The 144179-nt window shown below is 36.7% G+C and overlaps 1 long non-coding RNA gene and 1 pseudogene across 1 annotated transcript; both read right to left on the reverse strand.

Moving 5' to 3' along the window:
- Nucleotides 1-56744: 56744 nt before the first annotated feature.
- LOC140527652 (uncharacterized) lies at nucleotides 56745-112995 on the reverse strand. The gene is made up of 4 exons (XR_011974888.1): nucleotides 112786-112995; nucleotides 106179-106365; nucleotides 59743-59962; nucleotides 56745-56832 (listed from the first exon to the last, which is right to left on the reverse strand). It is a non-coding gene; the product is annotated as an uncharacterized lncRNA (long non-coding RNA).
- On the reverse strand, nucleotides 94632-95727 carry LOC140529756 (GDP-mannose 4,6 dehydratase pseudogene; annotated as a pseudogene).
- Nucleotides 112996-144179: the final 31184 nt, after the last annotated feature.

Below are 144179 nucleotides of genomic sequence, written 5' to 3' on the forward strand. Positions count from 1 at the left end.
TAAAGACATATTCTAGTATGTTAAAAATAAAAAGGGATCACTTCTTTCCTCCAGCCCATCTTTCTCTTCACTCCCTTTATATTGGTTGTAGACAAGTCTCTAATAGGCATGTGTTTATGTCGGAAAATTCTGGGTGATCATATTAAAAATACACACACATACACACAAACAATTTAAAATGTTAACCAGAAGTATTGACATTCCTGTACTGCATGGCACGCTTACTTTCCTAAGGGTGGGGAAAAGGCAAATTTGAATAGATACAGTCTCTTTAGTCCTCATGTCCCCTCCTTTTGAATGCACGATAGTTGCCTGTTATGCAATCGCATACTCATGGAGTTAGAGATGGTATTGAGTACCAATAGCCCATATCACATCTCTAATCAATGTAAGCTCTTTGAGAGAAAGGATAATATCTCATTTATCTTTGTATCTGAGTAGTACCTAGTGCCAGATGACTACCCTTGTTTGCACATAATAGATACATATTATCTTTCATGTATCTGTCACAATTCACCTTCTGTAAAATGGTGATGTTAAAAAGGATCACATGTTGTTAATCTGGGGTAAATGGACTTGATTTTAAAATATTTTAGTAACTGAATTTCAACGTACTTAGTTTCCATTTTATTCATATATATATTTTGTTTTATACATTTAGAAACATTATTCTGAGGAAGGGTCTTTAGATTTCACCAGACTTTCAGAGCCATCGATGATGCAAAAAAAATGTTAAGGACCCCTGGATTAGCAGATTGCTGTGGTCCTTGCCTGGTCTAGCAACATATTACTAGAAGCATTATGGAGGCAGATAGGCAATGCAGGAGGCAGAACACTGGGTCTAGCATCTGGAAGACCTGTGTTCAAATCTTGCCTTGGAAACTTATTAGCCATGTGCCCAGAACTTAGCACAGTGCCTGGAACATAGTAGGAGCTTGGTATGTATTGACTGATTGAAAGATTGACCTTGGGTAAGTCGCTTAACTCCTGTTGACCTTGGTTTCCTCAACTATAAAAAGGGATAATAATAGCATCTCCCTCCTAGAGTTGTTGTGATTAGCAAATCACAAATTAGCCTGGAATATATAAGGTTATATAAATGATAGCTATTATTAACATTTCTTCTCAATTTTCTAATACCATGTAACTGTTTATTATCACCCTGAATATTTTCTCTTTCTTGGGAAAAATACATACACATACAAACACATATCTATGAATGTGTGTGTTTATTTTAATTAAAAATACAAGCATGTGTGTATGTGTGTATGTGTGTGTGTGTGTGTGTGTGTGTGTGTGTGTGTGTGAAGGTCTGATTCTTGGGAGATGGAAACAAGTGAACAGAATCAGAAATTCTTCCCTTCTCAGTTCCTTACAAGCAGTATTTGTAGCTTTTATGGAGATTCTAATCTTTTTCAAGAAAGGAGATGGACTTACTAAACATAATATATTTAAGATGAATGTTTCATGTGGGAGGAAACAAATATTCAATATATATAAAATTGATTTGCTCAAATGTAGAAGTTAAACAGCTTTTCAAGAGTAGGTGCCAGGCTTTATTCTCTTGTTCAGGTGGTAAGGGATAAATGCAGAGGAAAACTGATGCAGGTGTGACTGCTCTAAGAAAGACATGGACTGTTGAACAGGATGAAAGACTAATTGCCTGGAGGAGGATACTGATCTTTCTTTAATTCTGTAGCTGCCTACAGGTGGAGGATAAGAGCAGAATCCCTGGGTTTGTGTTTGTCATGTTAGGCTCATCCTTTCTACCACTCCACTGAACCATGATCCAGAATTTGAGCCAAGGTTCTTTAACTCTAAGCCCTTTCCTCTTCATGGTGCCTCACGTTTTAAGTCTTTGCATCCTGGTCAACATCAAGCTTCTAATGTTTTCCTGCAACATCTGAAGGATGGGAGTAGTCCTAAGTAATTCCAGTAGATAGTCTACTTTCACAAAACCTGAGGTATAGAATCACCATTAACGATTACTGAACGGACCCTACGGTGTTGTCAGCTCATAAAAAAATACATCTTCAAGGAAACTCTCCCTGTCTCTCTGTGTCTCCCTCCCTCCCTCCCTCTCCTCCTCCTCCTCCTCCTCCTCCTCCTCCTCCTCCTCCTCCTTCTTCTTCTTCTTCTTCTTCTTCTTCTTCTTCTTCTTCTTCTTCTTCTTCTTCTTCTTCTTCTTCTTCTTCTTCTTCTCTCTCTCTCTCTCTCTCTCTCTCTCTCTCTCTCTCTCTCTCTCTCTCTCTCTCTCTCTCTCTCGGTAGTTTTCCTCAAAAGTGGATTTATCAACATGACACAAAGGATAGATAGCTGAAAATTTCAAAATACCATCACTATGCTGTTACTTCCTTGACTCCTCTTTCCTTTTAGATCACAGAGATAGCTCTCAATCTATAGAATGAAGAGATCTATTTTCTCTTTTTTTCTCATTTAAAAATATTTATTTTATTTTTTAATTTATGGGATAAAACAAATATTTCAACAACCCAATATAATAAAAAATAATCCCAAATGAAACTGCAAATCTGTTATATAGTTAAAAATTCCATTTAAATATAAAATAATCTTCTATTTTTTTATTTTTAAACTTTGTTCTTCTCTTCCCCTATCTTAAAGAAGGCTACCATTAGACACAATATGTATATATGTGTGTATACATGCATACACACATATATGTGTATATTTATATATATATGTATATATATGTAAAAATCATTTTATATATACTTCTATTTTCAGGGAACAACAACATTTGCATATACTTAAATATCCTGGTTGAATGTAGCTCCATACTGTTGTATATTGCTCTGGTTCAAAAGTTCTCAAAATTTTTAGTCTCAGACCCTCTTTACATTCTTAAAAATTATGAGGGCCTCCCTCAAAAGAGCTTATTTATGTGTACTGTATCTATCAATATTTACCATATTAGAAATTAAAATATTAATATTTTTATGGAAATAATTTTGACCTCATTCCATATTTTTTACTCGCTTCACCAGACTCCAGAAAAGAGCTGCAGAAAAAGCCACTGTTCTTGAAACTGAATTCCTTCCTTGTGCTTCCTTCCATTATAGTATTATTAGTAATAATTGCTGTCTTTTTTATGGGATTTTAAAATTTACAAAACACTTTACATACATTATTTCATTTGATCCTCACAATAATCCTAAAAAGCAGCCAAGTACAAATATTATTATTCTCATTTTTCAGAAGAGGATAGAGCTTTAGAGGGATTAAGGGCCTTTCTCACAGGCATACAGCTTGTGGCAGAGGCAAGATTTGAACTTAAAAGTCAGAAGTCTCTCCATTATCCTCTAAGTAATCATGGTGTCCATTGATATAATATTAGACTCCGCAACCATAATTTCAACCACTGTCAGCTATAGTGACAGGCTGAAGTTGCCCTCAATATATTCACTTTTGAATATAAAGTACAAGTATATTTGCTAAGGAAGGTATTCTGCTTCTCTCTCCAAATTTATTTCCCTCTCTCATTCTCTCTCTTTCTTTCCATAATGATCTGGAGGAACTGTGATTTTATTTGTGTGAGCATTCACACAAATTCACATGTCATTGGAGATTTCTCTCTACCCCGGTGACTTCACCTTGTCCGTGTTTTCCCATAAGTGATACAAGGAAGATATGATTAACATATGTCAGCCTGTCCCCCTGCCCCTCCCCTTTTTGGTTGTTCTTTTAAAGTAGACTTGAAGACATAGAACCTGGTGATCATTTAATCCAACTCTCTCATTCCACAGAGGAAGAAACTGACGCCTACCAATATTTATTGACTTGTGTGAGTTGCAGAACTAGTATTCAACCTTGGGTCTGGTATCTTCCAGTTCAGTGCTCATTCCGTGGCACCATGACCTCTACCTTGTTTATGAGTTAACAGTGTAACATATACCATTTGGATTACTTACTGATTGTCTTCTAACCTGCTTCCTGACCAACCCATCTCCTCTTCTGGTCATATCTACTATTGATGGTGTCTTTTTACATTACTTCACACAATTTTCTGATTTTATTTATAGGATATTTATAAGGATATGGTTGAAATTCTCTAGTATTGTGTCAAATCATTAGTTATTGGGTACAAATCAATAGAAGAAGTAGCAAAACTATAATAGATACATAATGATTAAATGTGGTACAAGATTATGTGACTATTAGTACTCTTCCCTAAAAAAGTATTCTTAGGTGCATATAAGTGTGATAGCAATCAAATTAGGATCTTTCACTTTTTTTTTGTTTTACTAAAAGTGCATCTTATTGAATAATTTGATTAAAGAAGATCTTTCCCACCCTTTGATGGGTCTGCCCATTGTGGGAAGCTTGATTAGAGGAGTTGTTTTGTAGGAGGGTCCCAAGTAACTTTTGTTTTTTCTATGGAGGCACTAGGTCAAAGGTCAAAAGTATATAAATACTCTGAGGGTGAGGTTTTACTTTGGGGCTTAGTTTTTGTAAGAAGGTTGGAGAGCCAGATGAAGACTCTGGGAAGCTATTTTAAGGAGGCCCCTGGCTTTGAAAATCCAGATGTCAGTGCTTCCCTCTGTGGTAACTATGGTCACACAGTTAGGCTCTCTGTTGAATTATGATCAGGCAGAGTAAGCCATGTCTGTTGATTTTGGGGCTTATTGACTGGAAGTGTTTGTCTGACCAGATAAGGACTCTGGGAAGCCACTAAAGGAGCCCCCTGGCTTGGAAAACCCATATGTCAGTGCTTCCCTTTGTGGTAACTATGGTCAGATAGTTGGAACTATCTGTTGAATTCAGACAGAGGAAACCATGTTTAGTTTTAATTTCTCTATATTTTCTTTGAAGTTCAGTGTGTTGACTCCCCTGAACTAGGTGAATGATATATGTGCTTGGTTAAAAGAATGATACATGTGCTTCATTTAATGACTGTTAACCCCTCAGAAGTTGCCTTTCCTTTTAGGAATGCAGATCTAAGAACCTGTGATAGCAGGCCCCCCTGTGTATTTTGGGGTGCTTACTGATACAATAAATAATCTTGACTTCTGGCACACTATACTGGATAGTAGTTCTTCAACAGTTCTAAATGGTTTTGAGTATATTGCTAGTGATATAGTGTGTGTGTGTGTGTGTGTGTGTGAGATAAATCGAACAGACTAACCAAGTCACAGAGAAATTCTCCACAAAAATGTCTACTCTGAAGGACTTCAAAAGATTTTAGCCATTTCAATTAATGAAAGGGACAATATGCTGTATGAAAGCAAATACATTTATGAAACATCTCTATTTTCAATAACTCTGTGATATCTGATGCAAGAATTACCACAAATGAAGAAACTGAGGCTCAGAGCAGTTAAATGAGTTGCCCACCATCACATATTGTCAGAACCAGGACATAAATCCATGTATTTAGAAAGTGTTATTTCTATTACAGAGTAAACATAAGTCAATAACGTACATTTTCATGAAGTATATTTCAATGTTACATATGAAAATTAATCTTAAGATACCTTAAGTAAGTCAATCAACCATCTTGTGCCTCAGGTTTTTGTCCATAAAATTATGAGATTGGACTAAATTATTTCCTAGGCCTCTGACAGCTCTATTCAAGAAAAAGTGATTTTTAGATGACATTATTACTCAGTTGTGAATTTGGAAAGTTTCCTTTCCAAGTCTGAGTTCCTATGATTTGATAACATTTTCTATCTTGCTTAATCTTAGCAATGCACCAGTTTAAGAAGCATTGAGGAACTCATGAGTGGAAAAAAAAATAAGAAGCCCTGCCAATAGGACTTGAAAAAAGGTCTCTAAATCACCTGGCTACATTTTCCTTCCCAGGAAAAGCTGGCTACAAATACTGAGTATTTGAAAGGAGGGTTTGAGGTCAACATCAATGAGGTGATGTTTATCAGTCATGCCAGTTGAGCATTTCTGCCTTGTGAAAAGACAAAAGAAGAAGAAGAAATTTATTAGAAAGTGAGTCACAGGTTAATGTCCCCTTTATTTTTATTAGTAATGAGCTTTGACAGAGGAGAACAGAGCTATGCCCTATATTTCATGGCCAGAGTCTATAAAATCTATTCACATCTCTAGCATTAAGTTTTGTTGAGGGAAGACATGAATATATCCTTTGTTGTGAAGAAGTATATTAATAATTTAATCTATGACTGTACTAAAAAAATGGAGTGTGCTACCCAAAAGTTGTCATTCATTTTCTTTCCTCTGAGAGCAGAGGTTTTATTTCAAAATAAAGTAGGGTAATTCAAAACCACAGTTTTGTTGCTCATTGCCTATGGGAGGAAAAGCATTTGATTTGTTAAAAAATAGATTGGGTCTCTTCCAAAAAGATATATTTCATACCTATGTCAAAATCTTACAAGATCCCCTGATATGTGTTCCAAAAGAGATAATTTGATTTGACAAACTCTGATTATAATGAATGAAAAAAAAAAACATTTATTGAGAGTTTTCTATGTGCCAGGAAATGAGGCATAAGGCAAGGAGATAAATGCTCAAAAAAGGTGTTTTCTACTATCATTCAGAATTTTATCGTACGAGTCTAAATGGAAAAAGAATTCAATATAGTCTTCTTAGTAATATTCTTTATTGATTATATTGTCTCAGTTCCATTAAGATATGGAATATTGCAAATACATCTAAATGATACCTGTAGTCACCCAACTATACACATGAGAAACCAAAGAGATAGAGTATTTTATTATGTAAATTGAATTTTAAAATGTTAAAACCATTACATCACGAGCTATACAAAAAAAAGGAGGAGTGAGCCAGATTTGGTCCACAGGTTGCAGTGTGGTGACACTTTTTCTAATCTATGCTAGTGAATAGACAAGCCACAGAACAGATCATTAATGGCCACATAGATAGTCATGAGAAATCAACAATGGATTTCGCCTTAAGTTACCTAAGAGGATGAAAAAGGCAAAGCTTGCACTTGTGAAAGTGTTTTTGTGGTTTTTGACCTCTAGTTTCTCCTTGAAATTAATACTCACATTTTTAACATTTATGTTCTTTTGGTGGAGTTCTGTGGCTAAGACACGTGGACTATCAGTCTCAAAAGAATGATGGAGGTCATTTGAAAGGCAATGGAGATACATATGGCTGCCATGATTGTGTATATTACCATCAAAAAATTTCACAGGAGAAATTATGTACAAGATACAGTTATAAAATATCTGCTATCCCTAATCCTCAGCTATTATTGCTCTTTTTAATCTTCAATATTCCTAGAAATCTTTGTCCAGCTTCTCCTTTTCCCTGCTATTCCCTACCTTATATTACACTTATTTTCTTTCACTTTGAACAAATGAATGTATTTATAATTTGGATGAAAATGGCTCTACCAGTTTCCAAAACTCAAAATTCTAGGTCATTTTGACCTACTGTTTTTTGTTCATCCTATTCTCATTAGATTCATCTAATCATGATAATTAACTTCTAATATCTCTTCAACATCTTTGAATTATAAAATCTCCTTTTCCTTCCTCTTGCCTCTGGCTTTCTTCAGACCCTCCTTATCTTTCACCTGAAGGTTACAATAATCTCCAAACTGTTATCTCTACACCCAATTGTCCTATTTTTTGAAATGTTTTTCGGTGAATAAAAATTCATCTTCTTTGCCTCTCATTTCAGTACACTGAAAAAAAGAAACGAAAAACAAAACTTTGTAACAAATATGCAGTCAAGCAAAAACAAAACAAAACATAAAGATCTGTACTGGTTATGCCTCTCCAAAAATACATCTTACTCTGTCCCCTAAGTGCATGACTTATCTTTCAGGAGGTGGGTAGCCATGTTTCAACATGAGTTCTTGGCAACTGCTTTTCTTCATCGTGGTGATCAAAGTTCTTAAATTTGTTTTTGCTTTTAAAATCTGACTTTGTTCATTATCATTAATAAAATTATCTATTGTTGTTGTGATCAAGAATGCTTGGAAGTCCTCGATTTCATTAAAAGTACCCATGTCTTCCATATATGATTATACTTAATTTTTCTGGGTAAGTTGTTCTTGTTAGTAGACTCCAAACCTGGTGCTCTGGTGCTCTATTCACTACACTATGTAGCTGCCCTTAGGGGATACAAATACAAATTAAAAACAGACACAGTTCCTGTCTTCAAGGAGTTTATAATCTAATGGTGGAAGACAGCAAGTCAAATGAAGCTGAAAGGAGGAGGAGGGGACCAGGAAGAGAAAATATCAAGTTCTGAGGCTTGTTGGAGAATTCCAGAGAAGACCAAAAGCAGTGTAATTGATGGGAAAAGGGAGCAAGCCTTGTGCTAAGCTAGCAATACAAAAAGAGTCAAAAGATACATAGTTCCTGCCATCTAGGAGTTCACAATCTAATGGAAGAGATGCAAACAAATATGTGTAGACAAACTATGTAGAGAAAAAACGGGAAATAATGAAAAGAACGAAAACACTTAGATTAAAAGGTGTTGGTAAAGGTGTCTTGTTGAAGACTTTCTTTTCATCCATATTACAATAGCTATATTTCTTGTAGTTATTTGTGTGCATGTCTTTCCTTCTCTTATTATATGTAAACTCCTTGAGAGTAGGGGCAGGTTATTATTTTTTCATCTTCAGAGCCTTGTACAGTGCCCCGACCCAGAACTGACCTCTAACATGTGGGTGGCTAGAGCCACACAAAGCAAGCTAGAGACAGGAAAGTCAGGGATCAAACAGAAGTTTAATTTCAAAGTGAGGGAAATGCTTGTAAGTTAGGACACAGATGCCAGAGTACTGCGCCTGTCAGGATAGGGGAGGGAGATGAGGCAGTGTGGGGAGATCTTAATACTTAAACCAGTGGTTGGGCAGTGATCTGTAGCCCTGGCAATGAGGGATAACAGCAACAATGTGACATGTCTGATTCATAGCAAGACTTCATGACTAGAACATAGGCACTTCAGGTGCTTCTCCAAGCCCAGAAATCAGCTGATGCTGGTGGGAAGCAATTCAGGGATTTTTCTGTGAGCGCAAGGTCATCCAGAGGGTGAGAGCAAAGGATTCTTGTAATGCCATGCTCAAGGTACAGATTACTTTCTGGATCTTAGCTCTGGAAAACAAGGTACCTACTAATATCTCAACAATATGTGTATATGCTTAACAATTCCACCTAATTGTCAATTAAACTTAGAAAGTGAGTCTGTGAAGCAACTGTTATAAAACAAAAATCAGAGAGAGAAGAGAGTGAAAGAAGGCAGTGGGATCAGAAAGGCCATTATCTACTGTTGGAACAATGCAACTCGTAACAGTGGAATTAATTTTAACACATAAAAGGATAATAGTGAAACTTTGCATAATCATTAATAGCCTGCGCAATTTTAGAAGATAAATCTACAGTAATAGAATGAAATGATTTAAATGATTTGTTTGATGTAACAATCTTTATTTTTAAAGTACTTAAAATCTAACTACTTAATAACTATAATTTATTTCTGTTAGTAGAAATTTGAATTATAATTTACTCATTTTTGCTAAAAAAAAAATTACTGTTCTTTATAGGTTTGCTGTCATCTTTCAGACCTGTCATGATGGTTCTTTCTGATAAATGAGTCATTCTTCAACATCACGTGATCAGACAGCCACAACATTTTTCTATATGCTTACCTAATGAAATTATGCTTGATGACAAATCTCTTAGTTAAGAAAGAACACACATTCTTGTGAAAAAAATGTTTTGTTAATTGTGTTTTCTAACTTCACAAAATTCAGAAAATCACTGAATCTTACACCTTAGAGGCCATGTAGTCTGACTCATACTTGAATAAGAATCCTTTCTTTAATATCTTTGAGAAGCTGTTATCTCATTTTTGTTTGAAGACCTCCAGCAAAGGGGATCTCAGTAAAATTGTTAAAAAGTCACTATGGAATCCAAAGTTATAATGAACCTCAGAAAGAATCCAGTTCAATATGTACCTGATCAGAAACTCTAACAATGGGAAATTTACTTCCTCTTGAAGCAGTACATTTTCTTTTTGGATAGCTTAAATTGTAAAGATTTTCTTTCCCCTTACATCAAATCTAAATCTCATTCTTTGTAACTTCTCACCTGTTGTTCCTACTTCTGTGACAAAGTAGAAAATAAAGGAAAAAACATCTAATTCATCTTTGGGAAAATAAGCGTCATATAAAGTATTCTCTTTTCTTATTTCCTATCATACAGGTGGGTAGTTAGATGGTGCAGTGGAGAGAGCGTCAGGCCAAGAAAACCCCAAATAAGGTTACAAAGAGTCAGATTTAACTGAATAAGAACAACTCATACACTTGACCAAGTTATTTCATATTAGCAACTTAGCAGCGGACTGTTCCACACAGGATAACCATCTCTTCATCCTGTAGAGGAAATCAAAAACAAGTAAACAAAAACCATTTTCATTGTTATGAGAAAGTCCAAGATGAAGTGTCAAAAAAAATGCTGTATTTAGAAATAAGAGTCCTGGATTTTAGTACTGGTTTCGTTAATGGACAACCTTGGAGAAGTAATTTCAGTTCCCCAGATCTACGGTTACCCCTTTGGTAAAATAAGAATGTTGAATTAGATGAACTATGAAGACTTTTTTATCCTAAAAATACTATTGTGATTTTACATTACCTTTTGTATTTGAACAACAACAACAAAAAGATATGGTCTACTTTATTTTAAGATTTTTATCTTAATTTACTGAATTAATTTACAAATACTCCTTCTACTCTCCATTGAGGGTAGTACTATAGAGTGAGTCATGGCCTGTACCAATTTTTTCTTAAAAATAGAAAAAAAATGAAAAGTAGCTCATCATACTCACAATTACGGCTACTGCATCTGACAGAATAGGTGATATTTCTTACCTATAATTCATTTCTTTTAGTCAAGGGAGTGAAGTATATTTTTTAGTTCTCTCTCTTTTCCTCTTCCTCTTCCTCCTCATTCTCCTCCTCCTCTTCTTTCCCTCTCTTTCTCTCTCAATTTTCTTATCTCTAAAATGGGAGTGGGATTAGTCTTATTCTATGATCTCTAAGGTTCTTTCTTATCTCCAAATCAATTAATCTATGATACTAGGTGGAAGATTGTTGGCAGAGAAATATTTGTTCTGTAATAGGCTACTTTTGATAACTTATTTATTCAATATTCAGCATAATTTCTGTGTAAGTCACTGTGCTACACTTTATTGGTGGGGACAGGACACGTAGATTATTGTCTTGTAGTATTTGCTTTTTCATGTATTCAAATATTATCTTATTTCTTCATATGGGACCATTCACAGTCCTCTATTTGTTTTCTCTACTAGTTTTACTGTGCACATTACACAAATGTTAAACATCTCTACAGTTTTCTATGTACTGTACACTACTCCTTGTTCATGAGTGAGGATTCTGCATTAGGGAAAAATTATACTTGATTTATCACTAGCATTAAGAATCATTATAGTCTTAGCTGACAAGTTTGTGAACTTTATTCCGTTACCTCCTACATTGACACACAAATTCACTCACTAAGGCTGTAGCAAACCAAGAAAAATTGTATAATCAGTAGTGCTCGTTTGAGCATCTGTGTTCATTACTATTTCATTCTTCTATTCTCTTTGTTATATGATCATTTCTCGGTGAGGTGATTTATTTTTTCCCAAGAAAATTGGGAACAAATTATATCCTAGTGTATTTCAGAGAAGGCTATGTGAACCTAAGGACCTAGATCTATTACATGATGGAGTTGTGACACTGTGATAATTTGCCTTTATTCATTTTCCTCTCAAGATTGAATATTCTTGGAATCTCCAATATTTTTCACTTCTGGAAATTAGATTGTAATCTCTGTGAGAGCAGGGACTTATATGTATTCCTGGGGTTTAGCACAATGCCTGCCATGTGGTAGGCACTTAATAAATATAGATTGATTGAAATTATGTTACTTTGTACAAAATGGTAATGTAAGTATCATTCATTAGCCGCAAGTGCTGAGCTGAACTTTAAGTTGTGGTAAATTACTAAAATCAAAGCTAAATGCATATCAAAATTAAATTATGACCTTACTAAGAGTTAAGAAGAGAGTTATCAATTATAGAAATACTTTCTAGATGAACTCATCATATTATGTACATCTTTAAGTTTTTTTTAATTTTTACAGCTAACATGAAAATAAGATGTAGTAAACTTAATCTTTCTTGATGGAAAAGTTTGAAAATGGAATTGTAGTTATTATATGTAGATATATATGTACACTTTATATATATGTACATACATACACATATTTATATACACACACACACACACACACACACACACACATATATATTCAAAGCAGCAGTCCTCGGGTGTACTGCTGTGATTGGCTTTACAGATTCTATTTTCAAGGAGCAGAGAGACATTAGAATTATCTTTGCTGGTCCCAGCAAGTGTATTTCCAGTGTCAGAATTTCCCTCATAGACCTGTATATTTATGACTTGATAGATTAAATAATTCAATTCAACAAATATTTCTTAATTAGTAACTATGTTCCAGACACCATGAGGTGGTAGGAATGCAAAGACACACAGTAGAGTCCTTGTCCTCAAGGAACTTACATTCTGTTGGAGGAAAGGTATCAGCACCATCATCTTCATTATCATCATTATCATAGCTAATATTTGTACAGAGCTTATCTCACTTGATCAACACAGAAATTCCATGAAATAGCCAAATAGGTAGATGATTGATAACAGATAACTAAATAGAGGGAAAAAAAAGATATTGATAGAGAGATAAAGAGAAAAATGGTGGATGGATAGATAGGTAACAGAAAAAGATGATAGAAATAGATAATAGAAAGAGGTGATGATAGAGACAGATAGATAAGTAGATAGATAAATAGATCAATAGATAGATAACACTGGAAATGATAGAAAGTAGGTCAATTTTGCTAAAGTATAGAACTTGTAAAACAAAATAATGTCCAATAAGTCTGGGAGGTTAGTCAAATTAAGAAGAGTTTAAAATAAGCACTGGGGAGTTAATTGCACTAGGAATATTGAAGCTAAGGAACTCAGTCTCACATAACTAGTAAATGGCATAGATTAGAGTGCAGTTCTGGCCATTTTGACTCTATGCTCAGCACAATGACACTCTGCCATTCTGCTTCATATATTAGGAGAAAACTATGCAAATAACTAAAAATACAAGGCTTTATTTGATGAGTACAAAAGGAATTTGAAAGGAGGAAAAGTCACTCTGCCTGACAAAAATTAAGAAAGGCTTTTTAGAAGGAATAGCCCTTGAACTTGGCCTTGAATGATCATTAGTATTTATAGACAGCTGCTAACTAGCTAACTATGTGCCAAAAAAATGTCTCTATGCTTCTAATGGTGTAGTATATATTTCCTTTCTCCTCATTCTTTCCATAAAAATCCCTTTTACATTTTTTCTTCTCCTATTAGAATGTAAGCTCCTTGATAATAATAATATTATTTTCTTGTTTTCATATCCTTAATGCTTAAAATGTCCTATTTATATATGCATCTCTTAATCTATCATATATATCTATTTGTCATCTATCATCTATCTCAATCTATCACACACACATACACAAATATATACATATATATCATCTATATTCTATCTGTCATAAAACTAGAAGCAGATATTCCATATTTTTCTTCCTCCTCTCCCCCCAAACTTTATATATATTGAGTACCTCATTTGCCTTCCTCTTGGTACTGCTCTTAAAAATAGTATTTGTTAAGGGAGAGATAAAGAGCTCAGTTTGTTTGAAGCTATCCAAAAGCAACAGATAAGTTTTGAAAGGTAACATGTAGCCAGAGAGTCTTGAATACTAGACTAGGAATCCAGATTTTATTTGGTGGACAAAAAGGAGACACAGTGAGCAGTAGAGGGACATCACAAAATTTCTACATTAGAAACATTGATCTGTCAGGAGAGACTGGAGATAGGGAGGTCAGTTAGGCCCTTCTGGTAGGAAACCAAGAAATCAATGAACAAGCATTTATTGAGTATCAGGCACTGTATAAACTCCTTTGGAATCAAAGTCAAAGAGAAAATAGCCCCTATATCAAGAAGGTCACATTGCATTGGGTAAAATCATGTACTTATTAAGATGTATAGGTGCGATGGCAATCAAATTAGGATCTTTTGCTGTTTTTGTTTTACTTCAAGTGCCCGTGATTGAATAATGTGATTAAAGAAGATCTTTCCCACTCATTGATGGGCCTACCCATTGTGGGAAGATTGATTAGGGGAGTTGTTTTTTAGGAGGGTTCTAAGTACCTTTTGCTTTTCCTGTTGAGTCACGGGGTCAGAGGGTTAAGCCTTCTGGCTCTAAAAAGTATATAAATACTCTGAGGTTATACTTTGGGGCTTAGTTTAAGCAAGAAGTTTTGAGTGCCAGATGAGGACTCTGGGAAGCTGCTTTATGGAGCCCTCTGGCTTTGAAAACCCAGATGTTAGTGCTTCCCTCTCTGGGGACTATCATCAGACAGTTGGTATCCAACTGTCTGTTGAATTTAGGCAGAGGAAGCCATGTCTGTTGGTCTTTGATTACTTTGGGGCTTACTGACTACATTGACTGGAAGTTTTTGACTAGATGAGGACTCTGGGAAGTGCTAAAGCGCCCCCCCCCCCCCCCCAGCTTTGAAAACCCAGATGTCAGTGCTTCCCTTTCTGGTGACTATGGTCAGACAGTTGGGTCCAACTGTCTGTTGAATTCAGGCAGAGGAAGCCATGGCTGTTGACTTTTTGATTTCTCTGTATTTTCTTTGAAGTTCAGGGTGCTGACTCCTCTGAATTAGATGAACGATATATGTGTTTGGTTAAAGGAATGATACATGTGCTTGATTAAAGTGATTGTTAACCCCTTGAAAGTTGATTTCTTTTTATGAATGCAGATCTAAAAACCTGTGATAGCAGATTCCCCTGAGTATGTTGGAGTGCTTACCGATACAGTGGGATGAATATATTTTGAGGATGGAATTTAGAAGTGGCAATAGCATCTGGAATACTCAGGAGAAAAAAATCTCATGTGGGAATTAGAAGATAATTTTAGCTTTGAAGTGAGCTAAGAATTCTAATGGGCAGCTAGGAAGCTTAGAAGATAGAATACTGACCACTGAGTCAGGAAGACTCATCTTCCTGACTTAAAATCTTGCCTTACACATTTACTAGGTATGTGACTGTGGGCAAGTCACTTAACCCTGTTTGCCTTAGTATCCTCATCTATAAAATGAGTTGGAGAAGGAAATGGCCACTCACTTTAGTATCTTTTGTAAGAAAACCCCAAATAAAGCCATGAATAATCAGACATAACTGAAAGAACTGAGCTACAGCAAAAGAATTCTAAGAGGCAGAGAAGAAGGAACAAGTAAATTCCAAGCATGGGGACCAGCCTGAGTAAAGTATGGAGATAGAGATGGAATGTTGTGTACAAGGAACAACATGTAGGCCAGTTTAGCTGGATTGTAGAGTGGGTAAATGAAATATTTTGCCCTGAAGGCTAGACTGGAATCAGATTATGAAGGGCTATCAATGCCAAATAGAGGCATTTGTATTGAATGCTAGAGAAAATTGGGAGTCACTGATTTTTTTAAAATTAGACTTGTGATTTCATTAGTGTGGGGACAAATTACCTGAATGCGAATTGGCAACTGCTCTCCAATTTAAATTTAGTAAATCTTTACTGTTTTTCTTCATCCTTATATTACTTTTTCAGGTTCTGTTTCAACTTGTCACTCTACCAACTACCATTAGGTCACCATTTCCAGTCTACTTAAAACCACCGTACTGCCATTTTCCGGGAATCTTCATTCTCTGCCGTTATTGAATTGCCCTCCTCACTTGCACCTCTATATCTGGAAACAATAATCAAGTCAAAAATTTTTAAAAAGAAAGTATCATTTACACTTTCCCTCCCTGTGAATTCCTTGATGAAACACTTCTTGCTGGCTATTCCTATATATCTTATTTAAGTATATTTAGAAAGTAATCTTCTTGAGGATAGAGGCTATCTTTTTTTTTTCCTTTATGTATCCCCAGCACTTAGCATAGTGCCTAGAATATAGAAAATGACAAATAGATTATTTTTATTCACTCATTATTAAAGTGTTGCCTAGAGCACTGCAAGGTCACAAGACCCAGGATCACATAGCTCATAAGTATTAGAGGTGCAACTTGAATTTAGGATATTGTAATAGACTTGGAAACAGTCAGTCAGTCAGTTAATAAGCATTAAGCTTGCATTATATGCCAAGATCTATGCTATGTACTTGCCTTTCTAGGCAAAAGTAAATCTCTTCCCTTGAGAAGATCACATTCTAATGGGAGAGAGAGCAAGAAAACAAATATGTAAAAATCTTATTTATAGGATAAGTAAGAAATAATTAACAGGGAAGGCATGAAAATTAAGAAGGATTAGGAAGGGCTTAGTGTAGAAGGAAGGATTTCAGCTGGGACATGATAGAAGCCAAGGAAGCCCAAAGGTAGAACAGAGGAGGCAGATCATTTCAGGCATGGAAGACAGCCAGAGAAAATATCCTGAACTGAGAGAACTGTTTGAGAAGCAGTAAGGAATCCAGTGTCACTCAATTGAAGAGTGAATAATGGCAGTGGGTGGAGGTATTGGAAGGTTGGGGGAGAGAAGTTGTAAAAGGTGTTGAATGCTAAATGGAGGATCTTGTATTTGCTCCTGGAGATGATAGGATGCTACTAGAGTTTATCAAGTACGGGCTAGGGATAACATGATCAGAACTGAACTTTAAGAAAATCACTTTGGGGGCTGAATGGAGAAAGGTCTATAGTGGGAAAAAACACTTGTGTCAGGGAGACCAAGTATTACTCTATTGAAATATTTGAGACATGGAGTGATGAGTGCCTGAACCAGAATGGTGGCAGTGTCCAAGGAGGCTGGAGATGTTTGTAACAGATATTGCAAAGGTAGAATCAATAGGTCTTTGCAACAGATGGGATATGGGATGTGACAAGGACAGAGTAAAGGATGACACCTAGGGAGGACTGGGAGGATAGTGGTACCATTCACAGTAACAGGGGAAGTGGGAAGCTGTTAGAGTGACTGATAATGAGTTCAGTTTTGCACATCCTGACTTTAAAATGTCTATAGGATATCCAGTTTAGATATATGAAAGACGGTTGGACATGTAAGAGTAGAAATCAGCTGAAAAATCAAGGCTGGACAAGTGGATTGAGAATCATCAGCCTATATTGATAATAATTAAATCCCTGGGAACTGATGAGATTACCAAGTGAAATAATAGGGAGGGAGAAGAGCACCCAGCATAGAACTCTGTGGGATATATAGTTGGTTGGTTGGTTGGTAATTGTCCTTTGTTCTCAAAGAGGACCAAAATGAAATCACTATATTGGAGTCAAGGTACAACGTGTCTAACTATGGCTGATCAGTTCAATACTAGCTCAGAAGGCTCTACCATAGGTTTGGCATAAATAGTCTGCATGAACATTTGGAGTGGAGAGATATCTCTAAATTTGTGCATTCATGTTCTTTTGAAGTGCAATTTTGCTTCACTCATAGGGCACAGACCTTTTTTTGATGAGGGTATACCATGCTGTATGGTCCTTTGCCAGTGTCTCCCATGTCACACAATCAATTCCAAAGTTCTTTAGAGAAACCTGGATGGTGTCCTTGTATCATGTCTTCTGATCTCCATGTGAGCACTTGCCTTGTGTGAGTTCTCTGTAAAATAGTCTTTTCAGCAAATGTTTGGCATTCAAACAGTATTCTCTATTTGTTGTAACTGATGTTTTCATGTATGGATGGTGTGGTAGTGAATGGTGGAGCACTTGTGTGTTCTTGATGTCAATGTTTAAGCCAAAAGTAGCACAAGCAGCAGAGAATCAATTCACACTTTGTTGTATCTCAGCTTCAGAGGTCACACAGAGTACGCAATCATCTCCAAACAAAACATCCTTCACCAACTGTTCCTCCACTTATGACCTCCATTGGTGATAAGAAAACTAAGGCATTATGTTTCCATAGAGAAAAAGATAATTTCAGGGTAACTGAAATTCTTACCAAACATTCTTGCCCAGAAGATGAGTCATATCAGCGCACATAGGGCATTCTGACCCTAGTTTACTTGTTCCTCTCTGATTATGTTGATGGGGACAGCTGGTATTTATTCGTATACTAGGAATTAGAACATAGGACACTGTTTTCAAATAATTTAGGATCTGTTTCATAATCACATCAAGGTTATCAAAACCATAGCTAAATCCATTGGGTTGATGCATATATCACCCATTTCTTAGACTATATACAATCCCAGGTTTGCTGTTTTAGGTGCAATTAGTCTATTGATCAACTGCAGAAAATCTCTTCCAATTTTGATATGCTTTCATGGCTGCCTGCATCACACTATTAAATGAGAGGAGTGAGGGTTGCTATGTACCTCAGTGGGGACTCAGAGAAAGGGAAGGTATCCTCTTTCCTACATGTCATATTAGTCCAAAGAGGCTTCAGAATTGCTCCCCAGGTTCATAAATGGGAAATTCAAGAGTATCATCAAAAATTTCACATGTAATAGCAAGGAATATCTAGCTACATTTATTTCCTTGGCCTTAGCCTAAAACAAAACAAAATAAAACAAAAATCCTTCTTCCTAATTCAAATAAGATAGCATCACATAAATGACATCATAGAACAACAAAGCTAAATCATCATCTAGTCCACCCCAATTCCACTTTTTTATATGAGAAAAAAATGATCCAAGACAGAAGTGATTTTCTCAAATCCACAATGAAATGATGATAGAGATACCCATATTAAACCATTAAATCGCCTCACAAGCATGAGCACCTCTTATGGGATAATAAGTGAGAGGAAAGGAAAAAAAAATACCAAGAGGAAAAAGAGAATATATTTATACATACCATCCCTTTATTTTGTATAAATAAATGAAAAATGTCCATTTTCCATGAAATAAATGCCCTAAGCTTTGAATATGATCATTCTGATACATAAAAATGCTCATCTGATCCATAATTATTTTCCAGGAACAAAGTAATGATCCTGATGCTTTAGAGACTCAAACTCACAAATCCTTGTGATTCTTTCCTTTTATTCTCCTCATTGCACAGTAGCAGAAAGGAGGGGGAAAAAAGAGGATTAAATTAAGATCCAGAAAACAAACTTAGAAATGTTAAGAGAATGAAACAATACTCAACTCTATTCGTGCATATGAATAACAAGGTGACAGGATAGAAGTTCAGGTCCCAATATCATTAATTCTTAAGCAACAAAGTACTTTAGGGGAGAAACAAATCTATTCATTGATGAAGGGAAAGTATTTAGGTCACCTGCGTAAAGGTAGAAATCCAGTGGGACACTGCTGAGCTTTTCCACTCTATCTTATCTCTTCTTTGAAAACTGCATTATGAAGTCCACTGAAGTGAATTATAGGATATACCTTGAATATAAGATTTCTAATGTCCTATAAAAATTCTTCATCCAGAAAGCTGAGCTGTTTCTTCAGAGGGCCAACATTATGATACAACCATGTATGATGGGGTGGAGACCAGAGTGGGAATACAAATCCCCTGATTTTTTTTTTTTCCTTTACTCACTGATCTATGATATATAATGAGTGACTTTGATTTGCAAAGCTGACTCTGAGTTTTATGTGGCAGCCACTGTTCTTCTCACTTTACAAAGGGAGTTACTGACATAAAAAGGTGGAGAGAGACCCTCAGCATATAAAGAGGGTAGACTTGGATATGGAAAACATTTTTTCCTGACGTATTTTGAATCATGCTTGCTATGGTTGCACATAGTAGCTGCGTAATGTACAATATTTTCCATGCAGTCTCATTAAATCTACCTTTCCAACTTCAATGACAACACAACAGTGGACTAACTCAATGGCTTACAAATGATTATGCGTATTATGGTAGACAGTCAGTGGGCAACTATATATATATGTATATATATATATATACATATATATATACATATATATATATTTTGTATATGGTAACTTTTTTTTGTATTGGCACTTTAAAATCTATGAATAGTAACATATATGATCAGAGGCTCAGTAGCTCTAGAGAACAGACAATGTTCTATAAATATGAAATTACTTGAGCTAAATCCTTTAGCTAAGTAAATAAATATGATCAAAAGGTTTGTTGCAAGGTTAGGTCTCCTGTCTACCCCCCTTTCACCCTTAGCACATACCCTGATTTGCCACCAGAAGTGAAACCTTGTTTGTAAACTCAATAATAATAATAACAAAAATAATAATTTATTAAGCAATAATTTAATGATAGTTAAATTTATAAAGTGCCTACTATGTGTCAGGCATTTGCTAATTTGCAACTATTATCTGGTTTGATCCTTAAAACAACCCTGTGGGGCAGGTGATATTATTACCACAATTTAAAAAAGAAGGAAACTGAAGCAAATGGAGGATAAGTAATTGCCCAAGGTCACACAGCTAGTAAGTGTCAGAAGTCAGACTGAAATCCTGACTCTAAACCTGGCATTCTAGCCACTGTGTCACCAATAGGTTTCAAAATTTTATTTAAAAAAAGTTTCATTTATCAAGTCATGAATTCCCATTGATCTATTTTTATTTAATTTTTTTTTTAATTTTCAATTCACCAATGTATAATAGCTCTTAGTGTGTTAACGTTAATCAGCTCTTCAGCAGCTTATAGTCTGTCAGTTGCCTATAACAATTAAGTACCTTTCCCAGTCAGTATCTGTTGGAGGTGAAACTTCATCCCAATGGAAACCAGAGCACTGGAATTGGAGATAGAAGACCTAGATATGAATCTTATAACTATTGATCCTCATCAGTGTTACCTTGTGTAAATCACTTCCCTGTGAGCCTCAGTATCTTCACCTGAAAGCTTTGGATTAGATAATATCTAAGATCTCTTCCATCTCTGAGTTCTATGACCCCATGATTTCTATCCACTATGATAAATTGTGGCATTTTCACAATTATTTGAGGGTGTAGGGTGTGTTCAGGGAGGACCAGTACCTTTGATGTGATGGCTGCTGAGCTCTTTTTGAGGCTCTTTCCAACTTTGGTGTCCATCTGTTCCACCTAACTCTCACCTATGGCTCCAAGAAGCTGCAGCATGCTCAGTGGCCACACCCGGGTAAACCATTTGGGCAGATGGGCCAAACCAGGTTGAGGGTAACCAGGGGTTCTCAAACCCACTGGTGAGTTAGCGGTGTGTCTACCCCAGGCATGTGAAGACTTCCTCTGATGGAATGGGCGGATGAGAACAATTTGTTCCAACGACCATAAAGGCAGATGAAGCAGGCGATGTGGAATACTTAGAGCTTGGTTAGAAACCAAAGATGCCAGGGTCATTCACTGCATCCTGAGCCATCGCCAGCCATCTTGACTCTATCCTGCCCCTGGACTATGATGACTCTGGAGGAGAGAGTGAGGCTGATGACTTTGTGCAACTCTACCTCACTTAAATCCAATTTATGCACCAATCAAAAGACATCACCCATACCATTTCACTATTATGCCTCAAAGTCCTGTGGTGGCAGGCAAGTGATGAAGCAGCAGGTGCGGATACACTGGGAGTTGTAGTCACAACTCTGCATGCAGGTGTCTCAGGCCATAGACTCGTGACATTTTAATAGCAAATTCTATTTTATCATAAGGGTTTAGCTATCATATTGATAACCCCTTCCATTGAACAAAATGTCATCATTAATTATCTTGCTAAGAAATGTAATTACTGACTTCACATCTATTGAACAATTCCCAATATTAAAATCAATAATATGCTGATCATATTTAAAATTGTAAATGGGAGAGTCTGAAATACTTTTCTATGTTATTCACAATTTCTGTTCAGATCTTCAAATTGTGAATTGTGCTGCAAAAAAATGTATTGTCTATACAACATTATGAGAAATAAGGTGGGGGTTTAAATATGTAGTGATGTTGATTATTCTTTGAATTTAAAAAGCACATCAAACTGCTAATTTTCTGTCCTCTGTTATATAAGCCCCTTCAAAAGTTTTAGTTGTTTTTTTTAATTGGAAATGAAAGTTGTTCTGTGTGCCATTTAATAAAAATGGATTTAGATTTAATGGAAAGGATTAGAGAACAGAGAATAAATTATTTTCCTTTTTTTAATATTACAATGCTGCATAATGCATACCCACTAATTGCTTTGAAAATTAGTTCTGAAATAATATCACTTGGATATGAGATTAAAGTGTGGACACGACAGTATAAGTATTAAAAGCCATGTGTAAATTTTCAAGTTATTGGTAGAATTGTTGGAATTCGCTTATTGGCCTAATTAAAAGGTATGGATTGTTAATGTCATATACATCAAAACAGAGAGAGAAAAATAAAGTAATTGAAGTTCCACATAATTTTGGACAGTGGAAACCTCAACTGTGCTAGCTTGTGAATTAAGGTTTTATTATTTTTCCTTAGCAAACCTTTTAATTTAAAATTTTAGTAGATGCCTACTATGTTCTAAGCCCTGAGAATATTTTATAAAAATGAAATAATACCAACATTCAAAAAGTTCACATTCTGCTAGGGTTGGGAAAATGCAATGTGTACAAAATATAAAGTAATACTAAGTAGCCATACTTTGCATTGCCACACATCCATTTTTATTCTAGACTAATTGTCCTCTCTTCCTAACTCCTGAACTTAGAAATCCATCTCTTGCTTTTTTCAGTTTGGTAGACTATCTTCTAAGCTTGGAAAACACTTTCTCCTTACTTCCAGTATTTAGAATTCAAAGCCTCCTTCCAGCCTCCAGGCATGTCACTTTATGTAGGAAGTTTATCCTGATTTTCCCAATTTTGAGTTCTTTTTTTCAAGAGTTAACTGGGGCCAGCTTTTAATCAGCTCCCAAAAGTCAATGATTAAAATTTTAGCATTTACACATTAGAAATCAGAAACTTATAAATTAGAATTTCATATTGTTTTGATAATGGCATAAGCTTAAGAAATTGAGTAGTAAATGTTAGTAATACCCATTAAACTTTTTATTTTATTTTATTTTTGAATTGCCAGTTGTTAAACATTTACCAGTATACCGATTATTTTCTCCCCCTTCAAACTGTCATATCACTGGATCTTGTAAATTTTAAAGCAAACTCAAATGACTGGAGGGTGTGGCTGACATCTTTGGGAAGGACAAAATCATGCATCACTCTAGACTTCAGTAGTATATTCAGGGGAGATAAGACAGCTTTATTCCTTGAGACAAAAAGTTTGACAAGAATTGCTATCACAACATGTTCATAGAGAAACGTTCTGCATAGCATATCTAAGAAAGATAAACAAATACGCACAGGACACATTTATATTTGATATGAGATCATTTGAGAGTCACAATAACTTTGTGAGACAGACCAAGCTCTTCCTTGCTTATATATTCACTCATTCATTTCTTCAAACAGGGGTTTAACTTTTCAAAACCATTTTTACGTACCAGTGCTAAGAACTAGGATTGAAAAGAGAGGCAAGAAGCATGTCTCCTACTCTCAAGGACTTTGCTTTCTAATGGTGAAGATAGCATAAACATATACAAGACATACACAGAGTAAATGGAAGACAATTTGAGAAGGAAAGGAATTAGTAGCTAAAGTTTAAGAGGAGTCAAGGAACCAGAAAAAGTGTGTGTGATTCGAACTGAATTTTGAAGGAAATTCGGAAATTTAGAAGTGTTGATGAAGTGAGAGCACAATTGAAACACGTACAAAGGTATGGAGGCAAGAGATGATGTATAATGTTCAAGAAAGTTCAAGTAAATTACAGGTAAAGTGGGACAATGAAATTTAGATGATAAATGACTTGTCCATGGATGAAGTTAATAAATGTCTGACCTAGTTGTTCCTGACTCCAGTTGCACACAGATCTTTTATAAATTGGTACTGAATATTGAGTGATCTTCTGCTTTCCAAAGAGACTTTTTGAAATCACACATCCTGGGTACAGATAATAACCAACAGTAGATTTAATGCATACATAGTTAGTTGCCCTTTTACTTTTCTCCTTCCTCATGACATATCTCGATTCTTTAATCTCCTATTGATTGTCCAGTTTCTCTTCCCACTTCTGTCTTTAGTTTTCACCCATTGAATATTTTGTTTACTTTTTTCTAAGAATCATTTCATTGGCTCTGATAACCTGAAGAGTGGTGAGGAATTCTTTGAATCATTTGGCTTCTCTTCTAAAACAAGAAACAATTTGCATTTTGAACATTGTGGTCACTTTGAAGTGGCAGATACAAATGTCACGTAATCAACACGATTTTAAGACCTGTTTTTCCAAATTATTTTGAGTTTTTACATCTTGCCTATAAATACCTCATTATAAGTAGTACGGAATGACATGCCCTCTTAACCACTTTGCAGCCATGCTCATCTTTCTTTCCTTAGTCTCAGCAACTTCATTACCTCACCTTAGCTTGCCTCCTTCTTCAAACCAAACTCTTACCTAATTTACAAAATGATTCTACTAATTAATCTACTTTATGAGTTTGCTTTACATACCAATGATTTTATTTACCTTTTCTATTTACCTTGAGTCCTTAATCCTCCTTAGTCTTACTCCTCCTTCTACCTGTTCTCACAGAAGTAACAGAATGTGAACATAAAAAGTATTCTTCACCTTTTCCTCAATTTGATAATTTTTTCTTCCAAAATTTAATCTCTGCCCTCTGTCCAAATCTCTCCCAGTTACCTTCTCAATGCCCTTCTCTTCTATATTTAACCTTTCCCCCCTCTTATTTATGTACAGTAGTGTTGTGATTGCTCTAAAACCATATCTATATCTAATCAAGAGAGATTGATTTATTGACCCATAGCTTTCTGGTAGTCCAATGATTCTTAAATTCTCTCTCTTTGATCTGTTTTATAAGTTGATTATTTTTTCCTGTGAGATATTTCACATTTCCTCTATTTTTTCAGTCTTTTCAAATTTCATCTTATTGTTTTTTTCATGTCTCATAAAGTCATTATGTTCCACGTGGTCAATTGTAATTATTAAAAAAAAAAGTTATTTTCTTCAGTGCAGTTTTGTACCTCTTCTACTCCTTGGCTAACTTTGCTTTTTAGGGTGTTATTTTCTGCGGTATTTTTGTGCCTCTTACCAATTTGTTAATTCTCCTTTCATAATTGCCTGGCATAGTTCTCACTTATTTCCCCAATTTCACCTCTACTACTCACATTTGATTTTTAAAACTTTTTTTGCTCTTTTAATTATTTTTTTTATTTAACTCTCCTAGGGATTATTATTGTACTGGTTTTCATGCTGCATTTTCAGTGAGGCGTTACTGTTAGCTGCCTCCATAGTAGCTTTATAAAGTCAGACTCTTCTTTGTTTTTTTGCTTATTTTTCTACTCTATCTCTTGATTTAGTTCCCATCATAATGTTGGGTTGGGCTCTGGTTACCTCTGTGGCTGTCTTTCCTTCTATCTTTTATATCCTTCTGATGCTTTCATAGCTCAATCTGGGGGGACATGTAAGTTTTTGGTGCTTCTGAAGTGCTATGATCTGAGAAGAGGTCTATTCACTGACCTCCTTATCTATATTCTATAAATTCCTGTCTGATAGCTTGTGTATGGTTGAGTTTCTTTCTGTAAACTGCTGCTGAAACCAGTCATGGTTAACAGACTGGGAGTTTCTGCAGGTTCAGAGATATGGAGCTGTTGGCAAACCCTCAGTTTTGGGCTCCTCTGGTTTATTCCACTGAAGGTTTCTTTGTGGAGAAAAAATCTAGAAAGTAATCTCCAGCCCCTCAGTTCTCCTTTGCTTTTGGACTCAGAGACACAGAATTGTTTTTCATACTTGTCCATTGTTCCTTACACAGGTAGCACCTGTGCTCCCTCATGGCCATGCCCACCTTTCTCCAGGTTGGTTTTGTAATCCAGAACTGGATGATGGGGCTACAAAGCTCCCAGATGGCACCCATTCCTGTTTCAGGGTTAATTCAGAGGTCCCTAAAAGTCTCTTTCTCTCAGTGTTTAATCCTCTTATTGACCTGAATGCTGAACTGTTCTTTGCCCTTGTCGCCACCACCATAGTACACTACCACCAGATTCATCTGAATGTGTTCCTCTTCAGCCCCAACCCCAGTATCTCCAGGACTCTCTTTTTATCCTTCTATGTTTCCCTGAGCTGGAAAAAATGACTCACTCTAATTCTTTCTTGGTTTTCCTTATCAGAATTTGCTTTTCTGTACTATCTATGTCATTTTGGATAATATCTGGCTAGACCAGATAACCCTAGTTAACCAGTAGTATCAAAAAAAAAAAAAAAAAAAAAAGAATTCCAAGGAAGATCTCAAGTACAATGGGTAGATTCTCTATGGAGTAGTATTTAAGGAAAAGCAGTGACAGGAGACAAGAATTATATAATCTGAGAAGATATAATTGCTTTTCAATCTTTACAGGTATCAGGCATATACAAGTCAAATCATGAGTCCATCAATGTATAAGTAGCTTACATTCGCACGCATGGAGCCTTTTAAGGTTCACATAGAACTTTCCTAATACCAACACTATGAGGTGCCTAGTTCACATAGTAGAATGCCCATTTTATGGATGATGAATTTGAAGCTTGGGAAGATGAAGTGATTTGCCCAAGCTCACAAAAGTCTACTAAGTGTCAGAGTTAAGTTTTCAAACTAGAGTCATTTGAGTACAAATTAAATGTGTTGTCTGTCTTGCCCACACCGAAGTTTTCTCTTGTTATAGATAAATCTCCACTAATTTATTTTCTTTAATTTCAACAGGTTTACACTACCCTTTAGTCATATTTTTCTTTAATTATAAAGTACTTCCAAATTGGCAGAGTACACTCTGTTATTAAGTTTGAATGAATTTAACCTTTAATATCCCCTCTATTAAAAAGTAATCAGTTAATCCCAAAAGGATAGAATACAGATAGAAAATCTTCTACAACGAAAATAATAAACAATATTTGAGCCAACTCATATCTTTTTCATAGATATATTTTTTAGAAAAAATGTAAAATGAAGGGCAAGGCAAGAAATTATTTCCTGACATATCTAATTTTCTGCCATTAGCTTTACTTTTGTTTCTTAAATAAGGAAATCTGCATAGTGATTGAATTTTTTTATTAACATTTGACAAGCAGCCATTGCTGCATTTTTCTATTTACCTGCAGCTTACTTACAGTGAGTTGAACAGTTAGTGAGAGTGAAACGGATTGGAGAAAGCAGGCAATTGGTGAGTACCTAGATATGTGGAAGAATTAAGTGGATTTTATTTTTATCTAGACCAAGTGATTATATATTAAACAAGAATTTACCAGTATTATAAATGAGCATAGCTAAAGAATATTGTGCAAGCCTGATTCTATTGGTTGTTTCCACTAAGAAATTCTCTCAGTGGTCACTTTGGTTCCTTTTCAGTTCAGTAAGTGTCAGCAGCAATTTTTGCAGTGCTTATCAATGAGTTTACATATCACATTATTAGCAACACTTCTCTGAGTAGGGACTTGGGATATTTCCTCTGGGGAATAACCGAGGAATTTTCATAAGTGGTTGAAAAGATACTTTCCTGGGACCTACAGAACAGAGAGGTAATATTGAGGGAGACAGAGAGGGATGGACACACACACACACACACACCATACCACACACACCACACACCACACCACATGCACCACACATAAACACATAAACACACACACACATACACACACACGAAACACTTTCAAGCACATGGATACAAGATATTTTCTAGATCACTACAAACAAGGGAATCGATCAGAAAGTGCTGGTACATATTCAGGCTATAAATCTTAAATACTTATTACTTATTTTGCCCTCTGGTTCTAGAATCTCAGGGCAGTTTTCCTTGATAATTTCATGAAAGATGATGTCTAGGCTCTTTTTTTGATCCTGGCTTTCAGGTAGGCCCATAATTTTTAAATTGTCTCTCCTGGATTTATTATCCAGGTCAGTTGTTTTTCCAATGAGATATTTCACATTATCTTCCATTTTTTCATTCTTTTGGTTTTGTTTTGTGATTTCTTGGTTTCTCATAAAGTCATTAGCCTCCATCTGTTCCATTCTAATTTTGAAAGAACTATTTTCTTCAGTGAGTTTTTGAATCTCCTTTTCCATTTGGCTAATTCTGCTTTTGAAAGCATTCTTCTCCTCATTGGCTTTTTGGACCTCTTTTGCCAATTGAGTTAGCCTATTTTTCAGGGTGTTATTTTCTTCCGCATTTTTTTGGGTCTCCTTTAGCAGGGTGCTGATTTGTTGTTCATACTTTGCTTTCACGTCTTTTATTACTCTTCCCAGTTTTTCCTCCACCTCTCTATCATGATTTTGAAAATTGTTTGGGCTCTTTAAGACCTTTTCCCAGAACAGATCCCATTGAGTGGGCTGGGATTTAGAAGCACTGACTTCCGTGTCTTCCCCTGATGGTGAGCACCACTCTTCCTCATCAGAAGGGAGGGGAGGAGAAACCTGCTCACCAAGAAAGTAACCCTCAATAGTCTTGGTTTTTTTCCCTTTTCTGGGCATTTTCCCAGCCAGTGACTTGAGCTCTGAATATTCTCCTCACACCCACCTCGCCTCCGGATCCTCCCAGCCAGCATTTGGGGTCTGAGATTCAAATGCTGCTTCCCAGCCTCAGTGCTTTGGGCAGGGGCAGGGCTGCTATTCAGTGTGAGATTAAGTTCAGGTGCTCAGGTTGGGGCAGGGCCACCTCACAGGCTCAATTCCCTCAGAGGGTTTATGCAGAGACCTTCAACAATGGATCTGGGCTCCTGCCTGCTTGGGGAGCCCAGGTCTGCTCCCACCTCCGCTGTTGCCTCCCGAGGGGGCCTGAGTTATGGGGGCACCCCACTCCCCTCTCGACCCGCCAAAGAGAGCCTCTCACCGACCCCTGTCACCTGTAGGTGGAGGGACCTGCGTGGCCCCTGGAGATCCCATCCCTGAAGCCTGCTTGGATCTTTTCCTCTCGGTGCCGCGGCAGGGCTGTACTCAGCTCCCAGTCCTGGCGCCCAGTCCATGGCACAAAGGACCTTTTGCGAGAGGTTTGCAGGTCTCTCTGGAACAGAAATCTCCCTCGCTCCAACGTTCTGTGGCCTCTGGGTGCAGAATTCGCCGTGAGTTACTTCTCTGTAGATGTTCTATGGGTTGTGGGTTCGGAGCTATGTGTATGTGCGTCTTTCTACTCCGCCATCTTGGCTCCGCCTCTCAAGCTATAAATCTTAACTGTAATCCTGATGACACAGAAATTCAAGCATCCTACAACCTGCAATTAGTTGAATGCTCTTGGGCCCCAGATCACATGAGGTGATGAAAATGTAAAAAAAAACCCCAAACAGTTTCTACTTCTAACCAAGCAGGGAAAGGGGAAAGCCTAATTTTATTGATCTCTTGCTAACTAAAAGAAAGAGCTCAAAACTTGAAGGGCAGAAAAGCATCCAAATCATTCCTTCCAACATCCTTCGTGTCCAGTCAAGTCAGCCTTCTACTGTATAGAATCTTCTTAGCCTGCTTCTTGGCTACCTCTGAAGAAAGGCTGAAGGCAATACCACAGTTTCTGCTGTTCAGACTTTATGCCAAATATGAAAGACAGTAAAGGGACATTCTGAATTGAATTCAGATTGAATTGAGAAATACCAATCCTACGGGGGGAAAAAAGCAACTTACTCTTCCATCTATTCATATGACATTGTTATTTCATTTTTAAAGACCACCTCTTCTGGTTAAGGAGGGGAAACATTATTTCCTTCTCATTTTTATGAGAAATACTCATAAGATAAGGAGATATATGGCCAATAATTTAAATAAATAATAATGATAACTAACATTTACATAGAGCATTAAGGCCTACAAAGGATTTAACAAGTATCATCTTATGTTATCCCCACAATAACACTGGGAGGTGGGTATTATTATGATTATCCCTTATTTCTAGATGATGAAAATGAGGCAGATAGAGGTTAAGTGATTTGTCCAAGGTCATACACCTGGTAAATGTCTGAGGCAGGATTCAGATATGGGCCTTCCCGATTCCTGGTCCAGTGCTTTGTCCGCTGAACTACCTAGCTGCCTATTCATATCTCTAACATAAATTGTCTTTATTGAACTTCTATATTGCATCTATCTTTTCTTGTTCCTTTTATATTTATGAACATAGTTAAGAGTCATATTTAGGAATAGTAAATTCAATTTACTTCCATTCAACAGGCATTCACTTTATGCCTTGTGAGGCCCTAGTAATGGAAAGGAAGAAAAGGAAATAGTTCTAGCCCTTAAGGAGTTTTCATTCTACTGGAAGGAAATGATACACACTCATCGAACTTTGAGATGGAAGGGACCTTAGAAGATGCCCAATCCAATTCCCCTCATTTTCAGATGAAGAAACTGAGATTCAGTGAGATGGCCAAACATCTTGCCAATCATCATATGGAAATTAAATAGTAGATCTGCGACATGAGAATTCATTTCCTCAATTTCCAGGTCCAAAGTGCTTCTCATATACCTAATGTATAGAGAGAAAGAAAATTTTATTTTATTTTTTAAATTTATTTATTTATTTTTAGTTTTCAACATTCATATCCATAAGATTCTGATTTCCAAATTTTCTCCCCATCTCTCCCCTCTAACCACTTTAAGACAGCATGCATTCTGATGATCCCTTCCCCTAATCTACACTTCTTTCTATTATATCCCTCCCTTCTCTTATCCCCATCCCTTCTATTTTCTTGTAGGGAAAAATAGATTTCTATACCTCATTGCCTATATATCTTATTTTCCAGTCACATGTAAAAACAATTCTTAATATTCATTTTTAAAACTTTGAGTTCCAACATCTCTCCCTTCCTCCCTCCCTACCATTCCCCACTGAGAAGGCCAGCAATTTGATATATGTTATACATGTGTAGTTATGCAAAAGTCTTCCATAAAAATCAGGTTGTGAAAGACTAACTATATTTCCCTCCATGCTATCCTGTCCCCCATTTATTCTCCTCTCTCTTTTGACCTTATCCCTCCTCAAAAATATTTAATTCTAATTACCCCCTCCTCCCATTTGGCATCCCTTCTATCATCTCCCCACACCCCACTTATCCCTTTCTCCCCTACTTTCCTGTAGTGTAAGATAGATTTTCATACAAAATTGAGTGTGCATGTTATTCCCTCCTTAAGCCAAATGTGATGAGAGTAAGGTTCACCTTTTCCCTCTCATCTCCCCCCTCTTCCCTTCCATTGAAAAAGCTTTTATTTGCCTCTTTTATGTGAGAGATAATTTGCCCCATTCTATTTCTCCCTTTAACTTCCCAATATATTCCTTCCTCACCCCTAAATTTTATTTTTTAGATATCATTGCTTCCTATTCAACTCACCCTGTGCCTTCTGTCTATATGAATATAATTCCTCCAACTACTGTAATACTGAGAAAAGTCTCAAGAGTTATAAATATTATCTTTCCACGTAGAAATGTAAACAGTTCAACTTTAGTAAGTCCCTTATGATTTCCCTTTCCTGTATACCTTTTCATGTTTATCTTGATTCATGTGTTTGAAAGTCAAATTTTCTATTCAGGTCTAGTGTGTTCATCAAGAATGTTTGAAAGTCTTCTATTTCACTGAATGACCATTTCCCCCACTGAAGTATTATACTCAGTTTTGGGTAGGTGATTCCTTGTTTTAATCCTAGTTCCTTTGACTTCTAGAATATCATATTCAAAGTCCTTCTATCCCTTAATGTAGAAGCTGCTGGATCTTGTGTTATCCTGATTGTATTTCCACAATACTCAAATTGTTTATTTCTGGCTGCTTGCAATATTTTTTCCTTGACCTGGGAACTCTGGAATTTGGCTACAATATTCCTAGGAGTTTTCTGTTTGGGATCTCTTTCAGGAGGCAATTGGTGGATTCTTTCAATATTTATTTTACCTTCTTGTTCTAGAATATCAGGGCAGTTTTGCTTGATAATTTCATGAAAGAGGATGTCTAGGCTCTTTTTTTGATCATAGCTTTCAGGTAGTCCCCATGTCTCTCCTGAATCTATTTTCTAGGTCAGTTGTTTTTCCAATGAGATATTTCACTTTGTCTGCCATTTTTTCATTCTTTTGGTTTTATTTTATAATTTCTTGATTTTTCATAGTTATTAGCTTCTGTTTGCTCCATTCTAATCTTTAAAGAGTCATTTTCTTCAGTGAGCTTTTGATCTTCCTTTTTATTCTGCTTTTTAGGTCATTATTCTCTTCATTGGCTTTTTGGATCTCTTTTGTTATTTGGGTTAGTCTACTTTTACAGTGCTATTTTCTTCAGCATTTTTCTGGTCTCCTTTAGCAAACAGTTAACTCATTTTTCTAATTTTCTTGCATCTCTCTCATTTCTCTTTCCAATTTTGCTCTACTTCTATTACTAGATTTTTGAAACCTTTTTGAGCTCTTTCATGGCCTGAGACCAATTCATATTTTTCTTGGGGACTTTGGATGGAGAAGCTTTGACTTTGTTGTCTTCTGTTTGCATGCTTTGATTTTCCTTGTCACTAAAGTATGATTCTATTTTCTGATTCCTTTTTTAGTTTTTGGTCATTTCCCCAGTCATTTACTTGATCTTTGAGCTCTTTGTCAAGGTAGATCTCTGCTTCCATTGGGGTAGGGGTGTACTGTCAGATATTTGGCTGGGCTTGGGAGCAGCACTCTGAAAAGTCCAAGCTGTCACTCTGTCATCTTGGCTCCACTCCTGAAAAATTTAAAAGCTGTACAAAGTAAATACAAAGCAATCTGATGGAATGCTGACAACTGAGGTAGCAGCAGCAAATAAAGACCTCTTAGGAATGTATCTTTGGAGTTGTATTTTGAAGAAAGCTAGCTTAGGAGGGATAACTTGGATTGAGGCAGAGAGAAGGAAAAATAATGTCATATATGGGCAGAACAATTAGTTTCATTGAAGTATAGAGTGTACTGAAAGGGAGAAATATGAGATGTCTATAAAGATGGGCTAGAGGCAGACTGATTAGGACCTTGAATGTCAGAAGAGTCCATAATTTTTCTGAAAGCAGTAGCCTCTACAGTTTCTTGAGCAGGGGAGTGACCTAATGTTTCTCGTGCTTTAGAAACATCAATTTGATAGCTATGTGGCAGCTGTTGGATAGGTGAAATACTGGAAAGTAGAGAGACAAATTATTCTATAGCAATCATCAAGGAAAGAGGTAAAGGTGGCCTGAAGGATGATGGGAAGAAGTACTGAATGGAAAGAAAAGGTGCAAAGGCTATTTTGGTAATCAATGGCATTTGACAAGTGACTGAAAGTCAGACATGGCAAGTCAAAGCTAACTATTGGAAGAAATAGAAAAGTGAGGAAACAAGGAAGTCTGTGAGAGTGGTAGAAAATGAGTTTTGTTAGTTGTATGTTGAATTTGATATACTTATGAAACATTTATAGAGAGATGTCCAAAAGGCAAGAGGTGATTCAGTATTTGGTGATCAGTAAAGAGGTGAGCACTGGAGTCACATACTTAGAGGAAACTGATAAGAACATGAAGAAGGCATTTAAGGACAGGATATAGAATGACCCAAAATAGAACCCTGGAGTATATCAGTCCAGGGCCATAGGATATGGGTGATGAGCAAGAATATATGGCCACATATACAGAAGATAAACTAGGAGTATTGCCTTGAGGGGAATGGAGAGAGTATATTGGAGGAAGTATTAGATAACAGTTTCAAAAACTGTGGAGTTGTCAACAATGATGATGACTATGAAGGAAAAATATGGTATTGAATTTCTTAGAGATTATTGGTAAGCTTGGAGAATGCAGTTCATTTGAGCGGTGGAGTTGGAAGAGAAATTGCAAGTTTTAAGAAGTGATTGAAAGGCAAAGACATAAAGACATCAAGAATGGGTAGTGGTTTGTTTTGTTTTGTTTTCTGGGAAGTTGTGGGTGAAAGGCAGGAGAGACATAGTAAAACAAATGGTAAATATCAAGAGGAGGTTATTTGAAGGTGAGGAGGAGATCTGGAAATATTTATATCATTTATATCAAGTATGTAAGGAGATGGAGAGAGAGAGAGACAGACAGACAGAGACAGAGAGACAGGGATGGACAGAGACAGATTCAGAGAATGACAAGGGGCAGGCTTTCAAAGAAAACGAGAAAGGCTAGGAACTAAAGTACAGATAAAGTGGTTGAACTCATAAAGGATAATGACTAACTATTTCTCAGAGACTGCAGCAAAGGACAAAAGAATGGGGGTGATGGAGACATGAGTTATGGGAATGGGGCGAAGAAACTTGGCAGATGACTTATACTCTCTCATTAAAACGTGATGTGATATCTACTGCCAAGGGTATATGAAGGTAGGAGAGTGGGCAGAATTTTGTAAGTGGCTTGAGAAAAATAAGTCTTGGAACAGGTGTTCTATGCCATGCGATGAACAAAGAGAGAAGGCTAAAAGTCATTTAACACAGATATGAAAGTCATTTGAGATTAGGGAAAAGATTGTATCAGTGATTTCATTGATGAGGGGAAATTTCTCAGTGCAGTTTGGCACCATCCCTGCCATCCATAGTCTTAGAGCAATGAGACTTACATGACTTACCCAGGGTCACACAAACAGTACATGTAAAAGGTGTGATTTGATCCCAGATTTCTTTGGTTCTCTACATTATCATGATGTATCTCTATAGGTTGATATACCAGTGCTTAATTTGCATTTGTTTTAGATACTATCTGTTAAAGTTATTTATTATTTACATTAATTTATATTTGATTCTGGAGTTGTCTAAATACATAACCATATAATCTGTAAAATAATAAAAGCCACTTATTTTGCTTCTTCTTTGCCTATAAATAAGTTGAGATTAGAGCAAATAAATTTATAGTGAATTAAGTCAGAATGTCTGTGTGATTTCTTCTATCTGCACTCTGCTGCATGCCACTCCATTTACCCCAGGGAGAGAATATCAATAGTGACAGTAATTCAAAGCTAGGTGATTGGACATGAAATTAGAGGATTGTAAGGTAGAAAACAGCAAAAACTAATACGGTTAATATTTTTAAGGGTGGAAACCAAGACTGGAGAAGTACTGAAACCAGAAAGAGGCAGGTCAAAATAAAGTTGTAGGTAGGATGGAAAATAGTTCTAGGAGGGCTGATGCACAAGGAGAGATAGAAACATAAGACGTTATAGTTAGAGAGAAAAATCTCATAGTTCAGGAACAGGAAATTTCATAAGATAGAGTACATTTGTCCCTGTGAGACTGAGGTAGAGTGAAAGTGCAAGCCATTAGAGTTGAGGTTGATGAACTGGAAAGCCAATCTTCGTCTTAGAGATAAAAGAACTTCAATAAGAAAATTGAAGTTCTGATGTATAAAGCAAGGGTTTGGACTGAAGTGGAAGACTGAACCAGGTAACAAACTTCCTTAGAAAGGAGGGAAATTAACATGAGGAAGTGGTAGATAATAGCCATCACTGTTTGGATATCGTGATAAATCTAAAAGGAGTAAATCTAGAAGGAAATTGGTGAGAAAGTTAGGACTGATGCAATTGCCGAAGTAAGCTTTCCCTTTTTGCTGTTTCAGTGTGTGAAGGGGCATGAGAAGCAGAACATTCAGTAGCACTAGTAAGTATGGCCAAGGGTGTAGATTACTTAGGGGGCAGCCAGGTTACTATGATAGCAAGGAGATGGAAGGAGGGAGAGGAAAATAATAAAAAAATACATTTTGTTCATCATAGAAAGGGGTTCCAGAGGGCACAGTCATAGAAGAAGACAGAGAAGAATAGGAATTAAGGTAGAGTAGGGTTGCAGTTGCAGATGAGGGACTAAGAAGGATGTAGTTGTAAAAGGGACATCAGGAAGGGAAAGGAGTTTCCTCCTTAATAGCCCTTTTGGGCTCCAAAGCACATGGACTAGAAAGGGAGGGGAGATTTGTTAACCATTCACAACAGACTGTCACACTTTTCTCGGCAAGCCACAGTAATTCAGACCCATGCCTCAGCTGGGATATTTCTTTGGTTATATATTTAGGTAAGAATGGTGGAGGGAAGACAGGTTCTGAGGCTCTGAACAGTTATGTTATTTAATGGATCTCTTGGTATAAACTGTTTATAGGCAGTAGATTTTCTATCTCCCTATTCCCCTGCTAGAAAGAAGGTCCCCACCAAGAGTACCAGTCCTGATGTTTAACAGTATAAAGGCCTAGAAAATACACAAATAGCATTCTCTTCCCAAAAACTTTGTGCCTGGGATGATATCAGGGGCAATGGAAGAAGAGAGGGTTTGGGAAATAGGCAGAGGACAAGGAGTCATATTTTCCTTTATGTAAACATGTAGGTACTCCTCCCCTCAGAATTTTAAACAACCTACCTTCAATAAAATATCTGAAAACCTGGTCAGGGAAGTAAGCATTTGAATTGTGAGTGTTTATTGCTCATACTTACAACCTGCAATTGCTTGAGTATTACATGCATTAGGATCCAGTACTTAATTTCTGAACAGCTAAAACTGATTTTACTGGTATGGCCACAACTTTCTAGGAAGCATATATGCCAAGGTTAGAAAAACCCAGAAACTGAGCATTGGTCCCTTTTCAGCCTCTTGCCGGGTCCAGTTAGAGTCAAATACTATACTTCCCTCTCTCCCTTTCCTCATTCCTTATCAGGAAATATAGAAAATACCCTCATTTCCCCCATGGATGGCAGAATGATCTCCTATTGGTGCTAACCAATTTTTGTCTAAAACAGTACATAAATTTGAGTGCCAAAGGCCTCTGGGATTTGACCAAATGGAGTATTAAAGCTGTTGGAAAGTTTCATGTCAGGAAATCACCCTTTTACATGTTCATTACTGCAGATAATAGGGGATACATATATGTGTATCTGTGTATATACACATACATATATATATGTGTGTATATACTTATATATACATACATATATATATGTATGTGTGTATATATATATGTGTGTGTGTATAAAGATGTTCCTATCTGTTATCTTGAAAAGAGTAATAAAGTTTTGTTAGCTGTTATCCTTGTATGCTTCTGCTATTCCTCATCCAAATTCTTCCACACCAAAATGGCTCCCAGTCTGTACACTTTAGTTCCCAGAGTGACCATAGAATTTTTATGAAGACACCATGTCATCAAGTTGATTCAGTATAATAAGTGAGAAAACACACCTGGTAACGATGGAATATATTGTAATAGCTAACATTTCTATGGCACTTTAAGATTTGTACAACTGCTTTGCATTCTCACCTGCTACGCATAAGAGCCTATTCAGAAAGATATTATTATCCTCATATGTTACATCTGAAAAAAACTACAACATTGAGATATAACTAAGGCAGAAATTGAACTCAGGTTTTTCTAAGTTTACATATTGAACTCTATCCATTATACTATGCTGCAAATAAAGTCTCAAATATTATTTAAATGTATACACATACATGAACACACATGTATATATACAGATATATATACGTATGGATACATGTGTGTATGCAAATATCTTCTCTTTTTAAATGAATATGTATATACTGTTGTGATTAATAAAAATATAAATTCATTTAAAGTTATTACTGACTTGTTAGTAGCTTTAAAAACAACAACAAAACTATGCTTCTGAGTAAAGAAACTGTACCAATTAGTTTTCCTTGGTCATGTGAGTGGGAGATTCCAGTTTACTTTGTACTTATGATTAGGGTTCATCTAGATACAGCAGATCATAGCAAGGAAGAAGGTGCAATGCTCCTGGTGGACGAGGCCTCATGACCTACTTTGACTTGATATATCTATACTGATCGTACTCCCTTAGATTAACAAGAAGAGAAGCTGCCAGCCAGCAGCTGGAGTTAGAGATTGTAAGAATATCTGCTCGCTGAGAACTTTAGAGAAGTTTACAGTCTTCTAGAGTTCCTTCTGGACACTATTTGTAACGTTAATGAGATTTATGTTAATGAAAGATATTCCCTGCCCATTAATGGGCCTCTGATTAGGAGAGGCTTGTTTTGCAGGAAGTCCCACACCATTTGTTAATTCCTAATGAGGCACTGGGTCATGAGGGTCATGACCTTCAGCTCTGAAACATGTACATGTACTCAGAGGTGAGGTTTTGCTTTTGGGGGCTTGGAAGAAGGTTCATATGCCAGATGAGACTCTGGGTAGCTGTTAAGGAAGCCTCCTGGCTTTGAAAACCTGGAGGTTGGTGTTTCTCTCTCTGGTAACTATGCATGTATGTAATGGTCAGACACTTCTGGCTGTTGATCTGTGATGTATCTGTTGCTTATGATAAGACAGTTGCAAACCCTGTCTGTTGTTCTTTATTTCTCTGCTTGTATTTTCTCTGTTGGTATATGTAATTAAAGTAGATTGTTGACCCCTCAAAAGCTGCTTTTCTTTTAGAAAAGCAGATCTAAGAACATGTGCAGCAGACCCTTTTGTGTATGCTGGGGTGCTTGCTATTACACTATTATAGCACACAAATATTCACTTAGAGCTTATGACTGCCTTGGCTCTGGTTCTTAAAATGAACAACCTCAGCCTAGTAGTTAGAATTGTTACCTGGTTATTCAACTAATAGTACAGTTCTTATTAAGTTTTAATCCATGAACATCTTTGCTACTATTATGATTTTCATTCTTTAAAAAAAAGTTAAAACTCAATGAACTTGGAAAAGCCATGGACTTAGAGGGACAGTATCCAGACTGGAATTCTACTTGTGTTATCTAATGCTTCTTGCTGCTTGAATCTTTTCTCTCCTTCTTATACGACCTTTAATAAATTTTCTCCTTTGCAAAAGAAGGGTGTGGGAGCACATAATCTTTCAAGTTCCTTGTTTCTTTAAATCAAAATCTACAAGATCCAGTCATCATATTCTTATGCTCCAAAGTATCAAAGCATTCTATAATTTTTTTCATCAATTAGCATTTATTACATACTCCCGAAAAGTAGATTGAGATATCAATATTCAGCTTACTAATGTATATCGGTATGAATGGCTGGCCTGCCTTGGGGACAGAAATAGACATCCAAGGAGTCTAAAAGAGTTCCTTAAAAATAAGGTCCCTGAACCCCTCTATTTGCTTCTCATTAAGGAATAAAGCTACTAGTAATGATTAGTTAAATTTTTAGTTACATTGACCTTTTTGTGAGACGAACTGGCAAGCTAACCAAAGCTGTTCTTATGGGAAAACAACATGCTTCAAACAACATGGACTTTTGCCATACCAACACTATATCAGTTAGGCACCGCCTGTCAAAATGTTAGGTCTTTTCCCAAAATATGTATAGTCTTTTATTTTATCCTTTACTTTTCTGGACTGATAATTAGGATGGTTCTATTTTCCTTTGAAAATTCAGAATCCAAATTCATATCTCATGAGACATATACATGTAGATTGTTTCACTTTTGCTTTTTGTCAGCCACCCCTACATTATGGAAGGTAGAGAAGATGAATTAACACTTTTGTAGAAATGTATTTGTCTATATATCACCAGGCAGTAAAAACATCACTGGAAAATTAAAGATTGCAATTTAGTCTAGCCTTATTACTAATGCATGAGAGTTGCAGTTTAACCAATTTAAATTAATAGTGCAAGTGTTACAAAGATAAAGCAGTAAAGGATTTTTGTCCAAGTCAAATAAGCACAACTTGTAATGGAATATCTTTTTTCAGCATTAATAAAAAATAACTTTAAATATTACTTTCTACCAAATGAGGAAATATATTCTGATTATATAACAATAATTCTTTGTTTTTCAGTTGAGATCCATATTTCCAGTTCTGTTTATTTCTCTTGCAAGTACTCATACAAATCTGCTTTAATATTTCTGAAGTATCAACAGGGTAGATCATGCCTTCAATATTATGTATTGCATGTATCCTATTCAATTTAATAAATGAATACTGTATACAAAGAATTTCGTAAGCCTTAAAGAGCTATATAAATATTAGCTATCATAGCCATCCATCCCTATTATTAAATAATATCCAAAAGGTGCTTTGGCAAAAAAAACCCACAACAACTTTTGACCAACCTTTTGAGAAATTCCTCTGTATTTAACTAGCTCAGTCAGTGGAATATAAGTATATCCATGCCTCTAGATGAGACTGCTATAGCTCCCTGCTACTTCTCACATAGCTTATCTTTTTCTAGAATAACTTTTAAGAGTCCAGGATCACTTCCATGATGAAAAGCCAAAGTAGGGATGTAGAGAAGGATTTTTTTAAAATCATAAGATAGTTTGAAATGTAGGTAAGTCAGTTTCCTGTGAAATTATAAAGTGGACATTTTCATGAGTAGAGGAGAGAAATAAATGTTCATTTTAAGTTTTTACTTGGTAGCTTGGAAATCTTTAAAGTTGAAAGCTAATTTGAATTATTGGAGAAAGGGATTTCTCAGAAAGACAAAGTTCAATATGTATAATTCAATACATTTAGGAATAATCCGATATACATAATTGTAGTTCAGAATATATAATTCATTAAATATAATAATACATCAACAAGCATTTATTAAGTATTTTTATGTCTGGTTTTGTGCTGCAAATACACAAAGGAAACAACAACAAATCAGTGCTTGCACTCAAGGAGTTTGCATTTGACATCCTTCTCAGGGAAGACAGCATGTAAATAAAGAATATATGTAGTACTTGTGTGAATGTTAACATGTCTACATGTTTTGTATTTATATAGAATTATGTGAGAGCTCACATATATGTGCAGAAGAACTGCCTTCAATTATTTGAAAAGTTGTTATGGAGGAGAAAGGTTAGATTTTATTATTTGCCCTTAGAGGACAGAATGAAGAACAATGAGAGAATGTTGCAGGGATAATTCTAATAAATACATGGCAACAAGAATTCAGGGGACAGTACCATCCTCAAAAATAAAGCAAGTTCTGTATCTTACTTTTATGACATGGAAAACTTCCAAATAATTAGAACCATTCTAATCCATAATGGGACGATTCAGGAAATAGTGAGTTCCCCTTCATAACAGGTATGTGAAAAAATGCTGAATGACCATTGCTTGTGTGTTGTGGTGGGAATTTTAATGTAGGCATAGGTTTGACTAGATGGTTGCTGAGGTTGCTTGAACCTAAAAAACATCAGTGATTCTACACAAAAATGCAGATGGATATGGATGAAATACTTTCTGCTTTTCCATGCGTATAATATATCATAACATAATAATACACATACATATACACAAATACAAGTGAAATAAATGTGTCCTTCTTGAATTATTGAAAAAACGTATCTAAATGGATTGAATTCTACCCAAATGTTTTTTAAAAAATGTCCTGAAGAATCCATAATCCCTAGAAATGAGAAACCTCTGAAGCACCTTCTTATCTTCTTAGGAATGTGTCTCAAACCCTAAGAGCATATTCTTTTCACAGGAAGTGTTTGATTCCCACCCTACCTCCAAGAGTCCTGAGTACAAATGTTCACTCCCTATTCTTCCAATGACTATCATGTCATTAACATAGCTGTTGAACAAAAATCCTCGTTAATTTTATGAAGAAATAATATGCTTGATGCAAAATATAGTTCCTAGTTTCTTGTTCATACTTGGAAAATTCAGGCTAAATAGTGTCAGTAATAGTTACAGTACTGTTGCAGCTTTAACGTATTTTTGTATGAACTCTCCTCATATAAAGAACAGCTAGGTGAGCATCTCTCTTTTAATCTGTTCCTAGGTAACCATCATCAATCATCGCTCCCCACAAGTTAAAGAGTGCTTCAGAGGCCTCCCATAAGTTTTTTTTTCTTTCTGTAAATCGTGGAGTCTTCATGACATTTCAAAAAGCATTTGAATCAATTGCTTCCATATCGACACACTTTTTTAATCACTTGAGGAATGTGCTACGTATGCGCATATATCTGCTACTTTGCTCATTTTCATTAATTTTCCTCCCAGGTTCTAATTTCATCAAATGCTAAGTTTGAATATGTCTTTGTTAATTTCTAATATTGCAACATATCTTATTAAATAAATAATTAGCTTTGAGTCCCCGACTTCATGTTTATTTCACCTTGCTGTAGTTGATATTTTATGGTGAAATCTTCCTATCTTGCTCAAGGTAAAAAGGTGACTGTCACCACACTGTTTCTCCATCCTGTTCCGGTTTACCTTGCCTTCAGAATCCCTCTGTTCACTGGAATTCACCCTACTGGTTACAAACTTAGCGTACGTTGATACTCAATGAAGCTCAGAATTCCTGAACTCAAGGGGTGCATCAGCCCCAGTCTTTCCCAATAATAAGGATTATAGATACAAATTACTAAATCCAGACCAACCCTAGTTATTGAGCATTTACTTATTTAATCAACAAGAAAAATTCATTTACCATAGTATTTTATTCATATCTCTCTGCTTATCAAACCCACCTAAAATTTAAGACTTAAATAAGCATCAAGATAACTTACTACATTATTTATCAACAGTGCAATGAACAAAGAAAAACACAAAGGTATAATAATTAGTATCAAAATTCAAATCCAAGTGAGTGTCCACATTTAGTTATCTTTAGTAATCATTGCAACAGCTGACTTCTTATTTTTGGAAATGCAATCTCACTGTTCATTTCTCTCAGGATACCAATTAAAATTCCTTCTCAGTAATTCTTATCACGATACTTCAAAAGATATTGATTAAACTCAGTTATCTCAAGAAATAGATTCTCTGAGTGCTTTCTCTCTGTCTTCTGAGTACATTCTGTCTCTCCACATTGACAGTTATAACTTTCAGTCTTCTTACAGAGTCCTCAGAGAATGACAGTTAATAAGCAACTTCCAAAATTCCATTGGCTCTTCCAAGATACAGCAACAATATCTGTAATCCCAGTGAAAGAGGATATGAAAGCATATATTACATTAACATCATTTAATACTATAGTGTCATTGTGAATAATGAAAAATTTTTAGATTAATTAAAGTTTACAAAGGATGTCTTCAAATTTATAGAAAAAATAGAAACTGACATTTATGTTGCAATTTGAAGTTTGTGTCATCCTTTACATGTATGCGAAGCTACTGCTTTCCCTGTCCCTGTACAATCTCTACCATGTTGGTTAGGGTCAAATGATAACAATTGTCTTGAATTCATCCAAAAAGAGAATGTGGTCTTTTCTTCTTGTTCACCAGGAACAAATGTATTTCCATTAAAAACAGTTCTAATTTAATAGAGAAATATAGTTTATAGAGTTTTAACTTCTAGATTGGTTATACCATTTGTTCTTGAATAAATATCATTTTCTAATTTTCAAGACAACATCATGGCACTGACATAATACTTTCACCTGGTGATGTGCATTATACTTATAATATATAAATCTTGTGAGATAGATAGGAAAGGGGAAGGGGAAGGAATAAATATTTCTTTAGTATCTACTATGTACCAGTCACTGTGTTAAGCACTTTTTACTAGGTATCATTTGATCATCACAACAATTCTTTGAGATAAGGTGTTATTACCTCCATTTTACAGGTGAGGAAATTGAGATAAGCTGAGATTAAGTGACTTGTCCAGGGTCATATAGTTAGTAAGAATCATGTCGAATTTGAACTCAGGTCTTCTTGACTTCAGGTCCAGTGCTCTATCAAGAATCACACAATGAGGAAATATTGGTGTCAAATTTCAAATCTAAGTATGTGTTCACATTTAGTCCAGGAATCTTTCTGCTTCATCAAACTACTGTTATATCTGAAATAAAGTTTCAAATAAACCATTTTTGCAAAGGCTAGTTTAGTCAGATGCAAGCATATTGCTTTGTGAAACCACTTCAATCAGATTTTGGTTTTTGAATAGTATAAAACCTTTATTTGTGTTCTCTCTAATACCTCTGGATACATGAATTTATAACGAAAATTGCATTATGCTTCAACCTAATTCTGAATAAAAGTATGTAAATAATTACCATTTTTAAAATGTTCAATTTACCTCCTATATATTTAGAAGAATGTAATTTAGAGCTAGGAACAACTTTTCATTTAATCTAGGTCACTTCTTTGGTTTTAAAGCTGAGGAAGCTAAGTCTAAGAGATGAGATTATTTCCCTGAGCCTCGATGTCCTCAACAGTAAAATAAGAAGGATGATCAAGAAGGTCTATGAAGTCTCATTGAATTCTAAAGTAATGAGTATTGTTCTGTGACTCAAAGGCCTTTTTGTGGTCCCAAGAGAAAGTAAGTTCCTTGGGATCAGAGAATGTTCATTTTTGTCTTCATATTCTCAGTAGAAAGCAGTCTGGCACATAATAGGTGTGTAATAATTGTTTGTTGATTGATCCTGACTCCATGTCAGAATCATGTATTCAAATCACTGCTTCCCAACTATTTCCTGCCCATTCGTTTCTCTTCTCCATGAAACAGATAAAATAATAGCCAGCACGATATAGGAAATTCTTTTGCTTCTTTAAATTGGCTAAAAATTTGGCAGTTTTGGAGTTGGGGTAGGGAACTTGCAATAAGAATCTATTGGATGAGATGTCAATAGTAATGCTCAGTCCAGAAGTTTAAATAAAACATTTACACGTTCAGGAGTTTAACTGGACCTTTTGGAAATTCATTCATCATTAGTTTTCAAGTGTCTTTCTTTGCCCTTGGCAGGAAACAGAGTAAAGGAACCTCATTTAGTCCCTACTTGAAGGGAATGCTCCCTCTGGCCCAGAGTAACTTTTTGATTGGAGTGGCAAAAGAAAGATAAGAGTTCCAACCAACTCAGAAAAGGGGCAAAAGCTTTTAAATAGATCCTTGGAGGTACCCATAAAGTTTGATTAAGGACTATATGCATGCCTACAAATTGAATTCTTTTCCACACATTCCTCTTTCAATGTTACTAGAAGGATTAAATTATGAGTACTTTCTCCACCGTTGTGGTGCAGTGGCTTAAGGGCTGACCTTATAGTCAGGAATTCTCACCTATGATGCATATTGGATTTTGACCTTGAACAACACATTAATCTCTCAGTGGTTCCATAATACTCTAAGACTATAAACTGGAAATTGCTTAATGATTTCTTTTGGTAGAGAGAGTTTCCTTCTTGGTACATCCCTATACTAATTAAATCACAGGAGAGAGAGAAAGAAGGTGAAGGAGGAGGAAAAGAGAGGAAGGGAGGAAGGAAGAGAGGGGGAGAAGTGAGGAAGGCGGGAAAGGAAGAAGGGGGAGAAAGTGAAGGAGGAAAAGAGAAAGGGAGAAAAGGAGAAAAGGAGGGAAAGAGAAGATATCTTTGAATCTCTGAGGTACTATTCCTTTGGTGCTTTAAGGATAACTCAATAACTTTTGAATTATTCATATAAGAGAGTATTGTCAACAAGAGAGGGAAAAGCCGTCTGAGAACTTGAACACACAACTTCACTTGAGCTCATTCCATTGTATACTTTCCAAAACTTAGTATACAAGTTTAATTTTTCCCACTTATTATTCACTTAAATGTTTGGGATAAAAAATGTTGAGTTTCTTCTCTGAAAAATCCCATTACTTTTTGATTTTATGCAATGTCCCAGTCAACATTCTCTGTAACAAGAAAAATAAACAGGTTTCCCTTTCTCTAAATGAATGGATTCATCTTTTTCTGAAATACCCAACTTACCATAGAAGCAACTTTCTCCCAATTTTCAGACTACAGTGGTAAATTTGTAGACTCAGAGCTTAAAAAAACATATAATATGATATGATAGAATAGAATTAATATGATATATGTGATGATAAGATATAATATGATACATCATATAATAATAGAATACAATGCAGCATAACATAGATAACATAGTATGGTATAATGTAATTTAATTAATATATGCATACACCAAGGATGGTTAGTCATTCAGTCAACTAGCATTTATTTAGCACTTTTTAAATATCAGACACTAAGGTAAATGCTAGGGGAAAAGGTAAAAAACAGTGCCTATTCTTCCTCTTCTTAAAAAAGTTCAAATGTCAATGAGAGTTGGGGGGTGGGGATGTGTGCATAGCTATGAACAGTAAATATATAATATCTGAGAGTATTTTAGGAGAATGCATGAACAGCTGGGAGAGTGGGACAGGAAAGGCTTCTTGCACAAGGTGGTATTTGAGCTGAGTCTTAAAGAAGATCAGGGAAACAGGTAGGTAAAGGAGCAGAGATTTCTAGGTATGGAGATAGGCAGTATAAATGTGTGGAAGTGGATGATAAATGTATTTTTTGAGGAACTGAAAGTATACTAATATTCTGGAATGTCATGTGCATAGGTGGGTTTCAGTATAAGAAGACTTTTAAGCTTTTAAACAGATCTTTGAGGTCCAAAGTCTTCAGTTCCAGCTTTGATTATACATTTATAAACATATGAAAACCAAAACTAGCCTACAGTACATAAATTTGCTTTCTGATTGTAAAATGAAACTCCTTGGGCATGGAAGTGAATTAAATTGAGTGGAATTGTATCAAATGTCTTAAGCTATTGGACTGGAAAATAATTTAGAGACTGTCTATTTTAACTTCATTTTACTGGAGAAGAAAACCACCAGAGGCATCTAAAAACAGGACCATATACTAGTAACTTTCTTTTTTCCTTATAAGACGTCTACTGATTCTGAAAACTACATATATGTCAATTTAGAATGAGCAAATGACCAGTCTTAACCAAAGAGAGATGAAAGCCACAGAGTCACAAATGGGTACAGTCATCTTAAGGATATGACTGGATTGTTTGATTTTCTGAAATTGTATTCTGTAAATTTAAAAAAAAATTCTGTTTTTTCCCCAATAATACAGTTCTCAATACATTTTTTTCAGCATGTGCACTGCAGCTGTATTTTCATGCTGTGATACTGAAAACAATTCTGCTAAATGGTAGATTTTGAAATTGGTAGCATTGTCAGACCCACCAAACTTTCCACTGCCCAGGAAGAACTCTTGCCTTGGAATTTTGATGGACAACAATAATAGGTTGATGGAATTCTCCTTTTGCTGTCTTTGAGGATAGCCCCTATGAAGTTAATATTTCTTTCACCATGGAATTTGTCATAAAACTTCCAACTTCCTTAGTGTGAGGAATGTAGCAACAGTCAAGAGAGCTGACTGCCCTGTAGTCTTTGATGTATGACCCAGGGGAATGGACACATTTTTGATCTAGGATTTTTCTTTTCCTTGTAAATGCTAAAAAATTGACTTTAAGTGCACAATGTATCAGAGCCAGATAAAGCTGGATTTAACCATCTGCCATCAAATTTGTAATATGATAGGCCTAATGCTGCTTATACAAAGTCTTTTTAATGGACCCTTTTATCTTTTCTCTCAAAGGAAATGCTCTACATTTGGGACCACATAGGGTGGCAAGGTGACTATTTTTTTTTCACTCAGCACTGGGTTCTAGAAAAGAGAAAGCATGTGTGGCCTCTTCTCTTTTAGAACTATGCCAGGCAGTAATGTGGATTGGTATCTATTTTCCAGCCTGGCAGGGTAAGCTTGAAACCAAAACATAAAATTGGTTTTTTGTCTCCCTCATTATAATGTAGCTCCAAGGCAATATTCAAAGCACTGACAGTGACTGTGAATATGCTGGCATAGTTCTGAATCACAAAATATAACGGACTCTCCACATGGAAGACAGAACCAAAACATTTATTCAGACATGTGAAAGCCAAATTCCAACACCAGAAAACCAAATCCATCATAGCAACAAAGAAATCTGTACAAAATAACAATGCAGGGGGTACTACTAAGCCTTCCCTCTGTTAGACTTCCCACAAACCAGCTCCCTTAAACAAAATCACGAACAAGCTCTCCCACTCATGCGACTTTCTGTCTGCTCTCTCTTTCCCAGCTCTGACTGCTCTGACTCACTTCCTGCTCTGCCCCTTCTGACTCTACCTATACAGCAAACTCCTCCCAACACAGACTCCATGCGATTCAGACTTCCATGTATCCCAGGCTGGTCACATGGGCCTACTCATGGATGGGGAAGATCTTACCATTTAAATTATTATTACATTATACTGTGAACTTCTTAAGGACATTTTGCTTTGTTTTTGTGTTTTCTTACAAACTTTTTTTTTTGTATCCCAAGTGTTTAACACAATGCTTGGCACACAGAAAGCATTTAATAAATATTTATTTACTGAGTGACTAAAATCACTGGTTTATCTTTATCAAACCTCCACTCCTTTCTTGATAATTTCCTAAGAAGTCCAGACACCCTCCTGTAGCTCCTTGTTGTCCAAGTAGTCAGAACACTACTATCACCCTGTCCTTTGCAATTGTCTTATTTTTTTAAATGGATCTTTAATCTCATCAATATTTCTATGCTTTTCATTGGTTCAAATGGCATCTCCATCCTTGATTTCTCAAACCTGTGGCTCTTCCTCTGAATACTCCTTAGAAGATCAACTCATTGGGCTGAAGGCCTTCCTCTGGTTCTTTGGACTCCAGTGTGATAGTAGTAGTAATGCTTGTAACACACTTGCTAAGCACTTGAAAATTTAGAAAGCTCGTATTTCATTTGATCTTCTTGAAGAAGCCTGAAATTAAGTAGAGCAGGCATGTTTCCTTCTCTTTGAAGTGAAGGCTTGAATAAGATGATCATTAGAGTTACTTTCAACTCTCAAATTCTATTATTTCCATATTTTTAAAAGGGGATAAATGAGGTTGAAAGATGTTCCTTTTTATAAGACCATGTGACTGAGTGGCTTAGGTGTAACTCACATCCATGTCTTTTAATTCCAAGTATCTTTCCCACAAGACTACATATTTCATAATTAAATTGAACAAACATTTATTTTGTAAGCTCAAGAATATTACAGTCTAATGGGGAAAGAGAGACAAAAGGATGCTGGAAAGGTGGACATGAGCGGGAACCTGGTGCACGGGAGGTTATCATGTTCAGTGGAGTCCAAACCGAACAGGGCTGATACCAAAAGGACACTGCTTTCTTCTAATGCAACTTTAAAGTATATTTTCCTACTGATATATCACTTGAAAGTTTATGAAACACTTTCCTCACAATAATCCTTTGACGTAGTTATTGTGAATCTTATTATTCACATTTTATAGATGAGAAAACTGAGGCAGAGAGGTAAGTTACTCATTCAGAGTGACACAATCAGAAGATGTATGGGAAGGAATTCAAACTACTAGCGTTTGACTCTAAATTTTGGTTCCTTTCTATAACACATCCCCATTTTCCATTTCTATTTTTTCTTCTTTTACATTTTATCAGAGTCTTTCTATGACAATCAGTCCAATGGCTTGAATTCAAAGGTGAGAATTTCAGGCAGTCAATGGAGAAGATATTTTGGTTAATTTGAGCCTTGATAAACTCAGAGACTCTCTATGCCCAAATTAAAGGCCAGCCCTACCATGTAGCTCTGGCTGAAGGGAAGAATCACTAGGGATTGTTATAAGATATTCCTAAGGAATCCAAGAGGAACACACAACCCAATTACATATAGTAAAGGGAGAACTTGTTATCCCTCTTCCCACCTACATTTCATTTACTTGAGGTCAGAAAGCTTCCACTGACACAACCTTAATTATTTTCTTACTTGAATTTCAGCATGTGCTGCATTGTTAAGTAAGTACATTTGTATCACAACTCCATTTTCAGTGAAGAATCTAATGCTTCTGTTTCAATAATTGCAAAGATTAAATCCCAAGATTATGGCAAATGCTTTCGAACTCTCATATGCCATTAATTCCATTAGAATGAATGCCTCTCTCTACTATATTTTACCCCTAGAATAACTCAGGTATTAGAGTTCTTTGTTTTGAGAGATGTTTCTGCAGTTGCCTTTCTATCACCTCCAGGATTAAATATAAAATCTTCTCTTTGGTATTCATATTTACATAACTGCCCTTTCATACCTTTCCAGGCTTCTTACTCTTCTTTCTCCCTTACCTTTCCTTACTGTGAGCCTCCCTATTGTTCCACAAATAAGAAATTTCATTTCCTACCTCCAGACATTTTTACTGACTCTCTCCTATGCTTGGAATGGTCTCCCTTTTCCTCTTCACTTCCTAAATGTCTTTCAAAATTCAGCTAAAATAAAACCTTCTAGCCTTCCTGGGAGCCCTTATTCAAGTGTCTTCCCTCTATTGATTTAATTTTTTATTTATTCTTTATGTAACTTGCTTGTACTTAGTGGTTTGCATGTTCTCTCTGTCTCTGTTTCTGTCTCTTTGTCTCCATCTCTCTGTCTCTCTGTCTCTGTCTCTCTCTCTCTGTCCTTCTGTTCCCTTTTCCAAGGGTCTATTATGGCAACTGAACAGGAAATGTTATCCATTCACCAGGCTTAAAAGGAAGAGCAAATTCTTCTCTCATTCTTAATTTCTCTCTTTCAAACATGCTTGAGATTCTTATACCTCTCCACATTTCCAGCAAATGGAAGTAAGGGAGACGGATGGCCCTCCCTGCCACCCTGCTCAACAACAGTTATGATTTCTGCACAAAAAAAAATATAGGGAAATGAGTACAAGTGCTTGTCTCAGACTATCTCTGGTACCTAGCTGCTTCACCCCTTCCTTACCCCCACCCTCTCTATTTCTCTATGCATAGGTGACTGAAGAGTGATCTTTAAATGTTTTTTTTTTTTTTTTCCAGTCTTGGTGTTTCATTTGTGGGATTAAGATGTCAAAAGTCCAGAAAAGTTTCAAGGACTCAAAGGAAGAGGTTCTTTCTACAGTGATGGCCCCTTCTTAAAGGAGATGACAATTACAATAAGAATGAGTCTTGTATTTCTAATTGGCTAGAGGGTAGGGACCTTGAGTCATTTGTTTGGACAATTCAAATCCTTATTTATGAAATGTCTGTTTAGCAATACCAAAAATCTCCTGGGAGTTTTTACAGTCTGGGGAAATATGTTGGGAATTATAGATTACTGTTGCATTTTAGAAAAAAAAAAGTCATAAATGAATGCTTTTACCCTCTAGCATATTTTTTGTTGTAAAGGAAATAAATCACCTTTCTCTGTCTTACATCTACTGCTTTGTGCATTGTACAGTTTTCCTAGAAGTAGAAACTTGTATATTCCTTAGTCATTCAGTGTCAGTCAATAAATGTGACATAAATAGCTTTATTTAGGAATCTTAATAGCCTAGAGGCTTCCTATACAGGTCTGGGCATAATGAGCCATAAAGATTAGGGGTCAAACAAACAAAACAAAGCAAACAAGAAAAAGCCCTGTTCACATTCCTTTTGCATCAGTCTTCCAATACTAAGTGCATTCATTGGTGCCATCATGCTTCGATTGGGACACATAGGAATTCTGTGAAAGGTATCAGCTGTCATCGTTCGTTTCTTGGCATAGCCTTAGTTCAAAGTAGAGAGAGCTACTTTCCTTCTCTATTCTATGGTCCTCAGATACAAGAATATGAGATATTTCTATATTTAAACAAGAAAAAAGTGTCATAAACACTTGTCAACTTGTTCAAGTTTGTGGAAAGGATGGTTTTGGATGACTATATAATATATACCTATAATGTTATCTATACATTTTATATATGTATATATACATTGAATATATATGCATATGGGTGTGTGGGTGTGTGTGTGTGTGTGTGTGAGCTGAGACAAAGGGCAGGAGCAGAGAGAGAATCCTATTTGAAGTTCTAGGGCAAAACAAGAGTGCTTGTGGCGGCTCATAGAGCAGAGCACAGGCCAGGAGAGGAGTAAACACCTCTCCCTTGATTATGCCACCATGGAGGAACCAAGAACTTACAGATTCCTAGAGATATCTTGGAGAACAGCTACACAAAACCTCTGAGGCCTGGGGTAGTACTTGACAAAGGTCTCAAAAGTCAAGTAATTAGCTGGGAAAATGCCTCAAAAGGGGAAAAAATAAGACTATAGAAAGGTACTTTCTTGGTGAAAAGGTATTTTCTTTCATCTTTTCAGGATGAGGAAGATCAGAGTATACAACCAGAGGAAGACATACAACTGGAGGAAGATAGCAAGGTCAATGCTCTTACATCCAAAGCCTCCCCCCAAAAAATGAAATGCTTTCAGGCTGTGGAAGAGCTCAAAAGGGACTTTGAAAATCAAGTAAGAGAGGGGGAGGAAAAAGAAAAAAGAGAAATGAGAGCAATGTGTAAAAATCATGAAAAATGAGTAAACAGCTTGCTAATGGAGACCCCCAAAATGCTGAAGAAAATAACACCTTTAAAAAGAGACTGACTCAAATGGCCAAAGAGGTCCAAAAAACAAATGAGAAGAATGCCTTAAAAAGTGGAACTGGTTAAATGGAAAAAGAGGTCAAAAGGTCACTAAAGAAAGAAGTCCTTTAAAAAAAGATGTTGCTATGAATGTTAAACTTTACTTTATTGAACTATGTTTAGTTATGAATAAACATAGTTCATTATAATATGTAATTAGACCCTTAAAATCATTCACAGCAGCAGTCCTCAGGTGTGCTGCCATGACTGGCTTTACATTGTCTTATTCAGGCCAAAAAATATTCAGACAAATACTTTTAAAGGTGATGTGGGAACTCTCTGCTTTCACTCCTCAACTTCTTTTTACCTTCTCATAGGACCTGCCAGAAATTTCAGTCCACTGTTATAACTAAGAATACAGGGTAACTTTAATACCAGGCATTGAAGGACCTTAATAGAGAGTGTATTAGTTTACTCTAAGAAAATAGCTTTCATTGGCAAAAGGCATCAGAAATTATATTTCCTATAACAATGCAGTTTCAAATATATGGTCTCATTAAAAAACAAAGATAACTGAATTCTTGGTGGGGAGATAACCTACCTCATCAATAAAGGAAGAAAATTCTATATTTCTTGTTTCATTGCATTTTGTATTTGATTTGGAAGCAATATGGAGAAAAAGGCCTCAAATTCTGCCTGTTCCATTTCCTAGCTGTGTGAACCTGTTACTTAATTTCTTCAGGTCTCAGTTTTCTTATGTATGAAAAAGAACAAAAACCATGCAACTTACCTCCTAGGGAGTTGTGATAGTTAAATGAGATAATGCATGTGAAAGAACTGGTAAGTTATAAATGCTATATACCCATGAGGGATTATTTCACCCCCCAAAATAGAAAATGTGCCAGTCAAAACTGATGACTCCCTAAGCTCCGTGAGAAAGACTGTCTGTCTCAATTGTCTTTAATGTTCTAGCAGGATATTCTTGCATGTTTTCATGAGAACTGTTGGATTTTTATTTGCGGTTTCTAATCAAAGCCTGGCACAGCAAGTTCAAGGAGGAAATAAGATTTACCTAATTGAACTTAGGACATAAAATCTTGAAGATATTTCTTTTCTTCACCTGCAAACTGAAGGGTAAAATTCATGCCACACCTATCTCCTAACGTGGTTCCAAGAATTAAACGAGTTTATTCTTACTAAAATCATAGCCTTTTTTCTGGCCATTCCACTTTGAAGCTGGTATTTCCTTATGTGACAGTGGGAAAAATGAACTGTATTACCTTTAAGGACAATCGTCCAATCAACATTTATTAAATAACTACTCTGGGTCAAACCCTGTGCTAGATGCTGTGTATATGTTGAAAAAGAAAAAAAAAACACGAGACAGTGTCTCAAGCAGCAAACATTCTATGTTACATATTAATATCAAGTTTTAAATGGTATGATTCCAGAGAACAAAAGAAGAAACCTGTAACCCACCTAGCTAGCTGCTGAGAGAAAATGTATATTAGATGCAACATGAGATATCTTTTTTTTTTAATGTGAATAATACAGGACTTTGTTTTTCTTGAATATGTATTTTTGAGGTTATTTTTTTCTTTTTTTGCTCCCCTACTCCTGAAATGAGATAGGGAAGTGGGAGAAAGGGTAAATAGATTTTCTTAATTGGGAAAAAATAATGTTAATCAGTGAATTAATAATCATTTATTAAGCACCTACAATGTGCCAGGCACTGTGCTAAATTTTAAATGGTAACTAGATTAGAATGTCTTTACATTTCAAGGAGCTGCTTCCCACTCAAATGCATCTGTTCTTGTTCTGTCATTTTCCCATCATACCTGACTCTTTGTGATCCGATTTTGAGGTTTTCTTGGCAAAGATGCTGATGTGATTTAACATTTCCTTTTCTGGCTCATTTTACAGATGAGGAAACTGAGACACAAGGTTAAATGACTTGGTCAGGGTCCTTAGCTAGTATCTGAGGCTGTATTTGAACTCAGGAAGATAAGTATTCTTGACTCCAGGCCCAACACTGTCAACTCTGTCATCTGTTATCTTACTCAAAGGCATGCCTATTCTGGATTTTTATTTGTCAAATGTTTCTGTTTCAATTTCCTACTGCATATTACAGATAATAAGAGGGTATGTTATTGTTTCTATTTGGTTATTTTTGTTTCTTTGATTTTTGCTGTGACCAGACAGCCAAAATGTACCTTCTCTGAGGTTTTTATTAAGCTCCCAAGATATGGAACAACGTGTTTATAACTTAATATCATCTCCTAAAAATTGCATCTTAATTTTCAAGAAAGAGAGCTCTCCACTGTTCCTTTACATGAAACGGAATTCTTTGCCCCACCCAGCAAAAAAAATCTCTTTCAAAAAATACCCTGAGGAGACTTGAAAGTTTCCTAGTGTGACCAAGTAATTAATTCTGAATCCCACAGCCTTTCTCAGATGAAATGAACTTAAATTGGCCAAACCACCCTTGGTTCAAGCTGCTGCACTAAGTGGATGGCATTTCTGTGGGGCTGTAATTTTACCTGTGCATAAATGAGGGTCTTTCTTTTCAGAGCAGAGCTATGCCTTTATCACCTTTCAGATTTTTTTTGACAATTTATATGTGATCATTAAAGCCAGTCCAGGAAGAATTATGAAAGAGACAAAGTATGACTTTGGTTCACTTTTCCATGTGTGCCCTTTTGTCAGTAAAGTGGCACATATAGTTAGCTGGTCCTTCTTCTAAATCTTACTTTCTGACAAAGGCAATTTATACTTTAGTGTAAATGAAAATCATTATATCCCTTCTCGCAGAAGGATCTGCATTTATAGCAACTGACTTATAGTTATGTGGATTGGTGATTTCATACAAGTGGTTACTTCCTTGATCAGTGCAATTTATAAATTATACATGCATTTTTCTCTTTGAATCTTGCCCATATCCTCCCATAAATACTCTCTAAGGGATCTGCTCAATGGATTGGAGATTGTCCCCTATTAATTCTTCATCAATAGTAACAAAGCTGTAACTAGGTGGGGGCTTTGCATTAGGGTATCAAAATTGAGAGACTGCTGAAAGTACTTGTAGGTCCTACTGGAGCACAGAAACTTCTGAATTTAATATTTAGTTAGGAAGAATAATTATTGAAACAGAAGTCAACAAGATGGCAGTTTCTTCCCTACCATGAAAGGGGTCATACACCGAAGGTACTTTTTCCTTCTTCAGCATGAACCAGACTTGCTTCAGTGATATGGGAAATCTGAAATAACTGGGGAAACAAAGGTTTAAACTTCTGAGCATATTGATTTATTAAGCAATGCATACCAATTGTATAACAAATCAGGTCCGGACCTCATCAGTTTGCCACTAGATCCTGAACACAGTGTAAGACAGATTTTTTTGAACATATTAAAAGAAAACAATTAGCAGGATATAAACCAGATGCAAGATTAGATAATCTGATTTCTAAATGGATGAAATATTACAATTGTAAGAAAACTCTTTGAGTCAATTTTTAGATCTGACTGGGTTTCTGATCGGCATAACCTAGGTATTTAATTAAGGGTTTCTAAGCAACAGATGAAGGTGATCCAACTTCCTAGCCATGAAAAGCTAGGGTCAAACAGTAAATAAAGTGTTCTCACAAATCCCATAATTGAATAAAGTTTTCTTATAAAACATATACATATACATACATGCACATATAGATACACACATGCATACATATGCATATGTACATATATACATACACACATACATACACACATATATGTGTGTGTATATATATATGTATATGTATACATAAACATATATATTTAACAAAATTTGAGATCATTATCTTTAAGCAATTCTGTATGGTAAACTCCAGTTCAGTGAGATGTTGCTAAAAGGGGTGTCAGTTTAACAGTGCGCACTTCCCTTAGTCTCATGCCAAAAGAAGTTTTACCAAGGGGGAATCATTTAGTATTTTATTATTACTGTATCCCATTGTTTCCTTAAAGGGAACATTTCTTCTCCAGTAGAATGGGAGCAATCCTTTTCCAGAAGAGTAGGGATAAAACATCCCCAGCAGTGTAAGGATGTAGGGCCAATGTGATATTCACAGCATCTGTGGTGGCCATGAATATTTCAGTACAATTCTGAATCATGAAATACAACAGACTCTCCGCATGGAAGACAGAACCAAAACATTTATTCAGACACCAGAAAGACAAATCCATCATAATAACAAAAATCTATACACAGTAACAATGCAGAGGACAACACCATCCCCAAACGTCCCCCTGGTAGGCTTCCCACAAATAACCAGATTTCCTCTCAGCTCTGCTCTAATTCTGCCCCTTTCTGTTCCACCTGTTCATCAAATTCCTTCCACCACAGGATACGTGTGACTCAGACTTCCATGTGACTCAGGTAGGTCACATGGGCCTATTAATGAATGAGAAAGACCTTCCTATTTAAATTACCATTACAAGGGATGAACTTTATTTTAACTCAGAAGAATATGAAATCAAGGTTGGGGAGAGTCATATTTACAGTTTAGTCTTCCATGAAGACTTCCATCTAAGATGCCATCTTGGGGGTCAGAGCAATTTCTAGATATGATTGGCTTCACCAAAAACTATAGTGGGTAAAATCTTACATAAGTGAGGAAACAAAAGTCTGAGCATCTGAGTTTATTGAATTACTAATCAATGCATGTAAATTACATAACAAGTCAAGACCAGCTGTCCTCAGCTTGGCACTGGACCCTGGAAATAAAAGGAGAAGATTTTTATTCAATAGATAAAATGATTAACAGGATGGAAAGGATGAGAAAAGATGGATGTAGGGTTAGGGACTTTCTGAGTTGGGGGTGGAAGAGTGAAAAGGTGTGATTCCCTGAAATGAGAAAAAGAGGTGTCCCACTCCTCCTGTCTGCATTCAATCAAAGGAACAAAGAAACAGTAACTGATTGACCAATATAAGGCCAGTTTTTAGAAAAGATGTATAGGTTGCTTGAAATGAGAAACTGTGAGAAACATTTTTGCATCAATTTTTAGATCTGACTAGATTTCTAGTCAGTATAGCCTCGTTCCTTAGTTAGGCATATCTAAATAATAAGTAGAAGTGGTCCTACTTCCCAGTCAAACATGGCTGAATTCCAACAGTGCAATAATGTCCTCTAACAATTCTCATAATTGAATATAGTTTTCTCACAATAAAGAAATTGAACTAGATCTATAAATGAATAGAAAGAGAACTGAGATAAATGCAGGATTGAGTCACAAGATGGAGTTAGTGTATTTCACTCAGTTCACACAATTTCCACACTCCCTCCCCCAAAAATATACCAGGGTCTTTGCTAACCTTCATAAGTGATCCAACCCATACACTCAACTACATTGAAGATAACAATTTAGTAAGCTTGTTTCAGATAAAAAAAATAGCATATTGATCAGTTAGCATATGTTATCACCATTTTACTCATCTTTTTTTAAAAAATTAATATGACAACCTGTGACATAGATTAAAAAAAAAAACTTGATGTTTTTCTCATACAACATTTTAAAAAAAAATGTCTGAAGTCATATTTGGACTCAAGAAAATGAGTTTCCCTGACTTTAGGCCCAACACTCTATCCACTGATCTACCTTGCTGCTTCATTAACATCTTATTGTGTCCATTTTACAGTTATGGAAATTGAGACTTTTTAAGAAGCAAAATGAGTCACTTATTATCATAGAGACATAGTGTCATAGCCCAGATTTTAACACATCTTTTGATCTAAATCCTATGTTCATTCCAGCTAACCACCCTGCTTCTAGACTATCATTTCTTTTGTTTGTTATTTTATATTCAAAACCTAGGACACCTCCTTGCACACAGTAAGGAAAGGGAACTAATGAATTGTTGGGATCTTTACCTCAACTCCCATTCTCACAGATGAGTCAGGTCCACGAGCAAGGCTACATGCACCCTTCTTGCCTCTAGGGGTACTACTGAGGATATATAGACCATTCTTTCTAATGCTTTTGAAAGGGCATATCTGTCATAGAAATCAAATGATTGTGGGTAAGAGATAGAAGTTCAAATTAAAAGGCAAAAGATATATTTACATTCCAAGAAAGGTAATTCTCAATGAAGAGCAGGGTCAACTTCTTAAGGTACAGATTGAGTTTTTACAACTTTATAAATTCAGTTATCTATCAGCAACATTCTATGGCAAAATAAGATAGATAAGTAAAGTGTTTCACAGGAAAGGGTGGGGTTAAAAATATAGGAATCAATCTGGATGAGTAGAGTCTTTACAATATAACTATCCTGACTTTTTATCAGAATAAGAAAACATTCCCTGTTTAAAGTTAGGATGAAAGGGGAAATGGCCAAATTTTTTTTTTTTTTACAATTATGAAATTAATCCTTTTAGATAAAACTGCATGGTCTCTTAGCCAAGAACAGTAAATTAGAACAGTGAATGAGACCATCTGCTTTATCATGTTCTTGCATAGCTTATTAATATTTTATTCTCCTCTAATAGAGGTTGGATGCTTTCTAATATTAGGCCACCAGGTGCTTTGAGGATCAGTCCATCAAGACGTTACAAAATAATTTTGGTTGTATTTTTTCTCCAGGCTATCATATCGAACCTCAATACTAGCATGCTTTCTCCAGTATTAGTCACCTGTGATTAGCACCCCAGAATCATTGAACCAGTTAATATCAATTAGTTGTTACAGAAAGATATTTACTGAGAAAATTTAACAAGAACAGGAGTACACAGGGGGACACTCACTCCTTTCTTTAACTACATCAATATGCCTATTATTGAGGCAGACACTTTGATTCAGTGAATGGATTGATGGACCTGGAGTCAGGAAGTCTTGAGTTCAAGTTTGACCTCAGATTCTTACTAGTTGTGTGACCTCGAACAAGTCACTTAACTTCTATTTGCCTAAGTTTCTTCAGTTATAAAATTGAGAATTATATCACTTCCCTCATAGTGTTGTTCTAAGGATCAAATGAGATATTGATTATAAAGTGCTTAGCACAATGCCTGGCACATAGTAGGAGCTATATAAATGTTAGCTGTCACAATCACTATCATCATCACCTAGTTGGTGAAGATAATGGGCTAAAACTACAAGCATATGCTATGGACATTCACTCTATCAAGTTCACTCCCAAATTAAACATAATCACCTCCCTTACATCAGGCAAAAGCATGGTTACTCAGATGCTGATTTGAACTGCCACTGAGCTGAGTCCTACATATATATGTATTTAAAACCTTATTGGTGCTTCACTAGTCTTGGTCATGAACTCCCAGTCATCCTAGTTTTCAAATCTTTCAAGGCTATTCTTTCCTCTATATTCTACTTTAGATCAAGAAAGAACAAACAGAGGGAGGCAAGAAGATTAGATAAAGAGAGAGAGAGAGAGAGAGATTTGGGGAGAGGGCGATAGAGAGAGAAGAGGGAGAAACAGGGAGAGAGATAGAGAGACGGAACATCTATTATGTGCTTGTTTTATGTCAGGGACTCCAATAAGACCAAGGGATACAAAAACAAGCAAGACACTTGTCCTCAAGGAGCTCACATTCTAACACATAAAAGGAAAGGGAAGAAGACCTGGAAGTAGTATAGAAAAATACTTCTGGACAAGATAAGTCAAAAACTCACCATTAAGAAGTCCAGAATGGTCCCAAAGTTGTAATCCAAGATTTTTGTCAGGATAAAGTGAGGATGCCTGAAATGAAGGTGGAATGGTGGGAAGATGGACTGACAATGGCATGGAAGCCTGATTGTGGCCAAAATAAAGAGAAAGCTGCCCAAGCTGGCTCTAGAGTTCAAGGTTCTTATCAGAGCCCAGAGGTGATTTCAGTGATGGAGTGCAACGTTCCTGTATGGAAAATATAGAGATAATGGCCAGAGTGGAAGAGGCATGGAGTAGAGATAAATTGGATTATGATCAAGGGGTGATGTCTCCCTCAGTTGTGCTTTACTAGGTTAGTCCATGAAACACGAATATTGACAGTCTTTCTTAAAATCTGCTTCTTGCTGACTGTCTAGTGATTTACTCAGGACCTGAAGTACTATACTTCTGAACCAATACACTTTGAACATTTTGAGTTACAGTATGCAAACTCAGTGACAGGAATGCTTGCGAAAAAGTACTGTACATCAATTAAATATGTCTCAGTTTGAGGCTTCTCATTAAAGAATATCTGTGCTACTAGAGCTCTATTTCAGGAAGTAAAGGAAGAAAGGACATTTCTTTTCAGTCTGTGGCAAAGTTATAGCCACATAGTGAGATACAAATTGATTTCCTTCTTTCTGTGTGAAGGCTTTCATCTGTTCTTCAGAAATATGGGCAGCCATTCACTAACATTCTCAAAAGACATGAAAGAGAAATGTTTAATCAGAGAAACTACTATAAATACTGCTATAAACTGGCACTTAAGGAGACAGCATTCTAACAGCTAAATGATTTGCAAACTCATTTTTTTAAACTGGCAAGAAATCATTTTTCCAGTACCATTCTGTACATTCAGGCTTTTTTCTCCAGTACAAGCCATTTCAATGTGAAACTATTCCCATTTCTAATGCTGCTTAATGACCCTGACATAATTTTAACACAACTAGGAACATTATAACATGAATGTTGCATATTTTGTGCTTTATATTAATTGAATCATATATTCTTCACTTTCTCACAGGCTGAGAATCACAGGATGGCAATAGAATTCAGAGGTCACCTAGTTCAACCCTTGTTTCAGCATGCATCTCTGCTTTATCATGTTCAACAAGTGGTCATCCAATCTTTGTTCAAAGACTTCTGGTGCTGGGGAACCCACTTCATCTATAGATACCCTCTACCACTTGCAGATAATTAATGTTATTAGAGTGTTATTTCTGATACCTAACCTAAATATTTTTTTCAACATTTACCCATTACTCTGAATTTTTTTTCCCTCCTTAAAAATTGTAATAGCTTGAGTATCTCATCTGTATGATAGCCATTTAAACCCTGAAAAGTGGCTATTATACAGATACCTCCCTGTCATTTCCCAGCCTTCAACATTTTTATCTTCCATAATTAAAATATGTCCATGTGATATAATATTCTTATATCATGATTTCAAGGCCCTTCATGATTTTGGTCACTCTTCACTATGGTCCGTAGTCTATCAATGTCCTTCCAAAAATGTGGCACCTAGACGTAAATGTAATATTCCAGATATAGTCTGACAAGAACAGATTACAATAATATCACTGTCTCCTCTCATATCCCAAGCATTATTCTAGTACATGTAACTTAATTTATATTATAGTTACTATATCCAATATTTAATTTCATTATTAAATTATATTGATATTACCACATTGTTGACATATATAAAATTTTCATTCACCACAAACCTCAAATCTTTTTTTCAAAGAAAATGCTAATTACCCTCCCCTACCATAAATCTGTAGAGTTGGTTTTCTGATCCTAAACATAAAACTTTGTATTTATCTCTACTGAATTTCCTATTATTGGATTTGTTTCTTTCAAGTAAATGGTATTTTATTTAACTCTTACCTTTGGCCTCGGGTATAGAGACATATAAATGCTGAGTTTTGTTACCTTAGATCTAGTACCACTTTGGTCATTGTCCCCTTTTCAGTGACTTAACTATAAGAACTTGTCCACTGACAGTTTGGCTTTTACTTTTATTTTAATTAAAACTTTAGCCTTTAGTCTTATTTTGTTGTTTCACATAATAACAGAGGTTAGCATTTATATAGCATTTTAAATTTTGCAAATCACCTTGCAAAAGTCCTCATCTTGTTCACACAACGATCCTGAGAAGCAGTTGTCATTTTTATCCCCATTTTAAAGATAAAGGAAGAAACTGAGGGAGGAAGAAGTTAAATGACCTGTCCAAGGTCAAAGCTAGTAAGCATCTGAGGCCCAATTTGAATTTGTCTTCCTGACTCAAATTGCAGAACTCTATCTATTGTGTCAATTATCTGCCTGTGTGAATATCCCATCTTCCTTAAAGCATCTACTTCCCAAAATTGAGAAAAAATGATAGAATATTTGTAAAGTCTTTTGCAAACCTTGAAGTGCTATATGAATGAATAAACGGGACCTGCCCATGATCATACAAGCAAAAGGCATCAGAGAAAAGAGTTTTAACCCACCAACTCTAGAATCAGCATTCTTTACACTGGAACACATAAGTTTGCACACTGAGTATCCAGTCAAAGTATGAGAATAAAGAACCTAAAGCAGAAACAAACCTTCTGGATAATCTACTTCAACACACTCATTTTAAAGAGGTGGAAAATGAGGTTCAAGAGGAACTTGAACCAATTTCACATAGCTCAATAAGTGTTACTGGGATTCAGAAACAGATCTCCTGATTACTAGACTAGGGGAAGTGACAAACCATCTTGATTAAGTAATAAGAAATGTTTATAAGTGATTTATTGAAAATGATTTACATTTATCATCACATTTGATCCTGACTTATCTTATGAGATTGGCACTATTACTATTCCCTTTTTGAAGGTGAGAAAACTGAGACTTCAGAGAGATTTATGTAGGGTCACATAACTTTTAAATATCTAAGATGGGATTAAAACCCAGGTTTTCCTGAATCCAAGACCAACCCTCTAGTCACTAAACCATGCTACCTTTCTAGTGAGAGCTTTTTACTTCCTATTATTCCATGCAATTTCAAAAAGCTGAATTTTTCATATTGCCAGAAATATATTCTTTGCAGGACTTGCCTAGGAAAGGTTTGACAGATGTGTATGATCTTTCTTTGGACAGAAGGAATAAGGGCTTTAGTTCATGTCACAACAAACTGGCTTAGGTTAAAAGCATCTTGATTTCCTGCTCATTCCCTCCTAGCATCCTTTGTTAAGTATGTCGAGAATGTAGGTCTAGAGAAGATTCTCTAGAGGCATTGTGGAGAATAAGGCACAGGGTAGATAAAAGATCCCACCAGCCTTCCAACTGACATTCTGGATGGCTGCATGATAGGGAGGATCCCAGATTCAATTTTTATACTTCAATTCTGACTGATAGTGCTGATTTATTCTGACTTTATAATAGTGTAGGTGTGGTGCTACTGGCTTTATTATTCTGGAAGCAAAAGGGGCCACACTAATTGGTCTCAGGAGAATTACGTGCAGATTACTTGTGCTCACAGGTTAGTAGAGGCAGAGGGTGCTTGGGGTGAGGGGAAAGTATAGAAGAGAGACTTGTTCCTTTCACTGGAGAAATAGCTATTTCTCAAACAGATCCTGTGATATTAGGGGAAGAATGAGGGGACTGATGACAAATCTTTCTCAGGAAGTGGGCTACATACATTCAAAACTTACCATCTTAAACATGGAGAATTGTTTATGAAGAAAAACAAAGGAAAAGGGAGTCAAAAGGAATTAAAAAAAAGAAACAAACAAACAAAAAAAGAAACAGGCAGAACTTAACCCTAACTTGATTGAAAGATTGAAAGATCTTTAAGGTCAAGGACCTTTCAGTCTTTATATTCCATATTCCTAAAATAGTTCTGAAAACAGAATAGGTGTTTAATGCTTATTAACAAAGTGGTTGATTTAACACCTACTATGTGCAAGAACCCCTCCTAGATGCTGTGTGTCATTGAAAGTAACAAAACTTCATTTCTTTTCATTAGAATCTGTTCATTCAGCCAGATCATTCCTTTAATTATTCTGAATTAATTAGTGAGATTTAAGTAAATGCATACATACCTATATAGATATATCTTTGTGTGCATACATTGATATTTGCATGTATGTCTATATGTGATAGTGCTGCTTCAAATTCAAGCAAACATTGCAAACTTCTGCCTACACATAGAGCCCATCAGAATCACAGAACCATAGAATTTCTGGATCTCAAGGTTGGAAAGCACATAATATCATTCATACCTAACCAAGAACCACTTATACAGCATTTTCATAAAGAGGGCATTCATCCAGTTTGAAACTGAAAATCTTTAGTTAGAGGGTAAGCCACTAGTCCTTGAGCCAGCTATTCTCAAATCTCATTATGCCCCCTTACCATGACTCAAATGTCTGGACATAGCTTCCTATGCTCAATTTTTCTGTTAAGACACATAACAGGGGAGCTACCCAGGAGAGCAGTCAGTGGAAGACAAAGCTAAATGAAGGAGTAAAATAGACTTTTAAATATGGAGAGAAAATAAAAAAAAGCCTTGTCCAGGACATATCAATCTATTTCAGTTGAATCCTGAGCATTGCAGACCCCAGGAAACTTTAAACATCAACTCTTTCCAGGGAAAACATTGCTTTTAAGGACACATTGTTCAATGAATTACAGACTTGAGTAATGCAAAGTAACCATACTGAAAGGAAAAAGATACATCTACTTGCCAGTGGGGAAGTAAGTAGTAGATAAACTCCATTTTGGGCATAAGAGGATTTCCAGCCTTCAAGTAACAATACTTATTTTAATTTTAAACTGACTCCTTTCCTTATGCTGAAAATCGTACCCAGGACATTCTGAAAAGATACTACAGATAATGTCTTTATATGGTTGTGCTATAGACAATGGCTGAGGAAGCTAATGCGGAGGAAGGAGAGGGAGACTGTAAAGGAGAAGGAAGGAGACAATGGTTGCCAACTTGAAAAGAATTTTCGTGCCTTACTACGGTTGGACATGAAATATAAATCAATATTGTGGTTTATATATATATATATATATATATATATATATATGTATGTTTGAATTTTATTATGCTTTTATTAAATCTAATTAAACATTTTTTAGCCATGACTATAACCTTGAATTCATGTAACTACTGTAAAGACAGTAAGTCAAAGAACAAGACAAAGAAAAGGTAAGCAATCCTCAGTTGGTTAATCCCTACCCTTCATTCCATTGTTGACATCACCATTCTTCTTGTAGCCTAGGCTAAAAACCTCAGTCATTATTGCTTCTTTCTTTTTCTTCACTCCCCACATACAATGAATTACCAACTTCTGTAGATTCTGCCTCCATAGCATTTCTTTTATTCATTCAATTCTCCCTACTCTTGGAAAATTCTTTTATATCTTGCTCAAGCTATTTCAATTGCCTTCTAATTTTTATGGAATTTTTTCAAAGTCCTGTTGATTTATTATTCAATATATTCCACTCAGCTCCTCCAAATAATCTTTCAAAGGTAGTACTGTATAGTGCATAGAGTTTTGGAGTCAGGGAGGCCTGGGTTCACATGCCACTTCTGCCATTTCCTATGTAAGGACAGGTAAGTTATTAATCTCTCAAGCCTCAGTCAACTCTTGGTGATTTATCTCTAAGTTCAAGATCATTTGAGTTAGCAAAAAGAGATCCCACAATAAAGAAATCACAGAAACTTGTTGACATGAGGTCAAGTATGACCATTCTGCTCAAAAGCCTTGAGTGACTTCTTATTTCCTCTATTAAGAAATACAAATTCCTCAGCTTGTCATATAAATCACTCTACAATCAGGCTTCAAACTCTCTCTGATTTTATCTCATTTTATTTTTTTTAAACTGTCTGCATTCCAGTCAAAATTAATAGCTGTCTTTTCATTCCAACCATGCTACCTCTGATACATAGAATGCACTTCATCTTGAACTCCTTTCAAAATCCTTCTTATCCATCAAGATTCAAGTCAGGGGCTACCTTCTTAGATGCTTTCCTAAAGCTCATAGCTAAAAATATTCGCTTCCTAGTTGGCTGAATCTCCTCTTGATCCCACTCACATGCTTTTCATCATGCTTAACTGTATATAGGTTATACTCTAGGGCCCATAAGAATGTACATTTCTTGAAAGTAGTAAATGTGTATTTTTTTACAGCTTTGCATCCCTATGTACCTTGTACTTAGTAGCCGTTTAATAAGTTTTTGGTGAGTTGAAGACAATTAATGAAGACACAGAAGTAGGAAGGAGAAATCCATAAACCAAGCAAAAAGTGTCATGAGGGAAAATGGTGAATGGATAAGATGTAGTCAGCAGATAGTAAATATAGAAGGTGGCATAGTGAATAAAATGTTGGACTTCAAGGTAAGCAGACCTAAGTCAAAGTTTGATAAAGACATTTACTAGCTGAGTGACTGGGGCAAGCCATTGAACATCTGTTGGCTTTAGTTTCATCTACAAAATGGGGATAATAGTAGCCCCTCACACATAGGGTCATTCTGAGCTTCAAATGAGATAACATATGTAAAGCATTTTGCAAACTTTAAAGTTCAAGTTAAATGCCAATCATTAATTTTTAATTAATATTAAAATGTCTTCCAGAGGAGTTTGAACAAACTCCCTCCACTGGAAAAAAACAGTTTCTTTTTGTAGAGGATCATCTTTCCTGATCTCCCCAGATGCCTACTCCACTAAATTGTCTATTTACTTTACACATGTTTGATAACTATTCATATGGGTATATATTATTTCTCCTGATAGATTTAAACTTATTGAGAACAGCAACTGTTTTATTTTTGTTTTGTTTTTTTTGTAGTTCCAGACTGCCACATAGTAATAACTGATTTATTGTTTCATTGAGCAGTGAAAAGAGGTAGGGCAATTTTGGCTACTCCTTCCTTTACTTTATGTCACCAAAGGAGAATTTGCCCTTAAAACTTGCAAGACCCTACATCTCACTATATCTGCCTCAACCATTTGATTCCTTTGTTCAGGTGATGCTTGTTTCATTTCCACTTTCTAACTTAGTTATTTAGACATTTTCTAATTTGAGATCACTCATTTAGATTGACTACAGCATACTGGGACAGCAGCTGCCCATTGTGGTAAATTCATAAGTCAGCTTGGTCAATTCAAGTACTAGGGACTTAAGAAATGTAAAGTGTCAGATTGAAACCTTGAGAATTATAGTCAAATGTGGAGAGTATCATGTTTTTTTAGAAGATCCTAGATGCCTAGACAACATAGGTCATTTAAAAAAAGAGGAAAGGACTAAACTGCCTTTAACTAATACATCCTAGTTTTCACTCCTTGACAATACCTAGGTTAAACCCAGGTAATATAGGTGTCAGTCAATAAACAGTAAGAACCTATTATGTGCCAGGCACTATGCTAAGCCCTGGAGATTTAAAAAGAGGCAAAAGGTAGTGCCTGCCTGTAAGGGGCCCAGAGGGTCCCAAGGGGTGCAAGTCAGAGGCAAAGCCTGTTCCCGTGGGAACGGTGCTGATGCACACCCTGGCAGAAGCTCTGTGTGACCCTGGAACCTGATGTTCCTGTAGATACCAATGTCCTGTACAGTAAAGTTACAAGTGAGCCTGGGAACCCAGGAACTAGCTGCAGGAACAAGATAAGCTTCCTTCCTTACTGCGGGTGTAAGGATGTGGAATAGTCATGAGATGGTGAAGTAATGGGATGAGCTCAGCATGTATGTGATTGGTGGATCAGCCTTTATAAACCCTAACCCTCAGCTGAATAAAGAGTTGTTGCTTGGATCATCTTGTCTCTGGTCTCCTTCCTTCAGGGCCCACAGATTAGAGACCCGTGGGTCAGGGGGATCCAGGGGGCTCGGGCCTTGACCCCGAGCACCTGCCCTCAAGAACTTCACAATCTATTGGGGGAGACCACAAACAGATAAATATGTACAAATAAACTTCAGAATGAATAGTAAATTATGAAGGTTACATTTCCCATCTCTAATCCTTTCATTGTTTGTACACTTCTAATACCCTGAAAAGTTGTAGAAAATATAGTGAAGCAGAAAAAGCACTGAACTTAGAGTCAGGACATGTGGTTTCAAGCTTCTGATATATTCTTTACTAACTCTGCTTTAAGACAGGTCACATCATTTCTCTGATCCTAAATTTACTCATCTGTAAAATGGGGACAATATATTTAGAAGGCTGTTGTAAGAAAATCAGATTACCTTAAAATGCTCTGTAAATCTGAATCATCATTATTATTAGATAGTCCTGAATCTCTATGACTTTATAATATTGCGAGCTCTAAGAATTTTCTACTTCCTATCAAAAAGTCAATTAAATCTTCCAAACATTCTTGAGAAAGTATGAAAGGCAAAAAAGAAAGTTTTGGTAGGAAAAGGAAAATTTATTTTATGAATCTCAGAGAGGTATTGGAAAATCCCAGATTTCATAAATTATCACCAATGCTTCTCATATATTAATGTTAAATATTACATATTTTATTTATAAATTGTAACCAAGTTAGCTCATATGTATAAAAAACTTTATAATTTATAAAATGTTTTCTTCATAATACTCCTTGAAGTAGGTTGTATAAAAACTGCCTCCCTTTTACAGATGAGGAAACAAGGACTTCAGAGAGCTTAAGTAAGTAGACCAAAGTCACACAGCTAGTATTGATGGAGCCAGAGCTCAAATTCAGAGCATAAGATAATAGCTGGAGAAGATAAAGTGATCTTAAAGGTTATTTATTCTAGCCAGTTCATTTTACAGATGAGGGAGTTGAGGCCCAGAAATGTCAAGGGATTTTTCCAGAGTCATAGAAACAGGTCCTTTGATTCCAAATTTATCAGACTTTCTTCCCAATTCTGCTGCCTCTTCTGACTGTACATACAGTATTCTTTAGCCACACCCATTCAACATTACTTATTTCTTCCTACAAGTTATTTCTCTTTTATGCATATAACTATTTCTTTATTTTTTAAATAAATAGGCCTGGGAAGTATAACTCTTTTTAATCTGGGTCAATAAGATCATAAGATCATAGATTTCATGATATGAGATGCTTTAACAAAATCCCTTCATTTTGCAGATGAAAAACTTGAGGCCTACATAGAGAAATTAAATATTTTGCCCAAAGTTAGATGGGGAGTAAATAGAGATGAGCTGAAATTTGAACTTCTGACTCTAAACTGACTCCAAAAATTCCTTTTCTGACATGAAATCTAATGTATTTTCCACTATATTACATTACTTCTTTTTTCCTTTAAAAGTAATCTCTTACTTATCCATAGAAATAACACCTTAGTTTGAAATAAATAAAAATAGACCCATAAGATTTAACTGTTTATACTCATTTAGATTTTATTTTATCCTTTTCTTTTCAAGCTACATGGAAGAATTTTAATGTGATGTTTTCCTATCATTCCAAGTTCTTCAATTTCATTCTGGCTATTTATAAAGCAAAGTGCTTTCAATTTAATTATAATTGTTTTATGGGTTAATTATCATATTGATAATATGAATATTTAATTCACCATTACTGCTGCTGGTAGCTAGTACCTTGCAAATTAGTTGCTATATATCAATAAGCCAAATGTTAATAATTTATATCCCTAAATGTGCTTTAACTTTCATTTGCAACAACTAGTGGAAGATCTACATGCATATTACTGGATATGTTAGCACTGGGAGATGGGAAAAGGGATTATTTGTTTATAAAAATAGCAAAAACAATAAGCTCTTTATGTCTGGAAAATTCCACATATGTACTTGTGAATCTTTATATTAGAAATTTTAGCCTTTATACAACTATCTAAAAATTCGGATTCATATATTACTGGGTATTACTTCTACATCTGACATTTTATCAATGGTGGCATCCTTTATATTCTTTACATTTCATCTCAGTATGATTAATCACTATCAAGTAACCTACTTTAGTGTTTATTTTCAGTGATATTTTAAAGTATTTCATCATAGAACTTCGTAGCTGGTAAGTGGAACAAGTGACAGGCTCTAGAGATACAAAGGCAAAGATGAAATAGTTCCTACCCCTCAAGAAGATTATATACTATTGGGAGGGGATAAACACATATAATTAGAGAAAACATACATGCAGATTAAGTGTGAGATTCTTTAATAAGCATGGTAGAAAAAAAGTCAGAGGATTAAGCCATTTCATTTCTCTGGGTCTCAGTTTTCTGTAAAATGAAAATAAAATTTTGTGAACTACTTCAAGGGTTTATTGTGAGAATCAAATTAGATAATGGATGCAAAGAGCTTTGGATTATTTAAATGTGTATCATTAGAAGCTTAAAACACTGGGAGAAGGGCAGAAGTTTGGAACCAGAAGGAACCTATGAGGTCATCTAGTCCAAACCCTCATTTAGAAATAAGAAAACTGAGAGCCAGACTGCTCAAACGACTACCTTGAGATCGTATAAGATGTCAAGTGGTCAAGCCTATATAGCTCCATTTAGTACAAGTCAAACACTCTTTCTCTAACATCACAGACATTTTGAAATCAGTCTTCTACAAGTTACATATACAGTTGGACAAGTTCTTCAGCCTCTTGGAGTCATAGTTTCTAGATCTGTAAAAATGATAGAATTAAACTGGCTGACCCATGAGGTCCATTCCAACTTTAAATCTATGTTTATAGGCTCCTCCTTGTCATTCAAATAAAAAACAATCATATCTCTACTGATCTAGACCTGCGTAAGCACATGGTTACCTCCAAACCTCAGTGCTTCAAAGATCCATGTACTCCTCATTGTGAAGACTTCATCTACCAAGACATTTCAAAACTGTTAAAATTATAACTCATGTTTATAACACTTTAAAGTTTGTAAAGCTCTTTATGTACATTACCTCTTGGTTTCTGAGGACAGCCTGTGATTTGAATAGTACAGTTATTATTGCCAATCACCATGAGCTTTCTCTTCACTCCAACTCCTTCACTCACAACCACTTGACCCCATCCATCACTGTACTTCCATTACCACAGTCTTTAATCAGCAGGTGTCCATTATCTATAACAAGGCCAATGCCTCCTGATTCTATCGTCTCCCATTTTCTCCAGCAGATTATTTCCAACGTCCTCTTTCTCTCCCTAACCTTAAATCTCTCTAAAATTGGGTCTTCCCTTACTGCTCCAAACATGCCTATCTTCCACATTCATAAATGTCCTGACTAGATTCTATCATTATTAACTGTTATTCTATATCTCACCTCCTTTTCTCAGCCATTTTAAAAACTGGACAGCAGTTTCATTTAAGCAGAGAGTACTTTTTGAGGAAATCTCTCCACCAATGGAAAGTAGTTCTTTCTTTGTAACTTAAAGTCCTAGATAATTGCCAGGAGAATGGAAAAATCAAGTGACTTGTCCACAGACAACATGGGACAGAGGAAGGGCTTAAGCCTGGATTGTCTTTATTCACAGGTCAGTCCTCTCTTTATTCCACCACAGAGCCTCACCTCTGTAGGTTTTCATGACAGTGCATTATTCTGGTTAACCTACTCCCTATCTCACTGCTCCTTTTCATTCTCCTTTGCTAGATCATCATGCATGACATGCCTAGTATGACATATCTCATTTTTTATCCTGAATTGTCTTCTTTCTTCTCACTATACTCTCACACTTGGTGACTTCATCAGCTCACTTAAGTTTAATTATCATCTCAAAACTGATGAGTCCCAGATCTCTATATCTAGTCCTTTGAGTTTAAATCCAGGCTCAGACCCCAGGGAAGTTACTTAACCTCTGTCTGCCTCAGTTTCTTCAATTGTAAAACAGAGATAATTATAACATTTCAGGGGTATTGTGAGGATCAAATGAGATATTTGCAAAGTGTGTAGCACGGTTCCTAAAACATAGTAGCACTAAATAAATATTTGTTTCCTTCCTAAATACTTGTTGATCAATTGAACTTCAAAGAAGGTAGATCTCTTGCCTATAGTCACATAACAACATATCAGAGGCGAGATTTTGAATCCAAGTGTTCCTGATTTCATGTCATAAATATTCACTTCTCTACAACTTCTCGAACCTTAACTAGATTGATCCTCTGACAGGCATATAATCCATTCTTAGGAGCAACCTTCATATAATATCTGAATGAAAAGAGTTTCAAGAATATAGATTGTGTTAGCATGGTCACTAAGAAATACAATTCACTTCTATAGGATGATGAGGTTATCAACTAGGACTTTAATGAATATTCTCTGTCCCAGATATGAATATTAATGATCAAATTCTGTAACTTATTCATCCAAATTTCATGTTGGTTTCCAGTTAAAGGATATTCTTCTTTTACTTGGTTGTTAAATTTAAACACCTTGTCCCCACTAGCAATTATAGATATCTTATAGGACGTTCTGTGGTGTTTCAGATCTTGAAGCAACAAGCACTATATCATCTCCAAACAAGAATATTTGGGAATCTTCACCATTCAGAGGAAAGCCTTTATTGGTTTTTACTTAGTTAGCTAGTCAACAAGTGTTAATGAAGTTCATACTATGTTCTAGGCAAAATGCTGGGGGCTGGGGATACAAATAATGCAAAAAGTATGCCTTGCCCTTCAAGGAGCTCATGTTCTAAAGTAAAAGGACATTTTCAAATAATTCTATAGATAAATAAATGAGGAAAATAGGTCATCTCAGAGGGAAGGTGCTATTAGTACAGGGTGGAGATAGAGAGGATTCCTTCTGCAGAACATAGGATTTGAGCTGAGTCTTGAAAGAACTCAGAGAAGCTAGGAGGTGGAGGAATCATGAAAACACATTCATAGCCAAATTTTACATCATTGTGCTGAAGAGGAATTGATGTTGCTTGTGTTTCACAATAATGTTAAAGGGATGGTTCACTCCATATTTATTCAATAAATTATTAACAAATATCACAAACCACATTTAAAGCAGCCTGTATGAAACCACTCCCAAGTTGAGGGGCTGGGAGAAGCAGAAAAAGACTATAAATAAGCAAGGCATTGCCATAGGTGTTGATGGCTGAAGGAAAGGGAGGAACAATGTTTAATAATGAATATTTTTTTAAAAAATTTATTTATTTTTAGTTTTAAAAGACACTTCCACAAGATTTTCACTTGCAAATTTTCTCCCCATCTCTCTCCTCTGCCCAAAACAGCATGCATTCTGATTACCACTTCTCCCAATCTGCCCTCCCTTCTATCACACCCTTCCCTTCTCTTATCCATAACCCATTTTCTTGTAGGACAAGATAGATTTCTATACCCCATTGCATGTATATCTTATTTCCCAGTTGCATATAAAAACAATTTTTAACATTCATTTTTAAAACTTTGAGTTCCAACTACTTTCCCTTCCTCTCACACCACTCATCCCCACTGAGAGGGAAAGCAATTCAATACAGGCTATACATATGCAGTTATGCAAAACACTTCAACAACACTCATATTGTGAACAACTAACCGTATTTCCCTCCATGCTATCCTGCCCCCTGTTTATTCTATTCTCTCTTTTCACCCTATCCCTCCACAAAAGTGTTTACTTTTAATTACCCCCTCTTCCCATTAGCCCTCCCTTCTATCATCCCCCAATTCCCTTTTATTCCCTTCTCCCCGAATTTTCTGGAGTGGAAGATAAATTTTCATAGGAAATTGAGTGAGCATGTTATTCCCTTCTTAAGCCAAATGTGATCAGAGTAAGCTTCACTCTTTCTTTTTTTTAATTGAATTATTTTATTTGTTTTCAGTGTTCAACAATCACTTCCATATATCTTAGATTTTTTTCCACTCCCTCTCTCTTATTCCCCCCTTCTCTCCTCACTCCCTCCCTGACATGGCGTACAGTCTTATATAGGTTCTACACATATACATTCCTATTAAATGCATGTTGCATAGAAGAATTAAAATGAATGACGGAAACTATAAAACAAAACAAAACATAACATAATGCAAAAGAAAATGGTCTGTTTCTGTCTGCGATCCAATTCCATAGTTCTTTCTCTGGATGTGGAAGGTGTTTAGCTTCAAGAGTTCATTGGGAATTTTTTAAGTCCTTGCATTGCTATAAAGGACTCAGTCTACTTGAAAAATTCCTTGCATACTGTGGTTGTTGCTGTGTATAAAGTTCTCCTGGTTCTGCTCGCTTCACTCAGCATAAGTTTCCAGGCATTTCTGAAGTCTTCTTGTTCATCGTTTCTCATAGCACAATAATATTCCATTACATTCATATACCACAAGTTGTTCAACCATTCCCCAATTGATGGGCATTCCCTTGATTTCCAGTTTTGGCCACCACAAAGAGAGCTGCTATAAATATTTTTGTTCATGTGGGACCCTTTCCCATTTCTATGATCTCTTTGGGATAGAGTTCCAGAAGCTATGTTGCTGGGAAAAAGGATATGCACATTTTTTGTAGCCCTTTGGGCGTAGTTCCAAATTGCTCTGCAGAATGATTGTATTAGCTTAAAGCTCCACCAACAATGAATTACTGTTCCAACTCTCCCACCTTTTCTCCAATATTTATCATCTTCCTGTTTTGTCATGTTAGCCAGTCTGATAGGTGTGATGAGGTACCTCAGAGTTGTTTTGATTTGAATCTCTCTAATCAGTAGTGATTAAGAGCATTTTGTCATATGATTATAGATAGTTTTAATTTCTTCCTCTGAAAATTCCCTGGTCATATCTTTTGACTATCTATCATTTGGGGAATGACTTGTATTCTTGTACATTTGACTCAGTTCTCTATATATTTTAGAAATGAGACCTTTATCACAGGCACTAGTTGCAAAAATTCTTTCCCAGTTTTCTACTTCCTTCCTAATCTTGGTTGCATTGGGTTTGTTTGTGCAAAAACTTTTCAATTTAATGTAATCAAAATTATCCATTTTGCCCTTCATATTGTTCTCTATCTCTTGTTGGGTCATAAATTTCTCCATAAATCTGACAAACACACTGTTCCTTGCTCCCCTAATTTATTTACAGTATCAATCTTTATACCTAGACCATGTATCCATTTAGACTTTATTCTTGTGTACAGTGTCAGCATTGATCCATGCCCAGTTTCTGCCACACTATTATCCAGTCTTACCAGCAATTTTTGTCAAACAGTGAGTTATTATCCCAGAAGCTGGGCTCCTTGGGTTTATCAAACAGTTGATTGCGATATTCATTAATTACTATGTCTTGAGTACCTAACCTATTCCTCTGGTCTACCCCTCTGTTTCTTAGCCAGTAGTAAGTGGTTTTGATGATTGCTGTTTTATAATACAATATGAGATATGGTAGGGATAGGCCACCTTCCATGGCATTTCTTTTCATCAGTTCCCTTGATATTCTGGACCTTTTGTCCTTCCAGATGAATTTTGATATTATGTTTTCTACCTCTACAAAATAATTATCTGGTAGTTTGATTGGTATGACATTGAATAAGTAAATGAATTTGGGTAGAACTGTCATTTTTATTACATTATTTGAGCCTATCCATGAGTAACTGATATTTTTCCATTTACTTAGATCTGACTTTATTTGTGCAAAAGGTGTTTTGTAATTATACTCATATAGTCCCTAGGCTTGTTTTGGCAGGTAAACTCTCAGATATTTTATAGTGTCTACCATAGCTTTAAACTGGATTTCTCTTTCTATCTCCTTCTGTTGGACTTTGTTAGTGATATATAGAAATGCAGATGATTTATGTGGGTTTATTTTGCAACCTGCAACTTTCTCAAAGTTGTTTATTATTTCAAGTAGTTTTTACTTGATTCTGTGGGATTCTCTAAGTATATTGTCATATCATCTGCAAAGAGTGGTAACTTAGTTTCTTCTCTGCCTATTCTAATTCCTTCAATTTCTTTTTCTTCTCTTATTGGTACTGCTAAAATTTCTAATACCATGTTGAATAACAATGGTGATAATGGACATCCTTGTTTCACCTCGATCTTATTTGAAATGCATCTAATTTTACCCATTGCTTATAATGCTTGCTGATGGTTTTAGGTAAATACTGTTTATCATTTTATAGAAAGTTCCATTATTCCTATGCTTTCCAGCATTTTCAATAGGAATGGGTGTTATATTTTGTCAAAAGCTTTTTCTTAATCTATTGAAATAATCATGTGGTTTCTGTTAGTTTTGCTGTTGATATGATCAATAATGCTAATAGTTTTTCTAATATTGAACAAGTCCTGCATTCCTGGTATAAATTCTACCTGATCATAATGTATTATTCTCATGATAAGTTGCTGTATTCCTTTTGCTGATATCTTATTTAAAATTTTTGCATCTCTATTCATCAGAGAAATTGTTCTATAATTTTTTTTTCTGTTTTGACTCTTCCTGATTTAGGTATCAGAACCATATTTGTATCATAAAAAGAATTTGGTAGGACTTCTTCTTCCCCAATTTTCAAAAATAGTCTATATAATATTGAAATCAACTGTTCTTTAAATGCTTGATAGAATTCACTTGTAAATCCATCAGGCCCTGGAAATTTTTTCTTAGGGAGTTCATTTATGGCTTGTTCAATTTCCTTTTCTGAGATGGCGTTGATTAAGTGTTAACTTCCTCTTCTGTTAATCTGGGCAGTTTATAATTTTTAAAATAATCATCCATCTCATTTAGATTGTCGAATTTATGGGCATACAGTTGAGCAAAGTAATTTCTAAGTATTGTTTTAATTTCCTCCTCATTGGAGGTTAGTTCACCATTTTCATTTTTAATATTGGCAGTTTCATTTTCTTATTTCTTTTTTTAAATCAAATTGGCCAAATGTTTATCAATTTTATTGGTTTTTTTCATAAAACCAACTTTTAGTTTTATTTATTAACTTGATAGTTTTCTTAATTTCAATTTTATTAATGTCTCCTTTGTTTTTTAGTGTTTCTAACGTGGCATTTATTTAAGGATTTTCAATTTGTTCTTTTTCTAACTTTTTCAGTTGCATGCCCAATTCATTGATCTCCTGTCTCTATTTTATTCATGTAGGCCTTCAAAGATATAAAACTTCCCCTAAGAACTGCATTTGCAATATCCCATAAGATTTGGTAGGTTGTCTCATTGTTGTCATTCTATTAAATGAAGTTGTTGATTGTTTCTATGATTTGTTGTTTAATCCACTCATTCTTTAGGATTAGATTGTTTAGTTTCCAATTAGTTTTTTGTTTATGTTTACATGGCCTTTGATTACATATAAGTTTTACTGCATTATGATCTGAGAAGGATGCATTGACTATCTCTACCTTTCTGCACTGGATTGTGAGGATTTTATGCCCTAGTACATGATCAGTTTTTGTATATGTGCCATGTACTGCTGAGAAAAAGGTATATTCCTTTCTATCCCCATTCAATTTTCTATAGAAATCTATCATATTTACCTTGTACAGAGCTCTATTCACCTCCTTAACCTCTTTCTTGTTTATTTTGAGGTTAGATTTATCAAGTTCAGAGAGTGGGAGGTTGAGTTCCCTCACCAGTATAGTTTTGCTGTCTATTTCTTCCTGTAATTCCCTTAACTACTCCTCTAAGAATTTGGACACTATACCACTTGGAGCATATATGTTTAGTAATGAAATTGGTTCATTGTCTATGGTGCCTTTTGGCAAGATATAGTTTCCTTGCTTATCTCTTTTGATTGGATGTATTTCTGCTTTTGCTTTCTCTGACATTAGGATTGCTACCACTGCTTATTTTATATCAGCTGAAGCACAAAATATTCTGCTCCAACCTTTTACCTTTACCCTTTGTGCATGCTCCCATTTCAAATGTGTTTCTTGTAAACAATATATTGTTGGATTATGGCTTTTAATCTATTCTGCTATCCCACTCTGTTTTATGGGAGAGCTCATCCCATTCACATTCACGGTTAAGATTACTATTTGTGTCTTTCCCTCCATCCCCTTTCCCCTTGTTTATGGTTTTAGTTCTCCTTCTTCCCTTTCCCTCTAGAATAGTTTTAATTTTTGACCACCTCCTCCCTCAGTCTTCCCTCCCTTCTTCCACCCACCCTCCCTTTTAATCCCCTTTTCGCTTACTCCTTCTTCCCTCCCTTTTAGCCTCCCCTCCCTTTTCTTTTCCCTTTCCCCTCTTACTACCTATAGAGCTAATTCTGTTTCTATACTTAACTGAGTTTTTTGTACCCTCCTTGAATCCAATAAGATAAGAGTACCTCTCAAACAATGCTCATCTCCCTCTCCTCTTTCCCTCTTCTGTAATATATTTTTGTGCCTCTTGCTATGATGGAATTTATTTTTTTCTGCCTCCTTCTTTTCACATCTCCCATTACAATCTCTTCTCCCTCTTAAATCACATTTGTTATTATCACATCATTGAATTTATACCCACTCCCTCTATCTGTGTATATCCATTTTACATTTCATAATAAATATACAATTCTCAAGATTAACAAGTATCATCTTCCTTTATAGGAATGTAAACTGTGTGCATTTTGAGTAACAAGGTATCTTTTCCCTGTTCAAGTTTTTATGCCTGTCTTGAGACCTGCATTTAAAGATCAAATTTTCTATTGAGTCCTAGCCTTTTCACCAGGAAAGTCTGGAAATCCCTTATTTCATTTCATTTCCTTGCCTGAAATATTATGGTCAGCTTTGCTGGGTAATTAATCATTGGTTATAGTCCCAGCTCTTTGCCTTTTGGAATATCATATTCCAACTCCTTTGTTCTTTTAACGTAGAAGCTGCAAAGCCCTATGTAATTCTGAATGTAGCTCCTTGATATTTGAATTGTTTCTTTCTGACTGCCTGCAGCATTTTCTCCTTCACTTGTTAGTTCTGGAATTTGGCAACGATATTCCTTAGGGTTTTTAATTTGAGGTTCCTTTCAGGAGGTGAATGGTGGATTCTTTTAATTATTATTTTGCCCTCTGGTCCTAGGATTTCTGAGCAATTTTCCTTGATTATTTCAGGCTCCTTTTTTTTTTTTTTTTTTTATCATGGCTTTCTGATACATCAGTAATCCTTAGATTTTCTCTCTTGAACCTATTTTCCAGGTCAGCTGTCTTTTCAATTAGATATTTTACATTTTCTTCTATCTTTTCATTCTTTAGATTTTGTTTGACTGATTCTTGATATCTCATAGATTTATTAGCTTCTATTTGCCCTATTCTATTTTTTGTCAAATTGCTTTCTTCAGTTTCTGGATCTCCTTTTCCATCTGTGTAATTGTTCCTTTTAAGGAATTATTTCCTCCAATTAGGGTTTATCCTTCCTTCCTTTTCCACTTGTCCAATTGTCCTTTTATATTCTTCTGTTATTTCTTTTTTCATATTTTTAAAATCATTGGTCAGTTTTTCTTCTATTTCTCTAATTTGGGTTTTAAAATCCTTCCTGATCTCTTCCAAGAAGGCTCTTTGTGCTTCAGACTAGTTCATATTCCCTTCTGAAGTTTCAGATGGGAGTACAGTCTCAATGCTGATGTCTTTGATATTTGTGTTTTGGTTCTTGTCCCCATAGAAAGATTCTATGATCTTTTCTGCTTTGCTTCTTACTCATGATAATAACCCTTTTCCTTGCTTTTAAAGTAGATCTCTGTGTCTGGGGCACTGGGAGAACTGTCCCACATTTCTTGTGCCTAAAACTTGGGACTTTTTGTGTTGTGGCCGCTGGTTCTTTCAGCTAGAAACTAAAATGCTGCAGCTTTCCTGGTGCTGAGCTGGCTGGTGTTGGAAAGCAGAGGCCTGTTGAGGTCTTTTTGGGTTTTCCTGCAGTTACCCTGGAGCTAGCTCATTAAGTGTGGGGCAAGTGTGTTCTGGACTCAGGAGGTCTCCTCTGCTGAGCTAGAGCCTAGGCAAGCTCAGCAGTTCATGATCCTGTCTGCACTATTATCTTCCCAATTTTCCTGGGGTGCTGAGGCCTTGGGGCCTGGTATTGGTAATTGCTGGCTTCAACTCCTGGGACTCAGGATCTTTTCCTGGTTTGTTGAGATGGGGCTGTCTGGGACAGCTCTGATCCCACAGTGGTGCCCTTCAGTCACAGCAAGAGGAACCTTCCTTAGTGATCTTTCTAGCTTCATGGGCTAAGAGTCTGTTTACCCCTCCTGCTGCTCCCACTGTTGCAGGGTTTTTCCCAGGATGATATTCTCTGGGCTAGCCAAAGTCAACAAGGGGAAGGAAATAGCAGTTCCTGATCACTCTGCCATCTTGGCTCCAGGAATCAGAAATTCAAGCTTCACTCTTTTCCTCTCACCTCCCTACTCTTCCCTTCCACTTTTAGTTTTTTCTTTCCTCTTTGATGTGAGATAATTTGCCCCATTCTATTGCTCCCTTTCTCTTCCCCATATATTCCTCTTTCATCCCTTAATATTACTTTTTTAGATATTATCCCTACCTATTCAACTCACCCTGTGCCCTCTGCCTATATGTATATAATCCCTCCAACTACCCTAATACTGAGAAAAGTCTCAAGAGTTACAAATATTATCTTTCCATGTAGGAATGTAAATAGTTCAACTTTAGTAAGTCCCTTTTGATTTCTCTTTCCTGTTTACCTTCTCATACTTATCTTGATTCTTGTGTTTGAAAGTCAGATTTTTATTCAGCTCTGGTCTTTTCAACAAGAATGTTTGAAAGTTCTCTATTTCACTGAATGACCATTTTCCCCCCTGAAGTATTATACTAAATTTTGCTGAGTAGATGATTCTCGGTTTTAATCCTAACTCCTTTGACCTCTGGATTATCATATTCCAACCCCTGTGATCCCTTAATGTAGAAGTTGTTAGATCTTGTATTATCTTAGTTTTATTTCCACAGTACTCAAATGGTTTCCTTCTGTTGCTAGCAATATTTTCTCCTTGCCTAGGGAACTCTAGAATTTAGCTACAATATTCCTAGGAGTTTTCCACTGGGGATATCTTTCAGCTGGTGATTGGCAGATTCTTTCAATATCTATTTTACCCTCTGATTCTACAATATCAGGGCAGTTTTCCTTGACAATTTCTTGAAAGATGATGTCTAGGCTCTTTTTTCTTTATTATGGCTAAAAGGTAGTCCCATAATTTTTAAATTGTCTCTTCTGGATCTATTTTCCAGGTGAGTTCATTTTCCCAATGAGATATTTCACATTGCCTGCTATATTTTCATTTCTTTGGCTTTGTTTTATGATTTCTTGGTTTTTCATATGATCCTTAGCTTTTATCTGCTGCATTCTAATCTTTAAACAATTATTTTCTTGATGGAGCTTTTGGATCTCCTTTTCTATCTAGCCTGTTCTGCTTTTTAGGACATTCTTCTCCTCATTGGTTTTTTGAATCTCTTTTGCCATTTGGATTAGTCTATTTTTGAAAATGTTATTTTCTTGAGTATTTTGGGGGGTGGGTTTCCTTTAGCAAGCAGTTGACTCATTTTTCATGATTTTTCTTCTATCACTCTCATCTCTCTTCCCAATTTTTGCTCTACTTCTCTTCCTTGATTTTTAAAATCCTTTTTGAGCTCTCCCATGGCTTAAAACTAATGAAAATTTTTCTTGAGGCTTTGGATGTAGGAGCTTTGACTTTGTTGTCTTATCTTATTATACTTTGGTCTTCCTTGTCTCCAAAGGAAGGTTCTACTATCTGATTCTTTTTGTGGTTTTTGTTCATTTTCCCAGTCATTTACTTGTCTTTTGAGCTCTTTGTCAAGGTAATTCTCTACCTACTCCATCCCCCCTCAATCTGTGGACCTAGATCTCCAGAAACAGTCACTGCTGCTGCCTCAGGCTCCTCCTCCCCGGGATCCTCCACCCCCTCCACAGCCCTGGGGCTGGGGTCTCATCACTCTATTCTCTCATGCAGGTCCCACAGGTTTTTTCTCCTTCCAATTTGTCCTCAGTATTTTGGGTTCATAAAGACTAGAAACCACCACAGGTACCCAAGATTCAGTACTCTTGAGATCTGCTCAGGTTCTGTCTGTGCTGGTGTGGCCCACACTGGAGTGTGCTCCCAGCATGGCATGATAGACACTCCAAATGACCTTCCAGGATGTTTTGGGCTAGAGATTTGCTTCACTCCATCATTCTATAGGTTCTGTAGCTCCAGAATTTGTTTAGAGTCATCTTTTATAAGTATTTGGCTGGGTTTGGTGGGGAGAGCTTTAGCCAGTCCATGCTTTTACTCTGTCATCTTGGCTCTACCCCGTAAGGAGTAATTCTTAATATCAATGTATCTATAATCTTATAGAGAACATAACACATATAGTCAAATCATCATAATAATATCTATATAAATTCTTTGGAGAGTCATCATGTCATAAAAGTTTAGAAGAGGGAAAAAAAAACACTGCCATTTTGTTGGAGAGAGGAGGTCCTGAGAGGACTTTTAATTAAGGAAAGACTGATAAGTTTATGATGAATGGTTTTGCATATAATATTTCTTTCAATTGACATAAGACTTACTTTGAAACACTTGCCATCATTCATTTTTGTCTACATATACTTATTTTCCTGGCCATTATTGTTTTATTTAATTTTAAGATCAAAAATATATTTCATTAAGAGAGCCATTAGGAATTTTAAAACATTGTTACATGGAGAAAAAGGAAACAAAAATCATTTGAAAAAAAATCTGAAAACATATGAACAGAGACTGAGGAAATCTTAGAACAGACAATCAAGATAAACCCTATATTCTGTTTGGGCATCATTGTTACTAATCATCCCAGTTTTCATAATGTGAATAATCCTTAAAGTTGAAACAACATATTATAAAAAATTAATTTTACTTCATTAAATATGTAAACACATTAAAGAACATGACTATTAAATGGAGACTTCTGTAATTCATTAACCAAACATAACTTCATGATCATTACTCAATAAATAAAAATAGTATTTGAAAGTTCCTGTTGACCCAGAAAAGATTTTTCTTTTCTATTCATGTCACATAGCTTTAGTATCCAAGATTTATAGGTAGAAGAGAACTAGGAGAGCTCATAGTCCAAACTGCTCATTTTATGTAAGAAGAAACTGAGGCCAGTGAGGTGAAATGATTGGTCTATTGATAGCAGCAAGTATACAGAAGATTGGAATTCATGTGCTCTGACATCAAACCATGGTTTTGTGGGGTTTTTTAAAGTCCATATGTTTGTGGAGCTTGCAATTCCCCATAAATTAGCACCATCATCACTACTGCAATTCCTATTACTCTTTTCCCCAGAGTATTCTAAAGTATACAAAGAGCTTCCCCCAAAGTTATGACTTTGCTAGTGTTAGGATATTTTATTCACTTTTACAACGGAGGAAAAGTGAAAAGAGAGGTTATGTGATTATTACATTGTGTACTTACACCAAGCATTATAGCTAGAAACCAAACCCAGGTCTCTTGAAATGAAAACAAGGGGTTTCCTCACTATCTTACATAGGCTTTTGTTGACTGAAGCATTATCTGAATATTTAAGATAGGGAATTTATTACTGCAAGTGTACTTCTCATGAAGATTATGTTTTTCTCAGGACATTAAAATCAAAATTGGAGACTGTAGAGGAAAGAACTCATTTAAGACCTGAGGAAAACCCTTAGGTTCACATTTCAATTCTGTCATTTATTATGTGATTTTAGGTCAGTAGGCAAACTATTTCAAGTATCCATTCCCTAATCTGCAAAATGAGAAATTCAGATTAGATGCTATCCCTACTGATCCTAAACATGATGACATGAGTACAAAAGCTGTATGATATGATATAGGACATAGGCATATAGGAAAAAGAGCCCTAGACTTAGAGCCAGGCAGAGCTATAACTGTGAATTTGTGTGTCCAAGGAAAGTATCACAGACCACATTCAGCAATTCATACCAAGCTGGAGGCTAATATAATGTGTGACATTGCCTATATGCTGAGACACAGAGACTCTTGGAAATACAAGTTACACTGCCGTTTAGGGAAAGGCTTCCACATAGTGGGTTTTGGTGTTGGTGAGGGATCAAAAAAAAAAAAAGGCAAGAGAGGAGCTCATTCCACCCCACCATCTGGTAACTTCCTATTTTAACTTCCTAATTATTTTTATTGGCTTGGTATTAAACTGTCTTTTTTTAAACTACATTGAAGGACTGTGAAGACAGTAAGAACCTGTCCTCTAAATTGATACACTGAGCTGGAAGAAAGAGATCCAGAAACACCACCATAAAGATATTTCTAAGGCTCTTTACACAGGAGAAAAATAGAAAGAGAGGGAATGCTAATTGTCTGTAAGTGGAGGAAGAGGAGAGTGAATAGAGTGCTGGACTTGGAGTTAGGCACACAGGTTCAAATCCAACTTCCAGCTGGCTTCCTGACCATAGTCCAATCATTTAATCTCGTTGAGTCTCAGTTTCCTCTTTAGTAAAATTAGAATACTACTCTCTGTCATATTATTAACCTGAAAAGATTGTTATGAGATGAAAATGCAGTAGCATGTATAAAGCACCTCAAAAACCTCACTTAAAGTATCATCTAAATATCAGATATTATCATAATAAATATTTAAAGGACCATCACAAGGAAGTGATATAAACTAATTCCTCTTGGCTTCACAGGGCAGAACTAGGAGTAAGCTAAAGAAGGAAGATAAAGAAGGCATAATGTAAATAAAGGCTGCTGTGAGAGAGTATTTTTCTCACCATGGAAATCTTCAAACAGATGCTAGATTACTGCCCTTTTGGGATATAATACAATTCATTCTTGGATGTACTGTATAATTTTGAAATGTAAGGTGTTATTGTTAATTCAAATCTGGTACTTTAGAGCAGAGGGCAGTTAGGTGACTCAGTGGATAGAGTGCTGAGCCTGGAGTCAAGAAAAGTCATTTACCTGATTTCAAATCTGGCCTTAGACACTTATTAGCTACGTGACTGTGGGCAAGTCACTTAACCCCTATTTGTCTCAGTTTCTCATCTGTAAACTGACCTGGACAAGGAAATGGAAAACCACTCCAGTATTTCAGTCAAGAAATGCCAGATGGAGTCATGAAGTGTTACATGTGACTGAAAGGACTGAACAACAACAGAACAACTTTCAGAGCAGACAGGTGTCCGTTGTATTGCCACAGAAAAGACATCTTTCATATTTTCAAGTACCTTCAGGTCAGATTAGGTAAAATACAGTCAAAGTCTTAGATTCTTTAATTTTTTTGATTCCTCTTCTATGGTAACTATTCATTCTAGCTTGGTTTGTATTAATGAATCCATGGTTCTAACTGTCATTATCTCCCACAGGTGTAAATGACTGATAGTAGCTTAAAGAATTAACTCTTCATTCCCCAGTTGATAAATGGTCAAAGGATATGAACAGGCAATTTTCATAGGAAGAAATTAAAGATATCTATAATCATATGAAAAAATGCTTCAAATCACTTTTGATTAGAGAGATGCAAATCAAAATAACTCTGAGGTACCACATCACATCTATAAGACTGGAAAACATGACAGAACAGGAAAATGATAAATGTTGGAGAGGATGTGGGAGAGCTGGAACACTAATTCATTGTTGGTGGAGCTGTGAGCTCATCCAACTGTTCTGGAGAGCAGTTTGGAACCATGCCCAAAGGGCTACAAAAATGTGCATACCGTTTGACCCAGCAATATTGCTACTAGGACTGTATCCCTAAGCGATTATAAAAATGGGGAAAGGGTCCCACATGTACAAAAATATTTATAGCAGCACTCTTTGTAGTGGTCAAAAACTGGAAATCAAGGGGATGCCCATCAATTGGGGAAAGGCTGAATAAATCATGGTATATGAATGTAATAGAGTACTATTGTGCTGTAAGAAATGATGAACAAGAAGACTTCAGGGAGACCTGGAAGGACTTATATGATCTGATGTTGAGCAAAAGAAGCAGAACCAGGAGAACTTTGTGCACAGCTATGACCACTGTGTACGAGAAATTTTTCTGGTAGACTTGGAACTTCGTAATAATGCAAGAACCTTAAAAAAAAAAAATTCCCAATGATTTTCTAAGGCAAAATGCCTTCCACAATCAGAGAAAGAACTATGGAATTCATTCACAGAATGTAGCTGATCATGTTTGTTTGTGTGTGTGTGTGTGTGTGTGTGTGTGTGTGTGTGTGTATTATGTTTTGATTTGTTATATGATTTCTTCCATTTATTTTAGTTCGTCTACATAGCATGACTATAGTGAAAATGTATTCAATAGGAAAGTATGTGTAGATCCTATATAGAATTGTATGCCGTCTTGGGGAGGGAGGGGTGGGGTGGGGTAGGTGGGGGGGGTAAAAATCTAAGTTTTATGGTAGTGATTGTAGAACATTAAAAAAATAAATAATTAAATACAATTTAAAAAAAGAGTTAACTCTTCCATGGATTTCTGCATATCAACAAGGATCAAACATGGCAAACATATAGTTATAATTATTATTAACAATGCAATTTTTATTATTCATATGGCATGCATAATAATTTCCTCACAATTACTCTTCAAGGTAGAGTACTGCAAGTAGAGACATAAATAAGAATGTTTTTACCTGAAAGAGAACAGCGAAAGAGAAAAAAAAAGAGGGGGGGGGAAGGAAGGAAGGAAGGAAGAAAAAATGAGGATCCCAGGAGAGGAACAATTGCATAGAAGATAGTTTGATTGTAGATGTGATGTCAGGAAAGAGTATTGTTGCCTTCTCTACCTTCCTGAGTTGAGAAAGAAGCTGGGTCTCCGGAGTAATTACAGAGTGATTGGACCATAATGACTGGACAATTGGATCTCAGCCTTCTCATATCACCATTCCCAGCAAGGGTTGGATCACCTCTTTTCCCAGAATGATCACACTGCTGGTTATCTTGAGGACAGTTGCACTATATAGTAGCCTAGGAGAGTGGTGTGTGAAGATGGCAGCTATATAATGGAAGTATGCTCTTCAGTGAAGGAAACATCCACCCTTCCCAGATGTCAGCATAGAAAGATAAAATCCCATTCATCCCACACTAGTTATGCCTCAGAGTGAAAGAGTCATTGTTGTTTTACTGATGAAAAACCCAGGTCCTGGTACTTGAGGTGATTTGCTCAGGGTTATTCTAACCTCATTGATTTTCTATTGCTCACATCACAGTAACTCACACAAACAGTTATGGAATTCTTCTCTCCCCATCCACCCCTCCTTACCCTGTGCATTGAGGACTTCAATTAACGTTTAACAGTTAATCAAAGTTACTTGGTGTGAGCTTCCTCATCTCCATTTCTCATTTCACACAACCCCTTGAATTCACCACCAGTCATCTAGACCTTGATGAAGAGATGGCCTTTCTGCTTGACAAAATCAAGCATTTTACCTGTGTGCTTGTTAGAAATGAGCCTGCTAACAAATCCCCAACTGTGAGAAACATGCTCACCTTAAACAAAGGACAATGCCTGTTGTGAAATCAGGAAAGCTTTTATTAATCTTTACATCCATTCCCCCTGAATGGATGGGTAGCTTCCCCAGTAAGGTTACAGGAAGACTACAACACATGCAGAAAGATGGGGCTTCTTAGACTGTTTTCCTAACTTTGGATGCCCCACAACACCATCACCTGGCCACGTTCTTCTCTCTGATAGGCCCTTCCTCACACAGCTCCTTGGGTCTACACATTAGTTTCTGACCTCTAACCTGTCCATGCTAAGTCACAACTCTTATCACCTAGGAATGTGGAGAACAGAACTTTCTTACTTCCCACAGTGCTTAATCCCAAGACCTCAATTTTCTCCAATAAAGTGGCTTTCTCTCTCTCTCTCCCTTCCTCCTTCCCTCCCACTGTCTCTCTCTTACTGTTTCTGTGTCTTTTTTCCTATCTCTCTCTTTCCCTGTCTGTGTTTGTCTCTCTGTGTGTCTGTTTCTGCCTCTGTCTCTCTCTGTCTCTCATTCTTTCAGTCTCTCTCTCTTTCTCATACATACACATGCACACACACACACACACATACATACACACACACAATCTATCTACTGGTTCTTTTCCTGATGTTTACAAACCTACTCAAGTCTCTCATATCTTAAAAATAAATGAATGAATGAATGAATGAATGAATGAACAAACAAACAAATAAATAAAAATCACCTCACTAGATCCTACTAATGCTCTTGGTCATTGCCCTGTGTCTCTTCTCCCTTTCTCAACAAAACTCAAAGAAAAACACTTAACTTGTATCTCCACTTCCTCTTCTTTCACTGTTTTTGTAGAATTTGGCATCTGACCTTCTCATCATTCAACTGTCTTCTCCTCCAGAATATTCTCTCCTGAGATTTTGTGACACTGTTTTCTCTTGGTTGTTATCCTACCTATAAGATCACTCATCACCATTTTTGCTCATCCAGTATCCATGCCATATCTACTAACTATCCCTTGGCTCTCTCCTGGGCCTCCTTCCTTGTCATTTCTACATACTATCATTTGATATATTGTTAAGGTCAATGGACTAATTATCATCCCCATCCAAATGATTTCCAGATTGAGATATCTAGCTCTGTTCTCTCATCTAAACTCTAGTCCCATGTCACTAACTGCCTACTGCACATTTCAAAGTAGATTCAAAGAGGATCAGCCTCTGAAATTCACCATATTTAAATACAATATCTCTTTCTCCCCCTCTTCTTCTGAGCTTCCCAATTACTTTTGAAGTTATTACTATCCTTTCAGTTATCCAGATTCATGACCTTGCTATTATCCTTTGTGTTCAATCCTCACTCTAACTGACCACACACATTCAATCAGTTGCTAAATATTGTTATTTTGATCCACAATATCTCTGAAATTCAACCATTTCATTCATTCCCAAAACCACCATCCTTATTTAGTCCTTCTGCCTCTCACCAAGATTGTTTCAGTAAACATCCATTTCATTTCTATGCCTCATCTCTTTCCCCATATAAATTTATACTCCCCACAGCTGCCAAGATGATTTTCCTAAAGGAGCCTCACCTATGCAGTAAACTCCAGTGGTTCTCAATCACAGGTAATATAAACTGCTTTGCCTGGCATATAAAGCATGACACAGTCCACACCACAATCAACCCCTGCTTTTCAACTATTCTCCTTCATATTCTTTATAGTTAAGGTATACTAGCTCATCTACTTTTTTTTTTCTCACAAAAGGTACTATATCAGTCTCATGGCCTTTACACTAGCTGCCCCACATTTTCCCTTCTTACCTTTGCCTGTTTGTAATATTAGTTTCCTTCAACACTCAGTTCAAATTTCACCCACTATAGGGGTGGATGGGGGAGACAGGGAGGCTTCTCTCCCCCCCTTTCATCTAAGCTGTTAGTGCCTCTCGTTTCAAGGTTAATTTTTATTTATATCATTTATCACATTACGGTTCATTGAGTTTAGGCAGATATATGTTCTTATCTCCCTGAGAGGAGAGATTGTTTCCATTTTGTTTTGCATCTTCAGTACATAGGGAATGAGTCAGCCAATCAAGAAACATAAGCTACTTAGTGTTATATCAGAGTAAAGCGATGTATATTCTTGAGTCAAATCTGAAGTCAGATGCTTACTAGCTGTGTGACTCTGGACAAGTCACTTCACCCTGTTTGCTTCACTTTCATAATCTATAAAATGAGCTGAGCAAGGCAATTGCAAACCATTGCCACATTTTTGTCATGGAAACCCCAAATGGGGTCACTAAGAGTCAGACACAACAGAAAAGACTGAACAAGCAACAAAATTCACTGGTGATTAAAATAAAAAAGCAAAATACAGTTCTTGTTTTCAAATGATTCAAAGGATAATGAGAGAGATAACATGAAAATAACCATGTACAAACAAGATATATTTGGGATAAATTGGAAATCGCCAATAGAAGGAAGATTTTGTATTAACTGGAATCCAGAAAAGTTTCTTCTGGAAGGTAAGATTTTAACAGGAACTTAAAGGAAATGAGAGAAGCCAGGAGGCTCAGTAATTCCCTTACTATTTTGTCTATTACTGTGACTTGACTTTGGTCACAGTTGTTAAGCAGAGGTACTACTTAGGATAGCTCTTGAAATAATGCAACTCAGTTGGGCTTCACATAAAGCTTTCTGTTAACTTTTTTTCTCCTTTTCCACAACTTTTTTTTTTTTTTATGAGGTGATTCTGACTATGATATTTTGATATCCTCCTCCATTGCTGGTTTTCAATCCTTCTGCCATGTCCGACTCTCTGTGACCCCATGAAGCAAATTGTCCATAAGGTTTTCTTGGCAATGATACTGGAGTAGTTTGCCATATCCTCCTCCATACTGTTTTACAAATTAGTTTGTCTTCTAAATCACTGCTGTCCTTGGTTGACATTTTTTTCTGCTTACCAAAGAGAACCAATATTTGTTGGTTAAGGCAGGTTATAGGTTATTGTGGTCCCTTCACTGTGGTGACTTTAATACTGGATAAATATTTCTTTAAAATAGTAATAATTAAAATCAGTATGTTTTCCTTTTCACATTCCCCCCCCCTTTTTTTCCTTCATCAACTCACTTTATGGTTTTCAGAGCTTTTATAGGTTGTCACAGAATCTAGGTGGTACAGTGGATAGAGCACTGAACCTGGAATCAAGAAGATCTGAGTTGAAATCTAGCCATATACACTTACTAGATGTGTGAGCCTGGGCAAACTTTTCACCTCTGTGTCTGCTTCACTTTCCCTACTTATAATGTTGTTATGATAATAGTACCTACATCTCAGGATTATTGTAAGGAACAAATAAGATAATACTTGCAAAATTTAAAGTGTTATACAGAGTTGAGTTCAAAACTTACCTCAAAGGGGCTGTGCAACCTGGGGCAAGTCATTTAACTTCTGTTGGGCTCAGTTTTTCTCATTTGTAAAATCTGGATAATAATAGTACCTGCCTTGCATGGTTGCAAAGATCAAATGAGATATTTCTGAAGTACTTAGCATGGTACCTGGAGGCACATAGTAGGTACTATATAAACGCTACTTATTATTATACTGTCAATCTTTCCTGGTATTTGTATTATTAAAAATACTTGACACATGGTAGACTCTTATAAAAAAGAGTGTTGGGTGATTGATTTTCTTCTAATTTGATGTTTGTTTTGACTTTTTCTCTAAATTATTCCTTGGTCTGATGTACCCAGAGAGCTAAGTCTGCTGGCAATCACCAATTAGAAAATGTCATTTCTCCTACATTTCATTTCTTACATTTTCCCATTATTTTCTGACTCTTATGTGGAAACCATTCATGTTATATTGGTAGAAGTCTCCTGAGTAGTCTATAAGCCTAAGACTTTCATTTCTTATACTCTACACCAGAAACAGATACTGTTTCATTGATGGAAATGACAATAAATAATATGCAGCTTTGTTGCTGCATCTTAAGAGCCATTGGGCCTTCCATCTGATGTACAATTCAAATAAATGATATATATATTGTTTTCTTGGTAGTTCTTTGAGTAGGAATTTTCATATTTTTCCATTTAAAACTCAGAAATTAGCCCAGTGCTTTGCACACAGTAAATGCTTAATGCATGTATTTTCCCCATTCATTGTTCATTCACAAGAGACATTTTTTTTTACATATTTGTTAGCATCCCCCTTTATGTTCTCCCTCATACTGAGCCAACCAAATATCAAAATATAACTTGACGTTTTAGAGGATCTTGTCAAGTTCATAATGGTAATCCTTCATGGACACTCTTTACTTTATAATCCCCAACAATAGATACTGCCATATAATATAATATAACTGTAATTTTCTTGAGTTGTTCTTTTTGCTTTATTATCATAGCTAGTGCAAGACAATAGGCAAATGTTCCTTGAAGTGTCATTTCTTAATGTATGCTGGCTCAGAATGAAACAACTCCAGTAATACCTTTGCCTTTACAAAGACTATTAAATCTTTCTTCCATTTGGTATAATTTACTTCTGTCTTTCTTTTCATATAACATATGAATGTCACTAACTGTTAGAATAATATGTAAAATCACTGGACATAAGACAAAGATCCTACATTTAGTGTCTACTTTTTAAATGATTTTTGAAATCTAAAATCATTGCAATTTTCAGTATATTCCACCCTTTTTCTGCCACTTTCTCACTATCATTGTGGAAGCACATGACTGAGGGCCATTTTTTTCTTTGTTTCATGGATTCCCATGGCCAAAGAGTGTACCTCAAGATGCTCTAACTACTAATGATGAGTTATATCATGCTTATCTAGACTGATCTTCAAACAGCAATCAATAAACATTTATTAAATGCCTACTATGTTTTAATCAGACATTTAAGTAGAACAGTGGATAGATTTCTGGGCCTGAAGTTAGGAAGACATCTTCCTGAGGTTAAATCTGGCCTTACACATTTAATGACTGTGTGACCCTGGGCAAGTCACTTAAGTCTGCTTCAATTTCTTCGTCTATAAAATGAGTTGGATGAGGAAATGACAAACTACTCTTCTATCTTTGCCAAGAAAACCCCAAGTGGGGTCACCAAGAGTTGGACACAACTGAAATGACTGAACAAGAAAAATGTTCCAATCACTGTGCTAAGGACTAGGGATACAAAAAGAGACAAAAATAGTCACTGCCTTCAAGGAACTTACAATCTAATGGAAGAGATGACATGGCAACAAATATATTCAAAGCAAGATATACATAGGATAAATAGGAAAGCACTAGAATTAAGTGGAGTTCAGAAAGGCTGCTTAGCAGTACCTTTCTGTCATGAAGAATATACTGAATGTATTTCTAGCATTTCTAGCAGAAACTATCAATTTACTTATTAAATTTTGCACTATGATTTTTATATCCATATATACATTTATGTATATATATCAGACTGTAAACATGTTAAGTAAGAGGGTGGTATCATTTTATATCTTTGTAACATATCTCTAGCTCAGACCATTGCATATTAAAGGTTTTTAATTTTCCTAATTGAATCAAAATTATACCACTAGATTAGAGGAGACATACTGACTTTCAAATCTTGGCTCGGGGCTTCTCTATCAGTATGTTTCTTGATACTACTTCTCTCTGATTGTCAATTACTCATCCCCAGAATGATGACTGAATAAACTCTAAGGCTTATTCTATGTTCTATGTTCAAGTCCCATGTTTGTTTGTTTTTTTAATATACAGGAATAAATTTATGAATAACAACAAAAGAAAGAATGTCACTTAGGGAATGAATAACCGGAATATAAGCTGTGAAAGTTGGAGGGCAATGAGATAAGAAATGGAGTTTCACTCAGTAGGAAAAAGGAGTTCAGTAGAGGATGATTTTGGGTTTTCTTGGCAAAGATATGGGACTGGTTTGTCATTTCCTTTTCCAGTTCATTTTACAGATGAGGAAACTGAGGTGAAGAGGGATAAGTGGCTCACCAAGGGACACATGCCTAATAAGTACCTGAGATCTGATTTGAACTCAGATCTTTCTGACCCCTGGCCCCATGCTCTATCTACTTCACCACCTAGTTGACTTTACTTGTATTTAGTCCTGTCTAAATCTGAACTTCAGACCATCTTATAATCACCATTCATTTCTCTATATGATTTCAATGTCTTCCATAGGTTAGATAGTCCAGTAGAGTGCCAACGAACCTTGAAGTAAGGAAGACCTGAGTTCAAATTCAGTCTCAGATGCCTACTAGCACTATGATTGTGGGTAAATCACTTAGCTTGCTTGCCTCACTTTCCTATTCAATAAAATAGTAATAATAAAAGTGCCTGTTTCCCAATGTAGTTATGAATATCAAATGAGATAAGGATTGTAAAGTTCATAGCACAATATCTGGCACATAGTAAATAACATATAAATGTTAGGTATTAGTATTACCTGTTTTAGAAAAGAAGCCTAGTTTTAAAATGGAGAAAAGAAGACTTGGCATTAATATTGTGGTGCTTATAGGACAGAAATATTAATATTTTGCTACTCTCACTGCCTTAATTATGGAGCAGGAATGAAAAAAAGTCAGTCCTTCAGATTTCCATTTTCTAAAGCTAAGAGGAAAGGAACGTTATCTGCCAGAAGAATATCTGTTTAGCTGTGTGTAGGAAATACTTTCCTTATGCAAATGTGTAATTGTCCCCTCCCTTACCTAGTGGTTAGCACAGGGGAGGGTCTCATCTATATTGAATTTGGGATTCTGCTGAGACCAATTTCCTCTTCACTTGGGGTGAGCGAGACATATGGTTCACCTATTAAGCAATTGTTTCTGGGATACCTGTTGGTCTTGAATAATTTCTATGCCAAGTCATGCAGTAAATTAACATTGTCAGTAGTAGATAACCTGTTTGGGGCATAATTATCCTTGGTAAAGCCCACCAAGTTAATGGCAGGAAATGAGTTTTAGCTCGATCTGTGCAATGACACCTAATTATATTTAAGGGGCCTGAGCTTGTATATCTTTCTAATCTTTTAGCTCTTGGAAAATGATAATTCAGATCCACTTCTCTCCAAAAGATAATACAGTTCATTTTAAAAAGTTGTCCATATTTAAGACTTCAAAAAAATATTTCCATTGAGTAGCATGAAATACATATATTTTTGATAGAAAGACCAGTTTAATAAGAAAAAAGTAAGACAGTTTAAAGATCCTACAATTTATTTTGTCTCATAACATAATTTTAAGTAAAATGAACAATTTGTGATTAAAACTATCTTACCTATTATGTAAAATCCTTCAGACGAAGCATCTATAATGAAATAATGTGAAACCAAGCTTTAGTGTGGTTGAAGTTTCAATTTTGCTGTGCTTCTGGGAGTGAAAGTTTTTTTCTTTTTTTCTAGACAAGGTAAGACAATCAATGACATCAGAGAATCAGAGAAAAAAATCAGTGTTGGACGTGACTAAATCTTTCTCTCCTCTGCCACATCAATTGTTAGTTCCTCTTTTCAGTCAGATACCCTTCACCAATTGTTTGCAAGGCACAAATGAATCCTCCATCCTAACCTTCCTGAGGATTGGCTAAGGTGATCATATCTTTTCAGGAGACCTGCTCTGACAGGGACCAGAAGTCAGCTTAGGTATTAAGGTTGTGCCTCATGAAAACCGCATCAGCCTCTATTGTCTCTTTCACCCAATCCTTTCAAAGCAACCTGGGGCTTTTCAGCCCCAGGTTGCTTTCAGGTTAGTTTTGCTTTGCTACAATCTCATTAGAGAAAATCCATTTCATTTGGTCAGTAATTCTTGAGAACTACAGTCACATGCATCCTATAGCTCTCCTTAAACCAATCCACCTTGTTCTCATTCTTTCCTTCCCACACAAGTTTTCCCAACGTAAAAAAAATAAAAGATTTCTTCACAAATTCATGGATACTGTAGCCTTCACCAGCAGCAATGGCAAAGTCTTCTAGCTCATTGGTCTGCAACACTGGCCACATAGCCTCAATGTAGTCCTTGGCATGGACCCAATCTCACTTGGCATCCAGATTACCTAATTTTAGCTATAAATTATCTAATTTTTTTTAAATTACAAAATTAGCCCCTCTTCTAGGACTCTCATGATTGAAAAGAATTGAAAAGAATGCCATTCACAGCAAACAGGCTGTAGACCTCATAGAATTTCACCAAAATCCATTGAGCATAAAGTTTGTTGCTCCATATGGTCACTGAGTATTAAAGGGGTAGCCTCCTTTTGTGAGATGTCTTGTGCTTTTCCATAAAATTCACTTATTGAGGCTTCGTGGAACTTTACACAATTGATAAGGTCACAAGTCTTAACTGCATCAAGGTGTCATAGGGCTCCAACAACATTAACATCAGCAATATATTCAGCAAGCTCGAAAGAAATTTGGACATGGCTCTGGACTCCTAAGTTGTAGATTTTGCTTCATTAATTATATTTACAAGGCAGCTACTCTATATGAGATCTCCATAATTTAAGTTCCTACTTCCTTCAATATGAGCCAGAGGGTTCTTATACAGATTCTGGATTTGCTCTGTGTTGCAGGAACTCTAGCAAAGTCCAGTTCCATGGACCTCATAACCCTTTTACAGGAGGAATTAAGCAAATATGAATCATCTTGGCTGGTGATGAGAGTCACCTTCTTGGACTTGTCCATCTCGCCGTCCCTGGCACCCCAGTTGCTAGGGCAGTGTCCTTGTTCCTGTGCCATGTTTCCCAAGTGTTGGGTCTTGGGCTGGAGTGTGAACCTGGGGGCAGAGGGGAGAAAAAGTGTGTGCATGTGTGTGTGTGTGTGTGTGTGTGTGTGTGTGTGTGTGTGTGTGCGCGCATGCACGTGTGAGTGTGCACATGCATGCACGTAAGGACCCTGGAGGAGTGAATGAAATGCATATTTACATGCTAAGTCCATCAGCCTGTGATTAAAGTGAATGATAGTATTAAAATCTAGGAATAGAACATTAGGATATGGACATCCAAAGCTGAAATCAGAACCTACTCTGCATTTCTACATTATAGTTTGAGAGAGAGAGACAGACAGACAGAGAGACAGAGAGAGAAAGAGACAGAGACAAAGGAATCACAAGTTCTCTTCCATTTATTCCCTATCACTATTTTAGTCTTGTCCTCCTGTTTGTGCTTCATAGGGAATAAATGAATGTGAAGTGAATGTAGATGGTTTTATAAAAAGCCATCAACAATTTTGTATTAACTTTCTCACTTCCCAGTCACTTTTCAGCTCTTTGAAACCTGGCTTCTTGGTCATTATCCTTCAGTTTTTGACATTGTTGACTATCCTTTTTCCTGAATATTCTCAATTCTCTTAACTTTGGTAGCACCACTCTCTCCTGGCTCTCTTCTTATCTGCCTGACTGCTCATTCTTAGTCTCCTTTGTTGAATCATTAGGGATTTCTCATTCCTTAACTTCAACCAAAGCTCTCTTCTTTCTCTTTACCTTCTCTTGGACATCTTATCAACGGCCATGGGTTCAATTGTCATCTCTGTGAAGACAGCTCTCAAGTCTATTTTTCCAATCCAAATATCTATTCTGAGTTCCATTGTAACATACAATAGCAACTTCTTGCTAGTTGTATGAAATGTATGTGTGTATATATGTGATATACATATATGAAGTATATCTTATGTATGACATATCTATGACATATATTGTCATGTTTGATTTTAGACATAACAATATTATTATCATTATAATAATCATATATATCATTATAAACTCATTGTTTTTATCCATAAATCTCCTCCTCCTTCTCTAAACTTCCCTATTTCTTTTGAGGACAATGCTACCCTTATAACTACCCAAGTTCACAAACTAGGAGCACTATGGTTTCCTGTGATGGCAGTCAAATTAGGATCTTTTGCTGTTTTGGTTTTACTAAAGTGCCTCTGATTGCATAATGTGATTGAAGAAGATCTTCCGCACCCATTGATGGGCCTGACCATTGAGGGAAGCTTGATTAGGGGAGTTGTTTTGTAGGAGGGTCCCCAGTACCTTTTGCTTTTCCTGTTGAGGTACAGTTCTCTGTACCCTCTGGCTCTTAAAAGTGTATAAATCCTCTGAGGGTGAGGCTTTTCTTTGGGGCTCACTGACTGGAAGTGTTTCTTTGGCCAGAGAGACTCTGGGAAGCCACTAAACCCCCAAGTTAGTGCTTCCCTTTCTGGTAACTGTGTATGTATGTAATGGACAGACAGTTTTGGAAGCTCTTTCTGTTGACTTTTGATAGCTCTTTCTGTTGACTTTTGATTTCTCTGTGTTTTCTCTGAAGTTCAGAGTGCTGACTTTTTTCCTTGACCTAAGTGAATGATACGTGTGTTTGATTAAAGTGATTGTTAACCCCTCAAAAGTTGCCTTTCCTTTTAAAGAAGCAGATCAAAGAACCATTGTGTATGTTGGAGTACTTACTTACTATTACATATCTTGAACTTTTCCTAACTACATGACCACAGGAAAGTATCTAAATTTCTCAACATTCTCCAGAATTGTCCGAAAGTAAAATTGGCAGAAGACTTGCTGATTTTTATTGGTATCTTCCTAACTGAGAACAACTGTTATAAAATGAATGGCAGATCTAGACACCAAAAATGCAAAGGAAAAAGCACAACCCAGTTGATTATGGATCCTATTATTTTGGTGATCATGGAGTACATTAAAGCAATGAGATCCCCTACATAAAATATGTAATAAGTAAGTAAAGGTAATAAATAAAGTTTATTAAAATCAAAGAAACTATAAGTGAGTAAATAAGGGAGTTAATACTGCTACCAATCAGGAGAGGTGCTAATCAAATCTCTAAAGAACAAACTGGTAGTACAAAGTTACCAGGATTATAAGTTTAATGTAACTGAAAGTCCCACTGAGTTAGACAAGAGTGGACTTTTTCTCTGTGTGAAACTGAGTTAGTTGTCTGGGAATTAGCTCTGTAAACTGATCTTATACAATAGGTATTAGCCAATGTTCCAGCATCTGGATGTTGTACAACATGTAAAAACAAATGAGAGAATTGACCTGGCAACTGAGAGTGATTTAAAAAAAAATCTCATTGAAAAATAAAGCAAGACAATAAATCGTGCAGACACCTCAGAAATAATAGACAAATAAGAAACTGTATAGTGATTCAAAAGAGAAATGTTACCTTTAAAAGCAAAATTTAGTAGAAAAATTAGACTATCAATCAGTGTTCTCTTAAATGAAATCAATAAGTCAAACAAGGGTGTAAATACCTTAGTAGAAATGACAAAGAATCCATCCACTGTTTTAGAAACCCTGTAAATAACAAGGTTGGGACTGAAAAATATAGAAGTGAAAGAAATTTTGGTAGCATAGAGGTAAAAAACAACAATTTTTAAAATTTTTGTCCTTTTATGGAAACCTCAGAGTAACAGACTTAGAAAACAGGATGTGCAGACACAATTTAAGGACTGTAGGTCCTTAGACCTGTAGTTAGAAAAATGTAATATCTGAATAATTAAAAAAAAAAACCCTCAACTCTTTCCATTTTGTATTGGAAAATGAACCATATTTCTCATAAATATTAAAAACAGTCAGCTAAGTTATGATGATTGGAATCCACAGATAGCTGGTAAAGAGAAAATCTAAGACTAAAACTCCAAGGGCTGTGGTGATTATATTTAATAATCTCAGTGCCAAACAACCAATATTGGAAGCAGTCAATAGAAATGCCTTTAGCTATGAAGGGAAATCAAATTATTCAGCATAGGATTATACCTTATTTATGAGACATCAAGGAAGAGTTGGAATACAATATTATAAAATCAATGGTTATTATATCAGTTCCAAAATAATACCTCCCATAAATCTAAGTTTAGTCATCAATAGGAAAGATGAGGCATGTACAAAAGACAGGCTAAGAATCATAATGATTACATAACTGAGTAAGAATCATAAGTGAGCAGAGTATTCCATTTGCAAATTCTCAAAACAAAGGAAATCTAAGAATAGCAATTATGCATATTTGGCAAAAAATAATTTAAGGAATGAAATTGTTTCTCTCATACTTCTAGAATAAGCCGAGGCTATTGTTTAAAAAAAGCAATGAGTGATAGAGAGTTAAGAGGGATCTCTGCTCATGAAAATGATTCAAAGATTTAAAAGAAATTAAAAGAAACAGAAAATGAAAAGGAGACACAGCATGAGTATGCTATGGACCAAAACCTATGTTCCTCAATCTGTGAACTGACATAATGGTTATTATGGTTGTGAACAATTACAGAAAGGAAAATCATCAACTTAAAAGAGAGGAGGCAAGTGAAAAAGTGGAAACAGACCCTGGCCTGGTTGGAAGCAAAGGAAGAATACCCAATGTCTTCCATTTCTCAATAAGCACAAGGGTTTATGGAAGTGTAGGATAAGAGTAGTAGTGACATGCACAAAAGGGAGTGGGGAGAACAGGAGACTAATCTCCTCAGAGAATGACATCAAAGCTTCTTCTCAAGAGTAAGAGGGACAAGGCTTTTGTAATGGTTTTCAGTGGGAGAAATGGTAACTTTGAAAGGCTAGCTTCTATACAAAAGGGTTCTCTTTAGAACTTTATTAAATAGCTCTCAAATAATTCTTATATTCAAGATAATTAGCTGATAAGTGCATACATGCATATATATGTTACATACATGTATATTTATGCATACAAGTATACATGCATACACATACATACATATATCTATCTATCTATGGAGCCATTCCCCAATACACAAGTCATTATAGAATATAAACATTTCTCAAAAGAATTAAGAATGAACAATTATATGAAAGCTTGTTGCAATAACTATTACAAATTAAAATAGCTTAGTACCTAACACAGAAAATTGAGAAAGATGATAAAAATAGTAGTAGTCAATGTTGGAAGGGGTGTAGGAAAATAGACAAAAGGACATACTCTTAGAGAACTGTGAATCAGTTCAACTATTATGGAAAATATTTTAAAAGTTGCAAGAAAACTGATGAAACTGTGTTAGGTTTTTAAAACTCAGACACACCATTTCTTAGCATATATTAGAAGATGGTAAAAAGACAAATGTACAGAATAATATATTTTTGTGTTATTAAAAACTTGGAAATAAATTATGTGCCTAACATTTGGTGAATGGTTAAATGCACTGTAGCATATGAATCTAAAGAATTCTTACTATCATGTACAAAATGAAAAAAAAATGAGGAATTAATAGAAACATGGGAACACGAGCTGATATTAAATGAAAATAAAGAAGATAGAAACATATACACACAAATAAAATGACTTCAAAAAAAGCCAATGAAAAACATAATAAAACTAATCAGGACTCTTAGGAATCATAATGACCAATAATGGCCCCAAAGAACAGAATGAAACATACATTCCTCCTTTTGGTACAGAGGTGAGGAATTGAGATCTTAGAATTCTTAGAATGTTGTATATGTTGTCAGACGTGCTGTCAGTTGATTTTGCTAAATTTTCTTTGTTTTAAGGTGAGGTTCTCACTGGGTTGAAGAGTAAGATGTTCATTCAGAAATGAATGTGATGTAAGAACAAAAACACATCAATAAAAAAATTCACATGATAATAGCTAACATTTATATTTGCATGTGCCAGGCATTGGACTAAGTGTTTCACAATTACTATCTCACTTAATCTTCAAATCAGCCTTGGGAGGTACATCCTATTATTATCCCCATTTTACAGATAGGGAAACTGAGGCAAACAGGATAATTGACTACCCAGGGTCACACAGATATGAAGTGTCTGAGGTCAGATTTGAACTCAGATCTTCCTAACTCTAGGCCTAGTACACTATGCCACCAACTCCCCCCTTTTAAAAGGAAAAGATTATTTACCTAAAATAAGCTTCACAAAACAATATACATTAATTTACTTGTTTAAAGAAAAATGAATTATATTATTAAATGAAAAAGTATAAAATGTCAATAAAATTTGGGTTTTAATGTTTTGATTCAAGTGTTGCTTTAGATTACAAAAATAATTACTTGATGTTGTATGTCTTTAATCTTAGGAAACTTTCTCAACGGAAAACAATTTTAAAAAAAAATTGAGATTGATGTCACAGGACTGGATTTAATGGTTTTGTCCTGATTCCAAAGGTATTTCAAAGTATACAGACCCCAGTAAGCACCCCATCAGGCAAAAGGACATTGTCTCTGCCTTCATATAATGATATTAAAAGTGTCTGCTAGGATGAAAAAATTCTCTTCCCCAAATAGGTCAGAGATCATTTTAACTGGTTGATCCTCCATTAACATTCAAAGAATTCACCCTGTGAGACATGATTCACCATGAGTGAACCACAAAGGCCAAAAAAAAAGAAAAGTCTTAGATGCTCTGTAACACTGCAGAAGAAGGGAAAAAAATATATGCAAGTTTCTATTAACGGTTCAATGTTTGACTAGGCCTGGGTTTTCTGCTTTGCCTCTAGTGCACTGGACTTGCCCAGTGCCTTTTCCTCACTAATTGTCTGACCTAGCTTTCCTAATGTCCTTTGAACCTTGCTGACCAAGTCTCTCAGATTTTCTCTCCTAACTGTCACACAATTGCTTCATGGAACTTTCTGACCTAGGCTATCTGATGTGGTCTGTCACCTATTCCTTTATCTGATTACATCAGTCTGTTCTTCAACTTCTCAGCTTCTGAATTCCCCCATGAAATCTGGAGCACAGAAAAGACTGAGAGCTTTAAATATTATCAAACAACTGAATTCACTTGGGGAGGTTAACATTATTAATTTTAACAACCATGTTCCTATAACACGTTGAGTTTTATAAAGCCCTTTCTTCAAACCACTGTGTGAAATTGTATATTATTATCACCGTTTTACAGATGAGAAAACTGAACTTCAGGAAAATAGTGACACCCTTATTTAATATTTAATAGTATCAGAGACTATAATTAAAACCAAGTTTTACAACTCCAAGTTCAACACTTTTTCTACTTTGCAACATATTTCTGAACTGATACTGTTAAGTAAGTGTATTTATTAGGAACAAGGGGAGGAAACAAGGATATAAAAGATCTATACCTTGACCTAAACTATCTTGCAATCTACAGGGAAGTTTCTGTATATGCATCTGAGTACGTATGTTTACATAATATTTGTGGACCAATATGGATCAATGTCAACATGAGTATTTGGGATCTGGATAATACTTAATATTTAGTCTAGCTTGAACCATATTATAAAAATACACTCAGCTGGCCTACCAGGGGTTCCTTTTATTTTTAAAAAAAATTAGGAATAATGATTTTTACAACTAACTTGGCAAATGAAAGTTTTTACCCTCAGAGGGAGGAGGAGAATAATTTATGTTTTTATTCTCCTCGAAAATTGAACATTCAGTATAAAAATTGACCCCTAAAGACTAGTGGCAAATATCACATTTTAAAAAAATTATTCTAATAATAAATTTATATATTGATCAAGACAAGAAGAAAACTCTAATTCAATGGAAAAGTATTAGCAAACTACAGTATAATTATACTTCATTTATTGATATCTCTGGATCTGAGATTACAGTAATGTAGGTACTCTCTCCAACAGGGCAGATAACACTTAAAAAATATACAAAACAGCAAGAGTATAATCATGAAAATATTTCTGTAAAGAGAATAGAATTACAGTACTTCCCACAGGATGGAGATGGCTGGCTTTGACACCAGCGTACAGATGTTGAAGAGAGAGAGAGATGGGAGAGCTGGTTCAAAATGTGAATCAATTCACTTTGACCTTCTCTGCAGCCATTGGGAGCTTTCATGAAGCAAAAGCAGTGGGTCTGAGATTAAGGAAGGAGCTAAACAAAGGCAGTGATATAGGAAAAGGGTCAAACTTATATAGGATGATTTTAAGGTTTCCTTATGGGTGTTGGAGATCTAGGGTAAGTCTTGTAAGATAAAGACACAGGATAAGGATGATGAATGACACAAGATAAGTGAGATAAGGAGATCCCACTTCCCAGGACAGAGCAGGAACAAGGAATTTTATGGTTCAGGAAAAGAGGAAGTTTTGAGGTAAGGGGAGACTTTAGGGCACCTTCAGCTTAGAAAATAAACCAAGGGCTTCAAAAAGTCAATCCTTAATATTATTTTTAACTTTTTGGGCACTATTTGTATCTACATCACAGAGGCTACCCAAATATAAACACAGGAGAGAGAGAGAGAGAGAGAGAGAGAGAGAGAGAGAGAGAGAGAGAGAGAGAGAGAGACAGAGACAGAGAGAGAGACAGAGAGAGAGACAGAGAGAGACAGAGACAGAGACAGAGACAGAGAGAGAGAGAGACAGAGAGAGAGAGAGACAGAGAGAGAGAGAGAGAGAGAGAGAGAGAGAGAGAGAGAGAGAGAGAGAGAGAGAGAAAGAGAGAGAGAGGAGAGACAGAGAGAACTGAGGTTGTTTCTGAGTTCTGCTCTGTAGATTTGAGGAGCACCAGAAAGGGGACTTAGAGATATAGAGATCAAATGTTTCCAGATTGAGTCAGGCAATAGATATTTCTTTTTAAGCACCTGTCATAGGCTGGGCAATATGCAAAGCCCTAGGGATACAAGAAAAAGCAAAAGATAGTCTCACAGTCTAAAGGGGGAAGAGAATGAAAATGCACCTATGTTCAAACAGATTGCTGTTGCCACTGTTATTGTTTATCCTTGTTCTAGAAGAGGACTGTGACATCAAAGAAGTGATTCCAGGACATGTAAGTGAATTGGATTTAAGTGAGGGAGGACTGTACAATGTCACCAGCCTTACTTTCTCCTCCAGAGTCATCTGGGTGCAGGGACAAGCGATAGATCTGGATGAGAAAGACGGCCCTGGAAGCAGAGAGAGAAGTTTAATTTTTTAAGCTAAGGTCTTTAACAGATCTCAGTCGGACTAAGGCAAAGCCCATTCAGTGATTAGGGCTAGATAAGAAATGAGGCAGAGAATAGCCTCTTAACCTAGTCAAAAAAAAAAAAAAATCAATCTGGGAGGGGAAGACCCTCAGGGTTTCTGGTCAAAACAGAAACAAGTGCTATTTGCATTCAGTCTGAGGTAATCCAGGTCCAAGTACAGATTAAGTAGGGTTTGCCCTGGAACCTATTGTTGATCAATCATTGAAAACCAGGGAATTGGATTTAAGGCTTGATGCTTAGGGGAAAAAAGTGCATTCCAGCTCCTAAGAAGAGTGAAAATAATGAGGTTCAGGGGTGTAGGTGGACCCCAAAATACCGACAGTCCGGGTTGTGCTCTAATGAGTTCGACTCAAGCCTTCTTAAAGCTAAAAAAAACAAAGTTTATTAAAGATTCGCTTAACTGGGTTGCCTCTTAAGGAGCCTAAGCATTTGTAACACTTGTATTCACAAGTGGGCCCGACAGAATCCCAGCTAGACAGAGTCTGAGCCATATTGAATCTGAGTGCCTTCATGGAGGCAAGGTGGGACTTAAATACAGAAAAGAGTATAGGAGGGATGGGGGAGGGGGTGGGGGTGGGGGAGGTCTGGTAGTGATGGGAGAAGAAGTTCCAGAAGGGACTCCAAGAAGGGTCAAAGGCTGGAAACTACTGGAGGTAATCAACAAACATCAGACAAGGGGGCCCTAGGTGGGAAGCAGGTAGGGCAATCAAGAGATAACTGACAATGGTCACAGATTTGAGTATGAAAGGCCAGGTTCTATGGAGAGATACAAGGGGAGCTCAATTTGAGTATGAAAAGCCAGGTTAAGTGAGGAGATTCCAGGGGAGCTCAAGGAAGTTCCCAGAGTCTGAACCCCATCAAAAACACTTGGAATCCAGAGAGCGAGTTTCTTTTAGAGGAACTGCAAAAACAAACAAAAAAAGAAATCCAGTAACTCAAAGACATCATGGGGGATATGGACTATAAGGTGAAGGGAATGATCATGCTATGAAGAGCTTTGAACTCTTAACAGAGGATTTTATTGATCCTAGAGGTGATTAGGAGAATTAAAATGTTCAGACCTTTGCTTTAAAAAAGATCGCTTTGACATCTGAGTGGAAGATGGACTACAGTACAGAGAGATTTGTGTTGGAGAAACTAACCAGCCACCTGTTACAGAAGTGAAGTCATGAGGTGATGATGGCAGGATGGTAACACTGTCAGAAGACAGAAGGAGGTGTATTCAAGAGATACTACAAAAATAAAATTGATAAAACTTGTGAAGAGTGAGGAAATGACACCTCATTTTTGAGCCTAGCTAACTGGGAGAATGGAGGTACCTCCAACAGTAATAGATAAGTTGGGAAGAAGGGAAACTTTTAGGAGAAATGATAATGAGTTAAGTTTTGGACATATTGAGCTTAAGATGTCTATGGGACATGTAGTTCAAGATGTCCAGTAGGCAATTGAAGAGATCAGACTGGAAGTCAGAAGAGAAGCTAGAACTGGAGAAGTAGTTTGAGAATAAAAAGCTTAGAAGTGATAATGGAATCCATGGGAACTGGTGAAATTACCAAATGAAATGGCATAGAGGGAGAAAAGAAGGGGGCTAGGACAAAACCATAGGTGCCCTCTGCTTCCCCAGGGTTAGCTGACATCATCTGCATGAAGATCCAGCAAAGAAGAATGAGAAGGAACGGTCAAATAATAGTAACAACAATAACTTTTGCACCTATTATGTATCAGACACTATGCTAAGTGCTTTATCCAATTATTATCTCATTTGGCCCTCACCACAACCATGAAAGGTAGGTCCTTTTATCATTCCCATTTTACAGATGAGACAATTGGGGCAAACAGAGATTAAGTGACTTGCCCAAGGCTATACATCCAGTCTAAGTATCTGTGAACCATATTTGAAATGTCATGCTCTAGTATCACAAAAATTTAAGACATGAAAAATATCGAGGGGAAATAGGGTGAACTCTCTTCTTTTTTCAGCTTTAAAATGATTATAACAATACCTGTATTAACTACCACACAGGACTGGGGTGTATCAAGTTTTCATGGAGGACTAACACCTCTGGTGTGAGGGCTTGCCAGGTTGTTTCAGGGCTGCTCACTCACCTTTAGTGTCCACGTATCACCCAATTCTCACCTGTGGCTCCCGAGAAGCTGTAGTGTGCAGTGGCCACACCCTGGGAAACTATCTCAGCAGATGGACTAAACTAGGTTAAGGGTAACTGATACATTTTAAATCTGTTGGTGAGTTAGGGGGATACTTACCCAAAGCATGTGAAGATTTTTCCCTTCAGAATGGGCAGACAGAACAATTTGTTCCAATGGGCATGAAGGTATCTGAAGCAAGTACTGCGGAGCTGGGTAAGACTTTGAAAATGCCAAGGTCATCTACTGCATCCTAGGTCTTCATCAGTTGTTCTGACTTTTGTCTTTCCACTGGACTTTGAGGACCCTAGAAGAGAGAATGAGACTAATTATTTGCAGAACTCTACCTCACTTAAAATTAATATCACACAGGTATGAAGCTTTTTGGTTTTATACCTGTGGGCAAATACATAAGACTATAGGCTACAGAGAAGGTACATCCTGCATTGAAAGAGGGAGTTTTCTCATCCAAGACATCCCTATATCAATGAAACTACAAATCTGTCCCTGTCCCTATTCCTATCACACAGATGACAATGGACATGTACTACTGGTAGATGTAGACTAGGTATAGTACATAACCAATAAGGAAGATCAGAGATTGAACTAGAGTAAAAGAGGATATCTAGGAATTATATGATAGGGAGACTACATGGACTGGCCATATTTTGATGGAGAAAGATGACAGTTGAAACACAAGTTTAACCACATGATTTCCCTATTCAAAAATCTTCTATGGTTCCCCATTGACAAATACTATGTCCTCAGCCTAGAATTTAAAGGCAGATATTATTTCTAGGCTTGGTTTATATACTTTTTCCTCATTTACTTTCTGCTCTAGTTTGGCCTGCTAAGTGTTCCCAGATATAATCTTCCCTCTGTAACCTTCATTCTTTTACCCTACTCCATTTAATTTATAACATATTTCCTTTTCACTTTAATCACATAGAATACCAAGCATCCTTATAATCAAAGGTCAAGTGCTACCTTATATATACAATATTTTTCGGATACTCTCAGTTCTTTGAACTGTCTATTGAAATTACTTCATATTATTTTACACATTATTTGATTTTTTTTATTTGTGTCTTCCATTTCCCCTGTATAAATACAAACTCTCTGAACACAAGGAGTTTCATTTTCTTTGCATCTCCATAACCTAGCACATTACCTTGAATATATTAGACACCTAATAGTTATTTGGTTTATTAACTGAAATAACTGATTTGAGACATTATGAAAAGGGTGGACTAAAAACTACCATAAAGTGATTTCAATTTCTAAATCAAATTAATTGAAGTCAATATCACTGAAGTGATGTTATGATGTTATGTACTTTCTGTGTACTATTAACCATCCATTTTTAAGTCAGAACAGTCTTAAGAAAGCTTACTAATTAGGCAAAGGTTGCTGTTAGCAACATTTCATCCTTTCCTTAGAAAAACTATGCTCTCTTATTGGACCACATGGGCTGCTCAAATACTATCACTTGAGACATACACACACACACATACACACACACACACACACACGCACGCACGCACACACGCACGCACAATCACAACTACAAACCTACCAAATTGACAATATGTTTCACTATGGCTCCCTGCCTAAACTTAATCTCCTTAAGGCTATGTTCTGGGACTTTCCTTCATTTCCTTCCCCCACAGTTCTTTCTTAGCTTATGATCTATTTCCTTACCATCCCTCACCTGTTAATTTATGTCTAATTGATTGAAGACAATGAATGATAATGGTTCAATACTTTGTTTCTTTGATGCTTTAGGGGACCTATCAGTTAATCAACGTGGATACTCCATCGACTGATACAGATCATAGTCCTTCCATGCCTCCTCATTCTATGTAATTATTTTTCATGTATTTTAATAATTTCTTCCAAGACAGATAGGTTTTCAAGTTTTTCTGAACTCTGCCTGCTCATCATTTCTTATTGCACATTTATATGCCATAGCTTGCTCAGCCATTCCCCAAATGATGGGCATCCCCTCAATTTTCAATATTTTTCCACCACAAGAAGAGCTGCTATAAATACTTTTGCACAAGTAGGCCCTTTTCCCATTTCAATGATCACTTTGGGATAGAGTCCTAGTAGTGGTATTACTGAATGAAAGGGTATGCTCAGTTTGGTTGCCCTTTATTGCATAATTCCAAATTGTTCTCTAGAATGGTTGGATCAGTTCAGAACTCCACCAACAATGAATTAGTGTCCCAATTTTCCCACATGCTCTCCAACATTTATCATTTTCCTTTCTTGCCATATTAGACAATTGGATAGATGTGATGTGGTACATCAGGGTTATTTTGATTTGCATTTCTCTAATTAAAAGTAATTTAGAGCACTTCTCCATATGCCTATAGAAAGCTTCAGTTTCTTCATCTGAAAACTATTCCTATCCTTTAATTGTTTATCAGTTGGGGAATGGCTTGTATTCTTATAAATTTGACTAAGTTCTCTCTGTATTTGAGAAATGAAACCTTTATCAGAGATACTTGCTGTAAAGTTTGTTGAAGAGAGAGATAGGAGAGCTGGTTCAAAATGTGAATGAATTCATTTAGACCTTCTCTGCAGCCATTGGGAGTTTTATTGATGCAAAAGCAGCAGCCTGAGATTTAGCAAGGAGCTAAACAAAGGCAATGATATAGGAAAAGAGTGAAACTAATATATTATGATTTTAGGGTTTCATTGTGGGGGCTGGAGATTTAGGGTAAGTCTTGCAAGATAAAGACACATTGTGAGGACTATGCATGGCACAAGATAAGGAAATCCCATTCCCCAGGATGAGGGGTGGGGACAAGGAATTATATGGTCCAGGATAAGGGGAAGTTTTGTGGTAAGGGGAGACTTTAGGGCATCAAGGGTTTCACAAAGTCAGTCAATATTATTTTAATTCTTAGGGCACTGCTTCTATCCACATCATTTCTCCACTCAGTCATTAGGTAGGTGAATTCTTTCAGGAAAAGGGGCAAAGGTCATTGTCTTCAGTAGTTGCTTCCAGCTGAACAGGGGCAAAGAGTTCACTTCAGGGGCCAGAATAGGTTGGGGGGCTGGTGATCAGAATGAGAGGCAGAATGCAGTGCCAATTGAGTCCAGGGTGGAGAGAGGCAACCCACTTGGTGACATCAAGGGCAGGGGTTGGTATTGTAAAAGTTGCTGTGGGTGAGAAGACACAAACCGAACCAGGAGTTTAAATAAGCACAGACCCAGTATAGGAGTGAGTAAAATGACCAATAATCAGGTCACAATGGGGGAAAGAAGGGAGAGGAATCAGGACCCCCAAGAGGAGGTAGGGGGAGATAGGCTGGAGTGGATGTCTTACATCCAATACATTATTGCCTATAGTATCCTTTGGGTGCTCAAAGGATAAATTCCCTGAAGGATCTTCAGGAAATGGGGGGAGAGGCATGGGGAATCAGCTAGTATCCTGGGCATGATGGTGACACACCCAGCAATCATGTACTCTGCCTTTCCCCACAGAGTGCCCTATTTGAATTAAGTCATTAGACTTCCAGTCCTGAGGAAGCAGGCCTAACCCTTGGCATAAGGTGGGAATCAGGACACAGAATAGCTAGAAAATATACAGTCAAGTCCCCAATGCATAGTCTTTTCTGGCTAGTCATGCCCTACATCCTTTCTCACATCTCACATCCTGCCCCTTGCTTGCTTCTCTGCCCTAGCACTCCTGTCTTCACCATCCACCCCAATGCTTTTGGGAGATGGACAAAGGCCCTGTCCCTGCCTGAATAAGGGTGGGGAGGAGAGTAAAATGAGGCTGCAGCATCCAGGGGATGAGGAGAGTGTAGAACAGGTATCCCTGTTGAACTACCATCTGCAGGTGGACAGCATAGTCTAGGAGACACAAATCTGACAAACAAGTTCAATATGAAGGGCCCAAAAAGTGATGTGAGAAAAAAGGAAAAACAAAGAAAGAAACCAAGAGCTCATGATATTATTATTTGCTTTTGACATACAGGATTTTCTGATCTTATTTTCTTGAAAGTTTTCACTCTGATTCCAATTCCTTTTGGAGGATAAGATGCTACTGAGGATCCAACTCTATACATGTAAACATAAATAACCACACTTTGCAGGTAGAAGCTTTCTATCCTTAAGCTTAATAGTTATGTATGCAAATGAGTTTACTTATAAGAGACTGACTTTTACTCTGGTTACCATAAAAGACTTGGGAGGATCCATAAATAATTAATTCCAAAACAGTGCATAGCAATAAGTTGCTTATAATAAAACGTGTTTGTACCACAGAACATGGAACACACCATATAAACAGGTATTATTTCCACAATAGTAACAAACTTAGAATGACTTTTCCATTAAAACAAAAATATTCCATGTTACCTCCCTCTATGAAAATTCCACTGAAATTCTTTTCCTCAAAATGAAGATGTTTTTGATCTACTTTCAGTAATTGGTAGAATTACAGCCAGGTCCCTCAATCAGTTGTACCAATACGCAATTATTTTAACATCATTTTAAAACATTTAAGGACCTTATTCCATACAGACATATATCTAGTAACAGGCAGAAGACTAAGCCAAATATCCATTTGCAAAGTTATTTAGGATATGAAAAGGAATATAATCTTAGGCTGAATATCTCAGATCTTCAACATGCATTAATATAGTATCACAGATGTGTCCCAACCTTAGTTTATGGGATAATGGTTCAACATTGTGTTTGTACCTTCAAAAGTAGTTTCACAAACTATTTTTCCCTTTGTCTAATTATTTCCATATCATTCAGAAAGAATGCTCTCTTCCAAGGATTTAATCTTTCACATTGCTATGCAGGAGTACTAATTTACCCAACTGGGGTATAGAATAACTACCCATTCAGACTGACCACTTGCTTTGATTACAGAAATTTGCCATTAAAAAGAAAAGCAAAGACATGTCTAGATAGAACATCACAGTTCTGCAAACATACAGTTTCAATTCCACCTCATTGCCAGAGTCAGGAATACTCAGGTGGAAAACATTACTTTTCAAAGGAACACAGTGGGGAAACTGAGTCAGGAGGATCCCATCCTAGGCAGAGGCTAGAATTGTCCTCTCAGCTGTTCCAGAGGGAGATCTCCACCTGTAACAGTCACAGTTTCTCAGATTAGCTTGTGGCATTTCTCTCAGATGGTGGATTATTGATTATTGATGGATTTTTATGATCCACCAGATAGCTCAAAACATAGTTTGTTATAATCCCAAGAGCTTTTACCTCAGTTGGCAAGTTTCATTAATCAAAAATTTACAAGATCTCACATCTCAAATTTTAAATTTGTCCTGGTGCAAAAGCCAATTACTAGAGATCATTTTAATATACATTTCCAAATTCTCACCAAAACAAGGTCCTTCTTTAGGAACTCTATTACTACTCAGTAGGAATTCTGCTACACAGAAGACTACCTTGATGAGAATTTATGACTAGATGGTTCTAACAATCCTTGTTTTAGTTAACAGCCTCATAATCTGAGAGTACAATTCTTAATCTAACAACATCTATATTATAAGAGAAATTGCTTTTCTAACAATATAGGTAATACAATCATTAACCAAATTGCTCAATGAGAAAATTCAGAAATAGAACCTTTAATTGAAAAATTCTTTAAGTATAGAATCCTTGTCCCTTGTTCATCTCCAGGCAACACTGAAATCCTTCCAGGAAAAAAGGTACAAGATCTCAAGGCTATTAATGAAGATGTTATTCCAATAGTCCCTAACCCATACACTATGTACTAACTCAGATCCCTGGGGATTTCTGTATACCTCTTCACATAGATTCACAATTTATTTTTGCCTTTGAATGGACCCTTCCTGGGGAATCAAATCCATGCCAGCTAACATGGACAGTCTGGCCCCAGGTTTTGGGAAGGGATTTAAGGGACCTGAAACTAGGAGATTGTAGCTTAATTTAGTAAGTGAATGATATCCTTATCTGTAGCCCCACCTGAGAGGCTTCTTTGGCTGCTGTCACAGAAGCCCTTAATTTCTTGGGCACTCGAGGCTATAGGATCTCTTTGAACAAAATCCAGATAGCATGCCAGTCCATAAAGTATGTGGGCCATGAACTCATGCCCACCTCTCCTTCCTTAACCTCTGAGAGAAAAAGGACAATCCTGTCTTTCTGTTCCAGCCACTAAGAAATAATGTCGAATTTTTTTAGGTATGGCAGGATTTTGTAGACTCTGAATTCCTAATTTTGGTTTTATTGGTAAACCCCTTTATGAATCTACTCAGTTCACTGACTGAGACCAGGCTAAAGCTTTTGAGACTCTGAAAACTAATTTAATCACCACCGCAGCACTAGTCCTACCCAATCTAGAAAAACCTTTCACTCTGTATATTGACGAAAGGAGAGGACAGGCTTTGAGAATCTTAACCCATACCTTAGCACCTGACCCCAGGCCAGTTGATGTTTTTATTTGCTCAAAATATGCTTTTCTTGTTCTATATGCCTATGGAGCAATCTGAAAAGAAAGGGGATACCTGACAGAAAAAGACTCCCTTATCAAACATGCTTTTCTATGTTTTGGCCTTGCCATAGTCATCTTTAATTCTCTCCAAAGAAATTATCTTTTATGCCAGGGAAATTGTCTTTTCTTTATACTCCCTTTGTGCCTATTTAATCCTTGTCTGCCAGGTTTGTTTTTCCCAGAGTGCAAGCCATCAACTTCCAGCTGACTGCTCAGGCTACATACCCCTTGAACAGGACCCAGTGAGGCAGGGACAGCTCTATGCCCCTTGCCAGCAGGAAGCAGTTTCAGAAGCTGAGACCTTCACCCTTTACCCCAAAAGAATTTGAGTCCAATCTGTTTGAGGGGGGAATGATGGGGTTCAATCTCTGGGAACCTCCTTGAACTCCCCTTGAATCTTCCCACTTAACCTGGCATTTCATACTCAAATCTGTTGCCCTTGGCCTAGACTGGCCTTCCATTGTCTGTTACCTCTTGATTGCCCCACCCACTTCCTACCCAAACCCTGCATTGTCTGATTCCTCCCAATTGCTTCCAGCTGTTTCCCACCCTGGATTACATCATTAGTTACCCCAGTCCCATCAAGATCCTCCTTAGACCCTCCTCCCAGACCACTAACCACCTGTAGATCTTTCCCATGGACTTTTACTAGTTCCATCTAGCCTCCACGAAGACACTCAGAATCAATCCAGCTGAGACTTTGTCTAGCTGAGATGGTATCTGGCCTGCTTGTTAATACAAGCCTTACAAATGCTTAGGCTCCTTAAGATCCAACCCAATATGGCGAATCTTTAGTAAACTTTATTTTTCTTTGGCTTTAAGAAAGCTTGAGTCGAATTCATTCAAGAAGGACCTGGAGTGTCGGTATTTAGGGGTCCCCTGAACCCCTAAACCTCAACAATACCACAAGCAAATATTATGTATTAAAAACTTGAAACAGAACCAATTCATTACCAATCAGGTGATGGTAACTTAGTTGAATGAGCAAATCAAATCTGGATTCATAAGCACTAGTGGTAACATTTTAATTTCTAAGGCCCAATACTTTTAACACCTTAAAAGAAAATATTATTGCTCATAAATTCACATTTTTTGCTTACCTAGGGGGAACTCCGGCTGAGTCCAGCTGCAAGGATCTGGTGGCCAGCAGGCCAGGAGAGAAGGGCGATCCTATAGGTATGGGTGTGTGGATAAGGAGTATTGGGGTGCAGAGGGAAGGGAGTACCCACAGTTTTCCCAATTCCTAGTGATGAGTGAAATGAGGGAATTGGACTTACCCTTCCAGAAAGGGCTTTGGAAGGCGTGTCCTGTTCCATGACCTCCAACTGATGGACCCAGAGCCTCCCAGTCTTGGCTGGAGAGGAGCTATAGGTCCTTGTCTCTTTTACCTTTGAGATTTAGCTGACTAGAAAATGTGTATCCCTCAGTGGAGGGGAAGAAAAGGATAGAGAGAAAGGGGCAGTTTTTCCAGGCTCAGAGGCCCACTGACCCACCTCCCCAACATCCCACAACATAGGATGCAGAGACTCTGAAACTGGGGCACAGGAACCCCCAAAGAAAAACAGATGTAGAGGCCCACAGGGCATAGAAACCCTGAAACTGGGGTGCTGAGACCCCCAAAGAAAACCAGGCACAAAGACCCACCTACTCACCTCCCTCAACATCTCACAGAGGAGGGGAAGGAACAGAGTAAACCAAGGTGCTGGGGGAACAACACAGGGTAAAAAGTCTGCTCAAACAGAGCAAGGTGTGTTTTCTTTAAGTATTGGAGACCCAATATTCTACTAAGCTTGTTTTGTTTAGAAACCCCATTCATAAATTATTTTCTAGATTATATTGAAGTTAGGCTGTGTTACAATGGAACACTAGCTGCTTTTCCTCAAGATCTCCTCTCTGAATTCCCCTTTCACCAGTCTCTAAGTCTCCTCTTATCCCAGTGGCTAGGAAAAGATCATCATAGTCCAATTAATATTTGGACTCCGGGGTTTTGGCACCAGAATGCTGAAGAGAGAAAAGGGAGAACTGGATCAAAATGTGAATGAATTCACTTAGACCTTCTTAGTAGCTATTGGGAGCTTTATTGATGCAAAAGCAGCAGGCCTGAGATTTAGCAAGGAGCTAAACACAGATAATGATAGAGGAAAAGGGTGATCCTTATATAAGATGATTTTAGGGTTTCCTTCTGGGGGTTGGAGATCTAGGGTAAATCTTTTTTTTTTGATGTCACATTGCTTAATTTATTTAAATGGGAAGTATATCAGTGGGCATTCAGGAGCTACAGTTCTTTTATTATTTTTTTTCTTTTTTTTTCTTTTTATTTTTTTAAATTTATTTTTTTAACTTTTAACATTCATTTTCACAAAATTTTGGGGTCCAAATTTTCTCCCCATTTGTCCCCTCCCCCCACCCCAAAACACCGAGCATTCTGATTGCCCCTATTACCAATCTGCCATCTCTTCTATCATCCCTCCCTTCCCTTATCCCCATCTTCTCTTTTGTCCTGTAGGACCAGATAACTTTCTATACCCCATTACCTGTATTTCTTATTTCCTAGTAGCAAGAACAGTACTCTACAGTTGTTCCTATAACTTTGAGTTCCAACTTCTCTTCATCCCTCCCTCCCCACCCATTCTCTTTGGGAAGGCAAGCAATTCAATGTAGGCCATATCTGTGTAGTTTTGCAAATGACTTCCATAATAGTCATGTTGTGTAAGACTAACTATATTTACCTCCATCCTATCCTGCCCCCCATTGCTTCTATTCTCTCTTTTGATCCTGTCCCTCCCCAAGAGTGTTGACTTCAGATTGCTCCCTCCTCCCATTACCCTCCCTTCCATCATCCCCCCCACCCTGCTTATCCCCTTCTCCCCCACTTTCCTGTATTGTAAGATAGGTTTTCATACCAAAATGAGTTTGTATTGTATTCCTTCCTTGAGTCAAGTGTGATGAGAGTAAACTTCATGTTTTTCTCTCACCTACCCTCTTTTTCCCTCCACTAAAAAGTATTTTGCCTGCCTTTTTTATGAGAGATAATTTGCCCCATTCCATTTCTCCCTTTCTCCTCCCAATATATTTCTCTCTCACTGCTTAATTTCATTTTTTTTAAGATATGATCCCATCCTACTCCATTCACTCTGTGCTCTCTGTCTCTGTGTGCACATGCGCGCACGAGTGCGTGTGTGTGTGTGTTTGTGTGTTTGTGTGTGTATGTAATCCCACCAACTACCCAGATACTGAAAAGTTTCAAGAGTTACAAATATTTTCTTTCCATGTAGGAATGTAAACAGTTCAACTTTAGTAAAGTCCCTTATGACTTCTCTTTGCTGTTTACCTTTTCATGCTTCTCTTCATTTTTGTGTTTGAAAGTCAAATTTTCTTTTCAGCTCTGGTCTTTTCATCAAGAATGTTTGAAAGTCCTCAATTTCATTGAAAGACCATTTTTTCCCCTGAAGTATTATACTCAGTTTTGCTGAGTAGGTGATTCTTGGTTTTAGTCCTAGTTCCTTTGACTTCTGGAATACAGATATTCCACGCCCTTTGATCCCTTAATGTAGAAGCTGCTAGATCTTGTGTTATCCTGATTGTATTTCCACAATACTTGAATTGTTTCTTTCTAGCTGCTTGCAATATTTTCTCCTTGACCAGGGAACTCTGGAATTTGGCCACAGTGTTCCTAGGAGTTTCTCTTTTTGGATCTCTTTCAGGCGGTGATTGGTGGATTCCTTGAATACTTATTTTGCCCTCTGGTTCTAGAATCTCAGGGCAGTTTTCCTTGATAATTTCATGAAAGATGATGTCTAGGCTCTTTTTCTCATCATGGCTTTCAGGTAGTCCCATAATTTTTAAATTGTTTCTCCTGGATCTATTTTCCAGGTCAGTTGTTTTTCCAATGAGATATTTCACATTATCTTCCATTTTGTCATTCTTTTGGTTTTGTTTTGTGATTTCTTGGTTTCTCACAAAGTCATTAGCCTCCATCTGTTCCATTCTAACTTTGAAAGAACTATTTTCTTCATTGATCTTTTGGACCTCCTTTTCCATTTGGCTAATTCTGCTTTTGAAAGCATTCTTCTCCTCATTGGCTTTTTGAACCTCTTTTTCCAATTGAGTTAGCCTATTTTTCAAGGTGTTATTTTCTTCAGCATTTATTTGGGTCTCCTTTAGCAAGGTGTGGACCTGCTTTTCATGCTTTTTTTGCATCTCTCTCATTTCTCTTCCTAGTTTTTCCTCCACCTCTCTAACTTGATTTTCAAAATCCTTTTTGAGCTCTTCCATGGCCTGAGCCCATTGAATATTTATTTTGGTTGTGTGGGATACAGAAGCCTTGACTTCTATGTGTTTCCCTGATGATTAGCATTGTTCTTCCTCATCAGAAAGGAAGGGAGGAGATACCTGTTCACCAAGAAAGTAACCTTCTATGGTCTTATTTTTTTCCCCTTTTCTGGGCATTTTCCCAGCCAGTGACGACTTCTGAGCTTCCTCTTCACACCCACCTCACCTCCAGATCTGACCAGCCAGAGCTTGGGGTCTGAGATTCAAATGCTGCTTCCCAGCTTTAGGGTTTGGGGCAGGGGCAGGGCTGCTATTCAATGTGAGATTAAGTTCAGGTGCTCAGGTAGGGGCAGGGCTGCCACATGGGGCTCAGTTCCCTCAGGGAGTTTATGTGGAGACCTTCAACAATGGATCCAAGCCCCTGCCTGCTTTGGGAGTCCCTGTCTGCTGCTGCCTCCCAAGGGGGCCTGAGTTACGGGGACACCCCACTCCCCTCTTGACCAGCCAAAGAGACCCTCTCACCAACCTTCAGCACCTGTGGGTGGAGGGACCTGCATGACCACTGGAGATTCTGTCCCTGAAGCCTGCTTGGATCTGCTCCTCTCGGTGCGGCATGGCCAAGGCAGGGCTGGGCTCTGATCTGGGTCTGGGGCTCGAGGGACCTTTCGGGCCAGTTTTTCCAGGGCTCTCTGGAACAAAAATCTCCTCCACTCCATTGTTCTGTGGCTTCTGCTGCTCCAGAATTTGTTGGGAGTTCTTATTTACAGGTATTTTATGGGCTGTGGGTTTCGGAGCTAGCATATATGTGTCTTTCTACTCCGCCATCTTGGCTTCTCTGATTTAGGGTAAATCTTGCAAGATAAAGGGCACAGGGTGAGGACTATGAATAACACAAGATAAGGAAATCTCATTCCCCAGGATGAGGGGTGAGGACAAGAGATTACATGGTCCAGGATAAGGGGAAGTTTTGTGGTAAGGGGAGACTTTAGGGCACCAAGGGCTTCACAAAGTCGATCTATTATTTTAACTCTCAGAGCACTGTTTCTATCCACATGAAGACTGTTTCCTAGTTTTGTTTTCGTTTTTTGCTTTCTTTCTAATCTGAATTGCATTGGTTTCGTTTGTACAAAAGGTTTTTAATTTAATGTATTCAAAATTATCTATTTTATGTTTTGTACTGTTCTCTATCTCATTTGGTCATGAACCTGTAATTTACTTAACTTCACCTTTAAGAATCTGAATGCTATACAACTTGTTTTGTACATGTTTAGTATTGCTATTACTTCATTGTCTATGGTAACTTTTTGGCAAGATGTAGTTTCCTTCCTTATCTCTTTTAATTAGATCTATTTTTGTTTTTGCTTTTGCTTTGTTTGAGATCACGATTGCTACCTCTGCTTTTCTTTTACTTCAGCTGAAGCATAAGGGATTCTGATATAGCCCCTTACCTTTACTCTGCGTGCATTTCTCTATTTCAAGTGTGTTTCTGGTAAACAACATATTTTAGAATTCCTGTTTTTGATCCACTCTGCTTTCTAATTCTGGTATATTGGAGAGTTCAACCCATTTACATTCACAGTTACGGTTACAAACTGCTTATTTTCCCTCCATCCTATTCTTCCTCTTCTCTGACCTCTCTTCCCTTTCACTTTTTCTCTCCTTAACAGTTTTTGCTTTTGTCTATTGCCTACCCTGGTCTGCACTCTCTTTTTTCAGCCCCATGTGCCACTTTTATTTAATTTCCTCCCCTCCTAGTTTCTGTGAGGTAAGATAGATTTTATATTAGACTGAATATGTATATTATTCCCTCTTTGAGCTAATACAGTTATGCCCATAGTCCGCTCTCTCATCTTTCCTTTCACTGTAATAGGTTTTTTATACCTCTTCATATGAAATAATTTACCCCATTCTACCTTTCCCTTCCTTCTTAACCTAATATACTCCTTTTTCTCATCCCTTATTTTTTGATGTCTTTCTGTCCAATTCGCCTTATACCAGTACCCTCTGTCTAGGTGTATTCCTGCTAGCTGTAGTGATAGAGTTTTTAAGAATTGCAAGCATCATCGTCCCATGCAAGAATCTAAACAGTTCAGGTCCATTAAATTCCTTATGTTTTCTTTTCCCCTTTTCTCTTTTTAGGTCTCTTGATGTTGGAGATCAAATTTTTGTTCAATTTTGGTCTTCTCCTGTTGAAAACTTCAAATCCTTCTATTTCAATGAATAACTTTTTAATATTATTTCAGTATTATACTTAATTTCATTGGGCAGGTGATTCTTACTTGTAGTCTTAACTCCTTTGCCTTCTAGAACATCATGTTCTGTGATCTCTGATCTTTTAAAGTTATAGCTATTAAGCCCTGTGTAACCCTGATTATGAATCACTGATATGTGAATTGTTTCTTTCTGGCCATTTGCAGTACTTTTTTCTCATGATCTAAGAGTTCTGAAATTTGGCAATATTGTTCCTTGGAGTTTTTATTTTGGGATCACTTTCCTGATTGGTGGGTTTTTTCAATGCCTATTTTTCTGTCTAGTTCCAAGATAGCAGGGCAATTTTCCTTGATAATTTCTTAAAAGATGCTGCCTACACCTTCATTTTGATTATGACTATAAGGTAGTCCAATGATTCTGACATTATCTCTCCTGGATCTATTTTCTATGCCAAATGGTTTCTAATGAAGTATTTTACATTTTCTTCTATTTTTTTTTATTCTTTTGAATTTATTTGATTGATTCTTGATGTCTCACAAAGTCATTAACTTCCACTTGCCCAATTCTAATATTTAAGGATTTGTTTTCTCTGGTTAGCTTTTGTACTTTCTTTTCCATTTGGTCAATTGTACTTTTCAGGGAGTTCCTTTCTTCAGTGGATTTTTATATTTCCTTTTTCCACTTGACCAATCCTACTTTTTAAGCAGTTGTTTTCTTTTTCCAGGCTGTTGACTCTTTTTATCATAATTCCTTTGCATAGCTCACATTTCTTTCCCCATTTTTTCTTCTGCATCTGTTAAGTTTCTTTTTGAGCTCTTCCATGAGTTATTTCTGAGCTTGGGACCACTTCTCATTTTCCTTTGGAATTTTGCCCATAAGTGTTTTGACATCGTTTTCCTCTTCTGAGTTTGTGTCTTGATCTTCACTGTTACCATAATAATGTTTTAATAGTCAGGTTATTATTATAATATATTTTTTTGCTTATCTTTCTTGGCCTATTTTCTTCTTTTAAATTTGAGCTCTGCTCCCTAGGTGAAAGGGACATCATCTCTGGCTTCTTGTGACAGTGGCTGCAGGCCACCTGGTATTTCTGATGTTGCCCTCAGGTCCACAGGGGACCTTCATGTCTAGTGCTCTGCTAAAGTCGGGGGATGGCTGGTGCTACTGGAGATTGTAAGAGTCTAGCAGCTTACCTGGTGCTGGTCTGGGGTCCTGTATCTGTTGTGGTATCTGTCATGGCTGAAGCCAGTAGAGAGTTTCTGTGTTTCCTTGGGGCTACACTGAAGCACATGGTGGTCTGGCCACTGAAGGCTGCCTGATTGCCCAGAGTTATGCTGAAGCACATGGAAGTGGTCTGGTGCTAGTAGCTGCCTATTTGCTTAGGTACCCATAGTGTTGGCCTCTTCCTTTTAGCCTAGAGTTGTGCTGAAGCATGTGGAGGCCTAGCCACTGAAAGATGCCTACTTACTGGGGCTACACTGAAGACCTTGTCAGTCCTTGGAACTAAAATCTTCTGGTTCTTCTGACTGTGCTGAAGCATGTTGGTATTTGCCTGTTCCACCACACTGGGTCTTAAGATCTCACTGAATTGATAAGATGGGGTTTGCTGCTAGTTTCCTGGGATGCCTCCTGTTCAGGACTGCCCTTCCCTTTTACTTGAATGATACAGACCTTTCTTGACAATCTTCCAAGTTTCCTGAGTTAAAAGATTATTTCACTCCATCTTTTTGCTGGTTCTGTTGTTCCAAGATTTGCTTTGTGGTACTATTTTATGGTTGTTTGGAGGTGAATATAGGAAGTTAAGGTGATTTATTGCTTACTCCACCATTTTGGCTCTTGAAAGTACCACCTGATATTTTTCATGTGACTTCTCACTTACAAAGTCAATGGTGTAAATATACATTTCTGCTTATACCCCATGATACGTTTTTTCCCATTGTCTTTTAATTCATCCACAATAATAATTGCTCTTATATTATGGTATTCTAAGATTAACAACCATGTATCATAACTGAGAGACAGTCAGTGATTAAAAATGGGATTTTTGACAGCCAAGACCCCATCAAATGCCTAATATGTTTTATAGTAATGTCTTGCATGTATAGAGTACCTTACATCTACTGGCTCATTTGAACTTCACAACAAATGTGATGCAACTAGCATAGATAGGAAGGTGGTCTACAAGATAATATGATTTACCAAGGTCACACAGCTTGCTGGTGGGTATACTAGCTACTACTCAACTGATCTTTGGCATCAAATATCAGTGTTCTTCCTGCCCCCTCCATTGCATCATTTCCAGAAAATATATTTCCATTTAAAAATGGGTCTTCAGTGCCTTAAGCCACAGGAATGATCACTTGGGGAAATTGTAAGTACTGTGAAGACTAGAGGAGAAAACATTTTTGCTGGGATGCTGAGAACCTTATGAAACACTTCAGATAATGATTTGTTAATGTATTGACCAATCCAAATTCTCTCACCCATTCCTACTTGGAACAAAAGACACATTTACAGGGTAGCTAAACAAGACTGTTGTTGTGGCTCCTTGGTTGTAGTGCCAATGCAATATTCACAGTGCCTATGGTGGTCATGAATATTTCAGTACAATTCTGAATCATGAAATACACATGGAAGACAGAACCAAAACATTTATTCTGACACGAGAAAGTCAAATCCCTTGTAGTAACAAAAAAACTATAAATAATAAGAATGTAGAGGACAATACCATCCCCAAGCCTTGCCTCTGCTGCACTTTTCACAAACTAGCTCCCTTAAACAAGTAGGTTCCCTTAAACAAAATTACAAACAAGTTCTTTCATTCATGCTTGCCAGCTGCCTGCAGCCTTCCTAACTCTGACTGCTCTCTGACCAAATTGCCTCTCAGCTCTACTCTAGCACTGCCACTTCTTGTTCCACCCTTCCTGCTCCACTTGGTCAGCAAAATCCTCCCTCCACAGACTCCTGTGACTCAGGCTTCCATGTGACCTGACTAGGTCACATGGGCCTATTAGTGAATGGGAAAGATCTTCCTATTTAAATTACCATTACATTGGTCAAGATCAAAGTATAATAAAGCAGTCTCTGAGGAGATCAGAGCTAACTGGACCATTGCTAGATCAAACCAAACTAACAGAGAGAAAACAAAATCTATCAATTTTATCAGCAGAATTGCAGAATGTAAGAAGGTGAAGGGACCATAGAAATCACCTAGTCTATCTCCCTTAATCTATTGCTGAAGACAGAAGTGTACAGATGTTAAGTGACTGACCAAGATCAAAGACCTACCTAGTGGAACATAAATCTCCTGATTCACAGTCAATGAGCCTATATAAATTATTCTTCTCCCTCCCCTCTACCCTTCAAAAAAGTGACTAAAGCTTCTGCTATTGCCTTTTTTTTTTTTAAAGAAATAGATAGTAAGTCTTTGAAGGTTGTGGAAAAATCCAACTGAAAAGAGAAAAGCTCTTTAGAGATTAAAAACAAAATCCTTGGTCTTTTTGAAGTTTTGTTTCTTGCTTACTGACTTATAACTGGGATTCAATTCAATAAAATACAAAAATAAGAGACAACTTTATGTATTCCTAAAGCAGTGTTTCTTACATAACAACGTGGACAAACTAGAGAGCACACTGTACCTGAGGTCCATAAGACTGAGGTTCAAACCCTTCTTCTGAAATATAACTGTGTGACCCTATTTAAGTTCCTTCTCTTAGTTGTCTCTATAAAATGAGAAAGGCAATGCCTATAATTCCTACCTACACAGAGCTGGTTGTTTTGCAGCTCCAACAAAATAAAATAAGAAAAATTATATGCAAATATAAAAATCTCCTATCAGTGTCAGTTGCTGTGGTGATCCTTATAGAACTGTTCATAAATGATGAAGACATAAACTGGTGAGGTTTGTTCAGCCAGTCAGTATGCATTTCTTCTTGCCTACTCTACAGCAAGCACTGTATTAGGCATACTGACTGGTGAGGTTTGTTCAGCCAGTCAGTATGCATTTCTTCTTGCCTACTCTACAGCAAGCACTGTATTAGGCATGTGAGATATAAGGACAAAAGAGTCACTACCCTCAAGGAAATTACAGTTTAATGGGAGAGACATCACATAAACATGAAAGTATGTAAGAACTCACCCTAAATAGGTATAAGGTAACCTTGGAAGGGAAAGCATTAGCATCTGAGGGACAACAAAAGGCCTCATGCAAAAAGTAGTGCTTAGAATGAATTTTGTGATATTCCAGAGATTTCAAGGTGTGGAGGGGAGAAGGTAGAGTTTCTCAGGCAAGAGTCTTAGACAGTGCAAAAACACAGAGATGGTACATGAAGTGTCTTGTGTGACAAGAAAATCAATATTGCCAGACTAGGAGTACATGGAGGGAAATCATATTTAAGAAGGCTAGAATCAGAAGAGTTTATACTTGATTCCATGAGAAACAGGGAGTTCTTGGAGTTTATTGAATATTGTAGTGACAAAGCCCTATATATTAAGAGAATCTCTTTGGTAGCTGTATGGAGGCTGTATTGGAATGGAAAAAGATTGGACATGAGATCAATTATGAAACTATTATAATAGTAGAGTTGAGAGGTAATGAGAGAAAAAAACCGAGAAGATAGTTTTGTGAGTGGAGAGAAAGAGGAAGATACAAGAGATATTTTGAAGATGAAAAAGGAAAAAAACTGTATGGCAATGGATTGAATATATAAGGTGATCAAGTGTAAGATATCAAGGATGACAATATCTATTTTACTTTAAGGTTTGCAAATCACTTTATGAAAAATCTCATTTTATCATCTTAGCAATCCTGTTAAGTACTATTATTATCCCCATTTTAGTGATGAGAAAATTGAGAGTGAGAGAAAATGATTGCCAAGATAACACAGCTGATAAGTGTCTGAGGTAGGACTTGAATTCAGCTCTTTCAGACTCCTAGTGCTTCCTCCACTATCTACATCAAAATTAAGAAAGATAAATTTTGTTGTGAATATGCCAAATTTAAGGTATTTATATGAAAACAAGTTTGGAAAGTTTCATAAGGAGACTGGAGCTCCAGATAGAGAAATTAGAACTGGATATGAAAATGTGGCATATGTCAGCATATAGATGATAATTTAACCCAGAAGAACTAAGGAGTTCACTGGCCCAGGAAAGAAGTTCAGATAACCTATAATGAGCATGATGTTGATGAAAACCACTCAAAGGAAACTGAGAATTGGTCAGATGGATAGGAAAAAAATTGTCATTGAACTGTTGAGGTTTCATTATGTGGTATGGTGGAACCACCTCAAAGAATTCAGAGTCAGACTATCTCTAATCCAAGCACAGGCATTTATTGAGATTGACGCCTCTCATGAAGTGGGCTAAGTTCTGAGAGGAACCAGCAACTTCAGAGAAAGGAAGATGGATTTTTATACGGTAAACATGTAATTACATAACAGAAATCTACATAGAATATAGGAATATGATTAATATTAAAAAGGCAGGAGGAGTAGAGGAGTGATCCCATCTATGGTTTGGTGGTTAAACAGTCTGGTCATGCTACCCTCCAATTGGTTCTGTCTGGTCAAGATAGAAAGATATTGTGGTCCCATTTTGGGCTAGATGGATGATGTGATTGTGATTAACTACAAGAACATACCTGTTTCTGTGGGAATGGATCTTGGGATGATGGTTGAGTAGAGGTAGTGGTGGGGTTCCCATGCCTGCTGTTTCAGTGAGACCTATGAGCTTCAGGGATACACCTGCTGTTCTAGTGAGTAGTGGGGCATATATGAAAAAGTTAGGACATTGGTGAGGGTGGGGGTGCTACGTAGATGCAGTGAGACTGTAATGAAGTTAGATTATTGAGTCTGGAGGTAGCCCTATTAGGACTCCATAATTCCCCCCTCAGAGAACTGAGATCCAAATTCATTTGGGAAAAGGGATCAGGGTCTCTGCTTCAGGAACTTCTTCAGGCTGAAAAGGGGCATAGAGTTATTCCTCTCCCGATGGGTCTGGTGAAGGAGGTTGACTGGCATGGGTCACATCCATGGGATGATGAGTGAGCATAGACCGGCATTCACTGTTTTCTATCGATTGTAGATGTATTGGCCTGTAGCCTAAGAAATACAAATCTGACAAGCAAGTTTAACAGTGTCCCAAATATAAGGAGAAAGAGACACATCTAGTAACAGGCAGCTGAGTAGACCAAATATCCATTTACTAAATTATTTAGGCTGTAGAAAGGAATCCAATTTTAGGCTGAATAGCTCAGATCTAACAAACATTTTAGTGGCTCAGATGCATCCCAGTCTTAGTATATAATGATTAGCATTGTGTTTGTACCTTTGGTCCACAAACTTCTTTTCACTGGACTATGCGGGCAGGCAGATGATAGGTCCATGTGTTAAATTACTCAGTTGTTTGGAATATGGAATGACTACATATTCAGATTGAAAACAGAAAGATTTCACATACCTGTACTGTACTCATATCTTTTAATGACTACTTGCTCTAATTAGAGAAATTTGCTATGAAAGGAAAAAGCAGGGACATGCCAGATATGACAGAATAAAACATCCTTAGCTCTGTTTGAATTCAGATAAAAGTTATTTTAATTCCATCTCATAGCCAGACTCAGGAATATCCAGGACAGAAACATTCCTTTTCAAAGGAAAACAATGGGGCAACAACCAGGAGGGTCCTTCTTTGACTGAAGCTAAAATTGCCCTCTTGGCTTTCTCTGGAAAAACCTCCACCTATAGCACAATTTCCTCTAAGTAGCTTATAGCATTTCTCTCAGATACTGATTTAATGCAGACAACTATACCTAAATTAAAACTCAAAATAAAATTATTTGTGGTCCCAAGGATTTTTATCTCAAATGGCAAGTCTCACCAATCACCACTTAGGGCTAGATACAACTGTTTTTACTCTTAGAGAGTTGCAATAAGCAATAAGAATTTATCATGACTTACATACATAAGAGGTTTCATTTCTCAGTAAGCCAAATTCATTGTTTAAGAGCTCCATAGCCCAACCTTTTATTTTTACTGGAGCTGATGACCTTCCTCACCACATGTTTCTGAGGATCTGGCAAGTTTGCAAATAAGGAGAAATTGATAAGGACTCCAAAGAAGTGACTGATCTGCCTATCCACCTGGTGATATTCTTCTTCTGGACTGGTGAAAATGAGATACTTTCTGGAGGGCAAGTCTACCATCTTCAATCTTAATTTAATTTTCTTTGCTGTGACTGATTATTTTTTTCCTTGTCGAGATGTCTTTTGAGGTTCTCATATTTTATTTTTAGGATCCCAGTATATGGTAACTGGCACATGGGGCCACCAGTCACCCCCTGTAGCATTACACTGTGGGGAACCTTGGACATCTTCCTGAGGGAGGGTAGTAGGGAGTGTCCACCCTGTCTACCCCTAGAGCTAATGGTAGGATCAATTTTAGGTTTTAACATTATAACAAATAATCCCAAAAAACTTAGTGATCTTGCAATTTTCATAAGTGAGAGGCAACTTGCTTTAGCTGTAAGGCAGGATTAGCAGGGCTTAATAAAATAACATAACTAGTTTTAAACAATTTTTCCATTGTCTTTGAGTTTAAAAGAATTTTACTACAATTTAGAAATACAATAATAACACAAACAGTAAGCTTCAGATGACATTAATTGCATTTCCAAATCATCACATGTAAAAATTATTGATAGAAGATTGGGCTTACCAAGTATAGAGGCTGGCTGACTTCTGATTTCATTTTCCCCTCTCCCCACAGTTGAAAGCCTGGTTTTGGAGGTAGTTGATATGAGAAGGAAGGAAAAAGAGGGCATTGTTTCTTGTGTGGGAAGGGCTAAGGATCAGGGAGTGGCAGGAGGTTGTAGAGTCCAGCATCTGAATTATACTTCCAGAGGCCATTGAGAAGAGGGATTTGGTGGATAAGGAAGAGGGTCCCTGAGGAACGTACAAGCTTTCTGATAGGGGTTGCTTATCTTCAGGGAACTTGGAGCAAAAGCTCCAATTCTGGTGGTGTGGGCCAAGAACTTGGATGTTTGAGAGAAGTGATTCATCTACTTGCCTAGAGGAGTGGTTTCAGGGTGCCCAGGGACCCAGAGCTGTTGCCAGTGGGGTCCTTGTTGTAGCTGATGTGCCTACCCCCTTGTTCTTTTTGCTAGATGGAGGAGGTTAACTCAAATTCCCTACCATTCTTCTAACTTTTCCACTATAACCTTAGCTCAGTCACAGTCAGGATGAGAAGGTGAAGGATCTTAATGATTCTAACCTTTCACTGTATCCTCAGCTCTATCAGAGCCAGAATGGCAGGGAGAAGGCACTGTAGCCCTAGCCTGGGAAGAGCTGGGACCAAAGAGAAGAGAACTATAGTGATTCTAACCTTTCACTGTAGGCCCAGTCTGGTCAGAGCTGGACTGCAGGGAGAAGGCACCTTAGCCCTAGCCTTGTCAGAGGTAGGACCACAGGGAGGAGAATCTTAGTGGGTGTTTTGGGGAGCTTTTACTCAAATGAACTTCACTTCTCTGACCACTCTTTAAAATTTCTTTAAAAATGAGAGCTTTGAACTTGCCAGTCAAGGTGTGTAGGACTCTGGAAAAGATCCACTGGCACTTAGTGCCCTCTTCTCCATTCTGGAGAGCTCAAAGTGTCATCTCTGAGGTGTCTCTTTTTCAGTTTTATGCATTTTCCCAGTTTATCTTAGTGCCAATTAGTAACCAGAATGAATTCAATTACCTGGATCTATATCCCAAATGATATAACACAGTTCTCTTTCTGTGATCCAGGAAAGGGTTAAGTGCTCCTCTTATTCCAAAGTGCAACTTTGAAACACACCTCTCTTTGACCAGTGAAGTGATCTCTTTTCCCTTAGATGGATTTGAGGGGAGAAATTTCCCCTTCCTCTTTTTTTACCTTCTGTCTCACCACCTCCAGAACCTGACTGGAGTTCAAGGAAGTAGAGAGAAAGAAAGAGAGAGAGACAGAGAGAGAGAGAGGTTTTTTTTTTTGTTTTTTTTGCCCACAACTATTCTTTAAGAGACCATCAACCTTTCCAGCCCAAGCTCATTTTGTTTTTCCTGGCTGACTGCATTTTGAGTCTTACAAGGTGGCAGACTCAGAGATTTTTACATAGACAGAGCAAACAAATAAAAACAGAAAGTGCAGATAGTGATAACTTTTCTTGGTTTTCCAGATTATACACAGAGAAAGATCTATTACAGCTTAGTGGTCCTGCAGGATGGGAGTTGAGGCTGAATGCCAGTAAAGAAATTCCCTCCCATAGCTACATTCATCTCTTCAGTGGTGTCCCAGTGAAAGATGAAAAAGAAAAGAAAAAAGAAAAAAAAGAAAAAACATTGCAAAATTCCCAAATAGAGCATCCTCTGTCTAAAGGGAATTTTGCCTGCCTCAATGGTCTTGGGCATTAGGGCCCAAGCAATGCAGTCAAGCCTTCCTAAGTGCTTGAAGGACTTCCCAGCTAAGAGAAGGGAAAAGGATAAGCTTATCTTTTGATTAGATGGGGTCCAATTCAGAGACTCTGCTCCATGTGGAGGGAGAAGTCAAAGTCTGATACTTGAGCCCACCCAGGGATGCCAAAACCTATTGAGGTTTTCTGAGAGACAGTAAAGAGTTGTTTCCATAGAGTTACTAGTTGATGAAATCACTGAAAACAAGTTAGGTAAGAAAAAACTAGCAGGGAGTTGGGCCAAGATGGAAGAGTAGAAGCACTAACCAGTTGGAGCTCTCCCCCCAAAGCCCTTAAAATATGGGTAAAAAATTACTCTAAACAAATTCTACAGCAGTAGAAGCTACACAGTGGTACAGTGAAAGAGATTTCCAGCCCAAGAAAGCCTGGAAAGCCAACAGGAAGGGTCTATTGCACCAGACTTGGAATGGAGCATGGGCTATATTGGCACAGACAGGACTGGAGCAGGCTTCAGGGAGCCAAATCATGGGCAGTTGCTGTGGTTTACAGATTTCTCAACCCACAAACTTCAAAGACAGTTTCAAAGGTCAGTGAGAAAACTCTTTCACCTGGGTGAAAGGGGATTGTGGTCCAGCCCCCAATCCAGACCCAGCCCAAGGGTAGCAGCAGTCACTGTTGCATTAGCAGCTGCTTCTAGAGCTCTCAGCCTACAGATAGTGAGGGAACTGAGCAGGTGATCTGAGTCTCAGTATTGAGTGATGGTCCTGGGGTGAGGAGGAACATTGGCATAGGGAGCTGGAGGAGGCTGTGGATAGGGAACCCTACTTGCAGTTCCAGGGCAGGAAAGAGTGCTTTTGGTTCTCACAGACCAGGGTGCAGGTCAGGAGAGGACTAAATACCTCTCCTTTCACTATGCCACTTTGGAGGACTTAAGAACTTATAGCTATCTCTCTAGAGAGAGATACCTCAGAGAATAACTGCACAAAACCTCTGAAATCTGGAGTAGTATACCCTGCACTAGACAAAGAATTCAAAAATTAAGTAATTGACTGGGAAAATGCCTCAAAAGGGGAAAAAATAAGAATAAAGAAGGTTACATTCTTGGTAAAAAGGTATTTTCTTTGATCTTTTCAGATAAGGAAGAACAAAACATACAATCAGAGGAAGACTAAAGCATGCAACTGGATGAAGATAGCAAAACTCCTACATCTAAAGCTTGCAAAAAAAATATGCAATGATCTCAGGCTACAGAAGAGCTCAAAAAGGATTTTGAAAGTCAAGTAAGAGAGTCAGAGGAAAAATTCAGAAAAGATATGAAAGAGATGTAAGAAAATTATGAAAAAATGAGTGAAGAGCTTGCTAAAAGACACCCCCACCCCAAATGCTGAACAAAAAAACACCTTTAAAAATAGACTAACCCAAATGGCAAGAGAGGTCCAAAAAGTCAATGAGAAGAAGAATGCTTTAAAAAGCAGAATTGGTCAAATAGAAAAAGAGGTCCAAAAGTTCACTGAAGAAAATAGTTCTTTAAAAATTAAAATGGAACATATGGAAGCTAATAACTTTATGAGAAATGAAGAAATTACAAAAAAAAAAACCCAAAAGAATGAAAAAAAATGGAAGAAAATGTGAAACATCATATTGGAAAAAAAAAACTGACCTGAAAAATAGATTCAGGAAAGATAATTTAAAAATTATTGGTCAACCAAAACTATGATCAAAAAAAAGAGCCCAGACATCATCTTCGAAGAAATTATCAAGGAAAACTGCCTTGATATTCCAGAAAATAGAAATGGAAAGAATTCACCAATCACCTCCTGAAAAAGACCCCAAAAGGAAAACTCCTAGGAATATGGTAGCCAAATTCAGAGTTCCCAGGTCAGGGAGAAAATATTGCTAGCATTCAGAAGGAAGTAATTCAAATATTGTGGAAATATAATCAGGATAACACAAGATTTAGCAGCTTCTACACTAAGGGATCAGAGGACTTGGAATATGACATTGCAGCAGTCAAAGGAGCTAGGATTAAAATAAAAAAATCACCTACCTAGAAAAACTGAGTATAATACTTCAGGGAAAAAAATGGAATCTCAATGAAATAGAGGACATCCAAGCATTCTTGTTGAAAAGATCAGAGCTGAATAGAAAAATTGACTATTATGTACAAGAATCAAGAGAAACGTGCAAATGTAAGCAGGAAATAGAAGCCATAAAAGACTCATTTAAGTTGAACTGTTTACATTCCTACAGGGAAAGATGATATTTGTAACTCATAAGACCTTTTTCAGTATTAGAATAGTTAGAAATAAGATATATATGTGTATGTGTGTGTGTGTAGTTGTGTATGGGTATGTATGTATGTGTATATTATATATATGGAGTATGTACATTTATGTGAGTATATATGTGTACATATATATATATAATATATATATATATATATATAATATATATATATATATATATATATATATATATATATATATATATATATATATATATATATATATATATATATATATATATATAGGTGTGTGTGTGTATATTTATGAACATGAAGGGAGAATACCTAAAAAATAAAATTTACTGTTGTGTGGAATGTACTAGGAGTAAGAGAAAGGGAGAGGTAGAATGTAGCAGATCATCTCACATAAAAGAGGCAAGAAAGATCTTTCAAAATGGAAGGGAAGAGGAGGGAGATGCAAGGGAATAAGTGAGCCTTTCTTTCATGGGATTTGGCTTAAGGAGGGAATAACACACTCTCAATTGGATATGGAGATCTGTTTACTCTGCAGGAAGGCAGAGAGGAAGGGGATAGGAGAGGGAAGAAGGGACAGCAAATTGGGGAAAGGGATAATCAGAAGCAAATACTATTATGGGAAGACAGGTCAAGGGAGAGAATTGAATAAATGGAAGACAGGTTATGACGGAGGTGAATGTGCTTAGTCTTTCACAATATAACTCTTATGTAAGTGTTTTGCATGGCTATACATGTATGACCTATATTGAATTGCTTGCTTTCTCAGTGAGGGTGGGTGAAGAGGGAGGAAGGGGGAGAATAGAGAACTCAAAGTTTTAATGGTGAATGTTCAAAATTATTTTGCATGCAATTGGAAAATAAGATATACAGGGAATGGGGTATAAAAATCTATTTTGCCCTATAGGAAAATAGAAGGGAGGGGAATAGAGAAGCAGGGAGTAATAGAAGGGAGGGCAGACTGGAGGAAGGGGTGGATATGAGGCATGCTGTCCTGGAGTGGGGGATGGGGAAAGATGGGGAGAAAATTTTGAATTCAAAGTCTTGTGGAAGTGAATTTTGAAAACTTAAAAATAAATAAATTATATGTTGTTTTTTTTTTTAAAGGAAAAGCTAGCAAACTGCAAGTGGGTCCAACCAATCAGGGGACAATTAGTGGCCTTCAGAAAATTGGAAAGTTTTTGATAAAAGGGAACCAGTCTAAACTAGTTTGGAGGAGAAAGTTTTTCTTTACTGTGCTTGCTTAATGAACCTCATGTGTATTAACTTTTCTGCCCAGAGTAGAGAAATAGCACAAAATTAGGTACAATTCATATATTAGGAAGTGGGGGAAGCGTATCAAGGAAATATGTAGTAGGCATGTGGAGAAGATAGCGACCTAATGGATAACAGACCAATTCCTCTTCTGATGGGAAGATATGTCCTGAACTAAAAGTATAAATCTGAACTTGATTCTGCTTCTGTATTCAGCACTTCTGCTCCTGAAGAGGCGTGGAGTCCACTTTTGGTCAAGGTGTTCAATTTTTCTGATCTCTGCTTTAATAAATTTCTCTTTATTCCTTTCAATGTCAAGCATGTTTCTAACAGTTTCATGGTGTATTATGGTGGAACCTTCTCAAAGAATTCAGTCAGACCATCTCTAATCCAAGCACAGGCATTTATTGAGATTGACGCCTCTCATGAAGTGGGCTAAGTTCCAAGAGGAACCAGCAACTTCAGAGAAAGCAAGATGGAATTTTATAGGGTAAAGACGCAATTACATAACAGAAATTTACATAGAATATAGGAATATGATTAATATTAAAAAGGCAGGAGGAGTTTGTTAAGGAATTAGGTAGTAGAGCAGAGGTCTCATCTACGGTTTGGTGCTTAAACATTCTGATCATATTACCCTCCAGTTGGTCCTGTGTGGTCAAAATAGATAGGTATTGTGGTAGTATCTTGGCCTAGATGGATAACGTGATTGTGACTGACTACAGGAGAACACCTGCTTCTGTGGGAATAGATCTGGGGGTCATGGCTGGGTAGAGGCAGTGGCTGGGCTCCCATGCCTGCTGTTTCTGTGAGAACTATGAGTTCTCAACAATATCTGTTGTTCTAGTGAGTAGTGAGGCATATATGAAGAAGTTAGGACATTGGTGCAGAGGCTAGTTAGGTACAGTGGACCTGAAATGAAGTTAGATTATTGGAGCTGGGCAACTCTTTTAGGACTCCATAAGAACCCCAAAGAGGAAAGAATATCCTGGAGAAAATGGTAATAATTAGTATCAAACTCTGCAAAAACAAAAGTCAAGAAGGAAGAGGATTGAGAAAAGGCCATTAGAATTGTCTATTAAGAGATCATTCTTGCTTCATCTAGATTGATGCCTTGGATACTGAAACACAAGCCCCATACCAGCAGAGTGAGAATCCTGATACAAAGAAACTTGGAGAGCTAGGTCACTGCCAGAGGATGCTTTGATTAAAGTGCTTTCAGCTCTTTTGAGTGGAACAGTTTTCCTTAATGTGCTAATTATTTCAGTTCAAAAAGATAATTCAGATGCTTAAAAGTAAGAAAAAGTCAAAGAGAATCACATGAGAAACCTCATGGCAGCTGCCAACACTGGTAGAGAGAGAAGAGCACTCTTCAGAAAACTCTGCTTTGTTCCTCCTTGCTAAAGGGAGGGCATTCAACAGAAGAAAAGGAGATTAGTTTTTGTCACTTCGCTAATCATATCTGACAGAATAGTCTGTCAATGAAAAGGGGAAACAGTAAGCATCTTTGGAGACAGAAACAATTTTGAAGGGGTTCCTGTCAAGAGCTTTCCCCTCTCCTAACTAAATGGAGGCTAATTCATGAACTGGTGACTTGATTTTTTCCAAATTTAGAATGCTGTTATCTCCACAAATTATATATTTTAAAGGACTGAGTACTTCTTATGTCACTATATTACAACAGTAGTCAGGGGACCTCAGCAGTCCAGTCATAATCATCAAAGTCCCTACCTTGCCTCATTGTTTTTCACAACTTCTTTCCCCTTGAAACCTTGGGGCTTTTCAAAATGCTACTTATTTGAAGGAATCTGTTGATCATGATTGAGGCCAGATCAAATGTTAGGGAGCATGCCTGTTTCCCTGCCTCCCTATAGCCTAAAAGATACTTGGTTCAGGGATGAGGATCCAAAAAGCCAATGTCATTGAGCTTCCAAGAATCCTCACTTGTTGGCCCTGACTTGTGAGAACCTTCAGATGAACAAAGTAAAACTTCATCACAATCTGTTAGGGGAGATCACATCCAGTTTGGTTCCTTTCTACCTCAGAATTTCTCTCTATCCTGGCCCATCATTCATTTAGTTATTAACACAAATTTTACAGATAATGGACACAATACAGGAGGCTTTAAATGACAACCAAGAGCCTGCAATACATGTCTAAAGCAGAGAGCTTTTTGTTTATGTTTGTTTTCACTCCAATCTAATTCCCCTTCTAAATTTGCCTATTTTTTTAAAATAAAGACTGCAATCAGTCTTCCAGTTTCCTGAGATTCTAATCACTTACTCCAATAACAGAACAAAAACAAAAAGAAACAAACAAACAAAAAACCTTGGCATTAATCCACGTTTGACCCCTGCCATACCACTAAAATCCTGGGAAAGGGAGGAGAGATGTTCCCAGCTAAGATCTGGGGAACCAAATTGTCAGTAAAAGAGAGAATGGAAATTGTGAAAAAAATGACCCAGAGCATGCATAAGTTGTACCTATATCAAAGGATTGTGAGAATTATGTGAGATAATACACAAAATCCATTTTCTAAATAAGCCTTATAGTCCTACAATATGAAAAGCTACTATTTAAGAGAGAATGATGACATTGAGCACCACCATTCTACCATAATTAAAGGTCAAAATCTTGGACTCTATTTTGACTCTTCCCAATCCCTCACTAGTCATAGTTAGTAAGTCTGGTATTCCTCCCTTCTCAGTGTCTCACTAGTCCTTTCTTTTTATTCATTCTGATATTGCCAGAAATTAGTTTCCTTTTACCTTTCATCTCTAGTATCTATTCCCATATTTACCCCTCACATGGGCAGCTAGGTGGTGCAGTGGATAGAGCACCAGTGAAGGAGTCAGGAGGTTTTGAGTTTAAATCTCACCTCAGATACTTGACACTCACTAGCTGTGTGACTTTGGGCAAGTCACTTATCCCCAATTGCCTCATCCTGGGTCATCTCCAGTCATCCTGAGGAATATGTGGTCACTGGATCCAGATGGCTCTGGAGGAGAAGTGAGGCTGTTGACCTGCACAGCCCTCCCTCACTCAAAACAAAGTCAAGCGCAAGTCATGTCATTATTTCTCTGATGGCATGATCTTCAGCAACAAAGGACGAACACACACACCTTCACATGACCAACACCTAAAACCAGCTCTCCTCACCTATCCTGCTATACATGTCTCCTCTGATAACAGGAGTAGGAAAGCAGGACCATGGGAAGACTTCCATCTTGTGGGGGTGTGACTTTTGTCTCCTTTGGTGTAGATCTCCTGTCTGATATTCAATCTGCATTGGGAAGAGGAAGAGGATAAGTGGTATAGATGTAACCTCTATCTCTGGCTGAGTTGTCTTCTTCCTGATCAACAGCCTTTAGAGAAAAGAGGGAAGAAGAAACTGGGTCCTTCCACTAAATCATATGCCTTCTATTTCATGTTGAGAGTCTCCTGCTTCACTTTTGTTTCCTGTTGTGGAAATCTGTCTGATCCCCATTCTCCCCTGGGAGGCAGAGAAATGACTTTACCTGATCACACTCCACATGTCCCAGTTATGCCAAACCCCTGTAATTCATCATCCAAATGACCTCCCATCACCCTATTCCTTATTCCCATCCTTCTCAAACACCCACTCTAAAATCCCCAGTAAAGTGTACTCATCCCTTTTACTCTACTCTCTGCAATACCTTCTTCATAGTCACCATCTTATTTTTTATCTTATTTTCATCTTATTTTTTTTTCCTCTGCCACTCCCTCCATCTTCTGGCAATCACTGAGAACTAACTCCTCCTTCTCACCACGACATGGTCTCCCTAGTTGCACTTTTTAGTACTGGCTGCACTTTCACTCACTCCTCTTGGCTCAGTGGTTGAAGGGGAGGAGTTGAAAAGCTTCTTGTTCCCCATTACCACTTCCATTTTTCCCCCTATGACTGTCAGTCAGTAACTTTTCCTTTGAGGTTCCTACAATCCATATCTTGCAACCAATTAAAGTCCTGGTAGATTTTGTCTTCTAAAACCAGGTCATGCCTCTTCTTTCCTCATGAGTTTAGAACCTGGCTCACAATTTTAATATCTTCCCAAAATTCTTGCCTGCATGCTCTGGTAAATAAGGAACCTCCCTCAAATGACCTCCCAGTTCTTCAACTTCCTCACTTTCTACGACCTATTCTTCTACCCTGCCTCAGCCTCACACAGAATGGTCATACACTTGATTTTATCCTCACCCACAAATATATCACTTCCATTTTTAAGAACTCTGAAATTTCTTTATCCTTTCATAATCCTTTTCTTTTGCTTTCTCTTACCAAACCCTACTGTTCTTCCATGCCAAGACATCAAATCCATCAAGCCCTCAGTTTTTTCCCAGGCTATCATACCTTCACTAGCCACTTTCTCCTTTCTCCATCTTGACCCCTGGGTGAACAGTTTAAATCTTTTAAGTAATTAGTCATCTGTTCATTTCACTGATTGGACGCTGCCAAGTTTCACCTTTGGATTAGTCACACTATCCACTGTCCTCATACACACATGCTTCTGGATGAAGTTGGAGAATATCAAGCAACTGTTCTGAATAAGTTCATTAAACTAGGCCCTCACTGCTCCTAGGAAGTCCTCCCAAAACTCTCTTATCAATTTACCATCCCACTCTGTATAGCCATTCTTCCAAACCTTTTTCTCCTTCCTCAAACTTTTCATGGTTCTCCCTCTCCCTACCCTCTCAGAGGAGAACCTTGTCAGTATTTTACAGAAGAAAAAAAAATTAAGATCTTCCTTGGCACTCTTTTCTCCCTATTCCTCTTCTCTCACTCACATGCTTTCCTTCATTACCTCCTCCTTTATCCCTCTGTCCCATGAAGAGCAAGCCTACACCTTGCCAAGGCAAAGCTCCTCTATATGTACAAGCGATACCACTCCAATCTCTTTCCTCAAGCAACTAAACTCTCTGTCATAGTCTTTCACTACTTCCTGTCAATTGGCTCCTTCCTTACTACTTAAAATCTTTTGTCTCCCTTGTCCTCAAAATATACTCAACTGATGTTTTGATCCCTGCTCACTATCATTCTATATTTCTTCTGCCCTTTATGGCTATATTCCTAGAGAAGGATATTTACAATAGCTGCCTCCACTTCATTTCTTCTCACTCCCTTCTTAACTCCCTATAATCCAGACTTCAAAGCATTCAACCAAAGCTATTCTCTCTAAAGTTAAAGATGATCTAATTGGCCTTTTCTCAATCCTCATTCCTGACCTCTCTACAGACTTTAACACTGTCAGTCACACTATTATCTTTGATACTGTCTTCTTTCAAGATTTTTGGCATACCACTCTCCCATGGTTCTTCTCATACCTAGTTAGAGGATATGGACACAAAGGAAGGGAGGGGTGTGACAGAAGGGAGGGCAGACTGGAGAGAAAGGGTAAGTAGAATGTATACTGTCTTGGGGTAGGTGGAGGGGAGAGATGTTGAGAAAATTTAGAACTCAAAATCTTGTGGAAATGAATATTGAAAATTAAAAAAAAGTAAATCAATTAAAAATTAAAAAATAAAATAAAAAAATATAAAAACATAATTATATCAATAGAGAGTGAAAAAACTTCTTGACACAATAAATCACCCATTTCTGTTAAGAATATTAAAGAATTAAATGAAAAAGAAAAGAACTCAGCAGCATGAAAGAAACAATTCAAATCTTGTAGAGTCAGAGACAGGATGATAAAAGATTTAGTGACTTCCATGTTAAAGGAAAGGAGGATTTAGAATATGATATTCCAGAAGACAAAGGAGTTAGGATTACAACCAAGCATAACCTCCAAGAAAACATGAATATTATCTGTCAGGGGAAAAGATGGACTTTTAATGAAAGAGCAGATTCTCAAGCATCCTGAGGAAAGATCAGGCATGAATAGAAATTTGACATTCAGATACAAGACTCAAAATATATATAATGTCAAACTGAAAGAGTAACCATAAGGCATTAAATTGTTAAATTGCTTAGAGTCCTATGTGGGAAGATGATAATTTTAACTCCTACAAACTTTATCATTATTATGGTGGTTAAAAAGAGTTTACATAGAAAGAAAGCCCTCAAAACAGTTCTGCCAGTCCAGAAAAAGAAATGCCCATATTGGCAAATTGGCATGTTCAAAAAAGCATATCTTCTGCATTTGAAGTCCATCACCTATCTGAGAGGAGGGTTTGATATTCTTGTTGCATTGTTTCTGACCCTCTGTGACCCCACATTTGAGTTTTCTTGGCTTGCCAAAGATACTGCAGTGGTTTGTCATTTCCTTCTCTAGACCATTTTATAGATGAAGTAAATAGGGTCAAATGACTTGCCCAGGGTCACACAGCTAGTAAGTGTTTGAGGCTGGATTTGAATTCAGGTTCTCTTGATTCTAGGGTTGGTATTCTATTTACCGCACCACCTAGTTGCCCCATAAGAGGCAGGGAGTGCAAAACATTTAAAAATATTTATTTCATTTGTTCTTCATCCCTTCTATATTACCCATCCATCCCTTTCCCAGAGAGCCATTGCTTATAACAACAACAAAAAGATAATATGTATGTATGTGTGCATGTATATGTGTGTATGCACACATATGTGTGTTTGTTATATGCATGTACGTACACATATATGTTAATTTAACACTCAGTTTCAATGTTATTGCTATTCTATCCATTTCACATTGTTGCAGCAATTCTCAGTATTTTTATTACTGCTTCTGCTTACTTCACTGTGTATCAGTTCCAATGCTTCTATGAATTCATATTTATTACTTCTTGAGGAATAAAAATATTCAATCATATTCACCTACCACAAGCTGCTTAACCATTCTACATTTGATAAGCAATTACTTTGTTTCCCATTCTTCACTACTGGAGAAAATACTGCTCTAAATATTTTGGTCTATATGGGACCATTTGTTGAATCTTTGATATCCTTGGGGACTATATCTAATAATGGAGTCTCTGGCTTAAAAGTTATGAATATTTTAGAAACTTGCCAAGCATTTTCAAAAATGTACTGCATTAGAAAAATGTAAATTATTATTTTCCTAACTAAAAAAAAAAAAAGTAATTATCATGCCTGGATGAGAGAATGCTAAACTTTACAAATCTTGCCCTCAGATGAATTGTTTTATCTACGTTGCATTTCTCTGATATCCTTGTACATTAAAATAAACCATATTTTGAAACTAAAAGCCTAAAAGTTGGACAGATCAGAAAACATCAGAGGCTGAAATGAAGCCAAAGAAAGAAATCATTCCTTTAGCAACAGAAAAAACAATCACTGTTTTTTAAAATGAAGCCAAAAGTAATCACGTCCTCAATGTTTGGTCATAAGGATTTATTGAAATGAAGGCTGACTTAAGCGAAGCTTGAAAGGGAAAAATAAACAAAATGAACTTTTATGTATACCAAATAATATATCTTCAAAGGAGGAAAATACTACGGAAGTAAAAAACATATGAAGATTAACTTTTGGGAGTTAGTGATTGTATCTTGTCATTGAAAAAAAAAATTCATTTCTTTTTTAAATCAAATGAAATGTAGCAATCACTGCATATTGTCAATTAGAATAAAGCCTATTCACACAGTCCAAAGGATGGCAAAGATAATAGCCACTCTCCCCACCCCTTACACAGATGTCATATTTTACTTATGATGACAGAAAGATGTTGAGCATTTTGTCCAAAAATTTCACCATTTGTGAGACATTAGAGTAGTTGCAAGTGTGTATTTTTATTTAAATTTATTTCAAAGTATTTTATTTTCCATTTACATGTAAAAGCAATTTTTAACATTCATTTTGAAGAAAATTGAGTTTCAAATTCTCTCCCTCTCTCACCCCTCTCTACTCATTGAGAAAGCAAGCAGATTGATATAGGTTATACATATACAGTCATACAAAAACTATTTCCCTATTAGTTATGCTATGAAGGGAAACATAGACTAAAAAAATAAGAAAAAAGAAAATGGGAAAAAATATCTTTTGAATTGTATTCATACACCATCAGTTGTTTTTTTGCAGTTAGATTAGTATTCCTCAAATTAAGTCCTTTCGAATTGTGTTAGATTGCTGTATTACTGAAAATAACAAGTCAACTCACACCTGTGCCTTCTGTCTATGTCTTTCTAATTGCTTTAATAGTGATAATAGAGGAGGTACATCCAAAATGGCAGAGTAGAAGCAGGGATCTGCTATAGCTCTCCCCTTAAGCCCCTCAAAAAGCCTGTAAAAATGACTCTAAACAAATTTTAGAACAGCAGAAGCTGCAAAATGAGAGACTGGGGCAAATTTATAGCCCAAACAATCTGGTAGGTTGACGGGAAGAATATATTGCATCAGGCTGGGAGCAAAGCACAGTTTGGCTTTGGTCACACTGGCCTGGACAGAGTGGGAGCAGGTATTAGGGGATTTAATTGCTGGCTGCTGCTGTAGATTCCAGACATCTCAACCCACAGACTACAAAATCAGCTCCAAAGGTCAGTGGGAAGTGTTGCTTACCAGGTTGAGAGGGGAGCATATTCAGGCTCCAGCCCCTGCCCTGGCCTCAGTGTCAGGGTGGAGGCAGCCACTGCTGAAGTGTAGCCTGCTTCTGGTGTCCTCCATTTATCAAAGTTCAAAAGTTGAGTAACTGACTAGGAAAATGAGCAAACTGGGAAAAAGAAACAGACTATAGATTCTTGCTTTTTCTTTGAAGAAGTATTTTATTATGTCATTGGTGACAGAAAGATGAAAATATACAGTCAGAAGAAGATAACAAAGCCAAAGCTCCTGCATCCAAAGCCTTTAAGAAAAAATAAGAATTGATCTCAGACCATGGAAGAGCTCAAAAAGGATTTTGAAAATCTAGTAAGAGAAGTAGAGGAAAAATTGGAAAGAGAAATGAGAGTGATGCAAGAAAATCATGAAAAACTAGTCAAACAGCTTGCTAAAGGAAATATCTCAAAATGATGAAGAAAATAACACCTTTAAAATTAGAATAACACAAATGGCAAAAGTGGTCCAAAAAAACAATGAGGAGAAGAATGTCTTAAAAAGCAGAGTGGGCCAAATGGAAAAAAAGAGGTCCAAAAGCTTACTGAGGAAAATAATTCTTTAAAAATTAGAGTGGATAGCTAACAACTATGGGAAATCAAGAAATTATGAAACAAAACCAAAAGAATGAAAAAAAATAGAAGACAATTTCTCATTGGAAAAAACAACTGATCTGGAAAATAAATCCAGGAGAGACAATTTAAAAATTGTTGGACTACCTGAAATCCATGATCAAAAAAAGAGCCTAGGCATCATCTTTCAAGAAATTATCAAGGAGAACTGGCCTGATATTCTAGAACCAGAGGGTAAAATAGAAATGGAAAGAATTCATTGATCATCTCCTAAAAGAGTTCCCTAAAGGAAAACTCATAGGAATATTGTAGCTAAACTCCAGAGTTCTCAGGTCAAGGAGAAAATTTTACCAGAAGCCAGAAAGGAAACAATTCAAGTATTGTGGAAACATTCAGGATAACATAGGACTTAGCTGCTACACTAAGGGATCGGAGGGTTTGGAATATGATGTTCCAGAGGTCAAAGAAGCTAGGATTAAACAAAGAATAGCTTCCCCAGAAACATTTATTTCAGGGGAAAAATGGAACTTCAGTGAAACAGAGGACTTTCAAGTATTCTTCTAGAAAAGACTAGGGCTGAATAGAAAGCTTAGCTTTTAAATATAAGAATCAAGAAAAAGGTAAACAAGAAAGAGAAACAATAAAGGGCTTATTGAAGTTGAACTGTTTACAGTCCTGTATGGAAAGATGATATTTGTAATTTCTGAGATCTTTCTCTGTCTTAAGATAGTTGGCGGGAATATATGTGTGTGTGTGTGTGTATGTGTAAATATATATATGTGTGTATGTATAAATATATGTGTATTTATATGTGTGTGTAGAGAGAGAGGGTGAGAGAGAGAGAGAGAGAGAGAGAGAGAGAGAGAGAGAGAGAGAGAGAGAGAGAGAGAGAGAGGCAGGCAGAAGGCACAAGGTGAGCTGAATATGAAGGGATGGTACCTAAAAAAGAAAATTAAATGTTGAGAGGAATGTACTAGGAGAAAGAAATAGAGAGGTAGAATGTAGTAAATCATCTAACATAAAAGAGACAAGAAAAAACTTTTACAATGGAGGGGAAGAAGGAAAAGGTGAGAGGGAATAAGTGAGCCTTCTTTCATTGAATTTTGCTTCAAGAGTGAATAACATACCTACTCAATTGAGCATGAACATATTTCTTACCCTACAGGAAAGAAGGGGAAGTGGGATAAGAGACTGGGGATAATAGAAGGGAGAGCAGATTAGAGGATGGGGTAATTGGAAGAAACACTTTGATAGAGGGACAAGTAAAGGAAAGATTTTAGTAAACAGAGGGCAGGGCAGGATAAAGGGAAGTATAGTTAGTCTTTCACAATATCACTGTTATGGAGGTATTTTGTCACACATGTATAACCATTATTGAATTGCTTGTCTTCTCAATGAGCATAGGTGGGGAGGAGGGAGGAGAGAAAATGTGGAACTCAAAGCTTTAAAAATGAATGTTAGTATTTGTTGTTATATGCAACTAGGAAGTAAGATATATAGGAAATGGGGTATAGAAATCTATCTTACCCTACAGGAAAATAGAATGGAAAGGGATAAAGGGGGAAGGATTGATAGAAGGGAGGGCAGAATCAAGGAAAAGGCAATCAGAATTCATACTGTCCTGGGGTGGGGATGAGGGAGAGATGAAAAGAAAATTTGAAATTCAAAATTTTGTGGAAGCGAATCTTGAAAACAGAAAATAAATAAATTTATATGGAAAAATAATGAATCATAAAGTTCTTAGGAATTTTAAGTGTAATGCTCCCATGTATGTAGCAAACAGCTTAACCTTATTGAATTTCTTATGATTTCTCTTCTCCATTTATCTTTTTACACTTCTCTTAAATCTTTTATTTGAACATCAGATTTTCTATTCAGCTCTGTTCTTTTCATCAAGAACACTCAAAAATCTTCTGTTTCATCAAATATTCATGTTTAGCCTTGGAATATCATGCTCAGTTTCACTGAGTAAGTGATTCATCATTGAAATCTTAGCTCCTTTGCCCTCTGGAATATCATATTTCAAGTCCTCCAATCACTTAACTTAAAAGTTAGTAGATCTTCCGTAATCCTGATGGTTGTTCCATGATATTTAAATTCTTTCTATTCTGGTTGCATGCAATGTTTTCTCTTTGACCTGGAATTTGACTATAATACTTACAGAAATTTTCATTTTTGGATTTCTTTTAGAAGATGATGAGCTAATTCTTTTAATTTTTATTTTACCCTCTAATTTTGAGATATCAGATATTCACCTTCATAATTATTTGAATTGTGATATCTAGGCTTTTATCTCAATTATGACTTTCACGAAGTCCAATAATTCTTTCCTTGATCTATTTTCCAGGTCACTTGTTTTTCCAAAGAGGTATTTCATATTTTCTTCTTTTCTTATTCTTTTGATTTCATTTTTATCTTTTCTTGATGTCTCATGGAGTCATTAGCATTGACTCAATAAGTTTTTGTTTTTAAGCAACTATTTTTTCAATGAACTTTCATGTCTCTTTTTCCATTATGGCCTATTCTATTTTTTAAGAAGTTCTACTCTTCAGTGGATTTTTGTGCCTCTTTTACCATTTGACTTATTCTGTTTCATAAAGTGTTATTTTCTTCAGCATTTTTATACTTTTTTTAACCAAACTTGCACTTTTTTCATGATTTTCTTGCATTGCTCTAACTTCTTTCCCCAAATTTTCAGCTATATCTCTTTAAAGTCCATTTTCAGTGCTTCTATGAATTTTTTTTTGGCCTGAAACTAATTGACACCTTTCTTTGAGACTTTAGAAGTAGTCATTTGGACTTTTTTTTTCCTTCTGAATTTGTGTTTTGAACTTTCATGTCATTGTAGTAACTTTCTATGGTCAGGCTCTTTTTGTTGTTTATTTTTTGTTTGCTCATTTTTTCCCCCAGCTATTTCTTGATTTTTAACTTTATATTAAAGTTAAGCTTGGCTCTTGGGGTGGAGGGCACACTTTTTCAAGTTTCAGGTTTCTTGTGCTCCTCTTTTCAAAGTAATTCAGGGGGTTCTGCAAGTCTAAGTTTTAATTTTTGTTTCCCATTTGGTATGATTTAAAGATCCTCCAGTGGGCAGC

The sequence above is a fragment of the Notamacropus eugenii genome, chromosome 1 (assembly GCF_028372415.1).
Source record: "Notamacropus eugenii isolate mMacEug1 chromosome 1, mMacEug1.pri_v2, whole genome shotgun sequence".
Lineage (NCBI taxonomy): Eukaryota > Metazoa > Chordata > Mammalia > Diprotodontia > Macropodidae > Notamacropus > Notamacropus eugenii.